At 37.0% G+C, this 136,239-nt stretch overlaps 4 protein-coding genes and 1 long non-coding RNA gene across 6 annotated transcripts in view; all 5 read left to right on the plus strand.

Annotated features, from left to right (window-relative positions):
• Nucleotides 1–480: 480 nt before the first annotated feature.
• Nucleotides 481–2,389, plus strand: LOC132095713 (uncharacterized). The gene is made up of 2 exons (XR_009422485.1): nucleotides 481–557; nucleotides 1,690–2,389. It is a non-coding gene; the product is annotated as an uncharacterized LOC132095713 (long non-coding RNA).
• Nucleotides 2,390–41,901: 39,512 nt separating this feature from the next.
• gna11b (guanine nucleotide binding protein (G protein), alpha 11b (Gq class)) lies at nucleotides 41,902–104,649 on the plus strand. The gene is made up of 7 exons (XM_059501128.1): nucleotides 41,902–42,868; nucleotides 86,917–87,101; nucleotides 88,278–88,432; nucleotides 90,490–90,618; nucleotides 97,593–97,722; nucleotides 98,162–98,315; nucleotides 99,969–104,649. Exons 1-7 carry the CDS (start codon nucleotides 42,733–42,735, stop codon nucleotides 100,157–100,159), a joined length of 1,080 nt encoding a protein of 359 aa, XP_059357111.1. The 5' UTR covers nucleotides 41,902–42,732; the 3' UTR covers nucleotides 100,160–104,649.
• Nucleotides 104,650–105,651: 1,002 nt separating this feature from the next.
• Nucleotides 105,652–120,829, plus strand: LOC132096020 (TLE family member 5-like). Of its 2 annotated transcripts, none has more exons than XM_059501131.1 (7): nucleotides 105,652–106,255; nucleotides 115,602–115,699; nucleotides 117,768–117,831; nucleotides 118,645–118,689; nucleotides 119,036–119,098; nucleotides 119,193–119,267; nucleotides 120,012–120,829. In XM_059501131.1, exons 1-7 carry the CDS (start codon nucleotides 106,229–106,231, stop codon nucleotides 120,234–120,236), a joined length of 597 nt encoding a protein of 198 aa, XP_059357114.1. In that variant the 5' UTR covers nucleotides 105,652–106,228; the 3' UTR covers nucleotides 120,237–120,829. The 2 variants fall into 2 exon arrangements, with proteins under 2 accessions (XP_059357114.1, XP_059357113.1); XM_059501130.1 differs by having other exon boundaries at nucleotides 105,653–106,255; nucleotides 120,009–120,829.
• Nucleotides 120,830–127,619: 6,790 nt separating this feature from the next.
• Nucleotides 127,620–135,832, plus strand: LOC132095715 (TLE family member 5-like). Its single transcript, XM_059500824.1, has 4 exons — nucleotides 127,620–127,938; nucleotides 134,126–134,226; nucleotides 134,685–134,748; nucleotides 135,623–135,832. Exons 1-4 carry the CDS (start codon nucleotides 127,900–127,902, stop codon nucleotides 135,728–135,730), a joined length of 312 nt encoding a protein of 103 aa, XP_059356807.1. The 5' UTR covers nucleotides 127,620–127,899; the 3' UTR covers nucleotides 135,731–135,832.
• LOC132096945 (uncharacterized) overlaps nucleotides 135,805–136,239 on the plus strand; it is a 9,429-nt gene continuing 8,994 nt past the window's right edge. Inside the window, exon 1 of the mRNA XM_059502630.1 lies at nucleotides 135,805–135,889. Within this exon, the coding sequence (XP_059358613.1) occupies nucleotides 135,805–135,889 (85 nt within the window). The remainder of the gene's footprint in view (nucleotides 135,890–136,239) is intronic.

Below are 136,239 nucleotides of genomic sequence, written 5' to 3' on the forward strand. Positions count from 1 at the left end.
CTGAGCACCAGAACGACCAGACACAGGAACAGTTTCTTCCCTCAGGCAATCCATCTTATGAACAGCTGATACACACTGAACACACTGAACACACTACACTTTATATTTATATACACATACCCTTAATTTATCTAACACACATACTTAGTATACACTTAAATTTTGCACATAATATACATGTACATACATAACTGCATTTTTGTAATATACCTGCCTACAATTGTCAATTTGTATATTGTCCTTGTCTACTTATTTGTATTTTTTGTATTTTTATATTCTTTTATTATGTGTTTTATGTTCTGTAGCTGTCATTCTGTTGTACTGCGGAGCTTCTGTCACGAAAACAAATTCCTCGTATGTGTAAACATACCTGGCAATAAAAGCTCATTCATTCATTCATTCATTCATTCATTCATTCATTCATTCATTGTTTCATGCTGTTGTCTGTGATTTTTTTTATATCTTTTTTTTACATTATACAGCTCCTGGTGTATCATCATATATGAACAGCATCCATCAAAACATCCCAGAAGAAAGAAAGTCAAGTTTGGACTGATGTGAGTGTGAGTAAATTACATTTGGGTGAAGTAACCATCTAAAAAGAGCTTCAGTAATCATATAAAGCATTTTCACTGGTGGAGAGCAGAAAACATTATTCAAACATCCTTCCATAGGCTATCATGCATTTTCCCACAAATCTAGCTCTCATCTGCATTTAAAGCAGGCATATTCAGTTTCAGAGCTGCTCGGTCATCATAGCAATGAAGAAGTGTCTGGCTGTGCAGTTCATGAGTGTATGATTATGTGATATTGATTTGACCAGTGTGCTGGTTATGTGGGATCTGTCCTCAAGTTTCAGTTCAAAAGAAAATGCCAAAGCTTTTTGTTTCCATTTGCATTATTGTGATTTATTTTATTTTATTAAATCAAAATTGAATATGAAAAAAAAACATAATAATAAACTACAAAAGATAACATATTTTTTATATTGCAGTGTTTAAAAAAAAAGGTAATTAAATGAAAAACAACTAATTTCTTATTATGTAAAAATTAGAAGATCAGCTTTTTGTATAGGAAAAAGTGTGAACAATAAAGCCAGTAAATATTATTTTTGAGTGAAGCTAGGACAGTGGGAAAAGTGTTGATTTGAGCCCCAGCTATTTGGTGAATGGAATTAGATGGCAGGAACACATTTTTTTTTAAGCTTTTATTTTCTACCTGTTGACCTTTGAAAGTTGCCATTTCTCAGACATAAATAGCTAACGTTAAACGTGGCATCTCTGCATTGGGCTAATAATGCACATTCAGGCACTGTGAACATTTGCCGCTGGTGTTAAATTATGTTGACCGGGTTTATGAGTGAATTTGTTCTCTTTTGTGTGTTCAGTTCGTTAGAATCATTGATATGCTATTATAGTGTTTGTCAATATTTTGAATTAAGTTTTATTTTTTAACATAGTTTTTAAATTATGTTTTAGGTATTTTAATACTCTAAGCAAATGATGTATTGCAGCTAGCTAAAATAAAGTGTTTAGGTTTTTAGATATTGTATTTTTTATAAATTTTGTTTGTAGATGACACTTTTTTTCAGCAGTACTCTATATAAAAGTCGAATCACACAACATAATAAGACATGTAACTGAAAAATGAACAAAAGAATATGTGATTGCATTTCTTTCTTTTTTTCAGAAGGGAAAATGATACAATCTTAACATTCATGGAACGTAATGGGATTCCGCTGGGTTGTCATGGCAACCTACAGAAGCAAACACCTGTGAATTAGAAGCACTCCGCTCGCCCTCCTCCAACAGGAAGTGCTTTAATTAGAGCAAGAACAGGAGAGCTGAGGGAACAATGTGCTTCATTTCTGCAACCCACCAATTAACACCAGCCATCTATCAAATCACATAGAATTAGATCCCGGCTCAACAATTCTGACATGTGCTGGAGAGGGAAATTATGTTTAATATTCATATCAAAACTCGTTTTTTCTAAGGCGAAGTCTCTATTAAGCGCTCATCTCTTGATTATGGGTTTCTCTACAGATGTAGATGTACTTTTCTTGTTGGGATTGGAGTTCACAGCGTGCGATGACGTTATCACGATCGCTAACTAGGACAGAGAGTAAATATTATAATGGGTTATGATATGAACAGATAATAGACAGGGAAAAAGTAAGAAACTTTAATGATGTTATGACATGCTTTTCAAAGGGGCAGCAATTTTTGAAAGCATTTCCACACATTTTCCACTCTCTTTCTGAACCCAAAATAAAATGAGTAATTTTAAAGGTTATTTTATCTCTACGAATTCAATGCCTTCTGTTATGAAAAAACATAATTCACCCAAAAATTTGCGGAAATTTGCAAATAAATAAAAAATAAATAAAAAGTCACTCTCAAGCCATCCAAGATGTAGATGAGTTTGTTTCTTCATTAGAAATGAAGCATTCGGAGAAGCATTGCAACACTTGCTCACCAATGGATCCTCTACAGTGAATGGGTGCCGTCAGAATGAGACCATAAACAGCAGATAACAACATTACAATAATGCATTGCACACCACTCCAGATCAATTAAAGTATTGTGAAGTGAAAAGCTGCATGCTTGTAATAATCAAATCCATCATTAAGGATTGAACTTTTTTATCTTCAAACTGTTGCTTCTGGCTAAAATACCAGTCTATAATCATAATAACCATTTCTTCATGATTAGAGTCGATCTCCTGTTGTCCTCTCATATAAAAATCCACTGACAACAGTTTTGGACTGCTTGTGCATTTTTCATACAAGAAGACTTTTTCACTGGACAAAGCAATAAGGATAGAATACTCATAATTTAAGCCAGAAGGTTTAAAGTTTAAAAATAAGTAAATGATTGATAAGTTTATTGCAAACCCACTGTTTTTCATATCACAATATGTTAATTGATGGACTGGAGTGGTCTGGGTTATTATGATGTTTTTATCAGCTGATTGGACTCTCATTCTGACGGCACCCATTCACTGAAAAGCATCAGTTGGAGAGCAAGTAATGTAATGTGTCATTTCTCTAAATCGGTTCTGATGAAGAAACAAACGTACTCGGTTACTAACGTAACCTCGGTTCCCTGAGATGAGGGAACGAGTACTGCGTAAGCTAGCTTACGCTATGGGAAAAGGTCCCCTTTTAAAACGCAGTGCTGCAGCACAGCAGACCCAAGCGAAGCGGCTCGCGCGCTTATTGGCTGTGCTGCGGCAACTGCAGCAACCTATGGTGAGGCGGCGGAGAGTAACGAACCAATGGGGGCGCTTCGCGCCCATTGGACGTCAGAGCGCGCCAAAATAGGCGTGGCTGGAACTATATAAGCCACCGCTTCACCATAGGGATCAGGTTTTAAATCGACTGAAGCGATCACCCGGTCCGAGCACATAGCACGGCAGGTTACGCAGTACTCGTTCCCTCATCTCAGGGAACCGAGGTTACGTTAGTAACCGAGTACGTTCCCTTTCGAGAGTACTCTCGTACTGCATAAGCTAGCTTACGCTATGGGAACACAATGGTCCGGCCGCAGCGGGACTTAACCACGGTCTTTTCAGCCCGAAGGTCAGGAGGGCTTCGGAGGCTCGGGGTTCAGCACAATCCTGGGCCGAGGTCCCCGTCTCTCTGGCGGTTTGCGGCTCGTAGAGCGAGAGCGGTGCTGGGTTTTGGTCGCTGGGCGAGACTGTAAGTCTGGCTGCGATGGCTTCGAGGTCTGAGGGGGCGGCGCATTTCTACGGCGTCCCGCAGCAGAGCTAGAGCGTTTCGGCAGGAAGTGTCTCATTGCCTGTGACGTTTTCTGAGCCTCAGTGAAGCGTTCAGCGAAACCCTTAACTGACTGGCCAAAGAGGCCGGAAGGCGAGATAGGAGAGTCAAGAAAGGCGGATTTGTCGGCGTCTTTCATCTCCGTGAGCGTGAGCCAGAGGTGTCGCTCTAAAACAGCGAGGCTTGCCATGCTTCGGCCGATCGCTTGTGCTGTGGTCTTTGTCGCACGCAGGGCTAGATCAGTAGCGCTGCGGAGATCTTTAAAGTCATAGGTATCTGGGGCAGACTCGTCCAGGTTACGGAGAAGTCTGGCCTGAAAAACCTGCAGCACAGCCATGGTGTGTAGAGCCGAAGCAGCTTGACCAGCGGAGGTGTAAGCTCGGCCAGCGAGAGCTGAGGTGGTGCGGCACGGCTTGGATGGATGCACAGGCTTCGACCGCCATCCTGCGGCTGAGGGCGGGCAGAGGTGTGCAGCAATAGCCTCCTCGAGAGGGGGGAGGCTCTCGTAACCGTGGTCTCGGGCGCCGTCGACAGAGGAGAGCGCTGACGAGACAGAAGTCTTCAAGCGTGCAGAGAATGGGTCTTTCCACGACTTCGTGAGTTCATTGTGAACTTCCGGGAAGAAGGGGGCGTTTCTTTGCGGAGGGGCCGAAGGGCGCCCCTGCAGGAACCATTCATCCAGCCTGCTTTTAGCGGGCTCGTCTGGAGGAGACCAGTCGAGCTGAAGGTCGCTGACAGCCCTTGTAAGCACGCGAGTAAGCTCCGCGTCGATATCAGCGCGTTGTCTGGTGCAGCTGGGTGCTGTAGAGGGGGGGGGGGGTCCGCAATGGGGCCCGACCATTCCTCACTACTGGACGCGGCGAGAGAAAGGCTGTCGTGTCTGTCCTCTTCCGCCTCAGGCGCTCCGAAGGAGAAGGGGGCGCTGGTGAGCAGGGACTGGCGCTGCTCGTCCACGAAGAGGACAGGCGAAGGAGAGAGAGCGGGCGAGGCACGCGGGGAGTGTTCCGGCGTGAGCTCGCGTGTAGCAGTATGCTCAGGCATTCTCTGATCGCGGCGTTTCTTACGCGGCACTTGAGAGAGAAGAGGCGGAGCGGGTGGAGCATCGTGGCTGGTTTGAGGTAATCGAGCCCGCAGGGTCGATATAGCCATGTCGTCGCACTCAGGGCAGCCGCCCTTGGAGAGTGCGCTCTCAGCATGCTCGCGGCCCAGGCAGGAGACACAGATGATGTGGCGGTCCTCGCTGGGCAGAGGGCCTCGGCAGGAAGCGCAGGCCCGAGGCATTTGAAACAACGCCTCGAATTCTGGAGGAAAAAAGTGTGATGCAGCGGCAAACACACTAGCTTTGTAAAGGATATAGTCACGCCGGATGGCGCAGCAGGAAGCGAGTGCTGAAGGCGGCGTCGAGATGAAGCACGAGCCGGCGTCCTCAGATCTGCGTTGCAGTGCTATCCCGCTGAGAGGCTTTTCGACGGCGTGTAGAGGCTTCTCCGGAGAAGACAGCGAAGTGCAGGTGAGATCGCTGAAGGAGATGAAATCTGATCCCTATGGTGAAGCGGTGGCTTATATAGTTCCAGCCACGCCTATTTTGGCGCGCTCTGACGTCCAATGGGCGCAAAGCGCCCCCATTGGTTCGTTACTCTCCGCCGCCTCACCATAGGTTGCTGCAGTTGCCGCAGCACAGCCAATAAGCGCGCGAGCCGCTTCGCTTGGGTCTGCTGTGCTGCAGCACTGCGTTTTACATTATTTAAAAATTAAGGATAATTTTTGGCTTCATATTCTCGAGAAAAGGGGACCTTTTCCCATAGCGTAAGCTAGCTTACGCAGTACGAGAGTACTCTCGAAAGGGAACTCATCTACATCTTGGTTTGCCTGGGAATGAGTATATTTCATTTAAAGCATTTCAATTTCATCATTCTTTTCTTAACATTCACTTTAACTTTGCAGTGTTTCTGCAAAGGTAGCTTCATTATACAATCCACAGTAAATTGTGTCACGCTAACATAGATGACATGAATCTGGCACAATGCTGGAAATAAACTTCAGCCATGCACTCAATCCTAACATTGGTATCCTTTGGAAGTCAAGTAGTAGATGATGTGTATATGTAGTTGTGGATGTGTTAATGTGGGGGTGGTCATTCATTTCAATTATGTTATAAGCTGACAGAAGTGCAGAGCCACTCATTTTTGCAGCCTTCTTTCAGTGAATAATGTTTTTGGACTGGCACGGAAGTTGTACAAATGTTTTTTTGTCAAAAAAGATCAAATACAATTATATTCCTTGTATGACTGTTTGTTCCCTTTGGATTAACCATCAAAACCACAGTTGCATCGCAAAAGACGCTAAACCAGTTTATTCAGATTCAAGCAGCTGTGAGAAATGCATTAATAAGTGTGTGGTCAGGAATGATGCTTCAAATTATATATCATCATCATTAAGGGTTCACTTCCACCGGTTAAAATGGATTGTTTTCATACTAATTGGAAACTGCATACTGGAGTTCACATGAACTGGAACTTTTGAAACAGACCTTTTTATCTTCAGTATAAAGCTTTCGAATCAAACTCTGATGTCAAACTGACCCAGGATCACAACAAAAAGTTGTGAAAGTGGCCTAAAACTCAAGCCATTCTGAGTTTGACATTAAAGTTCGCTCTTTTTGCAAGACTTGTACTTGCATAGTGACAAAACGCATTATAAAAATGGAAATGTTCTGTCTAATTTCAGTACAGAATATCTCCTAATGAGCATGCAGTGCTGAATGCGGCTGTTTCACTTAGACGGACTGATGAATCAGCCTCAAATAAACACATGTCCATCTGTCCTTACTGCACCTCGCTTCTGATATCTGGATATGTCAACTGTGATTATAATTTGAAATTTAGAGAAGATGGATACAGTATATGGTAGGTAAGACTCCTGCATTTCTGAAGAAAATGACCGCAGTAATATGTATGAAGGCACAATAGGAAGAAATCTGTGTGAATTGTGATTATTATCTTATTTTGCTTTGTAATTATTCTCTTTTTTTGTGTTTTGAAACAGTGGAGTTGTAATGTGAATGCGTATTTATTTGCATAAACAGGAAGCAGTGTTCCGCTCACAGGAAGACAATTTAGAGATGTGGGGAAAGTGGACTGGAGTCAGTTCATTTAAAGTCAGATGTTATTCCAGTAACCACTGATGAGTGATGGAGTTGGTCATTCATTAAAAAATATGTCAAAACTGAGGCAAAGCAGTCCCTGATAACTCCTGATTATATCCAGCCCATATCAGTCATTTGTTTGTGAATCGGATAAAAGAGGATTCAATATTTTTTTATTCCCTTAAAAGTTAAACAGCTCATAAGAGTCATTTCTTTCATCAGTCTGATTGTTTGCGCTGTATGTTTTTGGTTCACTGTAAGAACTGACTTGTAAGTCAACTGTTGTCAATTTTGACAAACTGACCAAAAAGAAGAATTATTTTTTATGAATCAGACAACACTAGTTATGAGTTATGTGTTTATTTCATTTTTTTTTTTTTTTTCGTGAATCAGACTACTGTTTGTGCTGTATGTTTTGGATTCACTAAAAAAGAACCGGCCCTAAGAGTCATTTGTTCAGTAAATATGAATCTTTTTTTGCATTTGTATACATGTTTAAGTAAGCAAAAGGAAACTAGCTGTATGCTGTATGTTTTTTGTTAGTTTTATTTGTTTGTGAATCTGAAACGTTTTTGCGCTGTAGGCAATCATTTTTAATTCAATAAAAGGAACTGAGAAGAGACATTTGTGTTGCTTGTTTAATTTGTCCAACGACTGTCTAGAAACCATCCAGAACAAGTTTTCCCCAGCTTAAATGTTTCACCAGTGTCTGATAAACAGACTTAGTTCTCTGCTTGTTTACTGTGTGTTCCTCTCCTGTCATGAACTAATCCATGCAATGATTTCTTGCCTAAAACCACTGGGGTCCAGAACTGAGTGTCTGTACACAAAGACGGTGGTCTACAAGTCATGTACTTCTGATGGGTCCTGTGCCAGTCGACCAATGTATACATTTCTCCAGGTACTGTATGATGGATCTGCTTGCACATTCAGAAGGTTTATTGGGGAACAATATAAACTACTATTTTAAAAACAGTGTTTATTGCACAGTATTTAGTAAGTAGGAAATTAGTATTCCATTCCCAACATCGGTGAAGAGCCAGTGTGTCCAGTGTTATTCCAGTCAAAGCATTAGGTCCTCCCAAATCAACCCACTGGCTCTGTGGCCGCTGAACTGATGGCCATCTGTGTTGTGTCAAAAGCACCAAATTAACCCTCACAGATAGCAGTAATTGCTCTAGTGTGTCCTCCCAAAGGGTTTATGTGTGTGTGCACACAGTTTGGCATCAGGATTCAGGGTTTTTTTCTTGTTATTGTGAAGCCGTGTAAAGACTTTCTCCTTATCTGTAGTAAAAACACATGTACTTGTTTATTTGGGTCTTATTTTGGTGGCATGAACAGGAATGATCAATGTAATTTGAAGTATAGTATCTCAAGTTTTATCTATTTTATTTTTCCCCATGGTCTAGTGACTATGTTAGTCATGGTTTCTTGTGCCAGACCAGTTTAGTTTTTATGTAATAGTCTGTTTTATGGTTTAGTCTCAGTTTAATGCATTCCATTGCCACACATTTAGATTACTTAAGTATGCTTTTAATGACCAATAAGAGTGTAGCACTTTTCAGAGGTATTTTAGTATTATTTATATATGATCGTTTTTATTCATATTTAAAATGTTATATTTTCTGTTTTCATTTTAATTTAAGTTTAATTATGAGTATTTTTTAAGTGCTTTTGTTTAATAAAGTTGCTATTTAGTTTTTTTCTTTACAGTTTGATTATGTCTCCAGTTGTCAGTAAGAATGTAGTACTTTCTTGTTATTTTAGTATTATGTAAATACTATTATATATTTTATTCATATTTTTAATTGGCTTTTATTTTTATATTTTCAATTTTCATTTTTATTTTAACTTAATATTTTAAGTGACTTTGTCAATTTTATTATTATTGTTTTTAAATATGACTATTTAGGTTTTTTTATTTCAATTGTAGAGTAGTTATATATTTCCAGTTATTAATTTTAGTGCTTAAACTTATTCCAGTCATTTTAATTTTTTTAATTTTCAGTTTCATTTTTCATTTAAATTTTTCATGTAATATTTAAATTGTATTTTTTAATTAGTTTTAAATGTAGAATTACACAGATTTGTCCTAATATCAATCATGCTTCATAAACACACTCTCTTTTTTTCCTCACTCAATCTCTTTTTCTCCAAAGCAATTAAGTATAGGCCAATCTCTGTATTTGCCGTGTTCACTCTGTGAAACAGAAATCGTTCACGTAATCATAAATGGGATGTTTTGTGCTCCTCATTTGGAGACGTGTGAATGTCGTTTACACACTCGTGCAGAAGACGAGTGGCTCATTTAGTGTTACTGTCACTAACCTTCCCAGCCTTTCTTAATGAGTGTGTGGCACATTAGTGCCGCTATTCAAAACACCCCCCATCTCCTTTTCTTTTTTTTCTCCCAGCGATGTGGACTTGGAGTTATGAATAATCGAGCTATTAGCGCTGGGAGGAAGAACAGGACGCAAGAACCACGTCTGGTAAATCGACCACCAACAATGCTGCAAACCATAGCAGTAAATGTTTTCCAGGAAATTAAAGTTTGAAGATGACTGGAACCACAGAAAGGAAATGGTTACCTTATTATAATTTTCCCTCCCTTCCTGAAAAAAAAAACGTAGAAATGCTTAGAATTTAAGACAGGTGGTTGGGAAATTAAATGCGTCCAGAAACATGCTATGTTTAGACCAAGTCTTGTTGAGAAATAGTGCTCTTGTGGTTTATTTCAGTCAAACGTAGCATCTGAATGTGATTTATAAATAAGCCAACTCATTTAGTGTGTTCTTCAGCTTCATATGCTTCCAGCTTCAGAGTTTATTTCTCTTTCTGTTCATATTAACATGGCTCTGAGGAGTCAAACTGTAGAGTGATAAGGAATGATGTCCTGTAGCGTGAATAATACAGACAGTCAAAACACAATGCTCACATGCAATAATTTATTCATGTTTTTATCATTTTTATTTATAATATTTTATTCCTGTTTTTATTTTAGGATGGGCAACCGTAATGGACAGAATCTAAAAACATGGTAAAATGTATTGTTTTTATTTATTGTATCAAAATATTATTATTATTAATAATTATTATTATCAAGTAGCGCTATATTGCATATTATTGTTTTTACTGTAAATATAAATGTTAATGGTTTTCTCCTTAACAGTGGTAAAACTGATTATTTTCTTTAGTTGTATTCTGTTGTATTACTTTTGCTTTATTATTATTATTATTATTATTATTATTGTGTTTTATTTTATTTTTCAATGAGTGCTAAAAATAATATTATTTGTTTTTACTCTCAATATCAATGTTAATTTTCCCCTTTTTAAATTATTTCTATTTTTTTTAGACAAAAGTAACGGGTAAAATTTCCTCAACCATGGTAAATGGTATTATTTTATTAATTTTTCTCTTTCAGATCAGTTACTGTCATGAATCTTGTTGCACGATTTTTTGTTAATTATTGACGTTCATCACCTGACACAATATTGACAAAATGCATGTAAAAAATGTGCAATAGGCTGTGCACTTTCAAGGCATTGAGCATGCTTTCACATTTTCATCCCTGCACAGGATATATTTCTTCCCTGACTGCAAATTAGCAGGTTAACAGAAGCAGGTGCTGAAGCAATAAGTTCAGCATCATCAGACAGAACTGTACCTCTCTCCAGCTGTTCTATTCTATGCCTGTTAAATCAGCTCTGCATTTCTGATTATGTGTCTATTTGAGTGTGTATTTATGTCTGTTTACTCACTGGCAGTAGCAAGCTTTGTAATGTGCTGCATTAGAAAAAACAGCAGGAGGACTATATGAGCAGAGCAGTGCTTCTAACAACTCAATGTCAGGATGGATTTCTAGAACATGTCACACTGTTGCAGCTGGGAATGGTGTGGTTATAGCATTGTTTTTGTATAGTATGTGCTGAAGTTAGAACCATAATACCTTTTGCAAGATTATACTGTACTTGTGTATTCTTGCATATTTCAGAGTGAAACGGGATATTAAACCAAAAATGTGGGGTGATACTTGAATTTATCCATCGAGAATTTATTAATCATGGAAAACTAAAGTTGCACAACTGTTTTTAACATTATTAATACTCAGAAATGTTTCTTGAACAGCAAATAAGCATTTTAGAATGATTTCTGAAGGATTATGACTGGAGTAATGATGTTTAAAAATTCAGTTTTGACTCAGGAATAAATTGCTTTTTAAAACATATTCACATAGGAAACAAGTATTATAATTTGTAATAATATTTCAAAATTTTCAAATTTTACTGTATTTTTTTATCAATTAAATGGAGCCTTGATGAGCATAAGATGCTTCTTTCAAAAATCTAGCCAACCCCGAAGTTTTAAATGATATTGTATAAAGCAACAGAAAGAAAATTAAAGCCATTTTAGAAGATTTGATGGTATATAGACCATAAAAGTGATCAAAGTAAACACGTTTGCTGTTCTTAATACAAAGGCTTGTTCATAAGACTCAATGCAAGTTCAGATGGAGGTTTTGGCAGAGGCGTAGTAACTGTTATAACTAGACAATTTCGCCACCCTCATAATCAAAAGCCACGTCTTGAATGTGTCCCCACACTTGTCAAATCATTCCTACGCTCTTGGTTTGGGTGGTGGATGCATTCTGGGTGAATTACTAAAACACTGAAGCAGCTCTTTAGACACACATTTGGTGGAATCATATTCCTCCTGAACTCGGTTTCTAAAAAGCGTTAAATAAATCAATTTTTCTTTTGACTGGTGCTTCATTTTCCATGCTGAAGTGTCATGAATAGGGATCGATCTAGATCCATCTTTCAGTCCTGGGAGGATATGATGTGTTTGCCTTGGGATTGTTGCTGTTTGCATAAGAAGTGAATGAAGGTTGAAAATTAAATTATGCAAGGCTCAAAGGGTGTAATGTTTTCATATATTCATATTTGAAAGTAATCCAGAGATTAATTTTCCTAGACAATAAGATCTAGGTGTATAATATTTTCATATTAAGATGAGAATTATGACTGCGAGCTGAGAGAGAGCATCAGCTGTGCAACTGGCTGTGTCACATATCACTAAAGTGCTAGATATGCAGTTTTTGGTGTCCCAAATATTCACTAAAAATGTAAACCACTTTTAGGCTGTCTTTCTGGTATGATGTATGGCTCTCAATAAGGAAACGCTGTTTCTTTGTCATTGTAAGTTAATTTGCTGCTACTTGAACTAACTGGCTAAGTTAGAGAAATGCTCGTTCAGTGTAATGAAGTCCATCCATTTCTTTTTGTAGTATTCACAAATTGAGGTTAGCCTTTTTGTTTTCACTGTAAATGTCAATTTAAATTTTTTTAAAATAAAATGTGTTTATTTGTATTTTATTGTATATACAGTTTTTTTTTCTCTAAATGTTTTTATTTTATTTTCTATTTTCATTTTTTTTAATTAATTTCTCTGTGACCATACAGAGGATAGGCACTTTGCAGAATGGATGCATGGATTTAAATTATTTTAGTTTAGTTTAGTTTTTGAAATAAAATATTGCCAAGTGTATTGCTTTGATTCAGTGCGTTAATAGAAATTGTGCGTTCTAAATTGCTGTGGCATTCTTTGAACTCTTGGCACTCTTGCTATTTTTCTACATCTGAAAAAGTATATTGAGAATTTCCTCCTTCCTTAATAAATGGTTGTGCAATGCTAGCATGCACTTAAAAATGAATAACTATACCTATTACTATTATGGACTACCCATTGGCATACATATCTATGTTTCAACTTTTTTCAGGCAGACCTCAGGCCTCTTCTTTTGCCCTTCTGTACTATCCTTTTCTAAACGAGGTTTTCCATCGATGCCTCAAGACAAGCAGAATAAGTCACTTGGTTTTATTTCTCCTCACGTTGTGTGCGAGTCAAACTGACACACTTGAGTCGTGGCGCTGTGAGCCGCTGTCAGTCTCATGATCTCACGCTGACATTTCCTTTGAAGCGCGCTCCGCCGCGTGATGGCAGAGTATTGAGAACATTGTGATGGTGTTTGTCAGAATCATAATTTTTCTTTCATGTCTCCCCACTGGCAGCTGCTCAGGACGAGCTTTAATAACAATACGAGGAGGACGTGACAAACTGATTTGTCACAAAAGCACAGAGAAATAATATTTATTTATTCTTACATGAAGACAGACGTGTAAAATCCCAGTGTACGGAACTGAATCAAGGCCTTTTGGTTTTGTTTTAACAAATGAAATAGAAGTGGAGGGGAAATGGAAAATTTTAGGCGTGTGGTTGTAAAGTGTCTTTAAATGTGTCCTGGAGGATTGTAACGTGCAGCCGTGATTGAAGCAGCCTTGTACTGTTTTTTTTTTTTTTGTCTTGCCATCTTGTTTCTTTCTCTTCATTCGCTTGCCTTTGTCAAATTGAAGTTAACAATGTTGGCATCCAAAAACCCATTTCCTCTTCCTGCAATCTTTTACACGGATGTAGGCTACAGCTGAAATATGTGTGAAGTGAACTCGTTTTTAAGGACACTACAGATCAGTAGGGTAAAAATGTTAACTAATAGATCTCAGCATACTTCCCCAGTTGATTAACCACAGTACAGTAAGGTAGTTTTGAATCACAAGTTTTCACCAGAAATAAAATGTTATGCAAATCAGTATGAATCGTATATGGACAAACACCTCTGTAAAAACTTTCAGAATATATTTAGGAATAAAACCTGAATGCATGTACTCTACTTTTCAAAAGTGTATTATTAATAAAATGTCTTATGCTCATCAAGGCTGCATTTATTTGATCAAAGCTATCAAAATAAATACAGCAAAAATGCATTTTGTCAGGGTTATTTGATTTATTAAAAGTTAAAAAGAAACAGCATTTCCTCATTCTCCTCTTTTGTAAGTCTTTACTGTTACTTTTTTAAATAAATGTAAAATATCCTTGCTGAACAAAGGTATGCATTTTTTTAAGAAAAATAGAAAGTATGACCGCAAACATTTCAATGGAAGTGTATTGTTACAAAGGATTTCTATTTTAAATAAACTTTTTTATTCATCAAAGAATCCAGAAAAAAGTTTCATAGGTTCCATTAAAAATATTGAGTAAATATTTAATATTACTGTTTCCAACATTGATAATAAATCAGCTTATGATTTCTGAAGACCATGCGACACTGAAGACTGCAGTAATGATGCTGAAAATACAGCTGCGCATCACAGGAATACATTACAGTTTACAATATATTCACATAGAAGACCATTAATTATTTTAAATTGTAATACTATTTGACAATATTACTTGTTTTACTGTATTTTTAATCATATAAATGCAGCAAAATCTTGCTGATCTCAAACTTTTGAACAATAGTGCGAGCTTCTGGTGTGAAGTAAAAATTATTGTGAGACAGCAACCTTTAAAAATTTGTGTGTAATTGAAATATACAGAAGCAAATACATAAAGCGTAACAAAATAAATCCTTAAATGTATACTTTAGATGTTTTCTTTCCAAAAGTCAGTCTGAATAAAGACTTCGTTATGGAGGCAAAATAGCCCAAAAACTCATGGTTTTCTCTGTAATGACTTGCCTTAAAGGTTTTTTTTGTCTCTGGAGGGATCTTCAATGTGTTTTCCAGGTTCAATGGAGTGTAATAATTACACTCGGCATCCAGAGGCTTTTCGATCCGTTAGCTTTTTACTAACGGCTCTCAGAATCAAATAGAGTAGCGTGACCCTTCACTTACGTGCACTGAAGCACTATAAATAATCATCCCCTTTAACTCGGAGATATCTGGCTCAGTGTTGTAACTGTGAGGAGATTTAGGTCAAACAAAAAACTCTAAATAACACAATCTGATGCAGGATAACAGACAATTTTGTCTTTCTTTTAATCATAGCATTGAAATGTTAAAGTGTACCCAAAATAACTCACTATTTCAGATTTGGAAATGATTTGAAATTAAAACATTACTCTAGTGGTAGATAGTGAAAAATGCATTTGTTGATCTTAGTTAAAATGGCATGTACTTTGAAACACTGTTCTTGTTGCTATGACGATAGGATGGGGGCCATATTATTTTCCATTTCAGCTAGCTATCTAATTAGCTGTTGGTACAAGTTAGCATCATGAAAACAACAATCTTCCCTATTAAAATACTTCATTCATCCCAATTCTGGAAGGCTGCTGGTTTCAGAGATGGCAACATTTATTGTTTGAACAGGTTAGAGCAGTTTGGGGAAGCCTAAAATCAACATGAAACATTTATTTACATTTATTCTTTTAGGAGACTCTTTTATCCAAACGACTTACAAATGAGTCTGTGTTCTTAAGATGGTCTTAACTAGTTTTATTAGAAGAGCAGTGCATAGTTAGTGGTGCTAGCTGGTAGTTTTTGCAGCCAGGTAGAAATACCAGCAAGAAAGTGCCTTATATTGCATTTTGTGTATATTTTAGCAGATATTTAATTAGATATTTTAACATTAAAATTGATCATTAAAGGTTTTGAGTCAAATGTCCAGTTGCATAAATGCTTGTATTGTCTAGCAGTAGTTTTGCATTATTAAAACACTTTTTGGACATTTGCAACAAAAAATATATATATTTAATACAGTAAAAAATACAGTAAGTATTTTATAACATAACATACCATGTTTCTAACTGAATCAGAACAGGTTTTGATTTCCTGTTAACCTTAAATATTAAGATTGTCTTAATGGAATAGATGTGGATGAGTTTGATCTTAATGGGAACAGATTTTCAGAGATGTTTAGCATCACATCACTAGCTCACCAGTGGATCCCCTGTAGTGAATGGGTGCCGTCAGAATGAGAAACAGCTGATAAAATCAATAACCCACAAGTAATCCAGTCCATCAGTTAACATCTTCTGAAGCAAAAACCTGCATGTTTGCAAGGAAAAAATACATCATTAAGATGTTTTTGTAGAAATTTAGAACAGTATTGCAAGCCAGGAAGGAAGGTCAACATACGGTATACCTGCTGACCAAAACATTACTCAGTGCCGCTTTTCATACAGAATGACCAGGATTATCACAGCATGGATCAAAAGTGAAGGAACAGTCCAGGGTGAAGTGGCTAATCAAACAAGTGGGGTTCCAAAGCCTCCAGCCCTCGACTGCATGCTAAGTGCGCTATTAAAAGAACTCAGTGAGTCAGAAGAGAGCTGCGGCGCTGAAGGGTGTTATGGACGAGCTCCGGTATTTATAGTCATCCATCAAGAGAAATCTGCAGGGACCTCATCACTGTAGATGATCAGACATGAGTTGGGCATCATTGTCTGCCAATTCAGACCACTTCTCCACAGCTTTCTTCATCATGGTAGGGTGCACTGAAGGTGGAAACAAGGCAATTATTATGCATTTTTCTTTTGGATTTAATGATATTAAATTCTAATTATTTACATAATAAAAAATGTCCAGTAAGTGTTTGAACATGTTGACAAACTAGACAAAAAAAAAAAAGGTTTATGCAACTGGACTTTTGACTAAAACTCTTTAATAATATATTGTAATATAAAAAATAATAATTAAAATATATGTTTTAAATATATAAAATTGAATGCTTTTTCTTTTTTTTCTTTTTTTTTTGCAAGACTAAGATGTTGCAGGGTTATTTTAGTATCACTGATATGCTATTATAGTTTTTGTTCATATTTAAAATTGTATATTTTACTTTTAAAGTTTTTTTTTCATTTATTGTTTTAATATGTCTACATCACTTTTACTTAAAACTAACTGAAAATGAGAAATGTAGCACTGGCTACTAGCTGTAATTAAATAAAGAAATAGATTTTAATGATATAATACCTGTTTCAAATCTACAATATTTTATTTTAAGATTTAATATAGTTTTTAATTTTAGTTTTATGAAGCTTGCTGAAATCAAATGTTTCATACTTAAAATTAAGTAAACATTAACTGAAATCAAATGTTTACTTTTTTTAAGCAATGAAAATGTTTTTAAGCTTTACTTTTAGTTGTTGATAATTAAAGCAGCTTGTAGCAGTAGTTTTAGTCATTAAACTGGATGCAGATGGCATGTCTGTGTTTTTTAGAAAACCGAGATCTGACTGCAAAATCGGATGGTTTCTGACCTCTAGACCTGTGGGTTAACACCTCTCAGATGAAAGCTGTCTCTCTGTCTCTCACTCTGCAGAGAAGGTCCGGTCCGCAGGGAGACCACACTAACAGTCGTTCCTGAGGGACGTCCTCATTCAGGAGAACATTGAGCAGAAACAGGAAGTTGATTCACTTACAGCAAGTGTTCTGTCTGTAGTAAAGCTGCTGGTGGTAAGTTGTGTCCTAGAACATTCAGGGAAACTATGTTTCTGCTGAATGAAATGTGAGTGGGTGTTTGGTGCAAAATGTAGAAACATCAAACACTATTAATTAGCCTATATAATTGTGCAACGATCTGCAGTAGTAAGAACCTGTCTACAGCAGACGTGAGTGCTGTAGCACAACATGTCTGCGGTGTAATGTGCAGCAAGTAAACAGGTGAAGGTGCACCAAAAATGTCTAAGGTTCACATTTTTGTGAAGGTTTTGGTGTAAGGTTTCTTTAATGGGCACTTTTGGCCTTGTGCATATACTTTTTGAATTTAAACTTTCTTAAAGCACACATTCACATTCTTACTAGTTTAATTTGTCTTCTACCAATGTCCAACTGTGTATATATGCTTCAATTTTGTCAATTTTGCTTGTTTTTCCCCGTCGACCCATCATGAACAAATGTCATTTTCACCACATCTTATTTATCAACACCATCATTCATAGCATTCAATTTCATAGCTAAGAAATTATTTTATTTTATTTTATTTGTTTAAATAAGAAATGTTGTTTTTTATATTTTGAACTTTTATTCAGCAAGGATGTAATAATTTGACCAAAGGTGAAAGAATGTTTATCTTCTTCTTTTTCTTTCGGCTGCTCCCCTTAGGGGTCGCCACAGCGGATCATCCGTCTCCATACCACCTTGTCCTCTACATCTGCCTCTTTTACACCAACTACCTGCATGTCTTCCCTCACCACATCCATGAACCTCCTCCTTGGTCTTCCTCTTTTCCTCCTTCCTGGTGGCTCCATCCTCAGCATTCTCCTACCAATATAATTCATGTCCCTCCTCTGCACATGTCCAAACCATCTCAATCTCGCCTCCCTCACCTTGTCACCAAAACGTCCAACATGCGCTGTCCCTCTAATAAACTCATTTCTAATCTTGTCCATCCTCGTCACTCCCAACGAAAACCTTAACATCTTCAGCTCTGCTACCTCCAGCTCCGCCTCCTGCCTTTTACTCAATGCCACTGTCTCTAACCCATACAACATCGCAGGTCTCACCACAGTCCTATAAACTTTTCCTTTCATTCTTGCAGATACTTTACTATCACAAATCACTCCTGTCACTCTTCTCCACCCACTCCACCCTGCCTGCACTCTTTTCTTCACTTCCCTAACACACTCTCCATTACTTTGCACTGTTGACCCCAGGTACCTGAACTCCTCCACCTTCTTCACCTCTTCACCCTGTAACCGCACCACTCCACTGCCCTCCCTCTCATTTACGCACATGTACTCTGTCTTACTCCTACTGACTTTCATTCCCCTCCTCTCCAGCACGTACCTCCACCTCTCCAGGCTCTTCTCAACCTGCTCACTACTCTCACCACAAATCACAATATCATCCGCAAACATCATAGTCCAGGGAGACTCTTGTCTGACCTCGTCCGTCAACCTGTCCATCACCACTGCAAACAGGAAAGGGCTCAGGGCCGATCCTTGATGCAGTCCAACCTTCACCTTGAACCAGTCTGTCGTTCCTACTGCACACTTCACTGCAGTCACACTGTCCTCATACATGTCCTGCACCACCCTCACATACTTCTCTGACACACCTGACTTCCTCATACAATACCACAACTCCTCTCTTGGCACTCTGTCGTACGCTTTCTCTAGATCCACAAATACACAATGCAGCTCCTTCTGTCCTTCTCTATACTTCTCCATCAATGTTCTCAAAGCAAATATGGCATCTGTGGTGCTCTTCCTCGGCATGAAACCATACTGTTGCTCACAGATGGTCACCTCTTCTCTCAGCCTGGCTTCCACTACTCTTTCCCATAACTTCATGGTGTGACTGATCAACTTAATTCCCCTGTAGTTACTGCAGTTCTGCACATCTCCCTTATGCTTAAAGATCGGTACCAGCACACTCCTTCTCCATTCCTCAGGCATCCTCTCACCTTCCAAAATCTTGTTAAACAATCTGGTTAAAAACTCCACTGCCATCTCTCCTAAACATCTCCATGCTTCTACCGGTATGTCATCTGGTCCAACTGACTTTCCACTCTTCATCCTCTTAATTGCTGCTCTCACTTCCTCCTTACTAATCCTATCCACTTCCTGCTTTACTAACACCACATCATCCAACCTTCTCTCTCTCTCATTTTCCTCGTTCATCAGCTGCTCAAAATACTCCCTCCATCTTCTCAACAAACTCTCCTCACTAGTCAACACATTTCCATCTCCATCCTTTATTGCTCTAACTTGCAACACATCCTTCCCAGCTCGATCTCTCTGCCTGGCCAATCGGTACAAATCCTTTTCTCCTTCCTTAGTGTTCAACCTCTCATACAGCTCCTCGTATGCCTTTTCCTTGGCTTTCGCCACATCCCTCTTTACCTGTTGCCGCATCTCCTTGTACTCCTGCCTACTTTTCTCATCACCCTGTCGATCCCACTTCTGTTTTGCTAACCTCTTTCCCCTTATGCTCCCCTGCACTTCCTCATTCCACCACCACGTCTCCTTGTCTTCCTTTCTATTTCCAGATGTCACACCAAGTACCTTTCTAGCTGCCTCCCTCATCACTCCTGCGGAAGTTTCCCAATCATCCAGCACCTCTTCACCACCACCTAGCCTCTGTCTGACCTCTTCCCTGAACCTCACACTACAGTCTTCCTCCTTCAGTTTCCACCATCTTATTCTTCTTTCAGTCCTTACTCTCCTCCTCTTCTTCTTCGTCTCTAGAACCATCCTACAGACCACCATCCGATGCTGTCTAGCTACACTGTCCCCTGCCAACACCTTACAGTCTCCAATCTCCTTCAGGTTGCATCTCCTACATAGAACATAGTCCACCTGTGTGCACCTTCCTCCACTCTTATAGGTCACCCTATGATCCTCCTTCTTCTTAAAATACGTATTCACCACTGCCATTTCCATCCTTTTAGCAAAATCTACCACCATCTGCCCTTCCACATTTCTCTCCTTTAGGCCATACCTACCCATAACCTTCTCATCACCTCTGTTCCCCTCACCTACATGTCCATTAAAGTCTGCCCCAATCACCAATCGTTCATTTCTAGGTACACCATCTACCACTTCATCCAATTCACTCCAGAATCTTTCCTTCTCCTCCATCTCACAGCCGACTTGTGGAGCATAGGCACTGATGACATTTATCATCATCCCTTCAACTTCCACCTTCACGATCATCACCCTATCAGAAACTCTCTTCACCTCCACTACACTCTTACTGAAAAAATGAAAAATTAGGTGAAAGAATGTTTATAATGTTTATAATTTCAATCTCAGATACATTTTGAATTTTCTGTTGTGTTGAATTTACTGTTCATCAGATAATCCTGAAAAATAAATGTACCACGTTTTTCACAAAATAATTAAGTAGCTTCACTGTTTTCATATACGGTGTGCGGCCAACTGAACCAGCAAAGCTTTGGACAATATAGTGATATTGTGTATTCATATTATTTGGCAAGAAATAGCTTGAGCTTTATTAATAATCACTTTGTGAGCAACGTCAGGCCATGTTCGATCAAGTCGCTCTTTGCAGCTGTTATCCACTTTCTGGAGCTGCAGCTGAGTTTTTGACTTGCACCCACATACTGAAAAGCAAAACGTAGGCTACATCATACCCCACAGTACAGTATAAATAACACCATGAATATTTATAAATAATAATAACACTGTAAAAATACAAAATAATGAAAATTGCAGCTTGATGCGGTATTGCATATTTTGCCAGTCAGTAGTGCTAGTTGTTAGTAGATGAACAGTAGAGTAAAGTTTTCTTGGTCTGTTGGCAGGAAACTATATTTTTATCCTGAGGCTGAAGGTCAGAGGTCACCTGAACCCTGCAGTGTGTGGGTGAGGTCAAATTATTTTTATTCGTTCTGCTTTGGTATTCATGCTGTTTTTTGTTTTGTTTGTTTTTTGTTTCTTTACATGCATATTTGATATTAGAGTCTATTGCTCTGTCAGAGAAGACAGACTTCAGTGAGTTTGGGAAAGGATGCAAAACCAGCTGAGAGTGCATCATACTGATTTGTTTCATGATTGGCTAGAGGTGTCAGTTTCTCTCAGTCTGTCACTGTCTTGACAAACAATAATACAAAAAATAACCTTAAAAGTTGCTATTAATATTCTCATCCTCAGGCCATCCGAGATGTACTGTAGATGACTTTTTTCCTTGAGCAGAACAGTGAAGGAGATTTTTAGCTCAAACTATGGTCCTTGGTGATTCATAAAATGCAAGTCAGTGGCTGCCAGTTTTGAGAATAAAAAAAGCATATCAAGGAAAAATTAATAGCTGTGGCTCCTGACGAATATTGAGGTATTATGAAACACAAAGATCAGTTTGTGCAAGAAACTGAACATTATTAACAACATTATTACTTGTAAAACAGCCTCAGGCAACATAGACATTTGGTTTGTTTCAATGAACTGGTTCAGTTTACTAGTTAATTTATGTATTGACCGTAACGTTTACGCAATTATATTATGAAAGCACCCTGTCAAATGCTGTTGTTTTACATTTTTAAAGCATATAGAGTGAATGAATCTGTCTTCATCTGCTCACCTCTTTACAAAATTATGAAAACCTTTGTTTTGCCTTTTCATTCAAGTTTATTCTTGTGCTGGTAGAATCATTTAGATGAATCATTTCTTCTTCTCATTTGGGATATTTGAAGATAGTGAAAATACATCAGTTCTTATAAAGTCAGAAACAACCATTTATGAGAGAATGGGTTATCCTCCAAACAAACAGTTCTGCTAATGAAGTGTTTAAACGTGTACCAGATTTAAAAGCATCTGAATCTTCTGTTCTAGGCAAGGACATGGCCAAAAACAGCGTGTAAAAATAACCAACATGTGACACTAACAAATGTCTGGTACAGACAAATACGACTCTTATGATGTTTGATGGGTTCCTTCGGTATGTTAATGAGAATGCGTTTACCTGTGGCTCCCAGCTTAATGAGTTGAGATGTGCCACCGAGAGCGAAACGTGAACATTAGGATGAAGGCTGGTCAGGACGATCTCTACAGCTCTACATAAATAGCAAAAGCATTAACATTTCATTAGAATTCTAGTGTTGCGCTCAATGGTAATGAATTGTTTTTGTACATTTTTTTCAATGTTGCATGTTAATGTTGTTATTGTTTTTTCACATATAAGTCACTCAAGCAAGCATCATTCTGGTGCCATTTGGAAATTGTTTAGTTTTTTCACCCAAAATGACAGTTCCATTAAAATCTGAGAAATGTAATTGATCTTTGCTTTTTTCTGTCTAGGAGAAATAGTTGAGCTTTTAAAGAGATCTCCCTGGAGTCCACCTCAGTCCTGAGCTTCTCTTCTTCTAAGAAATGAACGCTGTCATCAGTGAACTGTGATGGACCTTGAGATGCTCTTTCTCTCCGTGATTTTCTGCTCTATTGTCAATAAGTGCTGAGGACAATCCATTTTCCAATTTCCGTTTCCGTTATTCACACAAGAACTCCAGGAGTTCATTTTATGGAGCATAACAATGGATTTAACTGTATTGGTAAATATTTTCATTTGTAGATTGAGATGAGATGTTGAGTGAATTAATAAGCAAGTGAGTGATGAACATACAAGCACCTAATTGAACTGAATTGTTCCGGGTGCTCATGCTGATTTCGTTTCAGTCTACTGCCCCGCATGAAATGAGGACGTGTGGAAATGGATTCTGTTCTGCTCAGGAAGGTAAATTAATGCCATGTACACATATTGAACAGAGAAATACAGTAATGAATCCCCTAAATTATTGATCCATTTGTGTGCAGAATAAAAGAGTCACAACTGAAATGGAGTGGTTGATAACCGTTACGTTTTGCTGTTTCATATCTGTAAACAAGAAAACACGGACAACAATGCGATGCATTCTGTTTGATGCACTTAAAACTACATGCTTTTCATACGAAAACATTTGATATTAAATAACAGTTTATCTAACAGATTGACTGATGCTGTTTTTGTGTTCAATACTGTTTATTTTAATTTGTTGAAGTGTCTGCAAATCAATATGCAGTCATTACACTACACGAAATAAAACCCTATATTTTTGTGTATATTACAAAATATTGTTGCATTGATTTTTTTCCACTTATTAACAGACAAAACCACAATAATACAAACAATTAAAACAAAATAATATTTTTCCCCTTTTATTTATGTTTATTTATGATGGTTATAACAATTATTTTATTTGTAATACTAACAACAACTAATATTTATTACTATATTATTATAACATATAATATAATAATAATAACTATTATTATAGTGTTATTTTTTTCCACAGACTCACACATGTTTTTGTCTATCTAATGGTTAATGAGCAATCTCCACATTTTTCACTTGAGAGAATGGATCAATTTATATATAGGACACAGCGGCGCTTAAGGCGATTTATTCATAAACAATATTAAAGGAACAACAGGTTATTGTTTAGTTAAGAATATCAGATATAATAAAACAGATCTCTAGTTGTCTTATCCCAACAAAAATATGGCATTTTTGTCTCCAGTTTCCCCCCCCACCCCCAAAAAAAAACTTCATTCATGAAAACAGCATGTACATGATGTTGGGTTCGGCTCTCTGCTGCTAACTGAATTCAGAACAAGGAGAAGACTGTCAATTATGCTCAGTTTCAGGCAGATTGACCAGTCAAAGCACGTCTCAGAACAAAGGAGCAGAACCGTGAAACATCTGCACATGACAAGCTGTGCAGAAAGGAAGAGGGCAGGCGGACGGGGAGATCAGAGGAGGACTGAGAGAATGAAATGCAGATTGGAGGTAAAAGAGAAAGAGTATCGGGAGGGCAGCTCTGTCAGTGCACAGACATACTGGGCCTGTTCAAAGCTTCAGTGTTTGTTGGTTTGGGTGCAATTAGGAAGGTGCAGCGATCCCTCACCATCCACACAGCACAGGAAACAGTGACTTCTTTCCAAATCTGAGACCTTCCCCAACCAGTGAACTCGACAGCAGGTCAAATCAGCCATTACTAGAGTTTCACCATCAGCTCATATCAAACGCACAACTGGTGATTAACGTCAGAGCTCTAGAGCTAACCTCACACCCTTCCACATATTCACTGCTCATTCACTTCCATACAATAATTGGAGAAAATGTCTATCATTGGTAGCTCTTTTCTTATTGTGCATGCTCACATTCCACAGCTAACCGAAATGACTGGAGAAACTGGAGAATAGCTGTGGCCACATGATGTGACTGGTTGAGCAAAGTTACCATATCTCATGAGATTATATGATACTGACACTGATGCATTGTTGAGCTGGGCATAATTACCATAAAATGAATAACAGCTATGGGCAAATTGATGTACTTTAGCGCAGATGCACTCTAAATGCAGGTGCAGGAAAAATGTTTATTTTAAGTTTGGATTTAATTGAACTATCCTATGTTGTAAGTAACTGAGGTAGATGCTACTTTCCTGTTTCTCCTATCAAACCGTGAATTTCCTTTGCATGAAATCAAAACTTTATTTACTATTTTAGCTCACATTGCTAGTCTTGATCTGATAAAATAATCTGTGCAAGTTAATCAGATTAATTTTTTTTTTGTTGTTAATTAAATCTGAACTTTGACTTCCGCTCTGGAATGACATTCCTTCTCTGATGACATCGGTTTGATGGCTTGGGCAGAATATCATTAAACACACCACTCCAACCATTAGATTGCTACGAGTGAAAGACAGAGAGGAGGAGCCCAAAAATAAAACCAAGCCCTCTATTCATTATTCCGTTTCCATGTCACTCCACTGAAATAAAGTCGGCAGCAACTTTCGGTTCATGTGGACTTTAAGACTCCGTCTTAACATATAGACCCCAGAGCCCCAGAAAGCCATCTATAAGTGCTTTCTTCAAGACTGGTTGTAACTTTTTAAAGTCTATGACAGAAAGCTAGACTGGACTAGACTAACTGCTATCTGGTCAAACTAGCAGTTATTGCAACTGGACACTGAACATCATAACAACTGCACATATGTCCCCTAGCAACCACACAGAACACACCCTGGTGGCGTGTTTTTCTTTTTCATAAAATGTGAAAATCTAGATAAAAATGGACTCCATCAGCAGATTTATCAGGAAAACCACTGAAGCTTGGTTTCTGAGTTTGCAGCGCTGCCACGCTCTGGCACCACACGATTGTGATTCAGAAGTCCAGGGATTAAAGAGCGACACCCCCTCACACACCACAAGAGACTGCCCACCCAGCTGGAGAATTTCACAGATGATGATCTCCTAATTCACTCTTCTGGGAATTGCTCCTCTTGTCATCGAGGTGACAGTGTGAGCATTCAAAAGACCACTTCAGCTTCGCAGAGCATTTATGCTGTTTTCTTGCTTTTCTGTTTTCTCATTGATGGAGAGGAGCCCTTGTGCAACTGCGTCATTTTAAATTCAACACTATGAGATTATAAGAAATTTCACTTGCATACTTTACCTGCTGAGGTTTATTTAGCAATTTCATTTTACTTTGAAGAAATGCATTGCTTGATGCAGTAATGGATGAGATGCAACAAGCAATGCTGGAGCTGCACTGATTGTCAATAGTATGTTTCAGTCGCTTGTGCCAAGCATCATATACTGTAGTGTAGGAAAATAGGATATACTTAAAAAAAAAAAAAATCTGATTTTATTTAAATTTGGTGTAGTTGCTGAAATTGTGATAGCTTGTAATGTAAGTCAGTATTGCAGACTACTTACTGTATATAAAATGCATATAAATATCAGGTCTCATTCTATATCTTTAAGTAAAATGTTTTGGAAGATGATATTTAAGTGCTTAGTTTTCAAAGCTCTGAAGTTTCAAACTATGCAATGGAAGCCATGAAAGAATAAATGCTCCTCCAAAGCCTGATGATCATTTGTTACAAAACAAGATGTAAAATAAAAATAAAAAAAAGTATGCATAATCAAGTAAATCTAAGTTGCTTCGGTCCAGTAAGTTTTCATCTTATTCTAACAAATACTTTATAAAATGAGTCAAGCTTTTACAGCCAGTTATTTATAAAATGATACTAAAAGGCCTTTTACTTGCTAGAAAGTATTGACCGTGTAGTAGACTGTTTACAACAGGTCTTTCAGCAAAGTTTTGATCATGTTGATTTAGATGTCTTAGAAATGTATGTATCAAATATGATAAAGGGTTAAACATTGGTGCATGACTCATCATTCATGAAGCACGTACTCCTTGAAACATGCGCTTGTCGATTGATGTGATTTTTGATGGTTTTAATTACATCTTTATTTGTAACCGAACAAGGTTTCTGGTGCTTTCTCTCTCCCCGTGTTGGTCAGTCAGTGGTTGTATTTACTGTCGTCTTGTTATGATAAAGACAGATGGGGTTTCTTCATCAGTGTGGAAAAAATAGATCTTGTAGGCATTAAAGATGATGAATCGCGTTCACCCACACATATCACAAGTTTCACATGTTGTTGTTCTCAATCCTTTTTCTGTTTCTCTCACTTTCATTCTCTCTTTTTCCATTCTGTTTATTGTATTACTGTACTGTTCTTGAGTCTCGTATGGTATTAAATATTACTGTGGTAACCACAGTTTTTGCTATAGTTACATCATTGTATGTAGAAAATTATGTAGACAGCTAGACACCCAAACAGTCTGTCAGAAACAGGTGAAACAGCCTGATACTTTCTTCTAAAATTGATCATACCAACCAGACTGCCAAACCATGTGCTCAAGAGACATTGTGGAGAGGTGATATTTTTCAAATGGCAGATTAATAGAAACATGTGGTTCTGTGAAAACATGAGCATTGGCTCGAAACGACCTGCTCGATATCGCCAGACCTTCAAATGCAGCCATTATAAAACTCCTTTTCTCTCATGAACTCACAGGTTTTATAAAGAGCAAAATCTCAGCTTTAATGAGATATTACAGCCACTTATGGGAGGTGAGCAACATTTTTTTTTCAAAGGATAAAAATGATTTTCATATGAACCTCACTTCACAATCTCGGCTTCCTGTCAAGTCATTTGACCTGGGACATAAATTAATGTGTGAGAAAACCTTCATGCAACTGGTGAACTAGACAGTTACTAAGAGATTTCATTATTGCACTAATGAGCAATATAAAACTAGAATTTAGGATGTGGTTTGTCCAAGATATTTAAAATAACTAGAAGGACAATTAGGAGTCATAAAACTGTTCAAAAAGCTCCATGCTGAATATTAAATAGTTGCTTATATGTGTGTGGGTTTACTTAGCTTACTTTAGCTTTCTTTGTAATTTATAAAACATAACTGATCTGTATGATCCTCTGCAGTGAATGGGTGCCATCAGAATTAGAGTCCAAATAGCTGCTAGAATGACTGTGAAGTGAGAAACTGTATGTTTGTAATAAACAAATACATCATGAGATGTTTTAACTATAAACCATTACTTCTCGCTAACAATCCATGATAAAGCTTTCTCTAGTAATCAATTCCATCCCATTTTTCTTGATATTTTTTGATTACAAAAATGTGAATTGATAGACTGGAGTTTGGATAACTTGTGGATTATTGTGATTTTTTTTTTTATCAGCTGTTTGGACTCTCATTCTGACGGCACCCATTCACTGCAGAGCATCCATTGGTGAGAAAGCGATGTACTGCTAAATTCCTCCAAATCTGTTCTGATGAAGAAACAAACTCACCTACATCTTGCATGTCCTGAGGGTGAGTACATTTTAAACCAGGGTGAATTTTATGTGTAAGCACAAGTTGCATTTATAACAAGAAGCCAAGTCATTGTTCTGAGCTTCTTCTTTGAGACAGTGAGGAAGATGAGTGCATGCTTTAATTGCTCAGATAGGTGTGAAACAGACCCCAGCTGTGATGTGGAAGTGAAACAGAGAGAGGTGCAGGGGTGCAGGAACATGGAGCGCAATAACAGAGACAATAACTCAGCATCCACACGCTTCCCCTCATTGAAATTAATGTTTTCTTAAGGCTAATTGTAGCTTCTGCTAATTGATTTTAGTGTTACTTTTTAAATTGCATCCCCCGTCGCCGAACTTTGTGGTTCACAATGTTATTTGCTCAAGAAATCACACGGTATAACAACTACATAAGAAATGGTTTTATAATATTGGTGAGGAAAGTAATTAAGAAAGATAAAATTACATTAAGTACATCTATTTATTTTCATAATTTCTCTCTTTGCCACCATAATGTTAACAATGGTTGCACAGAATTTAACATGGAAACTATGGTTTCACCAAAGTATCATATTTACTATACACTCTCAGAAAAAAAGGTACAAAAGCTGTCACTGGAGCGGTACCTTTTCAAAAAGGTACACTTTTGTAACTTTTAGGTACTTTTATATACACTTTATGTACTATTATGTACCTTTAAAGTACCAATATGGACTGTTTAGATACAAAGACGTGCCTTTTGAAAAGGTACTGCCCCAGTGACAACTTTTGTAGATGATTTGAATAATGTAAAAACATTAATTTATGACGGGATCTCTTTCTTTCACTTTCTATAACTTGTATTCAGTGCTAGCTAATGCCAATTTTTTAAAAGTCACAATTTTAAGTAAAAAAATAATTAAAATAATAATAATAATTTGTTAATTAAATGAAAAAGAAATGCATCATCTAGAAATGTAATGATAAACATCACCTAGGCTACTGAAAATGCATTGATCATGGACGCCTTTTCAATTCCAGTCTCCGTCTACATGGCTCAAATTCACCATACTTTGCGTTATTGTAAAGATCGTGAGTCACAGATTCACAGTGCAGCTCTAAATGGTCTTCGTTAGCCTTCTACATTCGGATGCATCATTAAACTTTTGCATGTATAAATGAGGAAAGCGTCTCGGTGCAGAAGACTAATCCCTTGCTTTTAAGAGCCCTCTCTGGAGTTCAGATGTGTTGTTGCCTTGTATTCTTTTGGCTTTATTGCTGTCACCCCAGTGCAGCATGTGAGCGCTAAGAGACTGTTCTCAGTGGGGGGCTCATCTCTCCAGTTCATACCCGCTCTAATTGGCCACTGTTTTCATGTAATATTTCTTGGCACTAATAATGAAAATAGCTCATAGATGCCTTACATACACCAGTCTGATCAGTAACAACAAGAAAAATAAAAAGGAACTAACCATGCTATCAAAAGAGGATGCAATGTGCAACAGCCGTAATCCATAAATCCATAAACAAGAACAGGGATGATGAATAGTGGAATGTTTTTGTTTATTTCATCAAATTGCATGGTTCTGAAGTTTCATTTAAAACCTCAAGTTTTACCTCAAATCTTTTTTCTAAAATTTCTTTGGAGAAATAGAAACAATTTACGCAGTTGTTGACATGCAGTTAAAAAATACAATTATATTATTCGATGAGAAATATTTGAATTTGGCGCTCTTTGCAGACTTCGGCATCTTGGTATGTGTGATCTCAGTTTGAGAGACTCACCTTGTCAGGAGAAACATTTGAAATATTAAAGAGATCTTAGTTCTTTCATGTATTTTGACACTCGTCTTCATTCGTTTTATCAGTTTGACTTTTCTCCCTTAAACTTTTTTTTTTTTCCTGATGTAATTGTAGTCAGGATTTCCAAGGATTTTCTTGCCTTTTTCCATAATTCTGTGACGATTTGTCTGATCTGGTAATTAAAACTTGCAGTGGATGAGGGAACATTTCTTAAAATTACACTCTTGACGTACATATAACTAATGTTAACCTGTATCTGATATCCTTGTCTATGATGCTGATGAGCTGTTTTTATGGAGTCATGCAGCCATTTTTGGAAATGTCGAGTGGTACTTGGTGCTGGTTTCATCAGATTCACATAATATCAAAAAGAACACCGTAGTCATTTAACAGGCCAATATATTATAAAAGGAATTAAAATTAATCTTTTAAACTATTATTTTATTTCAAGATTTCTATTTGGAAATCCAATTTTCCCCCTTGGTGGCAGTGATTTAAATGTGAAGTGTGTAATAGAAAATCATTCTAGGTGTTGGCAATGTGTAGAACATAGAACAAGTTTTGGTGATAACTAAAGGAATATTTAATTACTATAATACTGATTTCTTGCTAGAAATAACTTCAAAAGTGCAAAAAGTTAATCATTAACATGTATTTATACACAAACTGACCACCAAATGCAACTTTCAGACACCATCTTTATTTTTAGCTCAACTGTCACGGAATGGAACGCACAGGATTGTGGGATATCAAAGGCAGTGAAGGATACATCTATGCTGCTTTCAAAATTCGATCAGAAGAAGGTACCTCTGGAGACAAGAGGATTGCCTTTGAAGGCAGCATTTTAAAGCTTTCGGATGCAGCCAGGCTTATTGAAAATTCAAATAGATTTTCTGCCAGTAGGAGGCGCTTTGTCAGAAATATAGTTTCCCCAGTAACGGCTCTAAACAAAGCAGCGTTGCGCTCATGAACCCTCCTTCATCAGATAAAGTTGAAACGCAATCCAAACTTTTCTGAAGACATACTCTTCATTTCAGAGATACAAAAACACCCATGTTGCATTATTACTTGAATTAGTAAGAATGGTTAAGGTGTTTGAAACTATACCCTATAATGTTGAAAATGTACGAGGAAAGTCCTCTGATGAGTTACCAGGGTAAAGCCCCATTCACACCAAGAATGATAACTATAAAGATTACGATATTAGTTTCCACACCAGCGAACGATATCATCCATTTATTCTAAGCGCACGCTCGTCTGCCACTTTAAATTCTCGAGCTCCTTATTGCAAGATGGATTCTGACTGGGTGTCAAAGATTTTTTATTCCAACAATATTGTTCCTCTGTGCCTTTATCGTTATAGTTGTAGTGTGAACTGTGCTATTCTTTAATACTGACAACGATTTTTGAATGGGGCTTAACCCCAATTTAAACCCTGACTGTATTGATATTATGTATGTTGGTTAACCAGGTAATGTCCTAGTGACTTTTTTTCTGTCTGTCTGTCTGTCTACATTTGTCTCTCTCTCCCTGTATTATTATTTGGAATTGTGCTGAATGTGGTGACATCCACTTTTCATATTGCACAATGAATGTGCAAAAAAACTAAACAAAAAAAAGATTCCCTAATCTTCCATTATTCAGTTAGGCTGGGATATGAGAAAGCGTTTTGAGATCTGAAACAAATCATATTTCTTAAGTTTATTGCTCCTTCTAGCTGCCTTTGCATATTGGAGCAAACAAATGATTCTTCCCACTGTTTCAGTGTGACTTTCGTGCCATCTGGAAATGGCTCTCAGTGCCCTTGATAAAGCCAAGAAATCTTCGCTTTTTGGCTCTAACAAGATTTTTTAACAAGAATATTTGGCAGAAGTGTGAAAGGTCTTTAGAGTGAGTTGATTCAAAGTCCAGTTGATTCAGGCACGCTCTCATTACTTTTCCGCCCACTTATCTCTCTCAGCATTGAGGATTTCATGATCAAAGAAAACCTCTGCGGTTAACACACTCTTTCCACACAGCCTGGATTAATGAACAGATTTACCCAGCCTTATCTTGGTCCGCTTCACCTCTTTCTTGTTTCTAGCCCTCTGAACACCAGTATGAAGCTGAAACTGTGGTGTGTGTCTGTACCGGTCTCTAGATGGGTGTCAGTGCACATGTTGCACATAATTAAAACCTTTGTGATGTGTTTCTTCAGCTCACGGGACTCTTATATAATACCATCTCAATTATGTGGCTCTTTCTCACAACCGACTTAAAGAGGGATCAATCCATCTAAATGCCACCTCACAAAGGAATAGCACTAGTTAAAGCCAATGAACTTGGCTCTGGAAAGCAGAAGCATGTGATCAATATTTCCTTTCTTTTGATAAGTTCTTGTCGGTCAATGGTGCATTGAATATCTCAGACACGCTTAAGTCAATTACGGAAACAAAAGCTACTCCGAAATGCCACTTTAGTCACGACTGATTCATTCAGAGCGTACAAAGCACAGCTGTTGTGTTCCCATTTACTGATGTATGGTAGAAAAGAGAGTCAACAGCAGCAGTTTTAACTGCAGAATCAGCCGCTGGGGCAACTTTCAATTTCAGCACTCAGTGTGTGCTGTGGAGAGATGGGAACGAATGGAAAATAACAAAATATATCACATTTCTCAACCTCGCACCTCCCACCGGGTACAATTTGCTCGCAGAGTAATTTGCAGTAATGGTAATTTACGATGGGACGTGGCTGTAAAGTTTCTTTTCGGTCTCTGGAATCAGCCAGTGAAAAAAGGCTCAGCGTTTACAGGTTATTACCAACCATAATGATCGAATGCTGTTCCTGCAAAAAAATAAAATAAGGCTTCAGATCCAAAACAGGTGCTGAGGCTATTTTTTTTTCTAGATTTTGAGATGACAATGTGGACAGCGCACAGTAGGCTATGTGTTTTGGAGGGCCTGACACGGCTCTTCGCATCACCTGCAGCATCTCACACTCCCACACTCCCGTCAACAACTCCTACAGGAATAAAAAATCATGTTCACTCTAATGTCTCAATTGTTGATCCTGTAGAGCAAGTGGAGATTTTATTTTGTAACTTTCAAAATATTTTTTTTTCTTCTGAAAAAGACTGCAACAATCATTGAATATGTGACTAGAATTTCAGAAAAGATCTCAAATCATGCTCAGATTTGCCAAGCACTCATTTCAATAATCAGAAAAATTTTGGCTAATCTATTTCAATATACAAACACTTTATTATTATTATTATTATTATTATCATTATTATTGTTGTTGTTATTATTATTATTATCATCTACGTACTATACATCTTTTTTATTTTATAATTTTGACTTTTTTATTATAATGAAACAAACTAAATGAATAAAAATACATAAGTCTGCTAGCAAACTTCAGAGATCTCAATGTTAATTATATATAAATATAAATATTTTTTTTTTCCAAAACCAATTCATCAGTGTTATTTTAGTACCACTGAGATAGTGTACTATTATAGTTTTTATTAGTATTCTGAATTTATTTTTATTTTTAATGGGTTTAAAGTATGATTTTTTTGTGTGTTTTGTCAATTTTATTATTATTAATTTATGTAATTTATTTTATTTTTGTAAATATGTCTATATAGTTTTATTACTTTTCATTCAGTTTTAAGGCTTGTTCACACCAAGAACGATAACTGTAAAGATAATTACAGGTGCTGGTCATTTAATTAGAATATCATCAAAAAGTTCATTTATTTCACTAATTCCATTCGAAAAGTGAAACTTGTATATTATATTCATTCTTTACACACAGACTGATATATTTCAAATGTTTATTTCTTATAATTTTGATGATTATAACTGTCAACTAAGGAAAATCTCAAATTCAGTATCTCAGAAAATTTCAAAAAGATTCAAAACTGAAGACACCTAGTGCCACACTATAATCAGCTAATTAACTCAAAACACATGCAAAGCCTTTAAATGGTCTCTAAGTCTAGTTATGTAGGCTACACAATCATGGGGAAGACTGCTGACTTGACAGTTGTCCAAAAGACGACCATTGACACCTTGCACAAGGAGGGCAAGACACAAAAGGTCATTGCAAAAGAGGCTGGCTGTTCACAGAGCTCTGTGTCCAAGCACATTAATAGAGAGGTGAAGGGAAGGAAAAGATGTGGCAGAAAAAAATTGTACAAGCAATAGGGATAACCGCACCCTGGAGAGGATTGTGAATCAAAACCCATTCAAAAATGTGGGGGAGATTCACAAAGAGTGGACTGCAGCTGGAGTCAGTGCTTCAAGAACCAGCTGAGTGGTCCAAAGATATGTTCGCTGAAGAAAGTAAATTTTGCATTTCCTTTGGAAATCAGGGTCCCAGAGTCTGGAGGAAGAGAGGAGAGGCACACAATCCACTTTGCTCGTGGTCCAGTGTAAAGTTTCCACAGTCAGTAATGGTTTGGGGTGCCATGTCATCTGCTGGTGTTGGTCCACTGTGTTTTCTGAGGTGCAAGGTCAACACAGCCGTATACCAGGAAGTTTTAGAGCACTTCATGCTTCCTGCTGCTGACCAACTTTTTGGAGATGCAGATTTCATTTTCCAACAGGACTTGGCAACTGCACACAGTGCCAAAGCTACAAGTTCCTGGTTTAAGGATCATGGTATCCCTGTTCTTAATTGGCCAGCAAACTCGCCTGACCTTAACCACATAGAAAATCTATGGGGTATTGTGAAGAGGAAGATGCGATAAAGAGCTGAAGAATGCAGAAGAGCTGAAGGCCACTATCAGAGTAACCTGGGCTCTCATAACACCTGAGCAGTGCCACAGACTGATCGACTCATTGCTGCAGTAATTCAGGCAAAAGGAGCCCCAACTAAGTGTTGAGTGCTGTACATGCTCCTACTTTTCATCTTCATACTTTTCAGTTGGCCAAGATTTCTAAAAATCCTTTCTTTGTATTGGTCTTAAGTAATATTCAAATTTTCTGAGATACTGAATTTGGGATTTTCCGTAGTTGACAGTTATAATAATCAAAATTAAAAGAAATAAAAATGTGAAATATATCAGTATGTGTAGTGAATGAATATAATATACAATTTTACTTTTTGAATGGAATTACTGAAATCAACTTTTTGATGATATTCTAATTATATGACCAGCACCTGTATATTATTCTCCACAGCAGCAGACAATATCGTCTGTTTATTCTTAGCCCAAGTTTTACTACTGCTTTAAATTCTTAGCTTGCTATAGCAGGATTGGATGTTTTTATGGTTCATCAACTCTAAAAGAAAAAACAGAAGAAAGTGATTCCAATGATATTGTTTATCTGTGCCTTTTTCATTATGTCTTAAGTCTCTGGGGTATATTTGTAGCAATAGCCAACAATTCATTGTATGGTTCAAAATTATAATTTTTTCTTTTATGCCAAAAATCATTAGGATATTAAGTAAAGATCATTTTCCATTAAGATATTTTGTAAATTTCCTACTGTAAATATATGAAAACTTAATTTTTTATTTGTAATATGCATTGCTAAGAACTTAATTTTGACAACTTTAAAGGAGATTTTCTCAGTATTTTGATTTCTTTTGCAACCTCAGATTTAAAATATACAAATAGTTGAATCTAACCAATGGAACCCATACTAGACAGTGGGCCAATTTAGTCCCAAGGAGTACACTTACAAGTATACTACTAGAACACTGATATTTGTGTACTTGCTACATGAAGTATACTTAAAAATATACTTGAGCTTTACTTAAGTATAATTAGTCAAATCAACTTGTATACTACTTTTTCGTAAGGGGTGCCAAAAACACACAGATAGCCTAATACCATAGTAGGTAAATCAAGTCTAAATCAAGAAATAAGAGTCGACACAACTAAAACTTTAGACATATTCATACATTGTTTGTAAAACAACCCATACAATTTCAACAATTGTTTTCTTTTGCTTATTAAAGATATTTAATGAGAAACAGCTTAAACAATGTTGAAATCGATGTTGAAGTTAAGAAAAAAACAATCATAAAGCGTATATGAAATCTCCTGGAAATACAGGTGGAACAATGGGAAAGTACATTATAGCATTTAAAAGGTAAGAGGGATTAGCCAGCCTTCAGGTGATTATTTGTTCTCTTTCTTTAGAGTATGAGCTAGTTTCTTTAGGTTAACACTTTCATTTATTCGCCCTCTTCCTGCTGCTGTGCCAAGACCGCCGTGTAATTATGGTGTTTCTATTTGCAGGTATGACTTCTCTGTGTGGATAATCAGCTCCATGGTAATGACAAACAACTTTGACATTATATTTCACATCCTGATTTCTAACATAACCGATGACGCTTGTTTGTTTGCATCATTATTACTATTGCTCATATTTAAGAGTCAGTGATTTGACCCCTAAATATTTATTACGATCTGATGTTTTCTGTCTTTCATTCAGTTCATTTATTTTAATGAAAGGGACCCAAAATGACAAGCTTCTTCCAGTTTAATGGTACACTGAGTCACAGGAACACCAACTTACTCTCATTATCTGAGTACATGAACATGAAATGGCAAAGACCATCTTAATGAAACATTTAACTTAAGGAAACGTGGCTTTGAGGTTAATGCACATGCTCTAACATATATATGTTATGCATACATGTGTGTGATAAGAGTTCAAATCCAGTTTCTTCATCATTTACATTCATTGACTATAAAAGGGTAAAAAAAAAGAATGAAAGTAGATCATATCATTCAGTACAAGTGTAGTACAGTACAGTACAAGAGTACAGATGTGTCATTTATTTAGACTAAATGAGTTCTCTCATTGATGTATTAAATACATGCAAATTTACAACCAGAAGTCATCTGTTAATTAGGATGGTGAGTCAGAAATGTAGTAATTTATAGATTTAAGCAGCTTAAGAGACTTGAGGCCATTCACAACCAGAACAATTAAAATTTCTAAAATTTCTAATGACAATTAAATTAGCACCCACATCAATGCATGCTAACATTTAGTTTATTATAAGCACAGGCTGCAGTTTTGTTGTCTTCAAATTCTTGAGCTCTTCAAAGCAAAATGGATATTGATTGGCTGTCAGTGTTTTTATTGTTGGTCAGCTGGGGGAAAAATGCTTTAAAATTGATTCCAACTACATCATTACGTTCTGTCGTTATTGCTATAGTTGTGGTGTGGACTTTACTATTCTTACAGGATTATAACAATTATTAAAACTCTCTAGTTATCTTTATCATTACAGTCATTATCATTGATGTGAACAAGCCTTTAATGTAGATCTCTATTGAATTATCAGTTTTGTCTCGGATGTTACTCTTAAAATCCCTAGGGAAATAATTTTAAAAAAAAAGGTTGCAAACAAGACAATATGTGATATACAGTAAGAGTATAGAGCTATAAAGTTAATGTGGCATAGACACTGATCTATATATAATGTTCTCTATTATAGATCAGTGGGCATATCTCATCATTAGTTCTTGGAAGAATTTGAAGAGAGTTCATTAAGGCTGTGAGATTTTTCCTGGTCAAAGTCAAAAAGGAATATAAAACAATTTTAGTGGACTCAGCACAGTATGATTTTGACCGTCCTTTAGAGCTCTGATTTAGACCATAACCATTCAGCCTCCTGTTGCTGGACAATTATTTCCTTGATTTCTCATCCTCGCCGACAGCGGACCTGTTCCAGGACCGACCACTGTGCCTTCGTTTACAGCCGCTCCTATTTAAATCCCCTCCCTGGCAATTAATCACTCTCTTAATTGGATCTGTGCATCTTAATGGCAAAGGGCCTCTTGGTTAGTTTCAATCTGTGACTCTGATGTGGAAGGAAGGAGGTTTTAATTAATGACTTAGGTTTGTAAAAGGCAAGATACCAGAGGTATCCCACTGTTTTCCTTCACCACAGGACCCATTCTACACCGAGCTCTCTGTGATAGATAACTGCAAACTTGTCAAAAACACGCTGTCAGGGATTTTTTGGAAGCTGATTTGTAAGCGTGCGTGTTCCTTGTAGAACCACAGTGATGAAAAATTCTCTGGCATGTGATTTATGCAATGAAATAAGAAGCATTTTGGTCTTTGGCGGTGACTGTCCCTGATGTGGAAACTGTCTTAGTAATCCTGACATCAAGAACAGAAGACAGTGAGCACTCTGGGTATTTGTGTGGTCGTTTCCTGCTGAAGCATTTGAGAATATTTCAAATCCTGATGAATGTTTTAACCTAATAAAACACTGAGCTGCTATGCTAGCACCTCAAAAGCATTAAGCAACTTTTTTTTGTGCAACAACTGGTGTAGTAATTGCCAGATTAATGATAGCAGTTTGAACAATCCCATATAGCAACTGCATTATTACTCACTATGATTTAACAATCTATATTTGCATATATGCACATATATATATATATATACATATATATGTGTGTGTGTGTGTGTGTGTGTGTGTGTGTGTGTGTGTGTGTGTGTGTGTGCTCTTGTTTTTGTGACATATCAGGACACAACTCTGTATAATGACATGGGTATGACACAGGTATTACAAGGAGAGGGTGACTTATGAGGACATAACCCATGCCCCATTTTTCAAGATGCTTATAAATCATACAGAATCAGTTTTTTTGAGAAAGTAAAAATGTTTCCTGTGAGGGTTAGGTTTAGGGTTGGTGAAGGGCCATAGAATATACTTTATTTAAATATCGTTTTAGCCAATTCTGTCAGCAAGGTAAATTTATTGAGCTGGCTGACATAGATGAGGTTTTGTTGTTTTGTTGAAGTCTGACGGTCTTTGTGTCATGATTGATAAATGACTAATGTTTTGCACCGTAGGCTATGCCATCAGTTTCCAGCAAAACTGTCACAGAGTTACATTATAACTTTACATTTCTTCCTATTGCAGATAGAATAGAACATAAATTAGTTGTTGTAAACTGTCTTTTCAATGTTGATAAAATATTGCATACATATAGTTTCTTGATACTGTTGTTATGATTAATTTTTTGGCGAGGCTAGTGGAACAGAAATGCCTATTGTGTCCCAAAATAATAAGGCCCCGATAACAATGGTGAATGTCCAAGCATTAACTGTAGAGGAAATCCCTGAGGAAGAGCCAGGGTTAAGTGCCCAAATCACGTGTATAATGGCTAGAAGGCAGAACTGACGTCTTTATAATACTTCAGTTTCATGGGTCACCCCTTCTCATAAATGATCATCTGACCTTTATAGCAGAAACATTGATCCTGAACAATTACTGTGTGTCCACATTGGACAGCAGGCACAAGCAAAGGATTGTGAGATTGACTGCAGCAGAGCAAGCAATGAGGGGGGAAAGCAGGATGGCAGCTATTCTCTGATGGGAAGACGATCTAAGGTTGTGATGTCTGGCACAAACTGCAAGCTCGAAGGAAGCGTTCAATCAAAAATGTAAATGCCATTATTTATGGCATTTACGTGTCATTCTAAACCATTCATGCTGTTGAATGCAATAATTCAGAATCCACGGTTGTCAAAAATACACTTTTAGAATAAAGAGCTATCACTGGGGAGGCACTTTTTCAAAATGTACACCTTTTTACCCTATTTACCCATAAATGGTGCATTTTAGTCCCTCTTAGTTAATGGTACATAGTAGTACTTTTTGAAATTATACCACTCCAGAAACCACTTTTTTTTCCAACCTTTTTTTCTAAGAGTGTACAGAAGCACACCTGAAAATGCAGATTGAGATTTGTGAACTGCAGCAGAGAGGAAGATTTTCAGTGAATCCCATAGATTTCTCACAGCAAATGCATTTTGCACGACTTCGGCGTGAGTAAATGATGACAGAGCTCTCATATCTGTGTACAGAGTTCTGGCATTCAGCACGTTTACTGCTATTACTGGTCGGGTGGTAAGATCGCAAACTTCCCGCTGTGCAGTCAGATGACGAGAGAAAGTTCTGCGTTCCCCGTGGAACTCTCTGGTCGCTGCACTGAGCTGCACATATATGGTTGCTATTGGAAACAGAGGCTTGGAAGAGCTCTGGCAGGTATAAAGTGATTTCGGGTGCTCCCAGCTCAGATCCAGTTTAAAGCACATAAATCCAGGGCGAGACCTTCACTATCAAACATCAGAACTAAAATCAATACTGCTTTTATTTCTATCCACCTTATTTTTAATATGAGAGAGGGATGCCCATTTGTAGCTTTAATGGGTTGGGCTTCTGGCGTCATTGGCTCCCATGTGCAAAAACAGCTTGATATTGCAAACTGGTATATAATTTTCATTTATTATCATAAATAGTTTTTTAGTTGACTGCATTTTGATATTACTTATAGGGATCTAATGAATCAAAGTCCCGCACATTCATTAGAATTATATATATATCTCAAAAATCTCAAAAGGTCTGCATGGGGACACTTTGGCAGTGTGTTTGTGTATGAGCTGCCAGTGGCAGCAATGCTGAAGCATCTTCTCTCGAATGGTCAGTGGCCATGCATGTTACTCACAGCTTGCCTTTGCGGATTCACAGCTGTGGAGAAGCCCATATTTCATCTAGAGCAAAATGAAGAAACATGGAAACACAACATTGCCATTGAAATGAGCAATGTGCTCTAAGTAAATATGATATGTGAAGCAAGTTTCAGTTCTGATAGCAATGGAAAAGATTAAACTGTTCTTGAGACTTTTTAGACTAATTATGGAACTTGAATTGGATCTGTACACGGTTGAATAAGTAGATGCATGTCTGAGAGCATTTGTAGTCAAACAGTGCCCTCTTTTTGTTTGAAGAAACAACACGTGAACAACAGAATAACCGGATTATTGATCACAAACATCTGCTGCCCTCTGCTGTCAAAATCTACTCTGCAAATCACTACTGTTGTGCAAAACGTTTTTTGGGGGGGGGGGAGAGATGCAAAAAACATTTTTATTTTACTACTACAAAGACATGATATAATATGAGACTATTATTTCCCATATTTAGACTAGAGTTAAAGATTAAAGTAACAGTATTATTAGTTCACCCAACATTGAAAATACATAATTTACTCATGTCGTTTCAGAGCTGAATGGATTTCTTGTCTCTGCAAAACACAAAATATGTTTTCAAGAACTCTGGTGTCCAAGTGACATTGGACCCTACTGACACTGAGGGGGAAAATAATTAGAAATGGCCAAATTGTCCCTTGAATATTTGACAATAAATATCTTCCTCTTCAATGATTGAGATGACCAATCAAATCAAAGAAGGCGGGCTTCAGTGGGGAGAACCTGTTTTTAATGGTGAAAAAGTGTGAGATAAGATGTAAATATCTAAACAAGTTGACAACTTTTATAAGGGATGCATACTTACACTTTACATACATAGATACAAATATGGGCATCTTTTTGTCTACATTATTTGATTGATTTACATGAAAGCACTATAGGTGTTCTGTATAGATTTATCTGCTATATTTTATATATTTCCATGCATCTTAAAAAAAATAAAATGTCTGCATAACATACATACAGCATCCACCAGGAGGACTTGACTAAGATTAATATAATTTTTTCAACATGTACTGCCAGGTGTGCCCACTAGATGTAGGTAGAGTTTAACAATTGTGATGTTTATTTACAACACCGTTAAATTCTTAACATTTTTTAACATTTATTTTCATAACTTACTCCTTTAATTTCTGCCTTCATAACTAAGAAGTATACATTACTATCGTTTTGTGAGGGACAGTAATTCCAGAATGATATGCTGGCAATAGATTTTACATTTTCATGTGGCTTTTCAGATAACAAAAACAAGTATGCTAATAATAATAATCGAATCTCATATTTTCACTTTAATGATCGTTGTTCACTTTTTTTTAATCCGCGGGATTAATAAAGTACTTGATCTGATACAGTAAGTGAAACACCAAATCATAATTATTTCGTTTAATTATTATTATTATTATTATTATTATTATAAATCGTATTCACAATTTCCCTTTTGACCATTAAAGTATATTTATATAGTGTGAGCTTTATATGTAGAAATGTGTTCTATAATGCGAGACTTCAATGCAATAAGAAAAAGAGACACACCCCGGGAAGCGAGCACTTTCTGAACGCCTGACTGACTTGTGCCGTCGACCAAACTTGACAGTTTCTTCCTGTTATCCGCATAGACAGTAAAAGAAATCCGCCTCCAGAACATTGTCTTCACAGTTCCCGCCTCCCCTCTCCTGCTGGAGCCCTCGTTCCCTGTCAATCATCCGTTTGGAATCAAGCTAGTGTGCGCGCCGCAGCTCCGCTGATGTAGGAGGAGACGCTGCTGCTGTCATCTGCAAAAATTAATTAAAAAATGGCATAATCCATTTTTAAAAGCAGCTGGCTTTTTCCCTTCAAGGAATTAAACATTTTCTACAAGTGACTGAGCGCTCCCAAACGACGAGAAAGGGAATGTTTTTGACACACTCGCTGTGAAACTGACGATTTATTCACCACCTTTTCTTAGCAGGAATCTTGTTTTCCATCATTTGAAGGGGTGAATAAGGCTGGAGAGGGGGACATAGGAACAGTGGATGTCGCGACTGTGTGATCTGTCCCGTTTTCACCGGGACCCGTGTCGGTGGTGAGCCGTTGTGGGAGTGTCGCACGCACGCGAGGATAGTTTGCCCTGGATTTTTTAATCATCTGCGAGATAAGGCTCCTGGACCTCCTCCTCGTCGTCGTCGTCGACGCTGCCCTCCCTTCCTCATCCTCCCGTTTTTTTCTTCCTCTCCTAACCGTACCTCCGTAATTTTGCAGCGGTCTGCACGCGCGGTAGAGGCTCGCGCTCACCGCGGGAAGACTGAACACAGCGCGGAGCGCGCGAGGCCCCCGACCCCCTCCTCCACTCTCAAACCCCCTCAGATCATCTCCTCACCTCCCTTCTCATTTTTCCCCGTCTTTTTCTTAATATTTTTCCTCAGAGAAGTTGAATTGTGGGGTTATTTGATTTTTATCCGCCTTTTTTCCAACGGCCACTCGAACCGAGTGATATTTTCTTGTTTTAGTGGAGATGACTTTAGAGTCGATGATGGCCTGCTGCCTGAGCGAAGAGGCCAAGGAGTCGAAACGAATCAACGCCGAGATCGAAAGGGAGCTGCGTCGAGACAAACGCAACGCGAGACGGGAGTTGAAGCTGCTTCTGCTCGGTACGAGTTCTGCCGTTAAACTCACTCATACACACATAATATAGTCAGTCGACAGGCTTCGCTGTGGTTTTCAGTGGTGCTATAAACACGCCACCTCCGTTTTATCGCGATTTGAGGTGGTTGCGGTTAATGTCTTTTTTGTGTTTTTTAAATCCAAGTAAATCGTTTGAATACTATCTGCGTTAGCGAATAGTGCTAAGGCGTTAGCGCGTTAGCATATGCGGGCCGAATGCTGGACAGGGCCTGGCATGCAACAGCACACAAATCTCAGCATGCTCTCTGTTGAGTGCATATACACGTAACTTCCATGTAAGTGTACATCGGAGGCGAAATGGTTGTAACGTTACACTGGCTGGTTTGTTTTTGTAGCTGTCAGTTTTGTGTTATGAAACAATCCATGTGGTCTGTTGTATGATATTGCATGTTTGCATGCAGTTAGAGAGGAATATTTGCAAATGTGCAACCGAGGATGACTACTATATGGCAGAGTTGTTTTGTAAATGCAAATTAAACGAGAATGCTTTGTGGTTTGTGCAACTGCATGAATCCTGTCGGATTACAGTATTCAAATCTTAAGGAAATCAGGCTGAGGTTTGTGAGCATGTGAGCTGAGCATTTATTGCTTTAGTGATGAAGGTAAATGCTTTTCAGTAAATGCAAATGATGTTTGTTTGAATGTTTTTTTTTTATGATGAAAAAAGTCAATTAGTATGTAAGTATCAGCCTGGAGTGCTAAACATCAATCATCGTGTGCATCTTGGGAGCATTACCACGTCATTCTGTGCCACCTGTTAAATTTGGGTTGTGTTGCACTTTTAGCATTTATTCCTGGGTTGAATTATCTCAAAATGGTGGAGAGTTATTGCCTTATGAGGGTGTGAGGGCTCTGCACACTGGACTCTGGTTACTCCCTAGGAAGGAGAATTGGATGCTTTATCAAGTCGTGAAGTTTGGTTGCTGTTCTGTCAATGACTCAGTGAGTTGGTAAGCAGTGATATCTGACACGGACAGCCTTCATTTATTTCCTATTAGTCAGGACTGTTTATCCTCTTAAAACCACAAAATGAGCTGCTTGTATTAAAACTGGATCATACAGTAGGATGGAACCGTTGTGCTGATTACAAAGTCAGAAAGGGAGATGGACAGAAGTGTCAGTTTTGGTGAAATCATGTGGAAAAGAAGTCCAATTGACCCTCGCTGAACTCCACCCACCTTGGTTACGGTTGCCAACTCTTAGAAGCTTTACAGAACATCCCTTTGGAATGAACTTGAGATTTCCATGAACAATATGTCTTCTTTTTAGTAATATGTTTTCTTTGAAATTAAAGGTCTTAAGGATTCCCAATGAGGTTGCATGTGTTTGACGTAGATATATTTAACAACTGTTCTATTTCATTAAACCAAATATATCTCTTCTTATTAATATCAAACAAGACTTTAGTTGACTGGTCAATTGAAACACTGGTGAACCTGTATGCAGGATTATTTTACATTTTATTTGAAGTTTCCACCCACCAAGCTTTGCATAATTGTTCTTGAACGCTGGATAGGAACAGGAGCAGTTCTGTAACAGTGAATGATTCTGAGGACACAGTGGTTCCTATGTGGCTCTGTGACCTCTCATGTGAATACATGAGACTGACCTTTACCGCTATGAGAGAATTAATAAGTTAAAGTTCTCTCCTGTGCCACAAAAGGAAGAATTAAAAAAGCAGCTTGTTGGTGCTCAGTCATCCTATTAATGGCCCATCCTGAATAAGTTACAACTGTCAGCCTAACTCTGGATAAATCTTGGCTAGTCTGGATGAGCCAAGACCTTAATAGGCTTTGCCAACACATATTTGCTCCATTGCTGATGATACCATAGCTGCTTTGTGTTAACCAGCTTCTCACTTTGTAAACGGCTTAGTCTAGATGGTTAAGCTTTGAGAAATTGTGTTTATTAGTAGGGCTGGGTGATATTTCAGATATTCACTATGCTGTGATTTTTGGACAAATTTGTGCTATCTTTTTTTGCGGCCTGGATGTATGAGAACATTGTCACTATGTGGCAATATTCCTGTGGTGAATTTTTTTTCTGGAAAAATATTTTTATGGTAAATATTGCTGCCTATGTGTTTTTGCCCCTGTATTTTTCTGTATTATTATGTCATGCATTACATATCATGCACTTAATTGGCCACCTTTGGTCAAAATGATGGATTATCTGATTGGAAGAGAAAAAAAGAAAAAAAATGTGTGTGTATATATATATATATATATATATATATATATATATACAATAAAATTATTGTTTCGATACCGATACCTAGTCAAGAATTTCGATTTCGATACTTTTTCGATACTTTTCCTGAAAAGGGAAAATACATTCTCAAATATCATTGATGTGCTTTATTTTAAAACCGGGACAACATTCTAATCATATAACACACTAATATATGAACATATGAACAGCAGATATATTAAACAATGTTTCTGAACTCAGAAGATTAAATGTCAAAAGATAAATAATATCAATTTAAGCAATGCCATTCAAGTAAAAAAAATTTAGCAGCAATATCTCAGATATTGTAACTTATTCTGTCAGTTGTGCAACCTTTTCAGAGGAGACGGGTCGGGTTTTTTTCCAACCCGCTTTTATGAAATAATTTGGCCCGCCCCAGCCCGCAAATAAAGTAAAAATTTTTTACCCGCCCCGACCCGCGCATCGGGGACATCACGGAAGATACGTTGCTACTAGACTCATATTTCTAGTTCACTGAAGTTCCTCCCTCCACAGCAGCGCGCGAGCTTGGCGCTATTAGCAGCGCATGCGCAGCTCGTGAACAGCTCTGTGAACGGTTTCATCCTGTCAAAGAGTTACACAAGATGTGACGGAGCATGTGATTTGTTGAATGTAGTGAATCCATACGCCCTTCACTGAACGAGATCGAGAGATCTTCTCATTCATGAACGATCTGAATAGAGCTGAAACAACGAATCGATTTAATCGATTAAAATCGATTATTAAAATAGTTGTCAACTAATTTAGTCATCGATTCGTTGCTAAATAACTTTTATTTGCCGTAAGCGGCTCATTTCGTGCATATTTCAAATCTGCGGTGACCAAAGTGTGGCAGTAATGAGCCACCGGAGGTTTTACTCAGCCAGTACAACAGGAGAAGTAGCGAATAGCCAATAGCTGGCCTTGTTTTATGTCACGTGCTTCCCGAACAGCGTCTCTGCAGCCATAGACATCATATGATGTCTATGTCTGCAGCATTCAGCGTGATGTGGGAGTACTTTACATTGAGCCTTTAAAAAAAGAAGAGTAACCTGCACTACTGCACTGTTTAAGGGGACGTTCACATATCGCGTCTTTTGCGCGCTCAAGTTCGTTATTTCCAACACCGTACCGCATCGAGTTAAAAACATCTCAACTTTTCAGAATGTAGCAACCACACCGCGGGTCATGTGACAAGAACTAACCAATCAGCTTCATCCTTTCCCATAACAACGTTAAAAGCTCAGTCAAGATGAAAGGAACAGCTGATCATAGTTGTATATGGATTTCCATTTTGAAATAAATTTAGTAGCAGAGCTACTGCAAGCGATTTTTTGAGCTGCAAATCCATTTATCCTTTGCTGAAATTTCCGCGTCTTCAAGGAGAGAGCACGTCATGGTTGCTTAGCAAAGGCAGACGCCTCAGGGGCGCTTCTGCGCGAGCGCTTTGGAAAGAAGGAGAAAGCGGTGCGCCTAGCGTTTTCCACGCGTTTTTAGGCGCGATTTGTGAACGGCCCCTAAGACTTTCATTTGTGCAGATTCTCCAGTACAATGTTGTTTGCAAATGTTTAGTCATAAAAGCTGATAACATTGCTTTTTAACAGTTAACATTTAAAGCTTTACAAACATGTTCTGTGATCAGTTTGTCGTTTAACAGTTCAAAATTCAGTCGTGCAGCCTAATTATGACTGAATGAGAGAGGTAAATGTAGATATTTGAAATGCACTTTTTTTCTAAGTATTATTCACTGCTCTTTTTCACACAGCAGGTTTTTTGTGTGTGTCCTATTTTTTTTTTCTGGACAACCTTCTGATGGATTTTACTTTAAATTGTGAGTTCCATTCAGGTTTCATGCCATTGGCACTTTTTTTGAAGGATTGTTTACAATTTCACAGCAAAAGCTATAAAGCTTTTTCCCAGTAAATAATAAAATACAATGTACTGCAATTTTATTCTGTTTTATCCTTATTCTTCGTGAAAATATGTTCGGAAAGATTCCTTAATAAGCTTTGTTCAGGATGTTAAACTACTTTAGGAGGTCTAAGGACTGCCATGGTGAAAACATTATTTGAAATCTTGTGAAATTTGCTAGAGTATGGGTCAGTGTTCTGATTGCAGAAGAGTTCGACAAAGGATTACTAACACAATAAAACAACTCCAGGTATATTTTTGATGAGGATATGACAGTGCAAAATGGTTAAAATCTCTTAAATCTATGCTGAATGATAAAGGCCATTTATTAATAATTTACTTGGGGGAAAAATGGAAAAAACTAAAATATAAGTACATAAACCGATTAATCGATTAATCGTAAAAATAATCGACAGATTAATCGATTATCAAAATAATCGTTAGTTGCAGCCCTAGATCTGAATGAACTGATACATCTCGTTTATGAACGAAATGAATGAGTATACAGGGTCAGTGAGCCAAGCATGTAAATCTCGGATCAGCAATCAGCAGATACAAAGCGCAGTTATAGGTGCTGTGCAGATACGCTCGTTTTCATAATTAGCATACAGAACATAAGTCCACATTTAATCCCCTTGGTCAGACAGTCCATATATAATATTCACATTATAATGTGAATATTATATATGAACTGTCTGACCAAACAATTAAAATGTTAATTATGCAAGAAAACTCAAGAGTTAAACTGTCAGAACAAATTCTTCTTGATAATATCAGATAACTTTGATAGAAAGATATGTAATGGATTACAATCAAACAAAACTTCAAACAACAGTCAATACTTTGTTGGCCAATTACAAATCAATGATTAATTGTGTTCAGTCTGTGGTGTGAAAAGGTTGCATTAGCAATTCCGCAAACGAGAGCACAGTTCAGTGTTACTGTCTGTGAGACACTCTCTGTCCGCGTGCGCACCGAGCACAGTGCGAGAAACCAGCTGCTCAGTTCAGCTTTTCTGCGTCTTGTGTTTGAATGCTTTAAAGTTTTTTGAATGGTTAAATTGGTGACAAGGCTTAATAACACGTGAAAATGATACGCTTTAATGACGACAGGCAGCAGCTTTCTGTCAACTGTCTTGAAAGTCTTTTTAGACTGGCCTCAGCCAGACGGTTGAGATCGACTATTAAAGGTGGGATATTTTTTCCTATTGAAAGGGCAGTGTTTCCCACAGAATTAGATTCTATTTGCGGTGGTGTTTGGGGACCGGGGAAGGGGCTCAAACACAGGCTCACACACTCAAACATTCAAAAAGACTCTCACACACACACTCACACACACACACACACAGACTCAAACACACACAGGCTCACACTAGGGATTTGCACGGATAGTCGAACATTCGAATATTCGTTCTGCTCTAATTATTCGATAAATAAAAATGATATTCGAATTTCGCAAAAAAAAAAAAAAAAGTTCACAATAAAACCTAATTTGGTCACTTTCTGTGATTCTCCACGGCATATTTGAAAGTGTAAGCAAGCAAAAAATAATTAATGAATGATTAAGGGGCCATTCACATATCACGCCTAATAAGGCATGGAAAAGGCTATGCGCTCCGCTTTCTCCTTCTTTCCAAAGTGCTCGGGCAGAAGCGCTCCTGAGGCGACGCGTTCTCTCCATGAAGATGCGGAAATTTCAGCAAAGGATAAATGGATTTGCAGCACAAAAAAAATCGCTTTCACTAGCTCTGCTACTAAATTTATTTCAAAATGGCAATCCATATACAGCTATGATCAGCTGTTCCTTCATCTTGGCTGAGCTTTCAACGTTGTTACAGGAAAGGATGAAGCTGAATGTTTAGTTCTTGTCACATGACCTGCGGTGCGATTAAGGCTCTCTGAAAAGTTGAGATGTTTTTAACTCGATGCTGTGCGGACGCGCCTGGAAAAATGCTGTATGCTGTGCATACCGCGCGCCTACATTGGAAACAACGAACTTGAGCATGCAAAAGACGCGATATGTGAACGCCCCCTAAAAGAACTGCGGTCTTCTACAGTACTTCAAATATGCCGTGGAGAATCACAGAAAGTGATCCAAGAACATTGTTGCAGCATCTCTCAAGCAACGAATAAACACCGCTAACTTGGAGAATGCAGTGAAAACTCCTCTTCTCGTGTCTGCCCTAGACCCTCGGCACAAACATCTCAGGTTTCTCGATGAAAACATGAGAGAAGTAAGAAAAAAAAACTTTTTTGAACATTATCAGAACATTTTCCTTGATGGGAGTGGTGCGGATGCAGTCGCCACGATGAAGAATATGCAATGCCCACTCGTCGGAAAAGGCTGAGCCAGTTCTCCAGCGATGATTACAGAGAGTCCAGCCGAGACGAGTGGGAACAGTTCTTGCTGGAGCCATGTATTCCACCAGATGAGGATCCCATTCAGTGGTGAAACGAAAACACGAAGCGCTTCACAAAACTTATTCGCTTAGCACACCATTATTTGTGAGTCCCGCCAATGTCTGTGCCGTCAGAGCGTGTTTTCTCCACGGCCGGCCTTATTGTTAACAGACTAAGGAGCCGACTTTCCCCCGATCATGTTTACATGCCCGTATTTCTAAACAAGAACATTTGAAACAATAGAAAAAAAAAAAGATTTGCTGACAGTTTAAAAGTTAAGTGTAAGCTACATTCTGTACAATAGCCTAATTGCTGCAGGCTGCTTTAAGTTTTTTCTTTGTTCACTTTTTTTTTTTTGCTTTTAATCTGTACATTTGTTTGTTTGCACGCATTGTTAAAGGTTTTCAGCTACAAAACACGATGTGTAATGTTCAAGCTTATTGTAAGCTTGTTCAAAATGACGAAAACAAATGTTGCTGAAAAATAACGTCTGACTCATTAAACTTAATTTAAATAAACGAATATTCGTTTTTTGTGAGCTCAAATATTCGAATGTGATATTTGTGGAAAACGCCCATACCTAGCTCACACACACACCAAACTGGAGATTGAGGTGGACAAAAACCAACACACACCAACCTGAACCTGGAGATAATAATAATATAATGTCTACTCTGGTGGCTGTGATATATATTAACCTTCCAACGTCCGTTGCCATGATTTTTGGAATGACCGATCGCGAGAGGTTTGATTCTGGACTCTTCGCTGGGGGAATACAATCTGTAACTAACGCATGCTCATGTTTTGATTCAGATCGTGTTCGAAGAGGAGGGGCTAGTCGTGCGTGCCTCCGTTGTCAGTTTGTGAGAGGGAGGGAGCAAGCAGCGCGCAGCTCTACAATAAAATACAATTGTACCCATATTAAATAGTTTAATCAATCCGTGGCGGTCAGCGTTGATATTGTGGCGGGACGCCACAAATTAATGAATGTATGGGAAACCCTGCAGCGCGATCTGACAACATAGCTCACTATCAGCAGTTATTTTATCTATCCATTTTTTACAGATTATTGCTCTGTGTAAGAGATAAATAAAGATCAGATAAAGACAAATTAGCACAGTACCAGTACGAGTGATTGCGTGTGTGAATTAGTCATACTGTCTCTATAATATTGTGTAGCTGTGGGTTGTAAATAGCATATTTCCTTCAAAAGTAGAAAAACATGCTATAATAAGTTTTGAGATTCTAAGCTACTTTAGTAATAAATCACAGGACAGCGCTGATAAATAGTTTTTGCGTTTTTCTTGTGTGCGCAATCTTCACAGCTAATGTTACTGTTTAAATGAGTTTTCGTGCCACAATGCAGCTGCGCGAACATGGGAGCTCGAAATAATACTCATCCGATCATCTGATCGCTTGAATGTCCAAACCATAAAACAAATACAACTGACAAAGTTTAGTGAAGACGCAAAGCTCACTGCTCGCGCACCATCACTATGTGTTGAACCGGCGTTCACCTCCGTGTTTTGCTTTTATGCCACTGATTGGAGAGCGGAGTCATGTGGCTACACATGCTGTAGTATGCTTTTAAGGGGGAAGTATTAGGATTAAAAAACCAAAATAACCGACATGGGAAAATTAAGTCGGATATAGGTTCTAAATTTCGGTTTCGATTACTTTTCGATTAATCATCCAGCCCTAATATATATATATATATATATATATATATATATATATATATATATATATATATATATATATATATATATATATATATATATATATTAGTGGTGGGCCGTTATCGGCGTTAACGTGCTGCGTTAATGTGAGACTCTTATCGGGCGATTAAAAAAAATATCGCCGTTAATCTATTCTCAAAGTTGGGTTGGGAGCTGGGTCTATACTAAGCAAGCTATGATGACTTTCACCTTGATATTTTATATAACCGAATGGCTGAGGCCAGCCTAAAAAGATGCTCAGGACAGTTGACGGGCCACTGCTGCGCATCGTCATGAAAGCTTATCTTTTTCACGTGTTTTTAAGCCTTAACGCTTGTCGATTTAAACATTAAAGCATCCAAACACAAGACACGGAAAAGCTGAACAGTGTAGCTGGTTACTCGCGCGCTGTGTTCGGTGCGCACGCAGAGACAGAGTCGCATATCATGGACAGCGACACTGAACCGAGCTCTCTTCTGCGAAGTTCTCCTCGAAGTCCCTCCTGCACCTAAACGAACAAATACAAATCGCAGTTTGAACAAACAAAAAGATGTGAAAGAGCCCAATTCGGTACTCGCGGTATTCAGGGTTCACGAAGAGAAAGGCATCTCAAAACACTTGAACATCGAATTTGCTTATTTTTATTCTTGTGCCGACAAATACATACATACAAAATATCCACCTTGGAAATTATGCTCGAAAAAACTGTCAGTTATTTCTTAAGTGAAAGTAAAAAGCGTAGTAAGCGAAAGTAAAGTTACCGCGCCTAATTTAGCTACTGGCTGCTGTAATGTTAATCCAAGAAAATGAAATGAAAATCACTCACTGCTCTTGACCGAATTACTTTGTAGTTTTAACAGTCAAACCAAAAATTATTCAGACACCAGATATAATTTTTGATATACATAGCAAAACTGTAATAATGTGAGAAATGTTGATGGTGCCTGAATAAATGTAGGTTTGATTGTATATTTCATTTTTACATTGAAGACTATCCAGTGCTATTTTACATTTAATTATTTGGTTTCTGTACCTTGACACCTACAAACTTGAAAAAAATTTAAACATTGTGTAAATAGCACAAATAAATAAAAATAAACGAACATACAAATTAAACAATTTCAAACAGGGCCCACTGGTACAACCTTCACCGGGGCCCCGCTGACCCCAGCTACGGCCCTGCTCACACCTGTTTCACACATACTCCGTCTGCAGTCCGTGTGCGTTACGTATGTGGTGCAGCACGGACTCGATGTGCTTTCACACAGGACACGTTTGCAGTTCGCTACTCGGTACGTAAACGATCGCTGCACTGCTGCAGATGCAACGCTCCTGGAACGCAACTGGAATCCGTTAACATGGGAGTGTAAAAAAATATGCAACGCATACGCACTGCAGACGGAGTATGTGTGAAACAGGCGTAAGGTTATTTGCACCTTGTGCATTGTGGAATTAGTTTACAGCTTTTCCAAGCACTTTGTGATGCATTTTGGAAACAGGAGATGAGCCCCTTTTCTAATGCACCACCTAGCTTGATAAACCCTTCTCAAAGACTTACTGTTTGTCAATTTTATTTGGGTAACACATATTCTGAATGCCTTCGGCAGAATTCGAATGAGCCATTTTAATCTAGATTAATCTACAACCCGAATTCCGGAAAAGTTGGGACGTTTTTTAAATTTTAATAAAATGAAAACTAAAGGAATTTCAAATCACATGAGCCAATATTTTATTCACAATAGAACATAGATAACGTAGCAAATGTTTAAACTGAGAAATTTTACACTTTTATCCACTTAATTAGCTCATTTAAAATTTAATGCCTGCTACAGGTCTCAAAAAAGTTGGCACGGGGGCAACAAATGGCTAAAAAAGCAAGCAGTTTTGAAAAGATTCAGCTGGGAGAACATCTAGTGATTAATTAAGTTAATTGATATCAGGTCTGTAACATGATTAGCTATAAAAGCTTTGTCTTAGAGAAGCAGAGTCTCTCAGAAGTAAAGATGGGCAGAGGCTCTCCAATCTGTGAAAGACTGCGTAAAAAAATTGTGGAAAACTTTAAAACCAATGTTCCTCAACGTCAAATTGCAAAGGCTTTGCAAATCTCATCATCTACAGTGCATAACATCATCAAAAGATTCAGAGAAACTGGAGACATCTCTGTGCGTAAGGGACAAGGCCGGAGACCTTTATTGGATGCCCGTGGTCTTCGGGCTCTCAGACGACACTGCATCACTCATCGGCATGATTGTGTCAATGACATTACTAAATGGGCCCAGGAATACTTTCAGAAACCACTGTCGGTAAACACAATCCGCCGTGCCATCAGCAGATGCCAACTAAAGCTCTATCATGCAAAAAGGAAGCCATATGTGAACATAGTCCAGAAACGCCGTCGTGTCCTGTGGGCCAAGGCTCATTTAAAATGGACTATTTCAAAGTGGAATAGTGTTTTATGGTCAGACGAGTCCAAATTTGACATTCTTGATGGAAATCACGGACGCCGTATCCTCCGGGCTAAAGAGGAGGGAGACCTTCCAGCATGTTATCAGCGTTCAGTTCAAAAGCCAGCATCTCTGATGGTATGGGGGTGCATAAGTGCATACGGTATGGGCAGCTTGCATGTTTTGGAAGGCTCTGTGAATGCTGAAAGGTATATAAAGGTTTTATAGCAACATATGCTTCCCTCCAAACAACGTCTATTTCAGGGAAGGCCTTGTTTATTTCAGCAGGACAATGCAAAACCACATACTGCAGCTATAACAACAGCATGGCTTCGTCGTAGAAGAGTCCGGGTGCTAACCTGGCCTGCCTGCAGTCCAGATCTTTCACCTATAGAGAACATTTGGCGCATCATTAAACGAAAAATACGTCAAAGACGACCACGAACTCTTCAGCAGCTGGAAATCTATATAAGGCAAGAATGGGACCAAATTCCAACAGCAAAACTCCAGCAACTCATAGCCTCAATGCCCAGACGTCTTCAAACTGTTTTGAAAAGAAAAGGAGATGCTACACCATGGTAAACATGCCCCGTCCCAACTATTTTGAGACCTGTAGCAGAAATCAAAATAGAAATGAGCTCATTTTGTGCATAAAATTGTAAACTTTCTCAGTTTAAACATTTGCTATGTTATCTATGTTCTATTGTGAATAAAATATTGGCTCATGTGATTTGAAAGTCTTTTAGTTTTCATTTTATTAAAATTTAAAAAAACGTCCCAACTTTTCCGGAATTCGGGTTGTAGATTAATTTCAAGATCACAGTGAGATTAATCTAGATTAAAAAAATTATCTATGCCCACCGCTATAATATATATAATTTTTTTTTTTTTTGGCAAAAGTCTGAGATGATGTCGTCGTTGTTGTTTTCGCAAAATGGCCCATTTCTAATTATTTCAAATTTGGCATATTATATGAAATTTAGATAGCTGTGCTTTTGATAGATTGATAACACAAAAATGTCTAGCATGTATAGATTTGTAAGATGTTTTTATCCAAAATACAAAGATTGCATCATGTAGGATTTCTCTTTTATAATTTTGCTTCGTTTATGCATTCCCTGGGAATCAAACCCCTTGATCTTGGTGTTAACAGCGCTATGATCTACCTGTAGTCATCTACATGATCTACCTATGTAACCATAGAGCATGGTGCTAGCAACACCAAGATCATTGGATTAATTCCCAGGAAATGCATGAACTGATAAAATGCAATGTAAGTTTCTTGTATAAGAGTGAGCATTTTCTTATATTCTCTTACAAACACTTTGAAGTAATTTTTATCATCTAGAGCTTTTTTATTTTAGTCCAGAAAGAATCCTACTTTGTGCCGTTTTGAATCTGATTCAGGTTTCATTAGGATCAGGTCTTTGTGGCTTTACCGTTTGCTTGGACTACAGGTAATGCAGATTCACTGTTGAATTCAGAAAAATGTAGAATTGTCCTATTTTTGAATGACTTTCATTGAACTCTTTATCTCTGAAATAACATACTGGGACAGTGTTCTATTTTCAATGGGCTGCAAAATGGAAAGCAAGTGTACACGATGCATTGAATTAAATTAACAGGACAAACATTTTAATTGCTGATTTTCTCTTTTGAGGTCACTGGCTTAACAATAATTGTTTAAATGTTACTGCAAAAAAAAAAAAATGCATTTAAAAAAATGAAGTTTCTGAATTTCCTGCTGTCAGCGCTCTAGTAATGTGCTGTGTATTGTTTGAAAGCTCAGAGTTTTTAAGTAGCTGTGATCTTTTGAACTGAAATATGGATATGTTATGTCATTCACAATGTGATATATTAAATAATTTTAGTTGTGCAGAGAAAGATATTTTCTGTATGATCTTTGATATCAAAGTAGTGTTGTGTTTTAAGCATTTAACCAACCTTAACACTAGAACAGGAGATTAGGCCTTCTGGAGATGTAACCGACTGTAAAGGTTTGTTAGCCCTGCAAAAATATGCTATGATATGTAAGGGATAATGTACATCCAGCCAGTTGTTATCTCAGAATAAACATCAATAGGGTGATCAGGACCCAGACGCGAAGTGGGTATTGAATTTAAGGGAAACGGTGCAGACAAACCACTTATTACACAACATTTCTTACTTATTACACAACATTCATAATTAAGGCAAAAAAATAAAGACCAAAAATTGTTTTAAAACCTTAACTGTTTGATAGTTATCTTATAATCCATTACAGCACACAAAACATTCGTAATAAGATGGACGCAGCTGCGTGTGTATAAAACGAGAGCGAGTCCGCGATACCAGGATGACATAATGAAATAATTGTATACCATTTTGAATCGAGTTTTAATATTTTATTGGCTAAACAAACGCAAAGCTTCCAAGAAAAAAAATTATTAGCTTTCACCGGTTGTTATCGAGGGATAACATACCTCGGAATTTTGTGACTGGCCAATCAGAATCAAATATTCCCCAAAGCTGTGTTTTGAATAAATAAGAAATTGGAAGTGTTAAAATGTGCTGGTCTACTTCCCTGGAAACCATGCATTCTTAGTTTGTATTTAGTGAAGTCTATTAAGAGGTTAGTCTGTGTTTAGCTTTTCAGATCTTCTCAGAAGTCTTGGGTTCTATGCCTTCAAAAGTTTGGTAGCAGCAAAAAAACTATGGATATACACATCTTAGTAGTGTGTGTGTGTAGCCATTTCACTTAGGCCATCCTTAAAAATATTCTTGTTTGCTGTAACCCGACCGACCCTGTCAATTTAGGACCGACTAAATTTTTTAATTTTTTTTGCTTTTAGTCTGACCGACTTGCCGATTGTAAATTTGCGTTAAGACCGTCCAATTTTTTTTTTACTCTTCAAACAACTAATACAAAAGCAACCAAATAATATTAATTATATTTAAGTATTGTAATTGTATATAAGTATTTGTATTGTACAGGTCCTTCTCAAAAAATTAGCATATTGTGATAAAGTTCATTATTTTCCATAATGTAATGATAAAAATTAAACTTTCATATATTTTAGATTCATTGAATCAACTAATTAACTCTAAACACCTGCAAAAGATTCCTGAGGCTTTTAAAAACTCCCAGCCTGGTTCATTACTCAAAACCACAATCATGGGTAAGACTGCTGACCTGACTGCTGTCCAGAAGGCCATCATTGACACCCTCAACCGAGAGGGTAAGACACAGAAAGAAATTTCTGAACGAATAGGCTGTTCCCAGAGTGCTGTATCAAGGCACCTCAGTGGGAAGTCTGTGGGAAGGAAAAAGTGTGGCAAAAAACGCTGCACAACGAGAAGAGGTGACCGGACCTGAGGAAGATTGTGGAGAAGGACCGATTCCAGACCTTGGGGGACCTGCGGAAGCAGTGGACTGAGTCTGGAGTAGAAACATCCAGAGCCACCGTGCACAGGCGTGTGCAGGAAATGGGCTACAGAGAAGCAGCACTGGACTGTTGCTCGGTGGTCCAAAGTACTTTTTTTTTGGATGAAAGCAAATTTTGCATGTCATTCGGAAATCAAGGTGCCAGAGTCTGGAGGAAGACTGGGGAGAAGGAAATGCCAAAATGCCTGAAGTCCAGTGTCAAGTACCCACAGTCAGTGATGGTCTGGGGTGCCATGTCAGCTGCTGGTGTTGGTCCACTGTGTTTTATCAAGGGCAGGGTCAATGCAGCTAGCTATCAGGAGATTTTGGAGCACTTCATGCTTCCATCTGCGGAAAAGCTTTATGGAGATGAAGATTTTGTTTTTCAGCACGACCTGGCACCTGCTCACAGTGCCAAAACCACTGGTAAATGGTTTACTAACCATGGTATTACTGTGCTCAATTGGCCTGCCAACTCTCCTGACCTGAACCCCATAGAGAATCTGTTGGATATTGTGAAGAGAAAGTTGAGAGACGCAAGACCCAACACTCTGGATGAGCTTAAGGCCGCTATCGAAGCATCCTGGGCCTCCATAACACCTCAGCAGTGCCACAGGCTGATTGCCTCCATGCCACGCCGCATTGAAGCAGTCATTTCTGCAAAAGGATTCCGACCAAGTATTGAGTGCATAACTGAACATAATTATTTGAAGGTTGCCTTTTTTTGTATTAAAAACCCTTTTCTTTTATTGGTCAGATGAAATATGCTAATTTTTTGACATAGGAATTTTGGGTTTTCATGAGCTGTATGCCAAAATAATCAGTATTAAAACAATAAAAGACCTGAAATATTTCAGTTGGTGTGCAATGAATCTAAAATATATGAAAGTTTAATGTTTATCATTACATTATGGAAAATAATGAACTATCACAATATGCTAATTTTTTGAGAATGACCTGTATATAAATTTCCTAGGCCTACATACAAATGAAGGCTATCTTCCTTAATTTAAAAAAAACCTGTGACGTCATCTATGTTTACACGGATGTCACACTATAGCCTGTGCGTTCGCTTCATCTCATACTCTCATTCACTGTCAGAGTCAACGGTTCGCGCTTGGTAATGATGGCTGCGACTGCAGTGAACAAAATGTTTGCGGCCACTGTTCAAAGTAATACGGGTTCGGGCACCATAATAGATCAAAAAAATTCATTAAAACAGCTCGACACCGCTTTAACTTGGCACGAAGTTCTGGAAAAATTGTGCCCAGATCTTTTCCCATCCCTTCTCCCGTCTAGTCTAAAACCGTGTACGTGTCGACTGTCACTTTATGTTCGAAAATCTATTGCACGAATCGATTGGACCAACCAACACAAGTTCCGAAAACAAAAATAGGAAATTGATTTTAACAACCTTCTCTCGGAGCGCGTCCAGGTTTTTTTTTTTTTTTTTTTTTTGGAGCTTCGGACACGCATAACAGCAAATAATACTTCTGCACAATGTTTCTCTTTTTTTAATACAGAAATGTGATTTCTGCCGGTATTCAGACAGTCTCATGCATACAGATACAGATTTGGGCTAGAATCGCCTAGGGCTGTCAAAATAGCTGAAAAACTAAATTCGAATTTTTTACTTAAATATGATTGTATTCGAATTTAAAATGCATAATTTCAGTTAGGGTGAAGAAAAGCTTTTTGCTTCTCTTCTGAGGCCTCAAGATAGCGCATCAAGCAAAATATTACTGCACGTTTATTCAAAGCATTAGAATACATGACTGTGAAAAGAACAACATAATATTTAAAATAATTTTTATGAACCAATTATTATTAATTAAGTTGCTTAAAGAACTAAACAGAGTCAAGTATGCATGCATTGTTAAATAAAAAGGGCGGAAAACCAGTCACACGGGATACATTTTTTTCATTTAAAAACATGAGATGCAGTGGCATGGGGAACAAAAACCCAATATAAAGTCTCGATCTTTTTAGAAAATTAAATAAATTCATTTTACATGTCTTTCTAAACATGCGGCTCTCTTGTGCGAGATGCAAGTCCAACGGTGTCCCTCTAGAAAATGCAAGAAATATGCATTCTGTGTGAACGGCTTGGTTTTTAGTTTTGATGTAAACTAGATCTTTTCCACATTGATGGTCTCTCTTTTTTTTTTTTTTTTTGAAGTGGCTTCAACTGGATAGGCTAACATAACCTTATAATGCAATGGCACATATTAGGGATGTGCACGGAAAGTCGAACATTCGAATATTCGTTCTGCTCTAATTATTCGATAAATAAAAATGATATTCGAATTTCGCAAAAAGAAAAAAAAAAAAAAAGTTCACAATAAAACCTAATTTGGTCACTTTCTGTGATTCTCCACGGCATATTTGAAGGTGTATGCAAGCAAAAAATAATTAATGAATGATTAAGGGGCCATTCACATATCGCGCCTAATAAGGCGTGGAAAAGGCTATGCGCGCCGCTTTCTCCTTCTTTCCAAAGCGCTCGGGCAGAAGCGCTCCTGAGGCGACGCATTCTCTCCATGAAGACGCGGAAATTTCAGCAAAGGATAAATGGATTTGCAGCACAAAAAAAATCGCTTTCAGTAGCTCTGCTACTATATTTATTTCAAAATGGCAATCCATATACAGCTATGATCAGCTGTTCCTTCATCTTGGCTGAGCTTTCAACCTTGTTACAGGAAAGGATGAAGCTGAATGTTTAGTTCTTGTCACATGACCTGCGGTGCGTTTGCGGCATTCAGAAAAGTAGAGATGTTTTTAACTCGATGCTGTGCGGACGCGCCTGGAAAAAACGGGACCGCGTCGCTTCCATTATGAGCGCGCATACCGCGCGCCTACATTGGAAATAACGAACTTGAGCATGCAAAAGACGCGATATGTGAACGCCCCCTAAAAGAACTGCGGTCTTCTAGTACTTCAAATATGCCGTGGAGAATCACAGAAAGTGATCCAAGAACATTGTTGCAGCATCTCTCAAGCAACGAATAAACACCGCTAACTTGGAGAATGCAGTGAAAACTCCTCTTCTCGCGTCTGCCCTAGACCCTCGGCACAAACATCTCCGGTTTCTCGATGAAAACATAATGAGGTAAGAAAAAAAAAAGAACATTTTCCTTGGTGCGAGTGGTGCGGATGCAGTCGCCACGATGAAGAAGATGCAATGCCCACTCGTCAGAAAAGGCTGAGCCAGTTCTCCAGCGATGATTACAGAGAGTCCAGCCGAGACGAGTGGGAACAGTTCTTGCTGGAGCCATGTATTCCACCAGATGAGGATCCCATTCAGTGGTGAAACGAAAACACGAAGCGCTTCACAAAACGTATTCGCTTAGCACACCGTTATTTGTGAGTCCCGCCAACGTCTGTGCCGTCAGAGCGCGTTTTCTCCGTGGCCGGCCTTATTGTTAACAGACTAAGGAGCCGACTTTCCCCCAATCATGTTTACATGCCCGTATTTCTTAACAAGAACATTTGAAACAATAGAAAAAAAGAAAAAAAGATTTGCTGACAGTTTAAAAGTTAAGTGTAAGCTACATTCTGTACAATAGCCTAATTGCTGCAGGCTGCTTTACGTTTTGTCTTTGTTCACTTTTTTTTTTTTTTTTTTGCTTTTAATCTGTACTTTTGTTTGTTTGCACGCATTGTTAAAGGTTTTCAGCTACAAAACACGATGTGTAATGTTCAAGCTTATTGTAAGCTTGTTCAAAATGACGAAAACAAATGTTGCTGAAAAATAACGTCTGACTCCTTAAACTTAATTTAAATAAACGAATATTCGTTTTTTGTGAGCTCAAATATTCGAATGTGATATTTGTGGAAAACGCCCATCCCTAGCACATATCGTCATCGCATCTAGTGCGCCACTGATAAAGATCAAGTATACTTCGGCCGTCTGCACACTGTCTGCATTATGTCCTTTTTATCATCCGCGTGCGGGCATTTTTTGAGACCCGCGTGTTAACACTGCGTGTCAAGCTCGTGCGCCTTTGAAAGTTGTGTAGACACGACTGTGCACGCGGCGAGATGGAATGGAACGCGGACTGTGAAGTACCGGGGCTCATAAGGCAGCTTCCTTAATGCACACCTAAAATTCGAATGCAACGTTTTTGCATTCGAATGTGGATTTTTATTTTACATATTTTATTTTATTCAAAAAAATTTTGACAGCCCTAGAATCGCCTATGCGATTTTTTGTTGTTGTTGTTGTTGACATTTCTAATCGTAAACACAGCCATGTTGAAGCCTGCAGTAAATGTTTTGCATTATGGCAGTCCACTCTGCTTATTGTTTTTCGAAAATGTTGCACTCCTGTTTGTCATTGTGCACGTAACTTCACGCCAATAAATCATCAGAAATATTGGTCTTTACATTCGTCCTGCCTGTTGTCCGTGGATGTACCTATATTTGGTGTTATTTGCCGTATAGAACTTTAGACATGCAAAATCGATTTTAGAATTGATTCAATGAACACTTGTTACTCAAATCAAACAGGATATTTTCACAAAAGTCACAACCCAAGAAAGCAAAGTAAACGGTCTCTCATTTGTAGGTTGCATTGATACCTAGTGGTGGATGCAAGTAAAACAGTATAACAGTACCTTTTTTTTTTTCTTCTCACCTGAAATTCATGCAATAAACATGTTTTTGATGAAGATTTTAATTTGTTTGTGGTTTATATAGCCTGCATTATAATGAGGTTTGCAATTATGGGCCGAAGGCACGGGTTGAAGATAGGGGTGTGCACGGATAGTCGAACATTCGAATATTCGTTCTGCTCTAATTATTCGATAAATAAAAATGATATTCGAATTTAGCAAAAAAAAAAAAAAAGAAAAGAAAAGTTCTCAATTAAACCGAATTTTGTCACTTTCTGTAATTCTTCACGGCAATTTTGAAGATGTATGCAAGCAAAAAAAAATTAATGAATGAATAAGGGGCCGTTCACACATCCCGCCTAAAAACGCATGTAAAACGCCAGGCGCGCAGCTTTCTCCTTCTTTCAAAAGCGCTCGGGCAGAAGCGCTCCTGAGACGTCTGTCATTGCTAAGCAACAATGACGCGCTCTCTCTCCATGAAGATGCAGAAATTTCAGCAAAGGATAAATGGATTTGGAGCACAAAAAATCGCTTTCAGTAGCTCTGCTACTAAATTTATTTCAAAATGGCAATCCATATACAGAAATAATCAGCTGTTCCTTCATCTTGGCTGAGCTTTCAACGTTGTTAAGGGAAAGGATGAAGCTGATTGGTTAGTTCTTGTCACATGACCCGCGGTTTGCTTGCGGCTCTCTGAAAAGTTGAGATGTTTTTAACTCGATGGGGTGCGGACGCGCTTGGAAAAAACGGGCCGCGTCGATTCCATTATGAGCGCACATACCGCGCGCCTACATTGGAAATAACAAACTTGAGACGCGATATGTGAACGGTCCCTAAGAACTGCGGTCTTCCTACTTCAAATATGCCGTGGAGAATCACAGAAAGTGACCGAATTCAAGAACATTGTTGCGGCATCTCTCAAGCAACGAATAAACACCGTTAACTTGGAGAATGCAGTGAAAACTCCTCTTCTGGCGTCTGCCCTAGACCCTCGGCAACAACATCTCAGGTTACTCGATGAAAACATGAGAGAAGTGAGTCCCGCCAACGTCTGTGCCGTCAGAGTGCGTTTTCTCCGCGGCCGGCCTTATTGTTAACAGACTAAGGAGCCGACTTTCCTCCGATCATGTTTACATGCCCGTGTTTCTTAACAAAAACATGTAAAACAATAGAAAAAAAAGCAAAAATGATTTGCTGACAGTTTCAAAGTTAAGTGTAGGCTACGTTCTACAATAGCCTAAATGCTGCAGGCTGCTTTACGTTTTTTCTTTAACTTTTTCTTTTTTTGTTAACTTTTTTTTTTTTTGCTTTTAATCTGTACTTTTGTTTGTTTGCACGCATTGTTAAAGGTTTTCAGCTACAAAACACGATGTGTGATGTTAAAGCTTATTGTTTGTATGCTTGTTCAAAATGACGGAAACAATAAATGTTGCTGAAAAATAACGTCTGTCTCATTAAACTTAATTTAAATAAACGAATATTCGAATATTCGTTTTTTGTGAGCTCAAATATTCAAATGTGATATTTGCGGAAAACCCCCATCCCTAGTTGAAGACACAGTCAGTGACGTCACGATATGCTAATTTGTTTAAATTCATACTTAAGTCATCACTTTTGCCAAAAATGTCCTTTTTTTTTTTTACATTGAAACTTGAAAAAAAAAAAAATAGACCGACCCCTTTTTAAAAAAAAAAAAACAATTACTGTTACTGCAAACCAAAATATTTTTAAGGATGGCCTTAAGCATGATTGCTCATTTAAGAAATTCCCAGAGAATCCTAATTATGTAACCAAGAAGCATTCCAAAATATGCTGCATCTTGGTGTCATCTGATGGGATCCAAGTATGAGATCTTCACTAAGCTGTAATCTCATGCACGCTCTCAATTATGGACATGTTCTCCTGATATAATCATACTGTTAATGTTAACAGTGCGTTTTATGAACAACGTTTTATGAGATGCTTTCACCCATGCAACTTCAACATAAATTGACAAGCATGTTCTAATGGATTTAATGGACTGTTCATTATTGTATATATTGCTATCATATGGACATAAGATGTTTGGCCCAGTTTTTATTTAGTTCAGAAGTCATTCACAAACTCGTTGTTCTAGTCATTGTATTTTAACTCATCCTAATCCGCTTCTTCACCTGTCTGACCCACGCTCTGTAAAGAGTTCCTTTTATCCAGCTTCTCGATGGCTTAGTTAAACAGGGCCATGACTTCCTGCCAGTGCCATTCATTTTGTCTCTCGCTTCACTGAGCTGCCCGCTCCACCCTTTCCCGCTGTCCGTGCGGTCTGTGTTGCCCCTGGTCTGCCCTGAAGCCCTTATCAGGCTATGGAAGGGCTGGATGCACTGGGGCTTGTCACTCTCTGTACTTGGTCAAAACAGATTAAAGCTAGAATTTGTCCCCCAAAATTAAGTAACCTCTATTGGAATGGACAGTATTGTCAGTTGCTGGTGCAGAGGTTCTTGCATTGGGCTGCATATTTTTCTTGCTAGTTAATGGTTTGAGGTGAAAATTTGTATAAGAGTCTCTGGTGACATACTCTCACGCTATTGTCTTAAGCCTTGAAGATTTTATTAAGGATGAGTGGAATGACTGCTCAGGCAGTTTTAAACATCAATCAAGCATGCAACATCCCAATTGTGTAATTTTAATAATCTTTACATATTATAGTATTCATTCATATTTTGAATTAGCTTTTATTTTTATATTTTCAGTTTAATTTTAATTTCTGTAACATGTAAGTACTTTTGTTATTTGTTTTTATTTATTTATTTCTATTACAATTTTTAACTAACGTTTAGCTTTTTGTTTCCATTTTAGATTTTGATATTTTAGTACTTCAACTTAAACTTTATTTCTGTTCGTTTCCAAGGCAACATTTCTAATTTTAAGTAATTCGTCTAATATTTATTTTACTTCAGAAACCGAGCGACAGAGCCTGAGGCTGTTTATCTCTGTGATGTATAAAATTTTATTGATTTAGTTTATATATTGTCTCCTTTTTTTAGTGCTCTAGCTAAGAGATCAATCTGTGACGTTTAGATCCTATGTTGGTCAAAAGTCTTTCTGTCTTACAGATTCACAGGTCAGAGTTTAAACTTCACTCTGCCTCAGAATGTGAAATTTTCATTCTCCTGTGTTTGCGTGCATATGAGTGGAGCACAATGTGTAGTTTCAATGCGCTAAACCTTTTACTTTAAGGGTAGGTTGGCCAGTGTCACAGATAAATGTGAATGACAAAACCAGCCGATTTGATTTCAGCTTTTTATGCACCAAAAATGGCCTGGTGATTTGGTGTGAGTTTGCATTGTTGACAGCGTGTTCGCATTGGCAGCAGTTGTTTTGGAGTGTTCTGTTCCTGGCTGTCCTACTGAGGATTAAACTTCACTTCTGACGATCACATCATGTTTCAGTAAGGGCCTTGGCTTCTGCACACTTTCAATTATGGTGCTCCCAGGACACATCTGTCTTGTTTTTTCATAAGCAGTCCTTTAACGAAAGCCTGCTTTGTTTTCAGATCAACACTTGAAATGTTCTCCGATCAGTCGCCATCCCGCTTTCCACTCCCTTCCAAGCAAGGCTTTAAGGTGGTTTCCATGGCCAGTGCAAACAAGAGGATTTGCACTTTGGACTTCCACCTAGCAGGTGACGAAACTCTTGGCCGGCGTGTGCATCAGGTGTCTGCACAGGGCTTTTGTTTGATTGTGACCCACCGTCGCAGGGCATAATGGATATATGAACATGCTGTGACATCCGTCATGATCAAATAAGGCAATGCAGTCATGACTGTGCCTTTGTGAAGAGCTGATGTGACAGGCCCGTCTAGAGCTGGAGGGTTGCTTCCTGTCACTCCTGTCCATGTTAGGAGAGCTGATAGACCGAGTTTATCACAGAACCACCCGCTTTCTCTGCTTAGAGAGTGGTGGATCTCTGCTGAATGTTAAGTGCCAGTCATTGAAATGATATTCAATAAAAATCTCCAAGATCTGCATTTATGCTGCAGCTAAATGCATTGCGGCATTATCATGTTTTTGTCAGACGATTCAATCTGTTTGACTGCCTAAGCTCTCTGTCCATTTGAATATAATATTTCAAGCGTTTTCTTTGCATTTTAGCCTTACGTCCAGCAGAGTTGAGCAAAATTTCAGAATTAAACAACTGACTTACAAATGACAGGAAGTAGAATTTATTGAATACCAAGAGATTCAACAGCCATTTTAGATTTTAAATTCTGCCATAATTTACTCATCCTCATGTCTTTCCAAATATGTATTACATTTGCTTTTTTTATAGAATGAAATTAAATGGGTTCAATGTTGTTTGGTGAGTAAATATAAGGATTATAAAGGATTTTAAACTTTTTAATAAGACTTGACAAACTCTCCTTTTTCTTGTTAATAATTACATTATTGGATTTGGTACATTTCAGTAAATTTTAATTCATTATAATTTGCCTTGTTTAAATTCAAATTTCAATTCTGTATCCTGTTTGCTACGTCATTTGGAATCTACAAACCACTTCTGAGCACAATGTAAACACCGGAAATCAAGGTTTTTGAAGATAGCTTCAGAAGTAACGACTTTACGAAATGCTGACATTTTTGGACAACATTGACATCATGAACACTGTTTTTTATTAATAATGAGCATGCTTGAATCTGACAAATAGTTTTTGACTGTGATAATGGATTTTTTTTTTTTTTCCAGCTGTTGTAGGTTTGATGACATTTATAAGTGTTAGGAAGTGTTTTGTATATTTGTTTGACATCAGGAAAAAATGACCTTCAAATGATATATGCTTTGTGGGATGGTTTCAGCAATTCCTTGCCAAGCATAATCATGTCAACATTTGTATTATCACATGGACTAACTATAGGTGTGCACAGATTTTTGGGGGGGTCCACATTTATCCAAATACTATAAAAAAAAAAAAAAAATTAAATGTATTTTTTAGGGCTGCAACTAACGATTATTTTGATAATCGATTAATCTGTCGATTATTTTTACGATTAATCGGTTTATGTACTTATATTTTAGTTTTTTCCATTTTTTCCCCAAGTAAATTATTAATAAATGGTCTTTATCATTCAGCATAGATTTAAGAGATTTTAACCATTTTGCACTGTCATATCCTCATCAAAAATATACCTGGAGTTGTTTTATTGTGTTAGTAATTCTTTTGTAGAACTCTTCTGCAATCAGAACACTGACCCATACTCTAGCAAATTTCACAAGGAGATTTCAAATAATGTTTTCACCATGGCAGTCCTTAGAGCTCCTAAAGTAGTTTAACATCCTGAACAAAGCTTATTAAGGAATCTTTCAGAACATATTTTCACGAAGAATAAGGATAAAACAGAATAAAATTGCAGTGCATTGTATTTTATTATTTACTGGGAAACAGCTTTATAGCTTTTGCTGTGAAATTGTAAACAATCCTTCAAAAAAAGTGCCAATGGCATGAAACCTGAATGGAACTCACAATTTAAAGTAAAATCCATCAGAAGGTTGTCCAAAAAAAAATAGGACACACACAAAAAACCTGCTGTGTGAAAAAGAGCAGTGAATACTTAAAAAAAAAAGTGCATTTCAAATATCTACATTTACCTCTCTCATTCAGTCATAATTAGGCTGCACGACTGAATTTTGAACTGGTAAACGACAAACTGATCACAGAACATGTTTGTAAAGCTTTAAATGTTAACTGTTAAAAAGCAATGTTATCAGCTTTTACGACTAAACATTTGCAAACAACATTGTACTGGAGAATCTGCACAAATGAAAGTCTTAGTCTATACATATCGCGCCTAAAACGCGTGGAAAACGCTAGGCGCACCGCTTTCTCCTTCTTTCCAAAGCGCTCGCGCAGAAGCGCCCCTGAGGCGTCTGCCTTTGCTAAGCAACCTCCTTGCTCTCTCCTTGAAGACGCGGAAATTTCAGCAAAGGATAAATGGATTTGTAGCTCAAAAAAATCGCTTGCAGTAGCTCTGCTACTAAATTTATTTCAAAATGGAAATCCATATACAACTATGATCAGCTGTTCCTTTCATCTTGACTGAGCTTTTAACGTTGTTACGGGAAAGGATGAAGCTGATTGGTTAGTTCTTGTCACATGACCCGCGGTGCGGTTGCGGCATTCTGAAAAGTTTAAATGTTTTTAACTCGATGCGGTGCGGTGTTGGAAATAACGAACTTGAGCGCGCAAAAGACGCGATATGTGAACGTCCCCTTAAACAGTGCAGTAGTGCAGAGTTTACAGGTTACTCTTCTTTTTTAAAGGCCCAATGTAAAGTACTCCCACATCACGCTGAATGCTGCAGACATAGACATCATATGATGTCTATGGCTGCAGAGACGCTGTTCGGGAAGCACGTGACATAAAACAAGGCCAGCTATTGGCTATTCGCTACTTCTCCTGTTGTACTGGCTGAGTAAAACCTCCGGTGGCTCATTACTGCCACACTTTGGTCACCGCAGATTTGAAATATGCACGAAATGAGCCGCTTACGGCAAATAAAAGTTATTTAGCAACGAATCGATGACTAAATTAGTTGACAACTATTTTAATAATCGATTTTAATCGATTAAATCTATTCGTTGTTTCAGCTCTAGTATTTTTGTAGGGGTCTAACGATTCACTCGTTTTCTTGATGCATCGATTACAAACCCTGTCGATTCATATGCATCGATCTTGAAACATGATTTTTGAATCGTGAATCGCCGATCTTGGACAGTAATCGATTAAAAATGCTAAGAATCGTATGAATCCCGATTTCTATAGCGATTCAATGCTTTCAAAATGTATACACATTAAATTACTACACGCACGAATTAATGGAGACCTTGAAGAGTGTTCGTGAATCGTGCCTCTTATCTGTCCTTCACGCGCTCCACTGTTTTACCGCCTGAGACTGTCACAGGATTGCGCTCGCGCTCCGTTCGTCTGTGACGCAGCTGACGTGTGATCTATAGGACTCGTGGCCAGTAATGCTAACGTGAAGTAGTTTTACTTTTCTGTAGTTTGTCAATGGCTCTCTGCATCTTACCGACGGAGTTACCGGAGCCGTCGACAGCTGTATTTATTGCATGGACGGAGCAGAAATGTAAGTGTCTAAATCATACGCACAGTTCCACTGAATGATAAATGTTTTTAAACAATGCGGATGAACCGAATATACGAAGGAAACTTTTAAAATTAACCACAGCATTAACAACGACCTTGAAATAAGAGCACGAGATTTATCTGATAATCAGATGCATGAAAGTAGCCTAGCGTTTGTTTCATTAGCAAACAGACATCTGGCGCGTTTTCTCTCAGAATCATTCGCTGATGGAGAGGAAAAGTTTAATAGAGATGAAGACGTTTTCACACTGAAAGAGAAGCGATCTCGCTCTCATAGACGTGCCAGGCTATATCTGCAGCTAAACTGAATAAAAGCAGAATGAACTGATGAAACCCACAAACAATTTATGAATGATGCAGTGCTAATTGACATTTATTACAGTACAGAAACTATAAAGTATATTTTCTACCTTATTCTGTGCAGAAAATTTAAATAATTGCTAATTAAATGTAGCCTAGTATATAAAACAATCATAAATTTGCCATTAGGAAAAATATATTGATTACAAATGATTGATTATTGTCCAGCAGTGTATTTGATTTATTACAGCTAATTAAAAGTAATTAAAGAAGATAATTCCTTGTAAAAAAAAAAATAATAATTATTATTATTATTATTATATAGGCTACATACATAAAATGATTGTATTTGACATTTCTGTCACTTCTGAAATTATGGCTACGCCCCTGGTGTGACAAAATATTAGCTTATACATAATACTCTTTAAGCTCTTTTTTAAAAACTTGGCTTACATACATTTTTACGTATGCCATGTCGCATCATTAAACTATCATTTAACAATGGACAAAAGGTTTTTTTTTTATAACCTATGGTTCTCTAACCATAAATGCTACTGTAATTTGCCCCCTGACTAAGCATTTAAAGAATTTAGTAGAAGCATTTAAATAATCCCATGAATGCACTTAAAGAATGCAGAATCGAATCGTTATAATCGAATCGAATCGAATTTAATTGTGAATCGAATCTAATTGAATCGTTCTAAATTTGCAAAAATCGTTCTTGAATCGAATCGAAAACCTATGAATCGTAATCGAATCGAATCGCTGCCTTGCCAAAGATTCACAGCCCTATATTTTTGCTATTTTTATGCCTTTTTTATTTAGATAGGGCAGGAAGTGGAGTTGGTGAGAGAGAGGGGAATGGGATTGGGGGAAGTCTCCTATCAGTCCATCAAGTCCTGTATCATAATTTTGCAAGTGGAATCCTGAAGTGTCCCTAACGGTAGGTGATCTGTTCTTTAATGAGGCTGGATTTTAATTGGCTGCGATTCCCTGCTGTTATTCTTACGCAAGCAGCTCCGCATCCTAACCGGACTATAGAGAGCGCTGTTGTCTGAATGCTAATGCTGCTGCATACGGCGCCTAGAGCCAAACGGGGCCACGCTAAGTGAAATCAAAGTGATGCAGGCTGTGGTGCCTTTGCCCTCACAGCGCTCTTGAGAAATTTGTGAATATTTTCATCCCAAACCCATCTTACAGTGGGATTTCTATGTAAAGAGCCTCGTTTTCACTGACACGCATGTATTAATAGATGTATTCTGTTATCCTTGATGAAATTCTTCAAGGAGGTTAACTGACCTGAGTTCGTCCACTGCTCCCCCTGTGGCAGTATTTATAGAACAGGTGCCAATCTCCAACCATGCCACAGAGACCTGAAGGGATGGAAGGCACATGCGTGTCATTCTTTTTATCATTTTTCTTCTACTCAATCGCTTTGTGACAAATAGAAAAATATGAGTGTATGGTGACCATGTATCTAATTATACACAGCAAACTTTGAATGGCCTTTCCTGTCAGCCGTGTTGCATGCATACACGCTTTTCCTACTCTTATCCTTGACACATTTAACGGATCAATTTCCTTGCAAAGTAGGCCAAAGAAACGCAAGAATATAGGCGGTCTCCTTGCCATCTCATTGGTCACAAACGTTCGCTTTGTAGTTTGCTGACACTTGGTCACAGATGGTCGACTGTAAACATGCTCACATCCCAATCATTTTAGTTTAATGCAGAAATTGAACTTGGCATGATTTGCCTCCTCTTTGTCAATCATTGGCTTATTGTTGGTGTATTTTAAAGAATACTTGGTGTTCATCTACAGGTTTGGTGGCAAGGCCTGTCAACAATCTGTTTTCGAGGGTTGTGCTTCATTCAGAGTTGAATTGAGAATGGCTTTTCTAGTTCAGTTTGTGAATTTGATTTTAAACAGGATGCAGAATGGTCATTTAGAATTTGAAGGTATGTAAAATTAAAATGATTTAAAATTCAAAGAATGTATGTCGTTTGTATAAAAAAAGGTAAGTTTGTCAATACAAAGTTTGAATGTTGGCTTGATAGAACGGTCTATTCAAAAAGTTTGATGGATGGATGAAGTCCCACCTATAAAAATGTTTAGTTTATACATTTTATATGATTAGTCATATTTAATAAATTCACTTTGGTGTTCCATAGTTGGAGAACACTTTATTTTCTGAGAATGCATTACCTGTATTTAATTTCTTTGAATTTCTACAGTTCAGTAAAGTCCTCTTCCTGTCATTCTAATTCAGCATCCTGTGTTGTGGGCAGTTCAATTTAAATTTGCACATATGAACTGAAAGGAGCCAATTCTGAGTTTTGCAAAGTCCTGCTGGTTACCGTCTTTTGGATGATGATCTACAGCATTGAATGTTGGTGCATGGAAAATATAATTTTCTTCAGTATTTTTGTCTTGTTTTCCAGTAAATATAACATTTTAAACAAGATGCATTTTCTTGAGAAACAAAACAACTAAAACACAGAAACTATTTGCCAGCGGGGTTGGAAAAATAAACTTGATTTCCCTTTGAATTAAGTTTATTTTTCTTACCCCATTGTTTTTTTTTTTCTTCTTATTTTATGCATACAGAACATTAAATTATGCTTGAATCCTTTGAAAATCAGACTTACATAATTTTGATTCTTAATTAAATATAACATGTTTAAAGGATGTTTTGATATGTTTACAGATAAGCCAAACATCTTAATTTTGCTGGTCCAGGTTTAACTAGTGCAGACAGGCATTCATTTTTTAACCACATACCTTATTGATAATGCTTTCACGTTTTTGTTTTGAAGAATGAATTTTTCGATTCAGGGTTTAGTTTAGATGTCATTTACTGTTCTTCTTTGTAGACGGGAAAGACTTTAAATTGTTATTGGCTCTGTCCCTGCAGCATTTCCTGTTTTCCTGTAGTATCGTTGAGGCATGGAGATTCCCTGGTTTTCAGCATTTCCCTCCGTCACTCATAAAGAGCACAGAGAGAATGGGAGGCAACGCTGCCAGTCTACCAGTAGCCATTCATTAACATTACATTCCATCCAGACGGCAGCTTTAACTAGGAATCATAAGGCAACTAATGTGAGGAACCGCATACTTTTGTTCTGAGAGATGACAGCCAGCTCCAAAATGAGCACTTTTTAAGGCCGGTGAAATAGTTTTGGTTCCATTAATAACCTTTTAAAAAGCAGCCGAGACGTTTTTGTGGACAGTATGTCAGCCTGACATAAGTGCAGCTGTGCTTGTATACATTAAAGGGTGCTTACACAAATTTCTCAAAGTTTCACCAACTCATTTTGACCTCTTGAGAGCTTTGTTTTAAAAACTTCTATTGCAAATTATATTGATTTATGGGATTGTGGAAATATGGCTATGTATTACCGTATGTTTTCAGGCAGGGTGTGTCTGTGAAGTCATGCTCATATTATTACATTACATGTAATTTCTGTGTACATTATTGAATAATTATTTTATATTTTTTATTTATCAGCCATATAGTAACACACACAAAACCCCTCAACAGCTTGTGGTTATGACTTCTGTGCGATCAAGCACCATTAACATTTTCTTCTGATACTATTTGTCTTACTTTTTTCTCGTCTTAATATTTGTTTTATGGGGTTTGACAGCAGTCATTACTCTAGAGCACCTATTCTTAACCATAGGGCCGTGGCCCACGCTTGGGCCGTGAGCGCCACCTGGAGGGCCGCAAAAAACTTTACGTTTTTCACTTGTGGGCCGCGAGGGCCGCGGGACCAAACAAGTTATCAATTGAAGACACCAGAATGACCACTGCTATACATGAGACAGTTACAATACACCATCCAACCACTAGTGGCAGTAATTACTCAGTTGTTTAACAAACGCTAATAAGCAGAAGACGACACTCAGTCAACCGTAGCCTGAAGCAAAAGTTACGCCTGTTTCACCCCTGATTTCCACTGCACACGTCTGCGGCGCGTTACGGCTCCGACGCGGTTACCGGAGCTGATAGCGGTCACTCTAGTCTATGCTTGTGTCTACACCAGACGTTCTGCGGCACTTTTCAAAAGCCTCCCAGAAGTAGCTCTCCGCGCCGCTTCGCTAAAGATAGGCACCTAGTCTATTTCTGACGCACCCCGCGTCCAAACCGCACAGCAAATACAAAATAGAGGTAAAAAAAAATAATGTGCATTTCAAAATAAACACCCTGTGCAGACTCCCAATCGTATTTCACATTACTATATTCATGCGGCCAGAAATAGATGACGAGGTTCATCCTTAAAGTTGAAAAACCTCACATTATTATATGACACCACAGATCCCTTTTACAAGGACAATTAAAAAAAAAAGGAAGTGGTGTGGAGTTTAACTGCAGGAGTTGCATGACTGGAATAAACATAATTAAACCGAACAAAACATTAACCTTTAGCTATTTTTGCTGTGCTGCACGCGCTGAATTACGGCTGTTTCACACATACTCCGTCTGAAGTGCATATGCGTTGCATGTTTTGTTTTACGCACCCATGTTAAAGGATTCCAGTGTTCACACTGCATGCAGCTGAGGTCTGTCAGTGCGCCTATATTTTTTCATTTGTACTTTATTTCAATTTTCATTTACAACTTATTTAATTTGAAAAATATTATTTTGAATTTATTTTAGCAAAACATTTTATTGTTTTTATTTTATATAAATGTTATTTTTTTGTAAGTTAAATCTGTCAAATCTTACAGGTTTTTTGTGTTAATATGCCTGACTTTAGCCTTTTAATTTTGTTCTTGATGCAGATTGATTTGTTCCTTGAATTGTTGTGTGTTTGACATCTTGTTTTATGTGCAGGTTTATATACACATGAATAATAAACTGTTAAATTGCAAGTGGGTTTCATTTAGTTAATGAATGCAAATCAAACCAAGGCTGAGATCAATAAACCAATACAGTGCTAATATTTGATTGGGCCCTGGGCCACTTTGTACTGTAAAATTTGGGCCCTGGGCCACTTTGTACTGTAAAATTTGGGCCTCGACATCAAAAAGGTTAAGAACCCCTGCTTTAGAGAGCCTTTTTTTTTATTTATTTTTTTAGTTTGTCTTTCTGCTCATCATTTTGAAGCACATGATCAAGTGTCAAAGGTCAGAAGCATGTTGAAGTTTACATATTTGGAGGGCTTTAAATTGTCTTGTTTCTACTTCCAGTAATATAGCAAACATTTGATAAAGTGTCTGTTACTTGCAACCAGCTGTTAATGGTACTATTAGAATTAACTAAAACAGCTTATGGTAATCAAGTTTGTAGGTAATGCTTTTAAATATGTAAAAAAAAAACATTGTACATCCATCTCAATGACTGATGTGTACACATTCCTTCTCATGTTTTGCGAACTTTAATCCATATTTTAATATATATTTTATATATTTTAAGACGTCTGTTATAGGGCTGGACGATTATGGCCTAAAATCAAAACCTCGATTAATTGAACATTTTACCTCGATTACGATTAAAGGCAGGGTAGGTAAAAAATGAATAAAAAACATTTTTTCCAAATCTGTTTAAACTTAATTTATATATCAATACATAATTAAAATGTAAGTACTCTGAAAAAGAAAGTATAAAAATCGAGTGTCTGTAGACCTCTCACGACTGTTTTAAAGACAGCTCATTATTTCCATTCACTCCACCCCCTCCCTTCTGGGCTCCTATAGATTATTTATCGTCTCTACTACGGCTCGCTAAGTAATGTTATGTTAGCTATATTACGCAGCTGCGTGTGCTAATGACACATGCTTCATGAAAAAGTAAACAAAAAAATATGTAGGGGTGTGACGGTTAGTATATAACCGTGAGACCGGCGGTTATTGTTGAACACCGTCATTAGAACTCTATAACCGCCAAAACCGTGTCATTAAAATATTTTTTACAAACATTTTTTATCAAAAATTATTTTCATTTTTTAGATATGATCATAAGATGCGAAATATTTTGGGAGACATGGTTTTTACCACTTAATGAAGTTTTGTAAATCGTCATGATATTTACCACTTCATTAAATTTTGCTTTGTAGAAAACCTTTCTTAAAGACGAATTTCGTTTTGTACAAATTTTATCTTAATTTTAATAAATGTTTCATCAACCAATTGCATGTATTTTAATAAATAAAAAGCAAATATAGCAGACAATGATAACCGTGACATGGAAGCGCCAGAGCGCCGCGTTCACTCACTGCACTGAGAACTAGAGCGCATCTCATCGTATGAAACTCAGCGTAGGCCTATGCCTCATACATTAGCATTAAATATCTTTGCTGCATCCTTTCTAGAACAGACTAGGGCTTTTTTTGCGGCTCGCATCAGCAAAGCATTGCATCGTCCATAGACCGCAAAACAATCAGCGGATGGCGGGCGGGAGCCACTCAGGAGCTTTTGGCAAAGTCATCTTTCCTTGACCCACGATACAGAGGCAATGGGGGGAATGGATTGGAGGAGACAAAAGATGCACTCCGGGGGGAAATTGTATCAGCTGACGAGGGAAACGGAGGCGGAGTTAGTGGTGCTTCGGAGGCTGCTGCTGCTGGAGATGATTCGGGAGAGGTCTGTGCACCACCCCCTCCCAAGAAGAGAAATCTTGGAGATCTCCTTAATAAACGGGGGTCTGAAATCTCTGCCCCTTTACCGATCAGAGCGCGCGCTGACACGGAGTTAACCCGCTATCTCCAAGAACAACCAATTGACTCTACGGCAGATCCACTAGCATGGTGGCGAGACAATGAAACACGCTATCTGCTCTTAGCAAAATTGGCACGTAAATACATGTGTATTTGTACTACAAGCACAGCATCAGAGCGAGTTTTTAGCACTGCGGGGAACATAGCTACCCCTGTCAGATAGTCACTAAAACCGAGTAAAGTGAACATGTTGATGTTCCTGTCACGGAACTTGGAAGTCGAAAAAGATTAGGAAATTAAAATGTTATTGCACTTTTTTTTGTTTCCTTTATTTAGTTTAATTAAGGTATTACAACAGTCGTTGTTCGACTTTTTTTCTTTAATAAAGGTATGTAGATTTTATCATTTTAATTTAGGCCTAGGCTACTCATTCATTTTTATGCTCTTATAGAATTTAAGTAGCCTACTTTTTTAAAAGGTTTTGTTTACTTGCTAAACGGTCTAGAGTCACTCGATTTTTATACTCTTTTTATCAGAGTACTTACATTTTAATTATGCATTGATATATATAGAAAGTTTAAACAAATTTGGAAGAAAGTTGTTTATACATTTTTTCCCTACCCTGCCTTTAATAAACGATTATTTTGTTTTGGTTTTGTTTTTTTTGCCCTCATAGTTCACTGACAAGGTTTGTACTGTAAATATGATTGACTATTAAAGGTGAGATATCAGCGATCTGACATCATAGCTCACTATCAGCAGTTATTTTATCGATGTTCGTAACATTTCTTACTAGGGTTGGGTATCGTTTGAATTTTATCGATTCCGATTCTTATCGATTCCTAGTTTCGATTCCAATAAGATAAAAAATCCAATATAAAAAAATTCAAACATTTAGATGTCAAACATTTTTACAAAGCATTCTGTTGCAGCTGAATAACATGAGCAAAAATCAGCAGCCTACAAAACACTGCAAGAGGAATTTTGCCTGTGATTTAAAAAAAAAAAATACCATAGCAAAAACAACTAGATTAATATAAATTTCAAATATTAAAGTGTTAAAGACAAGTAATAAGATAGGTCAGTAATGAGAAAGGAACAAACAAATCAATTAGCAATATCATAAATAAATACAACTAAACTAAATTACAGGTACAGAAACTAATTAAAAGTTTTAAAACACTATATTAGTTTTCTTTTTATAAATAAAATAAAGATGAATCAAGTAAAGTTATTAAATCTATTCAGTCAAGATCAGTGAATGATTTTCTTTTGTTCTTTGATTAACATTAATGACATGCAGCGCGTTTATTGCTGTTGTCTTTTTAAGCAAACTGTACATGTTTGTTTTCTTTCTCATCTGTTTACGTTCACGTAAGACAAAAATGGCTGTGTTTATGATGATATACTGATGTAGTTTTCTGTATCGTAGTTTCGACTCGGAACAACCTTTTCTACAGTTAAAATACACAGAACAGTCTGAGAATGGACACAAACCGGGAACCCGCAGCGCGACCGCTACTCTATGCACGCGCTTGTGCTTCATGTGCGCTGCACACAAACATGCTATAATAAGTTTTGAGATTCTAAGCTACTTTAGTGATAAATCACAGCACAGCGCTGACAACTAGTTTCTGTGTTCCTCTGTGCACGCGATTTTCATAGCTACTGTTTATATGAGTGTTCGTGCCGCAATGCAGCTGTGCGAACATGGTAGCTCGATATATTAATAATACACATCCATTCATCTAATCGCTTTAATGTCCAAACCATAAAACAAATACAACTGACAAAGTTTAGTGAAGACGCAAGGCTCACCGCTCACGCGCCATCACTATGTGTTGAACCGACATTCACCCCCGTGTTTTGCTTTTATGCCACTGACTGGAGAGCAGAGTCATGTGGCTACACATGCGCTAGTATGCTTTTAAGGGGGAAGTGTTAACAGGATTAAAAAAACGAAATAACCGACAAGGGAAAATTACGTCGGGTAGAGGTATTGAATTTCGGTTTTGATTATTTTTCGATTAATCGTCCAGCCCTAGTCTGTTGGGCTATCAATTACTGCATTTATTGGATCATTAAAATAGGGTAACACTTTTTAAATATTATTGCAATTAAAAAAAAAAAAACTTTTTCCATTTGAATATATTTTAAAATGTCATTTATTCTTGCAAAGGCAAGGATGAATTTTCAGCTGCCATTACTCCACATGATCCTCAAAGTTGTTTAGATTTGGTGCTCAAAAAATAATGATTATTATGCTCTAGGTTAGCCTGCTGGAAAACTTCATATTGGTATCAAATCAGCAACCCATATATCTGGATTTTTGATCCATGGGAATTTTTTATTTTGTTAAAAAGACATACTTGAAGTGTTTTATTGGCTGAACCGTTTCAGTCATGTGACATCCAATATTGCATCTCTGCAGAATAAGATCCATTGCAGATCCATGAGTCAAGCTGTGAGACTCTTTGGCCTTAAGGAGATAGTTTACTGCAGCTGGTGCTATTCGAGGTCATACGGTCAAATAAAATAACTAAGCACTTCCTTTTTGAACCATGTAAACCTCAGTAGGTAATCTCTGTCGCTCATGCAAATTCTGTGGTTGCTCATTATCTGATACGCTCACCTCAGCTCGATGTGGTTACGATGCAATGCAAATGGCCTACTGGCTAGATTTGCATGCTTTCTAAGAGCAGCCGTGTCACTTCCGCGTCTGCAGTGATTCAAACCTGCGCTGACCGTAGAGTCAGTGTAATGTACGGAGGAGGGAGCGCAGTGGAAGTGGGTGCTGCTTGTTGTGTGCTCACGCTACTCAAAGCAGGAAATGCATTATTAAAATGGAGCCGCACTTGCCATTTGACCCCATTTTTTTTTTTTTTTTTTTTTTAGCAAATCTCTGTTTCTATCGCTCCTCCTCTTCCCAGAATCATCGCCTCGGCTAACTACAGTGAGTTGATAAAAGACAAGTGCTCTTGTTTTATATGTACACAGGGATTGACGTGGTGATTTGTAGCGGGGAGGGGGTTTGGCCTGTCACTATGGCAACAACACAGTTTTCGGCTCTATCCGCCCATGTGGTGCTCGCCGTGCACGTGTTGCCCATCCAAACACACACACACACATACACATAGAGCCTCACAGTTTCAGGCCGGTCTCAGAATAATACTTCTGCAGGACTTGAGGGACAGTTGTAGCCTAGATTAGAGTGACTTTTCTGGCTCGCGCACTCAAATGCTGCCTGCGTCTCTGGTGTTATACATGCCACTCGTGCTGGGCTGTAGCCCGAGGTGCCGCCATATCCTACATCCCGAACTGCTCCCCTATTTCCACTGTTCTTGGAGTAATTATTGGGCCTGAGAATTGGGAAGTGGTTTTGGCATGCTGTTCAGCCCAGACTCTGTGAGTTTTCCCTGATTAATTTCACTCGGAAATGGTGATTGTTAAAGAGGACAAACAATGTTGAACTAGAATGTACTGCTGTCAGAGTTTTGAAATCCGAACATTGACATAACGGAGTTGCTGAACTACAAACGAAAATTCATACATTCACAAATATATTTTTATTCAGAATATATTATTCGTACTACTAGGGATTTAACAAACATTACAGTTCGGCACATATCGGTTTTGACGTCATGGTTTGATTAGGGCTGTGACGGTTGCCATGACAACCGCGTCACCGCGGTGGTCGGTTGCTACCACGGTTGTCTACTGCCACCGGCGGTAGTGCACGTGACGTCACAAACATAATACAAAGTTTTGTATATAAGTGTAATAACTGTAATAGTTGCAAATTCTAAGTCTATGGTAATTAACAAATTACCTCAAACACAGCGTTTCCTTTAGATTGGCAGATTTGAGTGCGGGAAAATACAGTTTATACATTCAGCAAATTAATTTAGTGTTGGGCGATGGATCTTGTTGGGAAAGCAAATACCACATCGCCGATCTGGAGTCATCTGCATTCATGTCACCCATCAGCGTTTGAACAAGTTCTCGTGATCGCAAATGCTGGCTGGTAAGGTTTGGTGGGGCTTTCTCCAAACTGGCCAAATACAAACGAGACCACGATAAATAAAAGATGGTAACAAGAAATATGGCAACGATTCCTATTTCAAAGAGAGCGCGGACAGATGAGGAGTTACTGAGCTTGCTTGGTGGCGGAAAAGTTAACCGGACGCAACACAACCGCGTTGCGACAGGTTTAGTCTGTCTAGTATCTATACAGGACATTTGAACTCTGTGTCAGTAGCCTACATCACAGACCGGACGGGGATTTATCATGTCATGTTGTGCTACATCCAGTGTAGCATCACTGATTATAATGAGTATTTTGTTGCGCTGCATTGCTCGCGTCCGTTAGACAGGGTGTATTTAACTTTCTTATTTAGGCTACTTTCTTGTAGCCTAAATAAACATTATTTCTTTGATATTTATTTTAGTGTTTTGCAGGCGGCGTTCACTGACAGAAGTGCTCAAATAAACACAAATAGGATGTGTTAGATGAGTGAGACAGTGCTGGGCTGATTTCTAGACGTGCATACATATAAATATACCCTGTATATAATATATATAAAATATATTACATGCATGCACAGTTTAAGTCAGCTTTAATCACCTTTTTTGGTAATTCGTTTCAAAAAATAGCATAGAGAAACATTTGAGTTATGAAAATTCCTAATACTGGACAAGGAGGAGGGCTGACTGTTCAGAGTAGCTAAAACACTGATTTAAGAGGAGCGGCTGTCTGTCCTCATACTCGAAGCAGAAGGAGCGAGGGAGCGAGAGGATGGAGATAACAGTAGCCCGGCTGCTGGAAGGGTGGAGTGTATGTTGGGGAGTGTTGTTATCTTGTGACAGGGTCACGAGAAATAAATCAGACGCTTTAAATTATTCTATTTCTTTTCCTAGGCTCGTCTGGGAAGGGTTTGGAGGAGGAACTGCTCGCTTCATGAATGAATGAGTGTGTTTAGAGCTCAGTTGGAGGAAACGCCATGGGTTGGGTACCGAAACCTATGGAATCGGTTTGCACCGAACCAAATCTGCGTTCAGATTTGGTTCGGTGCAAACCGATTCCATAGGTTTCGGTACCCAACCCTAGTCTATATCTGTCTATCTATCTAGCTATCTTTCTATCATTCTATCGTGGTCCCGCTCTAACTGTTCTGTCTATCTGTCTGTCAGTGTATGTTTCGTTCTTTCTATCATTATTTGACATTCTATATATCATTCTTTCTCTTTCATCGTGTGTTGTTCTATCTATGTCTGTCTGTCCATTTTTCTATCATTCTGGCTGTGTGTCATTCTATCTTTCTATTTATTAATTCCATCAATCCATCCATTTATCTATTGTGCTATTATTCTATCTGTCATTCCGTCTATGTATATTTGTCTGTTTGTCTATCTACCAATCATTCTATTGTTCTGTCATTCTATCTACTGTCTTTCTACCATTCCATTCTATTTATTCCTTCCATCTGTCAGTTCATCCATCCATCATTCATTCTGTTGTTTGTCTATAGTACTTTATCATTCTGTCATCTGTCTGTCTGTCTATTCATCTAACCAACTATTCAGGCAGGTAGTCAGCTGACTGACCAAGAGAAATGTGATGTGCCAAAGTTCACGTTGTACTGCAGCAGGTGTTTTTTAGATTCTTCCTACTGTAACCACTCATTCACAAGAGATCCAGCAGCGAGAGATGCTGATGTGTGTAGTATTTCTGTGATGGAAAGAAACTGGATGCACTAAAACAAACAAAGGGGAGGCAAAAAAGGGGAGTTTCTACTGCAACAAAGTGACTGTCACTTTGAACTTTGAATGCAGATTGTTTTTCCTTCAAAGCACTGCAAATATTTGTTATCAAACTTTCATTCTTTATAATCATAGTTCATAAAGGTATAGAAGAGTTTAAGATTTCCCACTTCATTGAAAGCATTGTGACATCATCTCTTTCGGTTAAAGGTGTGTACAGAGTGAAGAGTGGCTTTCATCGTGTATTAAAATTTAATTTCTCTTGAGATTTAATGAAGATGTCAGTAATGGAATGTGACTGAATGAGACCATTATAGCAGCTTTAGACTTTTGATCGCAGACTTTGGTGCTTTGGCAGATCTGAGCTTGAGATGTAGATGAGATCTCTCACTGGAGTGTTTTCTCAGGTTATAGATCTTAGAAACAGAACCCTTCTGCAAAAGTCTCCATTTAATCTACTGTATAGAGAAACAAGTTTGGATTTATTTTTTGGGTTTGGGTCTTCTGGTTTGCTGGACAGGGCTGAAACGCTCAGAGATGAGAATGAGTCACATGCTCATTAGATACTTTCAAGAGCTACAACAGATCTATTCAGCATCAGACATTTCTAGAAAATACCCTGCTACCTGAAATGAATCATTGGCCATTAGAGCCCAATCTCATCTATCTTTTCCCCAAAAAGGCTTGCGGTTTGTTTTGATGGACATCCTATAATAAGCCAAGAGTCTCTTGGCATTAATGTATCCCTATATTTGGATAAGATGTTTTTTTTGTGTGTTCAGGAAAATCCCCTTTTCACATGCTTTCCGCGTTTAGGACATTTCCTGGTTGTGCGGGCAACAAAACCATCTTTTCTGCTTTTGTGCAAAGATGCAATAAGAAACATTGTGGCATGTTGCTCAGCTGCAAGATAAAACAATTAGACCTGACGCATGTTTTGCGGGTTGCATGTGAGTTTTAATTGGATTTGAAGTTGGATTTGCATCTGTTTAGCATGGGAAGCAAATGCTGTTTGACCTGTTTGATATAAAGCACATTGACTCTCCAGGGATCCAGGCCTGTCATAACATAATCAGCACTGACCCATTAAAAACCAGCTTGGGTTGAACTCTTCATTTTGCTTTTAAGAAGCATTGTGCACTAGGGATGGGACGGTATGAAAATTTAATATCACGATTATAGTGACTAAAATTATCACGATTATCAATATTATCACGGTTTTGTTGAAACGAGATGAAAGTGTTCAAAAATAGTTGATGCTCACACTGAAAACATTTCAGCAAGTTTTATATTTAATAATCAACAAACAACTAATAAAACAAGCAACTCTATGCACTTAATTTAAAGAAAGATTAAATTCTGTGGCATTTCCTTCCTTACAATGAAAAGTGTAGAAGCATAGAAAAGCATAGAAAAGTCACTGACTTTCGCCATTCCTTCTCGAAAAAAAACAAAAAAAACATTGTGCGCTGCGCTTGCGTCAGACTGTTGCTGGCTGGACATGATTTAATAGTGAGTTATAGCGATAATCAAACACGGTTTTAATGATAATTCATTTTTAAACGATATTACTAACCTTCAGCACATTTTATCATGGTTATCAATAAAACCGGTTATCGTCCCATCCCTATTGTGCACCTTTATCATCTCTCTTGGTTAAACCTCGGGTGTTGCCACTTCAGTTGTCTAATACATCACTTCTTAATGTGTTTCCATTTTGGAGCTGCTACACAATCAGCGTGTTTAACGGTGATCTCCCTTAGCATGAATCCACTGAGAGAAAAGAGAAAAATAACATTCTTTTGGCTTCTCCTAAAAGATCCATTACCTGATTTCTGTGTTTGGTACTTATAATTAGAGCTGAAACAACGAATCGATTTAATCGATTAAAATCGATTATTAAAATAGTTGGCAACTAATTTAGTCATCGATTCGTTGCTAAATAACCTATTTGCCGTAAGCGGCTCATTTCGGGCATATTTCAAATCCGCGGTGACCAAAGTGTGGCAGTAATGAGCCACCGGAGGTTTTACTCAGCCAGTACAACAGGAGAAGTAGCGAATAGCCAATAGCTGGACTCGTTTTATGTCACGTGCTTCCCGAAACAGCGTCTCTGCAGCATTCATCGGAATGTGGGAGTACTTTACTTTGAGCCTTCAAAAAAGAAGATTAACCTGTAAACTCTGCACTACTGAACTGTTTAAGGGGCCGTTCACATATTGCGTCTTCTGCGCGCTCATGTTCGTTATTTCCAATGTAGGCGCGCAGTATGCGCGCTCATAATGGAAGCGACGCGATTGCGTCGCGCCCATTTTTCCAGGCGCGTCCGCACCGCATCGAGTTAAAAACATTTCAACTTTTCAGAATGCGGCAAGCGCACCGCGGGTCATGTGACAAGAACTAAATAATCAGCTTCATCCTTTCCCATAACACCTTTAAAGCTCAGCCAAGATGAAGGAACAGCTGATCATAGCTGTATGTGGATTTCCATTTTGAAATAAATTTAGTAGCAGAGCTACTGCAAGCGATTTTTTGAGCTGCAAATCCATTTATCCTTTGCTGAAATTTCCGCGTCTTCAAGGAGAGAGCACGTTATGGTTGCTTAACAAAGGCAGACGCCTCAGGGGCGCTTCTGCCCGAGCGCTTTGGAAAGGAGGAGAAAGCGGTGCGCCTAGCGTTTTCCACGCGTTTTTAGGCGCGATATGTGAACGGCCCCTAATACTTTTATTTGTGCAGATTCTCCAGTACAATGTTGTTTGCAAATGTTTAGTCGTAAAAGCTGATAACATTGCTTTTTAACAGTTAACATTTAAAGCTTTACAAACATGTTCTGTGATCAGTTTGTCGTTTACCAGTTCATAATTCAGTCGTGCAGCCTAATTATGACTGAATGAGAGAGGTAAATGTTTAAAGATATTTGAAATGCACTTTTTTTTCTAAGTATTCACTGCTCTTTTTCACACAGCAGGTTTTTTGTGTGTGTCCTATTTTTTTTTTTCTGGACAACCTTCTGATGGATTTTACTTTAAATTGTGAGCTCCATTCAGGTTTCATGCCATTGGCACTTTATTCGAAGGATTGTTTACAATTTCACAGCATAAGCTATAAAGCTGTTTCCCAGTAAATAATAAAATACAACGCACTGCAATCTTATTCTGTTTTATCCTTATTCTTCGTGAAAATATGTTCTGTTAAACTACTTTAGGAGCTCTAAGGACTGCCATGGTGAAAACATTATTTGAAATGTCCTTGTGAAATTTGCTAGAGTATGGGTCAGTGTTCTGATTGCAGAAGAGTTCGACAAAGGATTACTAACACATAATAAAACAACTCCAGGTATATTTTTGATGAGGATATGACAATGCAAAATGGTTAAAATCTCTTAAAAATCTATGCTGAATGATAAAGACCCTTTATTAATAATTTACTTGGGGGGGGGGTGGAAAAAACTAAGATATAAGTACATAAACCGATTAATCGATTAATCGTAAAAATAATCGACAGATTAATCGATTATCAAAATAATCGTTAGTTGCAGCCCTACTTATAATATCTGCAGAGAGACAGTTGAAAGACAGCTTCCAGTGGTTTTCTAAAAAGATTTTAAATATTGTTTGTGGTAACATCCCTAATTGATAAAAAAAAAAAAGCCAACTAAAAGGCAACATATCAGACCAAGAAAATATTAGCTTGTAAAAGGTTGACCCAGCATATTAAATGCAGCCTTTTTTTTTTAAAGAGAATGTTTATTGCTCTTTTATAAGATAAAGTGCTCCATTAAGAGATTATGAAGAAGAATATTATAAACCACTTTGCACATGACCAGCAATGTCTTTTAAGAAGCAAAATATAACATTTGTGCCATGTAAAAAGCAAAAGGGTGTGATGCAAATGGGAAAATGTTAACAGAACATTTCATACCTGTTTAGTTAGGTGGTTGAAGTTGCAAAATTCAGATTGTTTGGGAAACCTGTTAGCAGTGGTGCTTGGCATTGCCTGGTGGACAATAAAAGTGGCAGAAAAATCTAGTAGGTTTTGTTCTGCAAGTAGCATTAAAATCTCTCAAAGCAGTTTAAACTGCAGCAACACATTTACATTCCTCAGAGCCTCAGCGTTTTTCCAAAAACTGAGTAGGATTTGGCTTTATTTGTACAGATATGTCCGTGGCCCTTCGCTGATTGGTTCACTTCCTGCAGTAACAGAGGGGATGAAGGACTCCTCTCATTCTGAAAAAATGCCCTTCCTTTGAAATCCTCACGCAGCTGAACTGGGAGTGTTATGTAACAAGAGAGAAGGAGAAGAGCTTTTAATTGTGTGTAAAACAGAGGGAATGTTTTGTTTGAGGGGTTTACAGTTCGACAGAAAACTGCATCTTTAGATATTGTCGTTGTCTCTCGATAGGTTTGTTTCTGTTGCTGGAGGTGTTGCTCTTTAGAAAATCTCTGTGGTTTTCCCACCTAAACCTACGCAAAGGTTTCACCTCCTTCTGCTGTGGCTACAGTTTAATAGAAGCCACTTTACACACAATGGAAGCGACATTTTCCCCCTAAATAACCTTTCAGAGAACAGTTCTTACCATTTTTTCTTAGTGTGAAGAACATTTTTAAAATGTAAACAACCGTTTTTTTTTTTGCTGGAAAGTACATTTTGTAGAATGAATAGGTTCCATTGGACATTGAAGGTTCTTCATGGAACCGTAGATGCCAATAAAGATTGGAACATTCAACTTGACATTTAAAATGTACTCTGTCTACTTTCACTATGTTCTGATCATAGTGCTCTTTTAAGGGATTCATGCTATTTTAAAGAACTTACCCATTGAATACCCTGTTTCATTTGGAAATGTTGCAGAATTAAACTGTGAGTGTGATTTCATGTTGGCTTTAATCTGTGTTTCAATATGAGGGTCTGTGTGTGGGTGTGTTTTTGTGACCTATCAGGACACAACTCTGTATAATGACATGGGTATGACACAGGTATTACAAGGAGAGGGTGACTTATGAGGACATAACCCATGTCCCCATTTTTCAAAAAGATTATAAATTATAAAGAATGAATTTCTTTGAGAAAGTAAAAATGCACAAATTTCCTGTGAGGGTTAGGTTTAGGGGTAGGGTTGGTGGAGGGCCATAGAATATACAGTTTGTACAGTATAAAAACCATTATACCTATGGGATGTCCCTACTTTTCACAAAAACAAACGTGTGTGTGTGTATATGTGTGTGTGCGCGCGCGAGTTCACATGTGTGACAGATCATATGAGCCCTTTTCTCTCAAAAGATCAATTTAGAGTTTTTGCTGTTTAATTAAATAATTTCAAGTTTCCTGATTTGCTCCCACGCTGTGACCAAGACCAACAGATGATCTTGAATGAAGGGTGCTGTACAAATGATCAGATTTTGAAGGTAAACCTGACCTCTGACCCTTACCTCTGTTCTAGGCACGGGTGAGAGTGGCAAGAGTACATTCATCAAACAGATGCGTATCATCCATGGCACCGGGTACACAGAAGAAGACAAACGTGGATTCACCAAGCTAGTGTACCAGAACATCTTCACCTCCATGCAGTCCATGATCCGCGCCACAGAGAACCTGAAAATCGGCTTCAAGTATGAGCAGAACAAGGTAAAAAACATTAATGTTGACTGTTGAAGTTCGGAACTGATGAAAACATGTCTAGGTCATGTTTCACACCTAAATCAAAAGACGTGTAATTTCTGCTCCACTAGTACGCTCAATTGCAAAAAAAACTTTCCAGAAACATTTTAGCTCATCACCTTTAAATGAATAGTTCACCCAAAAATGAAATGTACTCACCCTCAGCCCATCCAAGATTTCCGAGTTTGTTTGGCCATCCAAGTTTGTTTCTTTGTAGAAACAGATTTGGAGAAATTTAGCACCATATCACTTGCTCACCAATGTATGCTCTGCAGTGAATGGGTGCCGTCAGAATGAGAGACCAAACATCTGACAAAAACATAAAAATCCACTCCAGTGCATTAATTAATGCCTTGTGAAGCAAAAAGCTGTGTTTCTAAGAAGTAAATGCATCATTAAGCAACTTCAGATCATGTAGCTAAAATACCAGTCCTCTCTCCATAATATAACTTTCACTGGTGAAAAAGTTTGTCTCGTCTGAATCAGGTTGCTCAAATCAAGACTCATTTATAAGCTAAACAAAAATGTAGATGGATTTTGACATGGGAGGACAACGGGATGGATTTTTTCCCTGGAGGAAGCATCATTATGGATTTTGGCTGGAAGAAACCGTTTGAAGTTAAAGTCTTAATGATGGATTTGTTTCTTACAAACATGCAGTTTTGGCTTCACATGATGTTGACTGGAGTGCTGTGGATGACTTGTGGATTATTATGTTTTTATCAGCTGTTTGGACTCTCATTTTGACGGCACCCATTCACTGATCGTTGGTAAGCAAGTGTGTGTAATGCAAAATTTCTCTATGTCTGCTCCATGAAAAAACAAACTCATCTACATCTTTAAAAAGATTTAGATTCAAATTATGTCTAGATTTGTCTAGAAGTAACTGGTTGTCGTTGCTTCTAACCAGCCATTTTAACCATGAATTAGTTTTCACCATTCATATGCTTTGGTGTGGCAAATGAAAAAAGTGCATATATTCCACGTGGTCCTCACTATTAATAAGATGTCATGCATAATAGAAGCTCCATAATTATAGAAGGGCCAGAGCATGTTGAAAATAGGTGCACATCTGCACTGCTGTAGATTATCAATATTCTTCATTGCTTTTGCATTAAACTGTTCATTTGCTCTGGGATGCAGGCAAACGCCATGCTGGTGAAGGAGGTGGACATTGAGAAGGTGTCGTCATTCGGCCAGCCCTACATTAGTGCCATTAAGATGCTGTGGACAGATCCAGGCATTCAAGAGGCCTACGACAGACGCAGAGAGTACCAGCTGTCAGACTCCACAAAATAGTGAGTATATCTGTCATCATCTTTGTATTGAGTATAGTGTGATTATTTATAAATAACAATTATATATGCACGCTGTTGTGTATCCTCACAATCTACATGACTCTAAAACGACCCTGTTTACTTTCCTAAAATGTGTTCCTGGTGATATTGTGAATGATTAAATGGTGCATGTTTTTTCATTGTAAAATATTCGTACATCTGGAATTTTGTCATTGTTTGCTTATCCTCATCCCATTCCAAACCCGTGTGACTGTATTTTTTACTTGGCACACTACAGGGGATTTTTTTCCCATGTAATTACAGTGAATTAGAACTGAGGCTTTCCGGCTTGCAGAAGTTTGATTTGACTCACGTGCTCTAGACTGAAATGTGAGACTTTAATAACTGATTCTTTGAGAGAGAAAAAAAAAAACCTTCCAAAAGATTCGTTTGAATTCTGAATCCCACATTGCTATTTCTCATGACCTCTGAACGAAAACAACTTTCACTGAATAATTCACACAATGCTATCATGTGACTGATGTACAATATAGCACATGAGTCATATAGACTACTTTTATGATGTATTTTGTGTCCTGTATAGAGCTTGAAAGCTCGCGGTCCTATTCTTTGTAAATGACAAATACAATTCCTAAGAAATTCTCCTGAATATGAAATGATAGGTCGAGTAAACGACTTTGTTATTTTGGGATAAACTATTACTTTCATGCTAACTGATATCCAAGATGTTATTAAATCTGGAAAAAGGGAGGGGGAAAATCAATATCTGTTCATCTTGTGCAACACATACAAATTAATTAATGTCTCTAAGACTGTGTTTTAGTGTTTCGTGGCCCTTTTTCTGAATGGGTTGGTGTCCATGTGTCTCTGGTGATCCAATTGAAGAGTTTGGCGGCAGTCAGTCTTGTCCTATTTCTTTTACTGGCCTGATAAAATATAGAGGCAGTGTGTATTTCACCACATTAATACACACAGATGTATGAAGCCTGGAGTCTGTTCAAGAATCATTGGCATCATGTGTATCACACCCCCTGCTGGTTTGCTGTGGTAAAACAGGTCACATCAGTGCAGTAGGAATATCTGGGTGACAAATACATTTTACACACATTAGAGATCATAATCATTTAATAACTTGACTCTTTATTTATATAAAGGTATAGTTATTCTGCTGTGACAGAATACAGAATTTGACTAATTATCTTGCTGCAAAACGCGAATGTATTTAAATGAATCAGTGAATCATTTTCATGAACCATTTTCAATCAAATTAATCAGACTTTTCCAGCACTACATATGAGAAGATGGGATGTTCTACAAAAAGATATTTTCTGTAAATAAATATTCTGTTGAATATATTGTAGTTGAATTGGTAAAAAAACAAATATATTGTAGTTTCATTGGTAAAACGAAGGTCAGGGGTGAATATGGCCACATCTCTTTTAAAGTATTAATTTTGTAATATATATTATTTTATTTGTGTATGTGTGTGAATGCAAGAAAGTAAAAATAAAAAAGACTAAGATTAATTTCTTTATTCTTTTATCCTTTTTTTTCTAGGGAGATTTTAAATTTTCCAGGGTTTAATTGCATGCTAATAATGTCACAATGCTATAAAATCTTAGTCATTGTAAAAACACCTTTTCTTTATGCAGAATATAATTTCTAATTTCTTTTGATTTTGGATAGGTTCTTGACAGTTTTCATGGTGTTTTCCTTCTAATTCGACATTCAATTCAAAAAAGTCAGGAATGAGATTTATCTTTACATATGCCATACTATCCACTCACATGTTTTTCAGAAACATTCATTCTGAATGCAAGATAAGTCTACCATAGTTCGACCAGACACGAAACATTTGTCTTCCGTATTTAGCCATTGTGTTTTTTTTTTTAGATTGTCTCACAAGACAGCATAATGAGTATCCTCTGAGATCTGCTGACGGGGACGACGTCTGACTCTCGAGGGTTCTGCTAGAATAACATCCTTTACTGAACCACCCGCTTGTGATATAAAGGGGTTAATGATGTTTTTATCTCTGTCTCCTTGTCTTTCTGTAGCTATCTAACTGATCTGGATCGTATCGCAGAGTCCTCCTACCTTCCCACCCAGCAGGATGTTCTGAGGGTTCGAATCCCGACCACAGGGATTATTGAATACCCGTTCGACCTTCAAAGCATCATTTTCAGGTAGAGGACACAGAACAATTATTCGTCAGCTTTTGTTTGAAATTGAGGAACTTAGCCCTGAATGTAGGTTAGCATTGAAAATCCATGGAGAAGAGTTATTAATATCTCAGTCGAGCTGAAGATGACTTTCTAGTGTGTGACCTACAAAGATACAGCCCACTTCACACCCCACATCAGTCAAAGTTGTCTATACTGCAATTTGTCTTTGAGCCATTAAATTTTCTTTTAAAAGAGGAGCACTGTCATGAGCGGAAGCACACATTTAAATGGGTATTATGTACACTAATGTTCAAAAGGTTTGGGGTTGGTAAGGCATTTTAATGCTTTTGAAAGAGATTCAGTGTAGGGCTGTCAAAATGACCGAAAAGCTAAAAAAAAAAAAAAAAAAAAAAAAAAGCCTTTTGGCTTCTCTCCTGAGGCCACAAGAGGGCGCATCGTGCAAAATATTATGTACATTTCTTCACAGCGTAATAAAAAAAAAGTTTTATTCTTTGGGGGAAAAAAAGTACATAATGTTTAAAATAATGTTTATAAACCATATGTTATTAATAAAGTTGCTGAAATAATTAGAAAAAAAACAGCACCATTCATGTAGGTATAGTTTAATACAAAAAACTGAAAATCAATCACAAAGAGTAAATATGCTAAATGCTATTGAAATTTAAAAAAAATGAACAGTAAACCTCAGTTTACACCGTTACACTGATTGGTAATCAGATGAAGGCATAAAACTATTTAATTGTATCTTAATCAAATGAAAAACAAAGTGCTGCACATTAGCGGTTTACGGTTAAAATTAAAAATAAAACAAATGTGATTATTCCTTTTAAAAATAAAGAATTATTCTTATTTATAAGTAGTAGTAGCATTGTTGTCACATTGAGTCTTAAGATTGCTAAATATTCATCTTTTTATTTTTTTGACAGTTTCTTCACATTTAAATAAACTTATTTTGACGATTTGCAGTGAGGACTTTGCAGCCCGTGTATGTGATATGATGGTAGTTTTGTCAAATTAAACAATAAAATGCTAATGAAGTGACTCTCAAAGCAGGTGGAGATGAAATTTGTGTATTCATATCATCATAGTGAGACGACAGAGGCTGAAACACCACGAGTGTCGTCCGCGCTTGTGTAGACAAAACCATTCATTCATTCATTGCGGAAATTATGACGCCTGATGTCAAATGCTTCCACAGATTTGTAGTATTACTATAGAATTTTACCTGAGCATTGCAAATCACGCTTTGTTCTTGGTTCTTGTGAACAGTATCTCCTAGGGCTCCATGATAAATCGCTTGAGATATTTAATGCGCATCTTGTAAGTAAAGCCGGTTCTGTAATCAGTGGTAAATCTCTACATGTGCGTGATTTCACATGGAGCAGCATTAACTACACAGGGCCGTTGTTCACTGACAAGTTGCGCAAAACATGATCCTGGTTTGGCACAGCTTGTCAGAGATTTACCGCTGATTACAGAACCGGCTTTACTGACAAAATGCGCATTAAATATCGCATTCGATTTATTGTGCAGCCCTAGTATCTCCGCCACGATAATCACTGAATGAGGGACAGGCTTTCTGTTGTGACATTGCACAAGGTAAATAAGAGGGTGACATTTAGTGGAAAAGACTAATGAAAAGATTCACATTAATCAAATCTTCTTTTAAATGTTTGCTGAAATAAATATCGGAAAAGATCGATTTACGATATCGAATCGATGTAATTTTAAAGAACGATTAATTGAAAAAAAAACAATTTTTGCCCAGCCCTACATAAACCCTCACGAATCTCACGTCTAGCTTCCCGGAAGAATAAAAAAGTGAGCATGCACAGCCTTTCCCGCTCTCTCTGTCTGTCCTCCTGCCAACGTTCGCTAAGTGTGCAGTGAACATGGAGACTTGTCCTACATTAAAGAGCGTGTGTATGTTCAGAAGTAGGTCACTGAGCCCCTGGCTGAAGGAAATGAGGACGCTTCTATCTGAAGGAGCTTTATTTTGGGCAGCCAATCCTAGAGGGCTTCATTTATCAAAGGCCCCTCTGTGAACTGCTGGCCCAGGACTGGTGCACTGACTCCACTAGGGGGCAGTGTAGAGATCCTGAAATCAGTGCTGGATAAACAGCGCCGGCTCTGGCTGCACACATTTACCATGTTTCTGAAATCTAGGGCTGCGAGTATGTTCGGAAAAGAATGATAAAATACTACTTCTACTCTTAATTTAGTATGCATGATGTGTGTAGTGTGCAAATATTTCCACAATATTTATCTTTATTGCCTCATTATGTGTTTTGAATTCACAGATGTCTACATAAAAACATTTGCATAATACTTTCTGGTTCAAATAGTGACTAATATTGGTTCAAAATTAAATGCTTGCATATTGCATACTACATTTGTATGCATATTACATCGTTCGAAATAATGTATATTGCCTACTGTTTTGTAAGTGGCATGTAAAACGGAAAAAGTATGCTTTATGCAATGGTAAAAAAACAGTAATATACTATGTTGTTGCATCATCCTTTTTTGCTTATTTGCCAATTTCCAAGATTCCAAATTTGAAAATTTCTAAGATGTTTTTTTTTTTTTTTTTTTTTTTTTTCAATTGCATTTCAAATGTATTATTCAGAGTAGGATTCCTGGACTGGCTGGATTTAACATGTAATATATGAAGAGTTTATTTGCAAAAACCGTTAAACTCCACTTAAAAATAACTGAGTGCCATGCACTCTTCTCCACATAAAGTGCGATCTAAACCCTAAACACATTTTGTCAAAATAGCCAGTAGTGTCCACTTTCAAGGAATCTGAAGCCGAAGCCGAACAAGCGCCTTGTTTGTGAACAGAAGGTGATATGTCCATTTTAGCAAATCAGCACACTTATAAATATATAAATGTATATGCATGTAAACTTTTTCAAAATATATACTGTATGAGTGTGTATTTATATATACATAATAAATATGCACACTATACATACATATATTATGTAAACAAAAACTTTTTTTAATCAATTAATCGTTTGACAGCACTGATAATAAATATACAGTACAGACCAAAAGTTTGGAAACATTACTATTTTTAATGTTTTTGAAAGAAGTTTCTTCTGCTCATCAAGCCTGCATTTATTTGATCAAAAATACAGAAAAAAACAGTAATATTGTGAAATATTATTACAACTTAAAATAATAGTTTTCTATTTGAATATACTTTAAAAAATTTATTCCTATTTCCTTATTTATTCCTGTGATGCAAAGCTGAATTTTCAGCATCATTACTCCAGCCTTCAGTGTCACATGTAACATCCAGTCTATCACATGATCATTTAGAAATCATTCTAATAATCTGATTTATTATGAGTGTTGGAAACAGTTCTGCTGTCTAATATATTTGATAAATAAAAGGTTAAAAAGAACTGCATTTATTCAAAATAATTTTATTTTTCTAATAATATATATTCAAATAATATATTTTCTTTACTATCACACATCCTTGTTGAATAAAAGTATTGATTTTATTTTTAAAAAAAAATAAGGAAAAAATATTTTTTTTACTTTCTATTCATCAAAGTATCCTAAAAAAGTATCACATGTTCTGAAAAAATATTATAGTTTCCAACTTTGATAATGAATCATCATATTAGAATGATTTCTAAAGGATCATGTGATAATGATCCTAAAAATTTAGCTTTGCATCACAGAACTAAATGATAATTTAAAGTATAATAAATTTAAAAACAATTATTTTAAATTATAATAATATATCACAATATTAAAATTTTTTCTGTATTTTTGATCAAATAAATGCAGGCTTGATGAGCAGAAGAAACTTCTTTCAAAAACATTAAAAATAGTAATGTTTCCAAACTCTTGGTCTGTACTGTATGTATGTGTGTGTATATATATATATATATATATATATATATATATATATATATATATATATATATATATATATATTAGGGGTGTAACGATACGCGTATTCGTATTGAACCGTTCGGTACGAGGCATTCGGTTCGGTACGCGGTACGCATTATGGACCGAACGGTTCGTTGGACTAATTAATTATATTTGGAAAATAAAAAAAATTGTGAAATATAATGATATGCGTTCAACAAGGTAGCCCAATAACCCAAACGACGTAACAGGCAACGCCCCTGACACCCCCGAAGATGAAAAAAATACCAACTTATATGTTTATGTTAGGCTACTCAGTCAGGCGCTCGCTCACTCAGTACGCGCTGAAGGCTCGTTGCAAAATGGCCAATGCGTTTAACAGACCAGAAATAGAAGATCCTCCAATAACCAACAGGTCTGGTGTTTGGGTGCACTTTGGATTCCCTGTAAGCTATAATGGTGATGGCAAGAGAGTGGTGGATAAAAAAACAACGATATGTCGCATCTAGGGTACAAAAAAAAAAAAAAACACCAGCGGGAATACTTGAAACATGTCAACTCATTTACGCCGACATCACATTAGTGTGTCAGTATCTGGGAAAAGACGGAAAAAAGGAGAAACATACCTAAAAGACCTTACTATTTACCATTCATTCTATCATCACCATTATAGCTTACAGGGAATCCAAAGTGCACCCAAACACCAGACCTGTTGGTTATTGGAGGATCTTCTATTTCTGGTCTGTTAAACGCATAAGCCATTTTGCAACGAGCCTTCAGCGCGTACTGAGTGAGCGAGCGCCTTACTCTGTAGTGCAGTGATCCTCACTATTTTTTTCACAAGAGCCACATTGGCAGAGCAAAATCAAAAGGCGAGCCACTTTTACGACAACATACTAAGTCACCTTTGCAAATGTGCATTTCTACATATAAATTGGACATCCCACAAAAAAGAAATAACACGGCCAATACATTTTCGTTTAAGAACAGATTTACTTTAATAGTGGGATGAGCGAAAGCTGGCATGCCCCCAAAATAAAAAAAAAATCTCTGTTTTCAGTGCTGATGCATTCATGTAACATTTAAGGGCACCTAAAAGCTGTCACAACAAACCGGCAAAATTAATGATTATGAATATGTAAAATATAGCAGAAGACATTTACATTTTTTTTTTATGTCTGTCGGCTAGAAAGATGCTGACTCGTGATCTTCGCAGTAGTGAACGCGCCTGAGAAAAATGCACATTTCATACGGGAGGGAGAGCAGTCTGTTTTCTTTCGTTTTGAATTGTTTTGTTTAAAAGTAGACATTTCAAGCTTTATATATAGCCTATTTGTCGGGTCTGTGAGGCAAGTAGGCTATACGCTGAGTTTCGGTTCATTCATGAGACAAACTCCAGGTTCACACCGGCTCCTTCGTATCGTGGTTATCTATTTTCTATTTACTTCTTATTAATTCCAGACAATTGGTTGATGAAACCTTGATTAAAATTAAGATACAATTAATACAAAACGAAATCAAATTTAAAGACAGGCTTTGTGCTTTCTGTTTGAGGTCTCAGTGAAAGTTTTAAAGCAGTCTTAGTGCCGCTGTCAGAGCGCTCACGTCCGTAACGGAGAACTGTCCCGTCCATAAGATTTTTTTATTTTTTTTTTATACATTTCTAAATAAATGTGACTTATAGTCCAGTGCGAGGCTAGGCCTATATGTTTTTTCTTCTTCATGGCGCATTTTTTGACTGATTCGCCTTATAGGCTACTCCGGAGCAACTTATATTGATAGGCTACACCTGTATGAAATCTCATTTTACTTTTTGAACTCCATTATTGAGCCGAGTTTTGCTTGAAAATAGTCTAATGTTGATGACTGTGCAAGACTAATGGATTCAGGGTCAGGCTTGAATGAGCATGCTTCAGACTCGTGGTGTGAGCAGAGCGAAATTGGAGCGGGAAATGCGACGCTCCGTCCACCGTCCTTTTGAAATTGCCGCTCGCTCGCGCTCCCCGCTCGCTCCCGCCTCACATGCTCTGAAGGCAAGTGGCAGTGTGATACTGTAAGCTACTATGCGAGCCCCCAGTTATAGCTTGACGAGCCGCATGCGGCTCGCGAGCCGCGCAATGAGTAACTGTGCTGTAGTGGAAAACGTAGGTTTTAAGAACATGCTTAATGTAATTGAGCCCCGTTACAATATTCCTTCACGAGCTCATTTCGGACAGACCGTAATTCCTGCTTTGTTCCAAAAAACATAAGCCCTATAGAGAACCAATTGAGTAAAAACACACTCAATATAAAGAGTTATAGAGTTCCATATAAAAAGTTACATCTTTGTATTTGTTCATAACTAATATAACATTTTCATTTTTTTATATAAGGAGCTGTTTTTGTTTTATACGAAAACACCATAGAAGATGGGTAAAGAATAGCTCCATCATTGTTCAATTTAAAAAAAAAAAAAACATACTTTGTTAGTTTTAATAAATAAAACATTTTTATAAAAATCAAGGAAATTTATCTGCTAATTTTTTCTTTTTGCTGTATCTAAAACGTACCGAACCGAACCGTGACACCAGTGTATCGTATCAAACCGAACCGTGAATTTTGTGAACCGTTACACCCCTAATATATATATATATATATGATTTTATTTTAATAATATACAGAATGCATAAAATGGCAGATTTTCAGTTCCAAATGCCTGAATTATATGCTGTATGCATTTACCGTATATTGGCTTTTTAAAATATGTAAAGTATGCATTATGCAGTGGTAAACAAACAATACTAACTATGTTGCTGTCACATGACCTCAGTATATTGTATTTCAATCCAAATAATTTTAATCCAAATATGCTTTAAAAGTTCTTAACTGGCAAATAATAGTTTGTCAAATATGAGTTCAAGTGTTTGATATTGCTTCCATTGCATTCAGAACACTAGAAACTGTGAGGTCTTTGCATTATCGGACACAGTGCTTCATACATACAGAGGATTTGCAAACTGTGCACAGTATAAGCATGAATTATTAATGCATATAATGTCAGTAATTAATAATTCAAACGCTTGCTCTCTTTGTCTTTCAGGATGGTTGATGTAGGAGGTCAGAGGTCAGAACGCAGGAAGTGGATCCACTGTTTTGAGAATGTGACATCCATCATGTTCCTGGTGGCTCTGAGCGAGTACGATCAGGTTCTGGTGGAATCGGACAACGAGGTGAGCGACTCATTTATTATAGATGTGTTTATCTTTGCACTGCACTCTATCCTTACACTATTTCACATACTCTTCTATGCAAAGCATGTTTTAGCACCATTCATACACAATGGTAATTGAAAGTGCTTTAAAGGGGATTTAAAGATAATCATAAAAAATACATAAGCATTAAAAAATCTAAAAAAGTTGGAAATAAAAAATGGATAAAACATTGTGTAGAATAGGTAGAGTTTAGTTGGAATAGTAGACCATATTCAGTATAAAACTGCAGTAAATCGCATATAGCTGCTGCATGAAGACCAACAATGTAAACATTTCTACATCTTTCATAAATGCTAGTTGTGGACTCAAAGCTCTAAAAGCTTTTATATTATTGGTTGGTGAGTTTCACTGTGCATTTTGACATAAATGGCGATCCACTCTTTGTGTCTGTGTCCAGAATCGTATGGAGGAGAGCAAAGCTCTGTTCAGGACGATAATCACATATCCATGGTTCCAAAACTCTTCTGTCATCCTCTTCCTCAACAAGAAGGACCTGCTGGAGGAGAAGATCTCCTACTCCCACCTGGTCGACTATTTCCCAGAGTTCGATGGTATGTTGTTGTTTTTTTTTTTTGTTGTTTTTTTTGTACAGTGATTTTCATTTAAATTGGTTTAATGCAAAGGAGTACCAATGTATGCATGTGTTTTATTAGCTACTGATATCATTAGCTTTTCCTTGACATGTTTAAAAGAACACTAGAGCGTAACAGCAGTGAAAATGTTGTTTAGAATCTCTAAATCAACAAAAGGTCATGGAAATTTTACATTTTACAACTATACATCCCTCTTCAAAAGTTTTGGGTAGTAAATTAATGCTTTCATTCAGCACGGATGCATTACAAAAGTGACAGTGAAGACATTTATAATTTGTAAATATTTTTATTTTCAAAGAAGTTTGAGAATCCTCAAAAAAAGATCAGGGTTTGCACCAAACATTGAAACGGCACAACTTTTATCAACTGATATAAATGAAATATTTCTTGAGCAGCAAATCAGCATATTAGAACAATTTTTTTAAGGATCATATGACACTGAAGACTGGAGTAATGATGCTGAAAATTCAGCTTTGCATCACAGGAATAAATTACGTTTTAAAATATATTAAAATTGAAAACAGTTGTTTTAAATTGTAATATTTCACAATATAATATATTTACTGTATTTTTGATCCAATAAATGCAGCCTTTGTGTAGGGCTGCACGATTAATCATATTTTAATCTCGATAACGATATCCACCTTTCTCGATTAATTAAAAATAATCATCTCAATATTGTCCGGCTCGTTATTTATCCTGAAACGTGTCTTGCATTGCTAACAAGCCCCAAAACAGATCTTTTCTCCTTTTAAGTATACACTTTCTGCCCAGTGTTTTATTTAATTTGTGCAATCTGGCAATCTGATGATGATATGAAAACATACGAGTTTAGCGATCTCTCCACAGCGATATTCTGCTTACATGAAAATGTCATATAGACAATGTGTGTTTGTTCACAAGCCATTTGTACTGTTTGTGTTACCAAATGTGCCATGATCAAACTTTCACTAAGTTTCAATAATGTATTGTGTTTGAGGAATAAATGTGTTTTTCCTACCTGTGACAATACAATGAGGAGTCGGTGTCAGTGGAGGATGGTTAAAGGACACATGAAATGTTATTGCATTTCCCTTCTGAAAAAAACTAAACCCAGCCTATAGCTGGTTGACTGATTTTAGTTGGTCATCCAGCCCGGATTTGCTAGTCAAAGCTGGTCAGAAGGCTGGTTTTAGAGGGATTTTGACTACTTCCTTAGATGGTCAGGCTGGGAGACTAGCTGGAACAACCAGCTAAAACCAGCTAAGTTTAGGCTGGTTTTAGCAGTTTGTGGGGGGGTTCAGCAGTATAGAATAATCGTTATTAATAATCGTGAATATAATTTTAATCAAAATAATCGTGAGTATCAGTTTATCCATTATCATGCAGCCCTACCTTTGTGAGTAGAAAAGACTTCTTTCAGAATCATTAAAAAATTCTTACAAGCCCCATTTTAAACACAAGTACGTCTTAACTGAGAAATTTCTCAATGAGTTTACAAATGACATGTGATTCATGTTGGAGCTGGTTGGTTTGATTCGTGGGGAGCAAATTAATAGGAAAGATGAACTTTTTCAGGTCTTCTAAAGTCTTTTAAACTTTTCTAAACTCCATTTACACATTGTTTTTTAGGGCCCCAAAGGGATGCCCAGGCCGCACGGGAGTTCATCCTAAAGATGTTTGTGGATCTGAACCCTGACAGCGACAAGATCATCTACTCGCATTTCACCTGCGCCACTGACACGGAGAACATCCGCTTCGTGTTCGCGGCAGTGAAGGACACCATCCTGCAGCTAAACCTGAAGGAATACAACCTGGTGTGAGACATGCTACGAGTCCGACACATGAATAAGCATAGAACAGGCACCCACAGAGCGTGTGCACACCTACGTCCACACACACACACACACACACACACATGCATCATGTACACTTTCAGAAACACATTTCTTTTGATTTCTCTTTCCCAGCTTCCAGAGTTTTTCTCTTTCTGTCCAGTGGAATCATTACGGACGTATCCTGCTCGTCATTTTGTTTTTTATTTGTTTGCCAAAGTCTGTCCGCTCATCCCCGGCAGCTCTCGTTAAAGGCATCTTTCCCTTTTATCAAATTTGACCACCGATATAAAGTGGCTCGGATTTGACAAAGGGTGTTAGCCTCTGACTCACCACTCCAACGTTAACGTATTTCATGGAAATGTTGTATTGGCAGAGCTATGATGAGAATGACCTGATACGCTGGCCTGAAAAACTGGAAGTGACGATCCTTCCCCTTTCCTGTAAAGGTCCTCACTCCAAACACGTCATCTGCTCCGAGCATTTCTCTGGAATTCTGCCTGGATGAATGGAAAAATGTGGTTTATACAGCCCTGCAAAAAGACTAAAAAAATTTAATAAAAGAAATCACAACATATTTACATACTTGTACATGGACTAGTGCTGTGGTGCTGGAAGTTCCGAAACGGATCCTTCTAGAATTCCGAGGAACTCGGCGGATTCTAAAATCCAGTGGGTTCCAGCGGGTTCCACTGATGGTGTGGAGAACCTTTCACTCGCAGAGATGATTCTCTCAACGAGCCTAGTCTTCAACTCGTATCGATGAATGTAAACTTCATGTGAGAGCATCGCAAATGCAAAAAAAGACGACAAAAAAAAAAGATAATGAAAACAAATAGTATAAGAATGCATATATAAGCAAAACGATACAACGCACGCAAAGGAGTGATGAAACTAATTAAATCTGTGTATATTGCTGAGATGATCATTTTAAAAACTTTTTAATGATAAGTAACTATAGCTACTTCCACTGCTATCGAATATAAAGTAAATTATAACAGCAGTCGAATTATTGATGGGTAAGAGACAACGTTAAGGATTTTTAAATGTGCGCAAAACAGGAGTACACATTTACGAAAGGTATTGTTCTGCAGATTTCCACATTTAACATTGAAAATGATTGCATTGCTTCCTTCCCCCATGGTTATGTTTTATTCTCATTCCTGGTTTTAATTTCGCAATCTAAAAAAAGTAATTTCGGAATGTGCGATTATCTTTTTCCGCTCATAAACAGATACTTTATTAATTCACAGTCCGGGTATCGTCGTCGTCTAGCGGCACTGATGCACACAATATATTATTTGTTATTACAGTTTTTTTTAACTGTCATAATGTAACTTCTTCGGTCGACAATATAAAAAATTTCGCACGAGTTCCGGGGAGGGTCGTGGGAGGATGGGGTCAGGGGGACAGGAAAGCATTTATGCGCTGAAGTGAATTGATAGTGTATATTTATATTTGTAAATACGTATACACATTATTGCTTATATAAAAAACGTCTGTGGTACACTATCTTTGGCAAAAAAGAAAAAAAATCACTTAATTGCAATTGTGTACGGTTCTGTTGGTTTTCTTATGAATTACAATATTATTGATACTGTGATTCTTTGTTTTAATTTTTGATTTAAGATTTTTTGGTCACTATGAATACGTCAAATGATATACACATAGCTGTACCTTATGGTAACGTGTGGAGGACGGAGGTGATGAGTAATAGTCTAGAGCAGACTTTAGAAAGCATTGGAAACTACAGAGACGAATAGGGAAACAGCCTCCTCCACTGTGTGAATGTTATAGAACATAAAAATATGATTTTTAAGCAAAATAAAAAATAAGATACAGAACATTTTATTTATATAATTTATAGACCAGATCTGAAGTTGTTGATAATTTGAATGCTATTGTTTCCTCTTTCCTATTTGAAGCACTCCCATGTTATGAGACGTTATGAGAAATAGGAGACTAGTGTCTGTACTGCTGTATAAACCTCCGTTATGGATACAATTATCAGCCTTTTTTTTTTTTTCTTCCCCCAAACACAAAATATATTGTACTATAAATATTTTCCCTAACCACACTTTTCACTTTCCTACAGATTTTTTTTTTTTTTAATTGTTAAATTTCCAAATTATGTTTAGGTGAAGTACTTAAAAACAAACATAGAAAATGTAAGATATGAAAATAGACAGCTGTTTATGTGATTGAAGATCTATTTGGTAGACGCTTGCAAGTAGTGACTTTTTCTTTCGATTCTGATTTCATTTCGATTTCTTTATAAATTCACAGCTTGTTTCCTTCATTGTGTATGTGATGCACAGATAGAAAAAAAAAGTGTTCTACAGTTCTTTTACAGTCAGTATTTTATACAGGTGACGTTTCATTCATTTTCATCAAGGGCTACGAAAAACATGCCACATGAATACCAGAAATGATTGGACAGTTTAGAGTGTGATTCAATACTGCGAGAAGCCAATCACCAAACACTCATGCATTATTCATTATTTTATCACTTTTGCTGCCATGCATCTGAGTTGATCACTTGTCACGGTCAAGAGAAACAAACTCCCAAACGCTTTCTTGATGGAAATAAAACCTGACGTGTTATTTGTAAAGTGAACCCGTGTAAGTCAGTGTTTACGTGGGGTTGTAAATCCTGCAGTGTTTTCTTCGCTGTTCGTAGTGAGTTAGATTTGAAGAAACTGATGAATCGAAGCAAACTGAAATACCATTATTTTGATGTACGTCTTACTCTAAAGTGTTCAAATGGATCTTAGTTTACTGCGACTTTCGAGTTGAGGTCTGCTCACTGTTGCTTTCTTTTATCAAGAAAAGACAAAGGAGGCGTGATTCGGCACAGATTGATTGTTCTTAATGCACTTTTTTCGTTTTTTTCTGTGCCACAAGGCGAATGCTGCGAGCTGCAGGCAGACAATTCAAGCTACACATATCTATAAATGTGCCAGTCCCAGAAATCTCGTATTCGGCGTTCCCTTAAAAACCTCTACCTCTGTGAGCCGTGAGATGTTTTTCGGGCATTTTAGGATCGGTAGTCAAGTGACAAGCACACTTTTTAGTCCGTAGGGCACAGTCAGTGAGGTTTGGAGGCCAAACATTGTTCATTTACTAGATTTTGCCAATAACCCGCATGTAAACACTGCAAAAACAACACCTTTCTCAGGCCAGAACAATCTTCCTAACAGGTCCGCCAAATGGTCCGTGGAAAATAGTGTCTGTCCCACGGCTTTTGTTTCAGTTCTGTAGCGGACAAGTGAATAGACATATCAGTCTTGAAGGATTTGGCTGTTCTGGATGACAGTTAAGATATAATTTAGGCTAGAAAATCCATGTACAAATGCATAAATATTTGAGCAAAGCATTGGAAACATGTCTTGTTGATAATCCTCCGTACTCAAGAGGGCGCCAGAGTTCCCTTCAAGTGTCTGTGCCATTATACCAAAAGTTATTATTCCTGAAAAAAGGAAGATTGGCTGTTGATGTTGGTTTTGTGGCCGCAAATTGCACTGTATTCACTTTTGACTTATCCGGCTCGAAGAAAAAAAAATGAATGCATTCCTATCTTTCTGTAGTGTGCATAACATAAGGTCGCTTGCCTCTTGAGTTCTCATGATGGTTGTGATTCAGTTCAGTGACTCTTTGCATTTGAGTGCTTGTAAAACTCACTTAGTGAGATGCAATGAACACATAAACTTATTGACATGTAGTCAGATTTGCTGGCCCATTGCAGACAACAGAGCAAGACGGTTGTTATTTCCGTGAAAGAATGTGGCTAGGTGCATCTGTGTGGTGGACGGTCGAATTGTTGACATCCTGACCCAATGAAAGAGTCATTAAAATGTGATATCTGCTTTTCATCCCCTGTTCTTTCATTGTAATGCATTGCCTGAAAGCTGTTATTTCCAGGACCACTTGATCATGTACATTTTATTTGGGTTTTCTCACTCATTCTTTTTCTGCTTCTTTGTACCCTTTTAATTTGTAATTATACCAAATGTAAATGTTGTATAATATTGTGCGTGCCAATCCCCTTCTCTGAGACTGACTCGTAACAAGTGCCAATTGTTGTCCACATGCAGACTGTGAAATTAGACAGTCCCCTTTTAAAAATGAGTAAAACACTAAAGAAGAGATTTACTTTGTGTTTAAGTTAGAAGATAAACTGCTGTTTTTCATTTTGTGATTATAAAAGCATGTGCTCTTTGTCCAGGTGGGAGTTGTGGGTTCAGACAAACATCGAAATCCTCAAGACGAGAAAACATAGTGGAAATCTTTTTTTTTTTTTTTTTTACAACATTCTCGCCATATTTTATTGTTGTTTTTATTTGTATTTGTTTCATTTCAACCGCTGTTGCCTGAACCTCATTCAAACATGGAAATGATTTTCATAACCGCCTTCTAAAAAAAACCTAAAATTATAAAGTATCTGTTTTAAATTTAAATAAATTTGTTCCTATACTTGCTGATGGTCTTGTAACTTGTTTTCTTTGCAGTGCCTGAAATGCTGTTGTTAAAAACCTGCTTTTAAAAAGATGTTTCAAAAGAGTCATTTAGTTTTATTTGCATTATATTTTCAGCACATAAAAGTCTCTCATGCCCTTTATTTAACATTTTTGCCAAATATGGTTTAGTTTTTTTGTCCAAAAGGGAGCAAAGAGAAATAGCATAGAGAAAAATATCTAAAAAACATAAATCTTAAAAACTTATATAATATTTATTATATTAATCCAAGGAGGATAATCCAATGATGTCATCTTCAACATACACCTGTAATATGTCCTCTATTAGAGGTATTAATAATATGTTCAATACAGTGGAAATGCTCCCATGGGTGCAGTTGCTATTATTGCAGGTTGGAGTCGCTGTACACTTGGCAGGAACAAAAGCGAGGCAATTCCAACACCTTCCACTTCCGGTTACTGTCATTTCATCCATTTGACATCTTAAAATGGGCCTCCTGAGCGCCACCTTAAATCCCCCCATATGAATGTACCAAAGTACGGATCCTACTACGATAAAGGTTTGTCTCATGAATATTAATGACGCAACGTGGCGTTCACCCGTTACTCCTTTCGGATTGGCTGTAATTCAAACTGGTCTTATGATAAAATAAAATAAAACTAGAAAAAAGTTTATTAATTGTAACAAACTTGTTGATTTTTCGATATACACCTTCCTAAAACAAATAATAGGAATGATAGTAATTGCATAATATTACCTACATATACAGATACGGTAAAACACATTTATTTTAAAATCTTAAGTCTCAGATATATAGACAAATCTATATTTGGGTCGCCAAAGAAGTGCAAAATAAAATAATGACACAAAAAATATCTCACAAATAAAAAACATTGCATTGAAGACCCAGGAGCAAGCCAGACCACTCATTGAATATTAATTAGGTGATGTACATATACGCTCCTGGAAGGTTGCAAGGCAACGGGCGTAATAAATATTCATGAGGAGCGCCTTTACTGTAGTAGAATCCGTGATATGGCGTCTTGCTTCACACGAGTCCGTCCATACGAGTCCTGAGGCATGATTTTCAGAACGCAGACTGCTCTTTCACTGCTTTAAACCAGACTGACGCAAGACTACCGAACACCTGACCAGATTTAGACGTTTTCCCTCATTTTCAAACGCATTTTTGCTCATTTCCTGCAGTATAAACTTGTTTATTAGCTTTAGCCAGGTAGCTTGTATTTGGGAATTGGAAAAGTATGATCAGCCCGGCTGTGGATTAATCGTCCTATCTCAACAGAAGATTCATTTTTCTCTTGTGAAACCGCAATGTCACATACTGTAGTAAATATAGCCCGTTGTTTTTGTTATTCTAAAAGCAGAGCTGTCTGAAGTTGGTGTAGGTTTGTAAAATACAGGAAAACTGGAGATCACCGCGAGGAAATCTGTTCAGGAGAGCAGACTAAAGCCCTTTCTGCCTTCAAACTCATCAGTTTAAACCTAATCAAGGCCGAAAATCCACCCAAAGCCTTTTCATTTCATCTTCAGAGAGATAATAAAGCACAAAAACAGGCTGATATGATGTTTCCACAAGCCAGGCACTCGGTAAGTAGCTTGTTTTCCTTCCTTTATTCATGCTGATTTTCACACGGACATTGCATCTCTTGATGTATTTTACGGATGATACCAACGCAAAAATACCATTTTATTTACATCTATAATGTCCTGTGGACACGAACCCTCATAAAACCATGTTTTTTGACAAGCACCAGGATAATAACATGTTTTTGGAAATGGTACAATGGTAAAACGTGCCATGGCCACACAATACCATTGTTTCAATTTACAAAAATGTACTTTGGCAGTACCATAATACAGTGTTTGTATTAGATGGCACTTATCCTTGTGTATGAAATGCATGTTTTTTTGTTTAAAATATGTTGGCTTTACATGTAAATACCATGCTATTTAAATATGCTAATGATTCAGTGTCATGAAATTATAATTTGGACCGTGGTACCATTATTACTGCCACAGTATGGGCAGTAATTATTATTTTTTGTAAGGGGTCATTCTGAGCTTTTTTGTTGTACCAGTCAACTATTAACTTATAATAACAATTGTTTATTGTATACAATTGATTGGTAATTGATGATAATCGATGAACACACACACATACAGTTTAACTATGTGTGGATATATTAGGCCTGAGCAAGTAAACGCACTAAAACATAATTAATTAATTAACTAAACTTGCTAGAAACTAACTCCAGCACCACAGTCGCTCACCTTCACTGTCACCACCACCTTGCTTCCCACAACTTTTTCAAACTTACATTTAACACAAGGATTTAATATGTAATAATTCTGTATATTAATTTGAATCCACATAACATGAACCTTTTCATATAAACTGGAATAAATTAGAGATGTTCCGATACCCTTTTTCTCTTCCCGATACCGATTCCGATACCTGAGCTCAGGGTATCGGCCGATACCGAGTACTGATCCGATACCTGGGTGTGTATCTGTATATACAGCTGTACATACTACTAGCCCTGTGTAAATTGATAGAATTATTTTATGGTGTGCTTCAGACTTATCACTTGATAAAACATGAACAAATACATGGTGAACTACTGTATTTATTACAGTATTTTTATTATCTGACATGAATTTGACAGTAATATTTATTTTCTTAAGCGAAAAAGAACTTCAAATGCAGCCAAAAATCTAACACCGCAAACTAAAAAAGGTATTTTTAGTTTTACAATATAACTGTATACAAAACTGCAACAAATAAGTCTAGGAATATAAAAAATTCTATATTAATCATATAATCTCTTTACAACAAAACAAGTAAAAAAACAAGCAACCGTCTAGGCATAATTATTATTATTAATAGAGACGTATTATTACTACATAGAGACGTAGCTAAATCTACTTAGATCACACGACAGAGACTACAAAACAGGGAGCTCCCGCGCATCTGCGCCCGTCTCCCACAGAGATGTAGAATTTGCAGGAGTAATATTTAAATAGTATTTTGCAGTTTAATATTCACAGACACTAGTATATATTCGGCTACAGTATGGAGCCCTGCGCTTAGACTAACACGGAAGCGAATGAACGCAGCTGTGGGCACCGAATATACTCGGGAGTCGGTAACTTGCTACCGGTACTACAGAGACGCTGGTATCATCACATTTTTCAATTTTCAGCACCATCTTGGTAGTGAAGTGCCAGTACTTGTGGCATCCCTAGTCGCCGTTTTACTGTCTGGTTGGTCCAGTCTGAAATACTGCTAAACAGCGGACATACTGCTAACCACTGATCTATAATAAAGAAGCGGCTTCACTGTCTGTTGGCAGTTTAGAACGCGATGAGCGATCCAGTCATATATAGATCAGCGCTGCTAATGCGTTTTCATTTCTTCTACGCTGCTCTAAACAGGGGTTGCTTGTGGCAACACAGCACAACTTCCTGTGTTTGCAATGCATTCTGAGCAGCGAAGAAGAACCGTGCAGCGGTTAGGCAAAGCTAGCGGTCATAACTAGGTCTTGAAAATGGTATTGGATCGGTATATGGGTTCATGTACTCGCCGATGCCAGAATTTGTTATGGTATCAGTGATATTTCCGATACTAGTATCGGAATCGGAACAACTCTACACAAAACTAGAGCCAAACTGAAATAAGACTTTAGTAATAAATAGTATGGTGAATAAAATTAAATAATCATAACTAAACGACGTATGAAAGCACGTATTTCTGTACATTATGAAATAAGGTGCATTGAAAGTCAATAAAACCTTGATTAATAGGAATATTTTAATTAAAATGTGCCTCCATGTACTGTTCAATAATGGATCGGCACTTACTACACAGAGCCGTAGTTCTCTGATAAGCTACGCAATACCACGTCATAATCGCAGATGAATCGCATGCAGTTATGAACGTGATATTGCGTAGCTTGTCAGCAAACTACAACTCTGTGTAGTAAGTGCCGCTCTATTTGAAAGCAGGTGATGGACATTTACTGCTTATCACAGAACCGGCTTTACTGACGAGACACGCATGACAATAACATGCGATTAATCGTGCAGCCCTAATGTGGTGTGATGAAACACGATCCCTATCAGTAAACTGATGCTTCGGTCTATTTATGACAAAAAGTACTGACACTACATTCAGATGATTTGCAACTGAATTGTGGCGTCAACAAGTTTAGACACTTTTAGCACAGCGGGGCGCGGCACGACAACTCTCGCGTCTGGTGTAGACACAGTTAGACAGTGTCTACTCCATTTACAAATAATTTATATATATATATATATATATATATATATAATTACAAAACAAAATGGTTAAAATTTGTTTTGAACAATTTCTTTGTCATCTGAATATTGATTTTAAGTAGGGAGATACTTTTTTTTTTATTTAAATCGTAAATATGACTTTTTGTAAAAAAAAAAAAAAAATTGGGATTTTAAGGCCATATCCACCAGCCCTACTGCAAAGTGAGATTATAGTTCCACATACAGACAAACCAAGGGTCACAGGAGGGGTGGGATGTTTATCAGTACTGGCTTGGGATGGGTGTCACGATGCTTCTCAAACAATGAGAGCATTTGGAGATGGCCCTAAAGCCGAGTTCAGACTGCATGATTTTCAAAGTAGTCGGGTCACTGTCCTTCTCGCACTGCATGACTATCTTGGCCAGCATTTAAAAAGAATGCAATGAGCTCGTAACTTTCTGAAGTTTCTGATAGCAGGTGAAGACAGTGGAGTGCATTGTTTTGTTAACTTTGTGGTTTATTATTTTGAGTCGTATGGAACGCTGTAAAACACAGCCCTCTCACAATATATTGCTTGACAGATGTGTTGCTTTTGCCACTCAGAAATGTACATGCAATCATGCAGCACTTATCAGAAGATCTGCACTCCAGCACAGTTAGCACTCACACTCATTGATCTATATATAACTGAACAGTGCTCTGGCCCTCCTTCCCACCGAGCCAGGGATGGCTAAACGAACCAGGGAGCGATCACATTAGTCAACTGAACCAGGTGGGCTTTGGGGGTCAAATGCACTCAGGCACAGTTAAGATTGCCTAGTGTTGAGTGCACCCTTTTTCTCCCGCATCCCAAACACACACGAGTCTCTACCCACACATCAAGTGTTGTCCCGTGCTACACTCTGTTGCACTGTGTCCTGCGATCGTGCAGGTCTCTACACATAAGGTGCCTGTTATAATGTAATGTGCGAGGCTCTGGACTCTGAGCATTACTTGTTTTTCTATAACGAACTATAAAATATTTCCTATAAAAACTTTAATGCCCTGGCAGTGGCAAATAGCTTTGGTTTTATATTTAATTTGATTACATTAATGTTATATTCTGAGATTTACAAGAAATATTTTAACTGCTACTATGTAAAGGAATACTGCTGTAAAAAAAAAATCACCTTAGTTGTTTAAAGAGTTTGCAAACCAATTGTTATTGCACTTTTGTTCATATAGCAGTACTTCTGAATGAAGAAAGTGCACAATACACTACTTTTGAAGGCATTATTGAATTTTGTGCATAACAATGCGATTAATTGCCCATCACTAATATTAGTTGCCCAGCACAAATAAATACATACATATTTTTGGTAGAAATGCATGAACATTTGTGAACACCACTACTGGAAGACGTACACAAAGCATATTGTTTGAATGCATTTTGAAAATGAGCCTCTGAATGCATCAATTTACTAATTTATCAATTCAGTGTCATTAATTCCAGTGTAATATGTTAATTTATGCAGGATTTTTGCATGTCAATTTGCATCAAAGATCTCCTCAGAGACATATGAGACAACGTCTTTGTATATTAATTAATTTTGAATTGCTATTCCATTGCATCTTACTATGTTTATTTCTTGTTCTCTGGCAGCTTTTTTCAGATATATGGTCTTCATCTCATGATTCAGATGTCAGGTTTGCAGGTAGCATGTCTAAATGATAGTGTTTCTGGTTCAGGTAGAGTCCGAGATGTTTGTTTGCACACCAGTTGCCTGGTTCCCTCCCTGTAGAGGCATAATTGTGTTGTTTCCATGAATTGTTCCTGTGCACACAGTGGGCAGCTTGTGATAATGAGTCCCCAGTCATTATTTTGTTTGCACTCAAGCATAATTCCCCCCACCTGGCCCACAGACATATGTGAACACATAAGTGTGTGGATTTGGGGGTTTCCTTTATCAAGTACTTTTTGCTGTTCAGAGAGTAGATTTGGGAGAACATTTCAGTCTTCAGCTTCAGCTTGGGATGTGTGTGAGGAAGTGAATGGGACGTTCTCACACTTGAACACATGAAACTCAATTTTGAGTCTGAGAAACATCCTGAAACATTTCCTGATTCCTATATTTCATATTGGATTTTGAAGTACGTTAATGTTGGTGTTTTCTGTTATTAATTAAGCCTTAAGTAGTTTCATAAAGTGTCACTTAAAACTACCTATAGCATGTTCAAAGCATTTTTGTTTATTCTCGGCACCTTGTCCAGAAATCTTAAAGGAATCTGAATTCCAATGAAATTTGTTCATATCTTAAACATAGTCCAAATAGTAACAAACAATACTATTAAATTGTATAATTTTTTTATTTGCTTTATCTATTTTATTATATTACAAATAGTATATGTATACTATGTGGTATATCCAAGTACATGTAATTAATATTAAATATAATTTATTACATTTATTGAGTTCGCATTTAAAGAATTCATTTTTGTAATATTATATTTGTATATTACTTAATATTCTACGTATTAAAATGATAGAATGTTATATAATTAATAAATATTAACCTAAATATATATTAATATTATATAGTGAAAATAATTGTATATACACAAACTCAAATTGTGAAACTTGTGTATTAAATAAATTCAATGGACACAGACTGAAGTAGTTGGTTCTTTTAGTTGTGATGATTTTGAGTTGAATTTCTGAAATGAATTTTTCTATGACATTCTAATTTGAGATTCGCCCATGTATAAATATTATTTTTTAATGTATTATTATTTTTATTATTATTATTATCTATGTATTGGTTTAATATTAATTAAACATGCTTAAATATAAATAATGCATCATAATCTACATGCAATAATCATAATATATTATAAAAATAAATAATAAAATATATTCTTCTGTCTTTTATCATATAATGTCAGTTTGTTTAGAGAATCTTGGTTTAATCCTATTAAGATTGTTTTCCACAGTATGACAGTAACATTTCTTTAGCATCATGTTTTGTTGTTGTTGACAAGGCTCTATATTTTCTTAAAACAACAGATTAATACCTCAGCAGTGAAAAATGATCCCATTACAGTCTTTAAATTGACATGTCTTACTGCTGCTGATGAATTACAATGATTACACTGACCACATGTTGATCTTAGATCTCTGAGATTTCATCAGAAGTGGGAATCAACCGGAGATTAACTGTGGGATCCCAAATCTTGGATTAGGAGTTACAGCCGACTGCTCCGTTTAATCCCAGCCTCAAAGATTTACTGTGTTCTCTGGAATCCTGGATCTTTGGGATCAGTTTGATTTATAAAACCTCTAAAGTTACTTAAAAACAGACTTTTGGTCGATAGATTTAATAACTTGTTATGGGTCAAATCCTTCACAGAAGTAGGAAGGGAAGGATATTTTGCTGCAAACAGCGGTGCTTGTGTTCACAGTCAGGATCGAGAGTGAAAAACAGGCCATTTTGAATAAAGTGTTTGTGAACCATTACTCTTCATCCAATTGTTGGTCCTTTTCAGCTTGTTTGTTAGCTCCTTCTTACCTGTGGTTATGTGCCAAAGTGAAGTACTTGGTGTTAAGGGTTTGTTCAAGTCTCTGGCCCTGAGTTTGAGCAGTAACTACAGTGATGCTTGACCTGGCAAACACTACAAGGATTTTACAGTCTGGTGCCACAAAGAACCTTTTATACTCTAGTGCTTTAGAAAATCATCTGCATACTGGTGCATTAAAGAAATCACAATACTGATTTGAACAACCTATAACGAATCATCAAGAGAAGTATACAAAAGAACCATATAACGTTACATGGTTGTTTGAATATCCGTTATTCTTAGTGTGATGATTCATCAGGAGATTCACAGAAACACTGATTGTAGGTCAGTCGTCGTTTTCTGGGTAATAGGAGGCAAGTGCTTCTTCTTGTAATGTTATAACTGTTAGAGATGTAATTGATACTGTTCTCAACTCATGTTATGATATGTAAAATAAAAAACTGCAGACACATTTTGTGATTATCAATATGACTATATAATAATAAAATTTCATTTAGCAATAATATTAATTATTATTATTATTATTATTATTATTAAAATAAAAAAATAGGAAATACTGCTAATCTTTCACAGAAAGTCGACGTTTAAAAATCACTTGGTATTAATAATAAAATAAGAAAATAATTATTTTATTAATTACTTATCATATTTTTTAATACCAATCTATTATAAATAGATTAGATAATAAATAGAAAACAATAAAAAATATTACTAATATTTATATCATTATAAAATATATTTTAATATGAATCTATCTGGAACATTTTATTTACTTACTACCTTTGCAATTTAATAAAAAAAAAGATATTAATTCAAACAAACATTTTAGCCTGTTGCTCACCTTGCTGTATTTGTAATACTGTAGCAGTGAGTTTTTTGCTTACAAGCAAAACGTCTATTTAAAATTGAATCTGTTACTATGAGACTCTCTGTTTCAGACACACACACACAAACACACACACATGCACAGCAGTCTGGGTTCATTATGTGTGTATTGTGTTGTGAGGGTGGACAGGGGTCTGGTAGACATTATTAAGGACAACTGAATTAACAAGACCCCCAACAGAGAGAGAGGTTAATCCCTCCGGCACACACACACACACTTTCATTTTCTCAGAAAAAAATCGCACACATACACACGCTGTTAACTGTGTGTGTGCAGCTGCCACCATCACTGCTGCTAATGTGTTTATGAACTGCTGGAAGATCAGTTATACTGTGAAAACACACACACACATTTATATATATGCTTGCACACATGATCTTGAGTGTAATTGTGAGACTTTTTTTTCTGCATGCTCAGCTCCCCTCCCCAAACATCTCACTTCCTGTGCTACAACACACACACACACCAGCCGCAATTTCAGAGACACAAAAAAAGCAGATAAGAGCCTGAGGGCTGTAAGTGTGTGTGTGTGTGTGTGTGTGTGTGTGTGTGTGTGTGTAGCAGATGTCTGGTTCACTCAGGCCAAAGTCACTCATTAGCATTACAAAGGGGGCAACAGCAGAGCCTCGTCAGCCGTCAGAGGACAGGAAGATTTCATTTACTTTATTTATTTTTATATATATATATATATATATATATATATATATATATATATTCAGATGCTTTATTTTGCTTCTATTATTATTTTTTCAGTCTAGAGGGTTTCATTAATATTGTTTTTTATTTGTTTTAAATATAGTGGCTTATTTATTTTTCTTTTTTATTATAGAGGCTTTTTATTTTTTATTTAAAATTCCGTTTTCCTAATTCATTTTCTATTCTAGAGTCTTTTCTTTTGATTTCTGTTTTATTTTAGAGACTTTGTTTTATTCATTTTAATTTCTACTTGATTCTAAGCTTTTTTTCAGTTTTTTTCTAAAGACTCTTTTATTGTATGTGTATTTTTTTTGTAGAGACTTTTTTACATTTTTGTATTTTTTATTACTTCGTTTTTTTTAATTAGTGTGTGTGTGTGTGTGTGTGTGTGTGTGTGTGTGTGTGTGTGTTTTATGACTTGGAGTATATAGTTATTTAACAGAATATGAGTGATGCTTGCTTGTGTAAACTCACAGTGCTGTGATAATGCCAAGGCTCCAGCTAGTCAGCATTATTGTTTTTTTTTACTCTGCAAGTCACAGATCTTGTAGTGTGCACACTAGTAGCAGACGCTTCTGCAGAGTTTCTGCAAGCAAAAGAAAGCAAAGCATTGTGAAGCACAAGCAAAGAAAAATAGACAAAGCACCTATTTCGTCTTATTTGAACTGTTCTGTGCAAATTAGTGTAAAAATGTGTTGTCTGCAACAAAACCGAAAACTCTGAGTCTGATTACAGTGTTATTAGACTTTAGCCATTTATGTTTATTAGCAACTGAGAAAAAGCACAAATGTCAGGGCATGTCAAAACTTCTCCAGGCCCCGAAAACACGCTCAGACCCCAGAGGGTTAAGTATGCGAAGGATAATGACCTGTCCTGAAGCGTGTGTCTGGTTTAAGGTGTTCTGACTGGGGTTTAGTGTCACTAGTGAGGGATGCTGGAGGAGGAACAGCCTCATGTGTTCAGTGCTCACAGGTGAGGCTGCTGTTTCTCCTCTAATTGGTTACTAATAGCAGGAAGAGACTAGAGGGATTTACTGAAACACACACACACACACACATCTCTCCTGCCTCTGGACACACATTATCTTCGGGAGGACAGAATTGCAGGGATGGTATGTGAGGGAGGAGATGGGAAAAGTGTTTCAGTTTAAAACTTTCATTTCACTTTCAATGTCTTTTCATGAAAAAAATATTTCTGCTTAAGACATTGTAAAATGGTAAATAAAAAACATGCATATTCATTCAATTCTGTAATAAGGCACCCAAGTGCACAATTCAATTATATATTAATATACAATTCTGTTTTTCTTTTTTATTCTACTCCATTATACAAATATTAACTATTAATATTCAGAATGATAATTGTTATATATTATTATACAATAGGGTTCCAGAATCATGTGTGTATGGTATGTATGTATTTATGTATTTAAGTACTTCTTCCTAACCGATGCCTAGGTTGTTCATCGGAACATTTTGATGTTGAATCAGTCTCTCATCTGTTGTCTTTGTTTTTCAGGCTTCGTCTCAGTCGACCCAGCCACTCAAATTCACCACGTCAGACTCTTGTGATCGCATCAAAGACGAGTTTCAGTTCCTGCAGGCACAATATCACAGGTATACGTGCAGAATACTACTAAAAAGTTTCAAAAGCATGATTTAAAAAAAAAAATGAAATTAATGTTTATTCAGGAAGGAGGCATTAAATTGATCAAAAATGACTGTTAAGACAGTATTTATTTAAATTTAAATTAATTTTTAAATGTAAAATTAAACTTAAATTTTTTTTTAATTTATGCATTGAGCAGACGCTTTTATCCAAAGCGACTTACAGTGTATTCAGGCTATCAACTTTTACCTATCATGTGTTCCCGGGGAATCCAACCCTCAACATTGCGCTTGATAGCACAATGCTCTACCAATTGAGCTACAGGAACAAAAAAAAAAGAAATCTTTTGAAACATTGTTTGAACTTACTATTCATCAAAGATTCCTCACGGTTTCCACAAAAATATGAAGCGGCACAACCGTTTTCAACATTATTAATAATAACTCTTTCTTGAGCAGCAGTTCAGTATATTAGAATGATTTCTGAAAGATCACGTGACACTGAAGACTCGAGTAATGATCACAGGAATATATCACTTAAAATGCATATTTTAAAATGTAATGATATTTAAAAATGACTTTTTTGCTGTATTTCTGATCAAATAAATGCAGCATTGTTGAGCAGAAGAGACTTGCTCTTTAAAAACATTAAGCAGGAGCATACCAAAAGCATTCATACACACACAACTAGTTTAACTGTTATTTAACAAGACCTTGAGAAGCACAGGAAGTTTCTCTCCTACACCCTAAAAACACCCTGCCGGTGTGAAATCCTCTCCGGGACGCTCAAATAGTGTGAACGCAGGCCCTCCTGGAAAAACTTCCTGTCAGCACCAGAGATAAGAGCGATCACGGAGGACATCCGGCCATCACACATCAGAGAAACCGCAGACCGAGGAAGGAAGAGGGAAATGGAGACTGCACTGCGGCGCTTTAAATTCATTTAGACGTCAATAGGCCGTAACATCTTAAAACAATGGACGGCCACTTCACCTTACAGCTCCATGTCACTGAGTATTTCCACAAGTAATGCTAATGAATGAGTGATTATTCTGTGGAGCTGCTCGGGATTGCATAATGGTGTTATCATTATTGCTTTCGTGATTAAAGACCTCATAAAATGGTCTGACAAATGCAATTTTCTCTCCTGTGTTGATGTTAGGGCGTGGGGATGGGCTGAGTCATTTATTTGAACCAGTCAGTCGGCTTTAGTTCACGTCACAGTCCTAAACCGTGATTTACTGCTTGCTATTAGTCATGGCAGGTGGTGTCCGGGGGGCGTTCTCATTCTAGAGTGCATTTGTAGATTTTTAGATCCAGAAGTTGGCAATAAAACGGATTCCCAGCAGAGAAAGAATATAAATATTTAAATGCATAAACATTGTTTCATAGTATTTAATTGTAGGTATATGCTACTGTATTTTTTATAATAATATAATAATTCTTAATAATGATTTGCAATGTTTCTTGAGCAGCAGATAAGCATATTAGGGAGATTTCTGAAGGATCATGTGACACTGGAGTGATGATGCTATTACAGGAATAAATTACAATTAACAGTTGCTTTAAATTGTAATATTTAAGTTTTGTTTTATTATTATTATTAAATAGATGTAGCCTTGGTGAGCACGAGAGACTTTCAAAACATTAAAAAAAGAAAAATCTTGCCAACCCCAAACTTTTTGAAGTGTAGTGTGTGTGTAACTATTTAATATAAAAAGTTTTATGTGAGGAAAATAAATCCTACATTCCTTCATTACATTCGTCTCAACACATGGCCAGCCCAATCACAATCCTCCATGAGGCGGTCCAGACAGGAAACCGGTTGCTGAATTCTTTCTGGCTTTTTTCCCCTGCTTCTAGAGCGAGAGAGAGAAATTGAGGTGAAGTGCAGCTGACTGCCTCAATGAAGTGTGTGTGTGTTTTAGGGTGAAATGTAAATATTGAAGCCGTCGTACACAGACTGGGTCATTTAAACCACATTTCCATTATTTAAAGATGCATCATGTAATTCACAACATATAAACATATTTAACAAGAAGCGAGTAGTGCATCTCATGTTGTCTTTGTGTTTCAGTCTGAAGATGGAATGTGATAAACTGGCGAGTGAGAAATCTGAAATGCAGCGTCATTACATAATGGTGAGTAAAACATGGAGTGCAGTGCATGTGCAGATCATATTGAATCTGTTTCCACTGCGAATAAAACATCCACAAATAAACTCTTAATTCTAAGAAGAAATGTCAGAATTGTGCTATGTTTTATAGTTTCGTTATATGTGCATTTCTTACTTGTGTTGGTTTGTTTTGGCTGTAGTTCAGTTTTGGTTGTTTGTCATGTGATTGAATGTTTTTGGATCTTGTCTGTAAGGCTGTGTGTGTCTGCAGTAATGTAATATTTTCCATTTACATTTTTTATTTTTAGTTAAATCTTTTGTCATTGTATGTGCTTTGTCATTTCCGTTTTTAATATTACTATTTAGCTTCAAGCAGTTTCAGTTTTCATTTAATTCCAGGTTTTTCATTTCATTTTAGTGCTTCAACTTGTTTTACTTCAAGGCAATATTTGTAATGGTTTTTAGCTAAAGATTTTCATCCAATGCTTATAAATTCATTTCAGCCTTATTATAAATAACAAGCGTGTTAGAATTGCTTCAGTTTTAGTCAACTAAAGATGATTTTGATTATTCCTCTGCTGTTTTCGCTGCCTTCGATACACTTGTATGTATTGCCTCTTTGAGACACATGTAGGGTGATTCTGGAGAGTTTTTGGACATTTTGAGATGTCCGTGTTTCTCCCAAATGTCTAAAAATAAGAATCATTACACGTGCAGCTGTCATATGTTATATATATGTTATATAATATTATTACAATTTAAAATAGCTATTTGTTTTTCTGAGATGGCAAAGCTGAATTTTTGATCTTATGTCTCTTTCCTGTTTCTGTGACTGCAGTATTATGAGATGTCATACGGACTCAACATGGAAATGCACAAACAGGTGAGAATCTAAATATTGTGCCAGAATCAGCACAAATCTACATAAAATGTGGGGGAAAGTTAATGCATTATTATATTTGTGTAAAAAAAAAATATGCATGTAATAAATATGGCAGGAGGATATATAAACCTTTAGACTTGTGTTTGTGCAGAATCTGCAGTTTGCTTTAAACTAAAGGCTTGTATGGTTTGTACATACACAGCGTCCTAGATACACAAGTGTCTTTCAAACATGGTCGGTCAGCATACATTATCATGACTGACTGCTGTTTGTGTGTTTTTGTGCAACATCAGCAGCTTTGTTAATGGATGTAAACCCCTGAGATGTGCTTGTGTTCTGTCCGCAGGCGGAGATTGTGAAGAGATTGAATGGAATCTGTGCTCAGGTGTTGCCTTACCTGTCTCAAGAGGTCAGACTGTGTGATTTATTGATGACACACTCTCTGTAATGACACTCCGCCTCATCAGTGACATAAGTGTGTGTGTGTGTGTGTGTGTGTGCAGCACCAGCAGCAGGTCCTGGGGGCGATTGAGCGAGCCAAACAGGTCACCCCTCCTGAGATGAACTCTATTATTCGAGTAGGAACCTCACACCATTCAACTGCATGTGTTATTGTGTAGGACTGGCAGATTATTGCTAGAAAACGAATACATTTATAAATTTAAATTATACTTTTAGCCTCTCGTTATTTGTATATCTATAACTATATACAGATATCCATAAAAATTTGTTATAAAATGTGTAAAAAAAAAAAAAAAGTGTGTATATATATATATATATATAATATATATTTCACAGTAAATTGTTTAAATGATAGCCAATTAAAACCGTGTTTTAACACTATTAAAAAATCTCTCTATTAAAAAAATAATTATTATTTTTTTATTATTTATTACTGCTTTATTATTAATTGTTTTTGCTCTGAACAAAGTCAAGGATGATTTTTTTTAGTATATATATATATATATATATATATATATATGTAAATGTATATATATATGTAAATGTATATTATTATTTCCATGATGGCGCAAGCGAATCATTGAATCATAGATTCATGTTTACATGAATCATTAATGAACAGTTTTTGAAACCAAAAAAAACAAAAACAGTGTCAAAATTAATGACAGAAAAAGTAAAATTGAAATGTTTATATTCTTATCAGTGAACGTTGTAAACACAGACTACATTTATTCTGCAAAATATTCTCGTAACAGCAAACATGCAATGAAACGTGATGTGGCTTTGTCATGAAAGTTCAGAAAGAATGCGTTATATGTGACGGGTGTTTGTCTGTGTGTTTGTTGGTGTAAACGCAGCAGCAGCTTCAGGTTCACCAGCTCTCTCAGCTTCAGGGTTTGGCATTACCCATGACCCCTCTGCCCCTGGGCTTGACTCCGCCCACCCTGCCCGCCGTCACCTCCAGCTCCGGCCTCCTGTCTCTGTCCAGCATCCTCGCGTCTCACGCACACCTGGCCAAGGAGGACAGGAGCTCCCGCGACGGGGCCGAGGGCCACCGCGAGGACGACGCAGACAAATCCAACTAGCCTTCATACAGACGCTTCGATTCTGTGCAGAAGAAGAGCCAGCTCCTGTCTCACCAGATTGGGTCTGATTCAATCTCTCTCTCTCTCTCTCTCTCTCTCTCTGTTACTACAGCGAATCTTTATTCTGTTTGATTAATTTTCTTTTCATTAGTGGTGTTTGCTAAGGCTCTATTAATATTGCTCATACTTGGGGTTAGTGATTTGAACAAACCCCATCCCTAAATCTTGAACTCCAGCATGTATCAAGGTCCTTATCCAGAGACCTGACTATAATAGAGACTCTCAAGAGTCACCCAGAATGCCTGGCAATGCTCTCGCAACAACCTAGTAACTGCACGGTTGTCCTCTCAAGCACCCCAAACATAACCACTCAAAATACTTCTGATACCTACTAGTCAATATATTTCATCATATTCTGTTCTGGGCATATCTAGTTAACAGTTTTAACACTCTGGTTACCCTGTCACAGGAATGAATATACATGTTTTACATAAGACGACACAGTCTATATTGCCCTCAGAAAGGTATAAATGCCTTACGAAGGCCTTACCAAGTGTGTGTGTGTTAGTGTGTGTAGGACAGTGACCGATGAAAACAGATGTTCCTCGTTCAGACCCACATGCTCATGTCGTGCTAGTTTTTCTGTTTGCAGTGCATGTGTTTCCATGAGTGAGCGTGCAGCTGTGATACTCTCAGACTACTACTAGAGCAGTGTTCTCAGCAGATTTCAGTCTTGACCCTTGATTTGATGTGCTTTTAGTTAATACTAAACTCCTATTAATGACTGAAAGTACATTATTAGTGATTAAAACGGCGATTTAGTCAATCAAGATACTAAAAAGCATTTAAATTTAATTTTTAATATTCAAATAATTGAACTTTTAAAATGCAAAAACAATCGAGACTTAAGACTGAAACTGACGTCTTGTGTAATTACAATAACAATCAAAAAAAAACAAATACCGATCAACTATTTATTTTAGTAAGCTCTTGAAATGTCTAAAATCACACTTTACAGTAAGATCTCGTTTGTTAACATGAGTTAATGCATTGACTGTCATGAACTAACAATGTATTTTTACTGCACGTATTAACCTTTGATAGTGTTAGTGAATAGTAATACAATAATTCATGCTTTGTATTAATAACCTAAAATGTTGAACCTAACATTAACTAAGATTAATAAATGCTGTTTAAGTATTGTTAATGTTAACAAACAAAACACTATTGTAAAGCATTACCAATATAACATGGATAAAATCTCAGTTTTGTCATAATTTTCAAAGGCAGTTTAATAAATAACCCGTTTTATTTTGAATGGACGCTGCATGCTCGGTGTAGCACTCAGTACACACTGCTCACTTAGTAGTATGCTAGTATTCAAGGATGTTTTAAAGACAAGACTACTTAAGGTTGTACATATGCACGGGTGCATTGTGGGTATTTTCTAATTGTGTGTTCCTGGACATTTGTTTCTTGTGTCCCATGATTCCTTTGTATGTTTTGTTTTTCAGCACCCCAGTGCTGATGTATGCTAAGAAACGCTCACCGTTGAGCCCTGGATCGCTTCTTTTAATCTACAAATGAAGTTTTCTGATTTCTAGATATTTTTCCAGTTGATTTCGCTTGAGCTCAGAAACCAACGGCCAGTTTATATACATGTATGAATATATCAATATACATTTAATTTTGTATGTATAAAGCTATGTTTATGGTGTATGTGGCCACATTTAGCGCAGGTTATATTTACAGAAATCTCTGATCATTTAATAATCAAGTGTAGCACTGGCTGGTCTCGACTAGTTATCGCTGCTAAAGGAGAAATGATTTGTTCAGCGGTTGGTCTTGGTCTCAATCTCATGAACATCAGCTGAAAAGGTCGAGTTTGTTACTTAAATCCACTGACTCGAGCGATTCCTGAAGCCTTTTTCTTCTTTTGAGGACTCTCATCTGATATTTGCCACATTTTGGAGCTTTGTAGTAGTTTTTTAAAAGGTGTGTGTGTGTTGTGACATGATGTACTTGATGGAAATGTATGTTGTTTGTGTTGATAAACTGCTATTATACTTCATTTAAAGACGATTGTTGGAAGAAAAAGGTTAAAACGTACTAAGAATGAGAGCTTGAGCAGTAAGGAAGTGTTTATGGTGCCTTACAAATAAAAGATTCATTGGACCTTTATCAGTGCTGCTGTTTGGGTTTCATTTCATTTATATAATCAGTCATAAGTCCTCAAACATCATTGCTTAGGAAACATTAAAATAATAATTTTAGAATGAAATTTTTGACCAGTGTTGAATTCTTTTTGAACTTGTACTTTTTTTTTTACTTCGTTTTGAAATAAATGAATACTTTTATTCAGCAAAGATGCATTAAAATTATCAGAAGTCACAGTAAAGAGATTTATAAGATTTCTATTTTAAATAAATGCTGTTCCTATGAACTTTCTATTGATCAAAGAATATGATGAAAAATAAAATGTATCATGCAAATCAGAATGATTTCTGAAAGATCATGTGACACTGAAGACTGGAGTAATGATGCTGAAAATTCATCACAGGAATAAATTGCATTTTGAAATCTATTCCCATAGAAAACTGTTATTTTAAATTGTAGTAATATTTCGCAATATTACTGTTTTATTATATTTTTGATTAATTAAACACTGCTAAGTAAATGCATAAATTCTGACTGACTCTAAACTTTGAACCATAGTGCTCGTGCATTTTCATTAAAACAGGAGCTAGAGAATCTAGTGCCTGACATGTTAAGGGTAATATTTGACCTCCGCTGTATTTGTGTATTACAGCAGCAGAGCTGTCCAGATTTATAATGTCCTTTCTTAAGCTTGAAAGCTCCTGGTCACGGTTTGCTTTCTTTATTTTGAAAAGAGCCACGTGAAGATTGTGGAAAACTCCTGTTGTGTTTCATAGAAAGGCTAAAGTAATTTTGGATAAACATAAGGGTAAGTGATGTGTAATGAAAAATGTTTTCTATGTAAAATATTTGTTTTTCAGGAGACCGTTTCTGTTCTGTACAGCAGAGGCTGCTGTTGCTTCACAGTAATGCATGCTTTTTACAGAAAGGGGGGTGATATTTCATTAATGTGAGAGCAAAATCATGTGAGTGTCAACATTAAACATGCCATCAAGATTATTAAATTGCATATTTGTTTATAGTCTAAATCGCTTATGAAGCAGAAATGGTTTATGTTTGTCCAGCTTCATTTCTGTGTGTTATGATGAGCAGTCTGTCCAAAACGAGCTGAAATTACAGTCATAAGAGGATCTGATTTTCATCTGCACGACAGCATCGCTTTAGAAACACACCATTAAGCTGCAAGCTTCATCAGCGCTGTGTCAGCATCTAATTAGCATATCAGGCATTACAGCACACATCACACAGAACTTACCGTGTTATTGCTCTTGTGATGCACTTTTTATGCTTTTAAATTTTCTTTTTTGTTTTTACTTAAGTTTTCATTTGTTATTTGATTTGTAAAGTGACCTGGGACCTGTTTCATGAAACAAGTTTACCAAAGTAAGCCAAGCATATTTCAGTTTGTCTGAATTATTTTGAACCAGAGCAACTGAAAATAAGTCACTAACTTAAATAAACCTGGCTTATTTGGTAAACGTGCTTTTTGAAACCAGCCCCTGGTTTCCGTGACTTCAGTTGGTTTTTTTTTTGTTTTGTTTTTTTTTTAAGTGATTTTGAGTTATTTTCATTAACGTTTTTTTTTATTCATTTTTTACTTATTTATTTGATATTTTCTGTTATTGTTTATTTATTGTGTGTTTTAGGATATTTTTATTCATTTTTAAGTTTTTATGTATTATTTTTTACATTTTATTGTCATTTTGGGTTATTTTGTTTGTTATTTTGAAGTTATTTATTCATTTTTGTTTATTTCTTTTTTATTTGGAAAAATATTTATAATAAAAATATTTATAATATTATTTATATATATATATATATATATTGTCTGAAGTTTATGGTTGTTCTTATGAACATGTTCAGCCTGGGATAATTATTTTCACCCAGTGGAAAAGTATGAAAACCAGTATGCTTGATATATGCATGCATTTTCACCTCTGCAGATCAATACAGACGAATAATAATAATAAAATAATAATAATAATGGTTTTATATTTGCATTTAGATGATAGTTCTGCTGTAGATAGTTCTGATTTGATCTGCTGAATGAAGTTAACAATTCACTAATCTTTCTTTCTATCTTTCTCCATTGCATACAATCCAAACTGTATGCGCACATTCTGTGGGTCTGTTCATTTCCTCTGGTTGATGGAGATGTGGCCTGTGGCGGAGCTCTCACATGATATTTCATTAAACTCTTTCAGGCTGTGTGTGTGTGTGTGTGTGTGTGTGTGTGTGTGTTGTCACTATCTCACTTTTCATTCCTCAGCCTGTCATCATCCTCCCATTGCTGTTCTATTTCCATCATGCACCACTCCTCCTTCTCTTCTTAAGTTCTGCAGCTCTCCCTCCCTTTTTCCACCTTTCATTTTTTATCTTTATATCTGATAATAAATGTTATGTGTGTGTGTATAATATGTGTACACACAAACACATAATTTAGGCCTATACCTATACATGGGATTAAGAAAAGAAAAAAAAACGAGAAAAAAAGTAATATTTACAACTATATTCAGGGTTTATGTATTATTTAGTTGCAGTTTAATTCTAAATTAAAATGAATGTTTACATTTGTAATTTTAATGCATTTTAATTTAATTTTTCAACCAGATTTGTTCACATTGTGATTTCGCTTTAAAACAAAATGTATTATTATGATTCACATCTTTAAATCTTTGAGTTTTAACATTTTATTCACTGATGTTTGGCTTCTTGAACGAATCATACTTTTGGACCGGTTCTTTTTAGTGATTCAGTCGAGACAATTTTTTTAAGTTGCACAAAAACTGGATGACGAGTAATTTCTTGCTGCTAAATTCTGAAAAAACAGAGGTGTTAATTATAGGACCTAAAAACTCTGCTTTTAATAACCTAGAACACTGTCTAAGACTTGATGGTTGCTCTGTCAATTCTTCATCATCAGTTAGGAACCTAGGTGTGCTATTTGATCGCAATCTTTCCTTAGAAAGCCACGTTTCTAGCATTTGTAAAACTGCATTTTTCTCAAAAATGTATCTAAATTACGGCCTATGCTCTCAATGTCAAATGCAGAAATGTTAATCCATGCATTTATGACCTCAAGGTTAGATTATTGTAATGCTTTATTGGGTGGTTGTTCTGCACGCTTAGTAAACAAACTACAGCTAGTCCAAAATGCAGCAGCAAGAGTTCTTACTAGAACCAGGAAGTACTTGCTACATCATTAGAAGAATGGCATCTACGCTAATATTTGTCTGTTTCTCTCTTATTCCGAGGTCACCATAGCCACCAGATCCAGTCTGTGTCCAGATCAGAGGGTCACTGCAGTCACCCAGATCCAATACATATCTAGACCAGATGGTGGATCAGCACCTAGAAAGGACCTCTACATCCCTGAAAGACAGCGGAGACCAGGACAACTAGAGCCCCAGATAAAGATCCCCTGTAAAGACCTTGTCTCAGAGGACCACCAGGACAAGACCACAGGAAACAGATGATTCTTCTGGAATTCCAGTTCCTGGAATTGAACTACTGGTTTCGTCTGGTCAGAGGAGAACTGGCCCCCCCACTGAGCCTGGTTTCTCCCAAGGTTTTTTTCTCCATTCTGTCACAGATGGAGTTTCGGTTCCTTGCCGCTGTCGCCTCTGGCTTGCTTAGTTGGGGTCACTTCATCTACAGCGATATCGTTGACTTGATTGCAAATAAATGCACAGACACTATTTAACTGAACAGAGATGACATCACTGAATTCAATGATGAACTGCCTTTAACTATCATTTTGCATTATTGACACACTGTTTTCCTAATGAATGTTGTTCAGTTGCTTTAACGCAATGTATTTTGTTTAAAGCGCTATATAAATAAAGGTGACTTGACACAAAAATTACAAATTAATTTTAACTTGTAATGCATTTTAATTTTCATTTAAGCAGATGTGCACACTTCATTGTGATTTCGTGATAAAATAAAATTAATTAGCCTAAATATTGTCAATGTGAATCATTATCTCATAATCTCATGAATATTCACATATATCAATTCGCTTCTTGCACGCCGACTGGCTCTCCGTCTTCATTATGCGGCGATTGAAAACATAAGACTTCATTACCCATAATGCAACACAGTCGCGCCTGCGCTTAAGTTCTGCTTCACGATTGGTCCAAATCAAAGCAGATGTAATGACCCAACGTGGGCATTGGTGTCACTCATTGGCCTTGACTTCAATCTCGTTAGCCAATCAGAGTCCAGTCGTGAAAAGAGACGTTAAGGCCGCAGTAACGGCGCAGTTTGTACATGCTCTGTGTTACGATACGAACGGCTTCCCGCTTTGTTCTCTTTCAAACATTATTTCATTTAAAATAGCTGAGTTTAGAATAGAATAATATAACATATACCAATATAATTTAGTTTCAGCTGTTTTATCACTTGCGGGGTTTTTCCCCCCGTTTTATCCTATTTATATAATCTTCATAAGCAAATGTAAGTGGTCGACCTTAAAAGCAGCTTTGGCTCTCCGCAGTTAATGTCAATCTCACAGGCGCAGTATTACAGGCAGCACCGCTGAGAAGAGCTGCTGTGCGTTTTCTTTTCTCTTCTGATCTTTCACCCCTTTTTCTCTCCCTCAATCTCTCATATATTTATTTTAGATTTTCAGAAATCCAATACACCCCTTGCTGGCTGCAGTTTGGCTCGTTGACAGCCGATTCGCGAGCGATTCATTCGTTTGAACCGGATAATTTTAGTGATTCGCTCGAGCCAATTCGCAGAGAGTTCGTAAATTGACTTTATTGTAGGATTTCACCAAGCTAGCTATATTTCCTTTAAAAGCATATTAACGTTTGTAAAAAACGATAAATTTACGTTTGAGAATTAACATTATATTCAGTCATTTAGCAGACGCTTTTATCCAAAGCAAACATTACAAACAACAGATAAGAACACTTTGCAGTCAGAAGCAGAAGAAAATTAACATTTTCGAGCCATAGGCTCCCTCAGGATTTGCCTACGGGTTTTCGCGGTTTTCAATTTGAATGTAAAAGCCCGTGGTTTTTTTTTGGGGGGGGGGGGGGGCTGTTTTGTTCTTAAACAGTCAGACATTACTAAATCGAGAATTTTTTTCACAGCGGCGACAAATTCGTCAAAACCAGTAGTATTTCGACTGTTAACAAGGTACATTTTGAAGGAGATTAAAGTGAATCATTCGAGCGAATCGATTCGCTGATTTTTTTTTTCAGAGCGCGTGTGCGCGCAGGTCAGCGCTGTTTATGTTCCTCTGATCTCCGACGCGCGCTCGTCGTGCACGCGCCCCGCACAGGATGATCTTGTTACACTGTAGCGCGGCGTAACTGTGCGTCATAAAGAGGAAGAGCGTTTGTATCAGGCGATTAGAACGTTTTTAAACTTTTAATCGGCTACCGTGAAATTCTTCAGCTGCTCGAGAACGTTTGGAGCGCGGAGGAGCGAAGCTGATTCCCGCAGCGGACGCGGGGGGGTTCGGTGTCGGTCCTGACCATCGAGATCCCCGTGGATGACCTCCAGAACCATGTATCCGCATGGAAGACCTCAGGTACCGCAGCCTAATCAACTTTCCCTTCCTTGATCGTCTCTAGTGGACCGCTGAGTCGCGCACGGTGGCCCGTTTTAACGTTCATTATGTTTAGTGTTAGGGTCAGGGTTAAGGTCACGATAAAGAGTTAATTACAGCGTTATGGGCTCAGTGATTGATTCACGAGCTGAGAAAACACACAGGCCTGGAGTCCCATTACAGTCACCGTTAGATATATATAAATGAGCCTATTATTAAACTGCGCGTCTTTTAGGTGCATGATTCTGTTTGGCATACACAGTTTTGCTACGCTTTTTACTTGTAATATTTTAATTATATATATAGTCACGTATAGTTATTGTATATCACACTCACACACATGTATTATTTGAATAGCCTTTATTACTGTACTTGACATAAATCTGTATCTATATTGATCTACAATCAAGAAACCTCAAGAGGAACCACAACATAGTCGGGGAAGCCCTTCTCAAGCTGCCACACATTTAAACACAATTATACAAAACGCACACGCATATATATATATATATATATATATATATATATATATATATATATATATATATATATATATTTACACACACACACACACACACATACATATATATATATGTATATATATGTGTGTGTGTGTGTGTGTGTGTGTGTGTATATATATATATATATATATATATATATATATATAGGCTAATTATATGCCCAAATGTTAATTAGAACAGGTATAATTCTTTCAGATAAAATACATTTATTTTATTTCACATAATAATGATACTATTTTATGTAATAATTATTTAAATTTAATAATTTGTACTTCATTTATATATATATATATATATATATATAAGTTATTATATTATTATATATAAGTTATTATATTTCATAATTTTTGTATATTAAAGTCATGCCAATAAAACATTTTTGAAATATTAGAGATGGGCAGATGTGCATTTGCAGAAGAGGAGGAATGAGGCATTATTCAAGGCAGAAATACAGTGGAAAGACATTCATGAACACAGGGAGAGATCTGTGGCTTGTGTTTGCTCTGTGTGGTGGAGGGATGGACAGATGGATGGACGGCTGAATGAATGGTTTGTTCGAGTTATTGCTGCATGTTGCTACATATGGATCCAGGCCACCCCACTCTCCACTGCAAATGTCATGTTCCATCATCGTCACTGGGCAACACGATACCACACACACACACACACAGACACACACACTGAGCTGCACTTCAAAGCTACCTTTGCTATGATGGCATGTTATTACAGGCCCCTGCAGACCCAGTTTTGTGGTAGCATGCATTAGCTTTAAAGTGAGGAATTTTTGTGTGCATAATGAATGACCTTTAGAGAGTGTGCAAATGTGGTTTGGTTTGTTAGTGTGTGCTGTTTTTACATCTGTGGGTTTGGTAATATGTAATGACTGTGTGTGCTGTTGCCTGCTGGGCTGCTGATGATCTGAGTCCAGTGGGCAGCTTCTGTCTGCTCTCAAAACCCTGTCGGATCTGATACAGGACGCTCCTGCCTGCTTTACACCTGGGATTAACATCTGCCTCTCTGGTCTCAACCAGTCACATACTGTTGTAGTTTTTATTAATATTTTTAATTGTTGTTTTTATTTTTACATTTTAAAATTAGATACGGTTTTAGTTATTTTTGTCATTTAAATTATTAGTTTTTGTTTTTCATTTCTATTAAAGCTTTAGTAATTTTGTTGTGCATTTTTAAAATTATTTTAAGTATGTTTATTTACATTAAATTTACAAGTTAAATAAAAATTTGCATTAGAAACTAGCTGAAGAAGCAAGTCTAGGTTTGTATTTTATTATTATTTTATTTTGCAGTTTTTATTTTTTAGAAACATGTCTTACTATATTTTATTCATTTCCGTTTTAGTACATCAAGTAAACAGCATATCCCTGGCAATTAGCTGAAAAAAAGTTTTATTTTATTTTATTTATTATTATTAGTTAATGTTTATATTGTCAGGCAACTAAATTCTTTCTTTCTTTTTATGGTTTTGGTTTAAGTTTTAGTTGAACTATAATAACCCAAATATAACATTTTAAAACACAGATGATTGACAGTGGAGTTTGCAACCCTTTGCTATTGTTTAAAGGATGCATAATAAACATTATTTGAAATAAAAAAAAGACAAAAATAGTTACTGGGCATTTAAATTCATAAGTGAAAGAATTGCTCAGGAAATGACTGAGCTCTTTTGCTTTTGGTGGATCTCATATACTATTTTTACTAATCAATTTCTACAGGGAAATGAATGTAAACCATACAGTTGCACTCTACTCAGCACTGTTATTTGTGTTCGGTTCATACGAGTGTGATGATAATACCAGACGTAAGCAGCCTCTGACATGAAGCAGCGCAGTGTGTTCTTCACATGTATATGTGTGTGGTTTGTGTATCTTACACCATCTGTGCTGTATTTACTGTCATTACATTGATGGTGTTAATGATCAGATCTGGCTTTAGCACACACTAGCTCTACTAACACTTAACATAAAATCACACACACACAGTTTAACATCTCTCAAAACCCCATCCTGTCAGTTTAAGTGCACGTTTTTAAAACAAAGAATTCAATAGAAATACTTACAGTATGATTTGTAGAGTACATTGGAGTACATGCATTTTTGCATTTAGCCAACACTTTTTAATAGAACAACATAATAACACTGAAAAAAATTCAGAATGAATAATTTCCTGGTGGAAAATGACCATCATTTCTGTTATTTTTACAGGTATTTTCTCTAAATATATAATTATTGCACTTTACTTTACTGCATTGTATTACAAAAGGCATAATCCATGTCCAAACATATTTTTTTGCTGTTGTCTCAAACGCAATACAATCCAATGCACCATTCAAAACATGAATAACACACCTGTAAGATAAAAACAATACAGTAAAGCACATTCAATGCATCACTGACCTACAGTTCACAGCAGTGGTTTTCACTGTTGAGAGGGAGGATCTGTTTACACAGAATGCTGTAGGATTCGATCTGTGCTCTTTTTCTATCTGTGAACACATGCGCTGGATGGACTGATTTGGCAGTTATGTGACGTCTCACGGTTTTAAATCATTAACACTGTTTTCAAGACACTGACTTTGTTGTGTCAACTTTAAAAGTTCAGGTTTGAAGACGGTCTCTGCTCTCAGTACATGTGGTGTGATGAAACATATTGCATGTATTAGACGCTGTGACTGCACACACTGCAGAATTTACACACACACACACAAAAATGAAGCTTGAATTTCTCAGATGGTAGGAATGGTTCAACTACAATGAAAATATGGCTGAAATTGTGCTCACTCTCAGGCCATCCAGACTGTGTTTCTTCATCAGAAGATTTGAAGAAGGTTATCATTGCATCACTTGCTCACCTGTGGATCATCTGCAGTGAATGGGTGCCGTCAGAAGGCGAGTCTAAACAGCTGATTAAAACATCAGAATAATCCACACCACTCCAGTCCAACAATTAATGTCTTGTGATGTGAAAACCTGCATGTTTGTAAGAAACAAATCCATTAAGGCATTTTATCTTTAAACTGTCGCTTCTGGCAAAAATATGAGTCAACATAATCAATAATGAACACTTCCTCCAGTGAAAAAGTCTGTCTCCTGTTGTCCTCTCACATTAAAATCCACCCACATGTTTGTTTAGAACTGTTTTGCACTGTTGTGTTTGTAAACAGTGTTTGATCTGTGCATATTTCTCTCCTGATTCAGACAAGAGGTCAGATTCAGGACAAAAATAAAAACATCTTAATGATGGATTTGTTTCTTACACACAGCTTTTCACTTCACATGTCATTAACTGATGGACTGGAGTGGTGTGGATTACTGTGATGTTTTTATCAGCTGTTCGGACTCTCATTCTGACGGCACCCATTCAGTGCAGAGCATCCGTTGGTGAGCAAGTGATGCACTGCTACATTTCTATAAATCTGTTCAGATGAAGAAAAAAACTCATGGTGAACACATATTCATGTTTATTTGAACAATTCTTTCAATCATTATTTATGTTTAGTTTTGTTATTTTTTGATAATTAGTGGCATCAAATGAAGATGTAAAATGAACGGCCCTAATAAACAGATAAAGTGCATGTGTGTGTATGTGTGTTGGAGGCGGCGGTGCATGGCGTCAGTTCTCATCAGAGCAGTATTGTGTATCGAGGCCTTAACGAGCTGATGTACAGTACAGATTCAGTCTCCTGGAATGAGACGATCACTCCGAACAGATGTGCCTGTTTTTTTCCTCCCGAACAGTTGTGTTTTTGCCAATAGCAGCAATCCACACAGGAAGCGTGGATTGGGAACGCAGCAGGTTCATGTGTCGTTTGCACACACACACACACACACGGCTGTCACTGCTCTTGTATTTGTGCCACATGTGCTGAATATTTCAGCAGCCTACGGTTATTCACGGCTCTGTGATTCCCCTCCCCTCTCTGTCTCTATCTCTCGTCTGAAAGTGCCCTGCACAGTAAACAGTGTGAGATAGATGACTGCGTTCTTTCAGGGCTGGTGTGAGAGGAACAGTCTGTGTGACAATTCATGGCTCTGTCCGGCTGTACTCGGCTCTCGGACCGTACAACACACTCTTGTTTACTGACCAAAGCCTCCATTCCTCTGAATATCTGCTCTGCACCATATCCCAGCATATATATATATATATCTCAATACAGAATTTCTTGGCATGGTCTATAAGAAAAAAAGATTATTGTATTTTGATGCTAAAGGCACAGTTTAAGTATCATTTTTGGCATGTCTTATCAACTAATTAGTCTATAACAGACTAATAAACTAGCTCTTTTTATTTCATTTTACTTTGATGCAAAAGTTCAAGTCCTATTTGATGGCAAGGTCTAAATATTCAAAATATTCTATTATTTTATTTCAATTCATTTATTTATTGAGGTGTTTATTTTATTTTTATTTTTTATGAAAAGGCCATAGTGCAAGCCCATAAGTCATCATTGTTTGGCATTGTCTAACAGGAAAATGTATTATTTTATTTTTAATATTATTTTTATTTTATTTTATATTTAATTTTGATACAAAGTGCAAGTCACATCATTTTTGTTGGCAAGGTCTTACAGTCAAAATTTTATTAATTTAATTTTGATGGGAAAAAGCATAATGCAAACCCATACATCATCAATGTTTGGCATTGTTTAACTATTTTATTATTTTTATTTTTAATGTAACATGCATCATGCAAGTCCATACATCCTCATTTGTTGGGATTTTCTAAAATATATATATTTTTGAATTATTATTATTGTTTATTTATGTGATAACAAAAGACAGTGCAAGTCCATATGCATCATGATTTGCTGGCATTGTCTAACAGACGACTGTTGTGATGAGAAGGGCTGTTAGTGATGGTCTGGTTTCTATCAGGGGTCGGATCAAGGTGAATATTGAATATGTGCCTGCAGTCAGTCTTGTGTTTTTGATAAAGCTGACGAAACAAAGCAGTTATTGTCAACGGCAGGGCCATATAAAGTGTCTCTTTACTCATGCAGTGAAACCTCCTTTGTGCGGTCAGTGTGTGTGTGTGTGTGTGTGTGTGTGTGTGTCAGAGGATTTGATTGTGTATTCCCACGTACACAAATGACAAAACACTGAATTAAAAAAAAAAAAAAAAAATTATGTGATTTATTTAAATCACACACACAAGTCCATACTGTGTCATTTGTTGCCATTCTATTATTTTATTGTAATGAAAAAGGTACATGTTATTATGTTTTATTTTATTGTGCATATTAATACAGTGTTTTATTTAATTTAATTAACTTTTTATCATAAGGCGAAGTCCATACAGCTTACTCATACAAGATGTTTCGCAAAATGAAAATAGTTGAACCCCACCAAAGAACACTATTTCTTTGAAAACATAATAACATAACACAAAACATGAATTTGACATGGAATCGTCATAAAAATAATAGCAGACCCACATTTACCCACACTGGGTATGTTAAATGTAGAACGTAGAATACAGTTTGTCATTTATCTTTATTTTGTCCTCTTGAGATCACCTAACATGATTACTCCATACAGAGTAATTAGCAATATAATCCTATTACAATGTAGAAATCGTAAATAATAGGCTAACCGATGGCTCTTTTTGCAGTGACAATACTCGTGTGTTTTCAGGCTCCGCTGGTGTCAGGCCACGCCGGCGTGAAATTCACCGTCCTGGAAACTCTCGACCATATAAAAGAGGAATTCCAGCTGTTCCAGGCCCAGTATCACAGGTACACCTCATTCTGGACGATTCATCGCATCGATTCATTCACACAGACTCTCTAAATCGAACTCAACCGACTCATCAAATTAAACTGATGTTCAAAAGCTTCCCACGTTCCTTGATGTTTACTGCTGTGTACTTCATTTCCTCTCTGAGCTGCAGTTGGGATCACCTGTGCACAGCTGATGAGATTATCTAACTGTGATGCTCGAAATCACTCCAGCCACTAAAAACGCCTGTGTTCGCTGATACAGACTATTAGCCAGCTAATCCTGAGAGTCTCAGTAGGAGCAATTACAAAAGCTACAGAACGTCTTTCTTTAGAATGGTAAACATCAGTGTACATTATAAAATGCGATCGGCTTCAGTAATAGTGGTTGTGTTTCATGTTAGAAGGACTGATAGACCACTGTCACATGACAGTGTCACATGACCTCACAACGTGTGCGGTTTTCTGTTTTTCAGTCTGAAGCTGGAATGTGAGAAGCTGGCGAGTGAGAAAACAGAGATGCACAGACATTATATCATGGTAAGAGTGACATTCAACAACATTACCCATAATCCTCAGCTGTGTATATCAAATTGTGAAGTTTAAATTGTATTGTATTTTACATATCATCTATCTGAAATTCATTGAAAAACACTGACTGTACAAGATGAATGATCTGTCCTCAAGGCATTTAGTCATTTCGAAATTGAAAAAAAATCAGTAACTAGCTTTCCTGTCAACTGGCAAAGCTGCATAATTATTGGTTGATGTCAGTCATTTCAAATCGGCCAAAAATGTGATAATTAATTGCATAGGCACATATATCTTTCACAGCTATTAGATTAAGTACTGAAACATTATGCATTTTATAATTTTGTAATGCATGAATTAGATCCATTGTAAAAATAAATAACAAAAGTAAAAATGTATGCATTGTATTTTTATTTTGTGCATAGTGTCATAGTAAATGTCCATACACTTTTATTTGTTATTGATAAAGGCATAGTGCAAGTCCATATAGTCTAATCATACAAGATGTTTTGCAAAATGAAAATACACACAAAATGCTCAATTTATAGTTATGCCCTACCAAATAACACTATTTCATTGAAAACTGGGATACAGTTGTCTGAAAAGTACTGAAAGCTGATAAATGATGGCGTTAAGATCCTGCAGCTCAGTTGATCAGTATTGAACACATAGCCTGAATGCACTATAAATCGCCTGTCAAATGCATAGATACAAAGGATGATCTACACACATTAATATGAAAGAGAAATGAGTGTCAGGTCTTTCACTGTGAATATGGGTGATTTCTGGCCTCTGGTAACACATGCAGAGCATTTCTGTCATTTGGGTGGATGTAGTTGTGATTTATGTCGTGTAACTGAACTGCCCTTGTTTGCTTCCACAGTACTATGAGATGTCTTACGGGCTGAACATTGAAATGCAGAAGCAGGTGAGTGACGGATGTGCCTTTTGCATTCTGATTACATTACAGATCAGCAGGATCTCTGTGTAATCAGCTTTACAGTACGAGGTGTCTCTGTTTGGGGGAATTCTGGGGTCTGGTTGGCAGGTTAGTGATGGCACTGGATGAACGAAACACTAATTGCTGCTGGGACGATCACGCTGAAACTACATGATCTAGTGTTTGATAGGGATGGAACAGGGGTCTCCAGTTGCAGGATTGAACCTCAAACTGTCGTATCAACAGCACAGACATTTACACTTTAGATTTCAGGTGTTACATTCATTCAGTTCAGCTGTTTAAAGGTTTGGGCTTAGTAAGATTTTTTTCATGTTTTTTTAAAGAAGTCTCTTCTGCTCACAAGGGCTGCATTTATTTGATCACAAATATAGTAAACAGTAATATTGTGAGGAATTATTGTAATTTAAAATAATCGTTTTCTATTTGAACATATTTTCAAATGTAATTCCTTTCTCTGATCAAAGCTGAATATTCAGCATCATTCCTCCAGTTTCAGTGTCACATGATCCTTCAGAAATCATTCTGATATGCTGCTCAAG

The sequence above is a fragment of the Carassius carassius genome, chromosome 20 (assembly GCF_963082965.1).
Source record: "Carassius carassius chromosome 20, fCarCar2.1, whole genome shotgun sequence".
Classification (NCBI taxonomy): Eukaryota; Metazoa; Chordata; class Actinopteri; order Cypriniformes; family Cyprinidae; genus Carassius; species Carassius carassius.

Bases quoted from the DNA above. Each gene is read 5' to 3' on its own strand.
- gna11b (XM_059501128.1), top strand. From the start codon at position 42,733: ATGACTTTAGAGTCGATGATGGCCTGCTGCCTGAGCGAAGAGGCCAAG. The intron at 97,723-98,161 runs GTGAGCGACTCA...GTCTGTGTCCAG, and splicing joins TGGTGGAATCGGACAACGAG to AATCGTATGGAGGAGAGCAA. The intron at 98,316-99,968 runs GTATGTTGTTGT...ATTGTTTTTTAG, and splicing joins CTATTTCCCAGAGTTCGATG to GGCCCCAAAGGGATGCCCAG.
- LOC132096020 (XM_059501130.1), top strand. From the start codon at position 106,229: ATGATGTTTCCACAAGCCAGGCACTCG. The intron at 115,700-117,767 runs GTATACGTGCAG...TTTGTGTTTCAG, and splicing joins CTGCAGGCACAATATCACAG to TCTGAAGATGGAATGTGATA. The intron at 119,268-120,008 runs GTAGGAACCTCA...GTGTAAACGCAG, and splicing joins AGATGAACTCTATTATTCGA to CAGCAGCTTCAGGTTCACCA.
- LOC132095715 (XM_059500824.1), top strand. From the start codon at position 127,900: ATGACCTCCAGAACCATGTATCCGCATGGAAGACCTCAG. The intron at 127,939-134,125 runs GTACCGCAGCCT...GTGTGTTTTCAG, and splicing joins ATCCGCATGGAAGACCTCAG to GCTCCGCTGGTGTCAGGCCA. The intron at 134,749-135,622 runs GTAAGAGTGACA...TTGCTTCCACAG, and splicing joins TGCACAGACATTATATCATG to TACTATGAGATGTCTTACGG.